General features: G+C 38.9%; 9 protein-coding genes across 13 annotated transcripts in view; 2 read left to right on the top strand and 7 right to left on the bottom strand.

Annotated features, from left to right (window-relative positions):
* The window catches only part of ippk (inositol 1,3,4,5,6-pentakisphosphate 2-kinase), a 20,761-nt gene extending 20,725 nt beyond the window's left edge, over positions 1 to 36 (bottom strand). Inside the window, exon 1 of the mRNA XM_017450164.2 lies at positions 1 to 36. This exon is cut by the window's left edge and continues 192 nt beyond it. The gene's annotated coding sequence lies outside the window, so the exon portion shown is untranslated.
* Positions 37 to 2,131: 2,095 nt separating this feature from the next.
* On the bottom strand, positions 2,132 to 5,838 carry si:dkey-42i9.4 (BTG domain-containing protein). Its single transcript, XM_017450171.3, has 3 exons — positions 5,666 to 5,838; positions 5,365 to 5,501; positions 2,132 to 2,594 (listed from the first exon to the last, which is right to left on the bottom strand). The coding sequence occupies exons 2-3, from the start codon at positions 5,480 to 5,482 to the stop codon at positions 2,266 to 2,268; spliced, it is 447 nt and encodes a 148-aa protein (XP_017305660.1). The 5' UTR covers positions 5,483 to 5,501; positions 5,666 to 5,838; the 3' UTR covers positions 2,132 to 2,265.
* Positions 5,839 to 12,185: 6,347 nt separating this feature from the next.
* On the top strand, positions 12,186 to 31,598 carry atrip (ATR interacting protein). Of its 3 annotated transcripts, XM_017450700.3 has the most exons (16): positions 12,186 to 12,563; positions 13,262 to 13,393; positions 14,660 to 14,993; positions 16,749 to 16,822; positions 18,169 to 18,339; positions 19,166 to 19,281; positions 19,367 to 19,464; positions 22,907 to 22,981; positions 23,060 to 23,186; positions 24,118 to 24,383; positions 24,814 to 25,186; positions 26,490 to 26,632; positions 26,735 to 26,826; positions 27,199 to 27,288; positions 29,417 to 29,675; positions 30,734 to 31,598. In XM_017450700.3, the coding sequence occupies exons 3-16, from the start codon at positions 14,687 to 14,689 to the stop codon at positions 30,805 to 30,807; spliced, it is 2,265 nt and encodes a 754-aa protein (XP_017306189.1). In that variant the 5' UTR covers positions 12,186 to 12,563; positions 13,262 to 13,393; positions 14,660 to 14,686; the 3' UTR covers positions 30,808 to 31,598. The 3 variants fall into 3 exon arrangements, with proteins under 3 accessions (XP_017306189.1, XP_017306188.1, XP_053529962.1); XM_017450699.3 differs by lacking the exon at positions 13,262 to 13,393; XM_053673987.1 differs by lacking the exons at positions 13,262 to 13,393; positions 22,907 to 22,981.
* On the bottom strand, positions 31,129 to 57,399 carry shisa10.1 (shisa family member 10, tandem duplicate 1). The gene is made up of 5 exons (XM_017450702.3): positions 57,241 to 57,399; positions 56,161 to 56,308; positions 46,433 to 46,560; positions 43,238 to 43,435; positions 31,129 to 32,865 (listed from the first exon to the last, which is right to left on the bottom strand). Exons 1-5 carry the CDS (start codon positions 57,299 to 57,301, stop codon positions 32,687 to 32,689), a joined length of 714 nt encoding a protein of 237 aa, XP_017306191.1. The 5' UTR covers positions 57,302 to 57,399; the 3' UTR covers positions 31,129 to 32,686.
* Positions 57,400 to 60,650: 3,251 nt separating this feature from the next.
* Positions 60,651 to 72,527, bottom strand: nuf2 (UF2 component of NDC80 kinetochore complex). 2 transcript variants are annotated; one of them, XM_017450897.3, is made up of 14 exons: positions 72,433 to 72,527; positions 71,672 to 71,799; positions 71,516 to 71,590; positions 67,920 to 67,996; positions 67,741 to 67,802; positions 66,893 to 66,990; positions 66,379 to 66,452; positions 66,140 to 66,233; positions 64,844 to 64,906; positions 62,848 to 62,985; positions 62,471 to 62,611; positions 61,595 to 61,770; positions 61,364 to 61,499; positions 60,651 to 60,885 (listed from the first exon to the last, which is right to left on the bottom strand). In XM_017450897.3, the coding sequence occupies exons 2-14, from the start codon at positions 71,792 to 71,794 to the stop codon at positions 60,778 to 60,780; spliced, it is 1,365 nt and encodes a 454-aa protein (XP_017306386.1). In that variant the 5' UTR covers positions 71,795 to 71,799; positions 72,433 to 72,527; the 3' UTR covers positions 60,651 to 60,777. The 2 variants fall into 2 exon arrangements, with proteins under 2 accessions (XP_017306386.1, XP_017306385.1); XM_017450896.2 differs by having other exon boundaries at positions 72,319 to 72,436.
* A 2,573-nt stretch (positions 72,528 to 75,100) lies between these two features.
* On the top strand, positions 75,101 to 82,681 carry rab43 (RAB43, member RAS oncogene family). Its single transcript, XM_017450898.3, has 3 exons — positions 75,101 to 75,459; positions 78,478 to 78,661; positions 79,439 to 82,681. Exons 1-3 carry the CDS (start codon positions 75,271 to 75,273, stop codon positions 79,693 to 79,695), a joined length of 630 nt encoding a protein of 209 aa, XP_017306387.1. The 5' UTR covers positions 75,101 to 75,270; the 3' UTR covers positions 79,696 to 82,681.
* A 2,026-nt stretch (positions 82,682 to 84,707) lies between these two features.
* zgc:77375 (uncharacterized protein LOC402927 homolog) lies at positions 84,708 to 103,105 on the bottom strand. Its single transcript, XM_017450505.3, has 8 exons — positions 102,649 to 103,105; positions 97,452 to 97,655; positions 95,680 to 95,792; positions 92,858 to 92,951; positions 91,052 to 91,085; positions 89,828 to 90,002; positions 88,677 to 88,865; positions 84,708 to 86,062 (listed from the first exon to the last, which is right to left on the bottom strand). Exons 1-8 carry the CDS (start codon positions 102,742 to 102,744, stop codon positions 85,669 to 85,671), a joined length of 1,299 nt encoding a protein of 432 aa, XP_017305994.1. The 5' UTR covers positions 102,745 to 103,105; the 3' UTR covers positions 84,708 to 85,668.
* Positions 103,106 to 107,051: 3,946 nt separating this feature from the next.
* On the bottom strand, positions 107,052 to 116,912 carry isy1 (ISY1 splicing factor homolog). Its single transcript, XM_017450506.2, has 11 exons — positions 116,834 to 116,912; positions 116,513 to 116,535; positions 116,316 to 116,367; positions 115,924 to 115,989; positions 115,443 to 115,485; positions 113,894 to 114,006; positions 113,622 to 113,739; positions 113,397 to 113,519; positions 108,856 to 108,974; positions 108,436 to 108,522; positions 107,052 to 108,075 (listed from the first exon to the last, which is right to left on the bottom strand). The coding sequence occupies exons 1-11, from the start codon at positions 116,834 to 116,836 to the stop codon at positions 107,968 to 107,970; spliced, it is 855 nt and encodes a 284-aa protein (XP_017305995.1). The 5' UTR covers positions 116,837 to 116,912; the 3' UTR covers positions 107,052 to 107,967.
* Positions 116,913 to 127,750: 10,838 nt separating this feature from the next.
* On the bottom strand, positions 127,751 to 131,858 carry cnbpb (CCHC-type zinc finger, nucleic acid binding protein b). 2 transcript variants are annotated; one of them, XM_017450508.3, is made up of 5 exons: positions 131,739 to 131,858; positions 130,488 to 130,610; positions 130,341 to 130,406; positions 129,002 to 129,200; positions 127,751 to 128,844 (listed from the first exon to the last, which is right to left on the bottom strand). In XM_017450508.3, the coding sequence occupies exons 2-5, from the start codon at positions 130,588 to 130,590 to the stop codon at positions 128,727 to 128,729; spliced, it is 486 nt and encodes a 161-aa protein (XP_017305997.1). In that variant the 5' UTR covers positions 130,591 to 130,610; positions 131,739 to 131,858; the 3' UTR covers positions 127,751 to 128,726. The 2 variants fall into 2 exon arrangements, with proteins under 2 accessions (XP_017305997.1, XP_017305998.1); XM_017450509.3 differs by having other exon boundaries at positions 130,488 to 130,680; positions 131,739 to 131,844.
* Positions 131,859 to 132,884: the final 1,026 nt, after the last annotated feature.

The raw sequence follows: 132,884 nt of genomic DNA, 5'->3' as shown, positions 1-132,884 counted from the left end.
CTCCTCTCATACACACTGATGAAAGAGTGCGTCTCCCACCGCGTCATCAAGGACACGCGCTCCACTCGCTCCTATTGGCTAGGGAATTCAGAAGCGCGATCTGATTGGTTGTTCATGTCTGGTGAAAAGGACCAATGAGCGTGAGCAGGAGAATTCTTAAACAAGCTACCTTATCCTGGTCACGCTCATTTCATTAAAAGGGAAGAACCAATCAGAATGCTCTGATTGATTGAATGACTTAGAGTGTGTGTGTGTGTGTGTGTGTGTGTGTGTGTGTGTGTGTGTGTGTGTGTGTGTGTGTGTGTTATAAAATAATGTATTAAATGTTAATCACGAAACTTTGAAACGAAGATTATTTTTCATAATTTCTCAACCAGTAAGGAATAAACTATTTTTACTGTACTGCATATTTATTAACTGTAGAGAAAATTCATTATTATCCGCTTTATGTACACATCTTTGAGTCAAAATAACACTGCTGTTTAGTAACATGAATTTTCATATAATTAATGCAAACTCGGTTACACTCTGAATAAATGAATGACTGACTGTAATGTTTAATTCATTTAAGGAAGCAAAGAATTGTGATCACGATGAAAATAGGAGTCGGTGTTTAAATGTCATTCATTCGTCTGCAGTAACTGCCTTGTCCTAGTCAGGGTCACAGTGGATACAGAGACATTCTTAGGAACATTGGGCGGAAGGCAGAAATACACTGTGGACGGGACACCGGTCTACCGCAGGACACCATGCACACATACATTCACCAGAGGAAACCAGAGAACCCAGGGGAAACACACATGGACACGGGGAAGAACATGCTTAACACCACACAGACAGTATCCTGAATTCAGGATCTGTGAGGTGACAGCGAATGTAATATGATGCAACATATCAGTGTAAAGATGAAAGTATACGGTGTTTAAAGTGTGTAAGTTGTATATAGTTTAATGTGGTTTATGAATGTATTCTACTTTTATCGCACTGAGAAAACCTCTATGTCGTGCACAGCACATTTGTTTTGTGATTGCAGTCACTTTATTTAATTTCTGCTCTCAAAGTCTTCTTGTGATAACTTCACCCCTGCTCTGTGGAGGTTGTTGGTGATGTCACTGACTGTTGTTTTTGGGTTTGTCTTCACAGCTCTCACTGTGTTTCTAGCATCATCTGCTGTTGTTTTTCTTGGTCAGCATGTTTGGTGTCTGGTTGTTAGCACACCAGTGGTTTCTTTCTTTTTCAGGACATTCCAAATTGTTGCACTGGCTATGCCCAATGCTCGTGCAACGGCTCTGATGGATTTTCTCTGATAGATTTTCTTTTCTCAGCTTCAAGACAGCTCACTGATCTTCATGTTGGTTTATCCTTTTTAAACAACAAATATAGTCTTCACAGGTGAAACCAAGGTCTCAAGCTAAGAGTAGACATTCAGAGTTATTAATTGTTTAAAGAATCAATCTAACAGGGCACACCTGGGCAACAAGACACACCTGTCAATCACCTATTAGGATATTTTTGATCACTTGAAAAATGGGTGGGTTCAAACCAAAGATACCATGTTCTCTCATGTTCTAGATGTAAATATGAGGAACCGAAAGCTGAAATTCTGATCTATTGTCTCATATTCATCTTTTGGTCTCAAACCCAAATGTCGTCAGTGTGTATAGCTAAAACCAAAGAATTGGAGTTGCCGTTCCAATACTTTCAGAGGAGACTGTACCTTATCTTGTGATAAATAAACTTCACATACATCTACATTTTTGTTTCTCATAACCATTAGTAATATATAAAGGTGTAACGTGTAGTGTCGTGACTGTACAGCAGACGTTTCACCTTATTCAATACATATCTTAATGACCAAGTGAACATTAATTCAGACCACCATATGGTACATCTTAGCAGACATTATTTGGATGGCTGATCATTTTCACAGAAGCAACACTGACGTGGTAGTGAGTCTGACACTGCTATGGGTGGCTCAGTGTGGTCCTATGATGGACCTTTCCCACTGATGAATGTGGTAAAGAGGGGTTAGAAATTGTGTATAGCAACAAATGGGCTACAGTTACAGCTAAAGTGTGCACTTACTGTACATGTAGTATATTTTATATGCATAATATGTAACACCATGAAAAAAACTGAAGCATCATCTTTAATTGAAATGTATTAAAATTTACAAAATTGTACAGGCATTAAAATCAAGTATTGAATCCAAATATATCCAATTTCCAAAAATCATTTAGAAAAAAGTGTAAAACAAATGAGACATTAGCTGGAGACAGTCATCACGGTCATCGAGTGACCCAGTCTCAGTTTCTCTTTGCAGCTGTCCACAGAGTTCAGATGAGTCTCCGGCGGCGGTGCGGACTCATACAGTACACAAATGGACCCGTCCTCCCCTATACGATAGGACACTTCATAGGGGTCGACCCACATCGTAAGCTCGCAGGGTAAGAGGGATAAAAGCTGCTTCCTGCTGAGGCCGATGGTGTAAGCGGCCTTCCCTACTAGCGGGTCCATCCTGTGATTGATCCGGATACAGCGATATCCCGAACCTCTAAACGGTGCGTCAGGAAACCAGTGGTCCTCATAATGCTCTAAAATCAAAGAAAAAAAAAAAACTTTTAAAAACTCTGTGCAACTTGCATACTGTTTTAAGAACAGATTTGTTGTTAAAATATCATTAGTATCATTCACTTGGGAGGAGGCTCTCAAGAAAGGCAACATTTTTTTGGTCATACTAGTGCTCCTGAGTTGAAGCCCCCATGAAATCAAAATTGAAGTTTTGTGACTTTTAGTATGAATATGTTGGGCTTAAGGTTATCTATAAGCTAGTGTGCTCCAAAAAAATGACAACATTCACATTTAGAAGATATATGCATTCAAAATGTACAGTCTCTCTACCACCAATACGAATCAACAGTTTTGATGACATCGCCCTGCACTTCGGCTTCTCATTAGATTTTCTGTCCAAATAAATGCTCTCGAGAATCTGAAGTGCCCCGCCCCCAAGACTATAAACACCGTGCCGAAGTTGCCGTTGTTGAGCTGTGTCTTTGGCTGTTCAAACACACGCCTTCTATTCATTTTCCAGGTGTACATTGGTTAAGAAGGAAACCGCTTGAATCCTGCACAAGTGAATCCAACACGTCGTTATTGCTCAGGCTCACGTCCATAGTACTAACTAGGGATGTCACGAGAACCCGTACTTCGGGACCAACATTCTTAAAACGTGACGGTACTTGTTTTTCTGCAGTAGCGTTCTGTAACGAAAATACTGAGGTTCTGATTCTTCCGGACCTGATGGGGACAGCAAATACGCGCAAGTATTTTAGTGGCGAAGTGGCGAAGAAGAAGAACGCCTACAGGCTCACGGGAAAAACTACAGAAGATTAACTCCGCCGTGACTTGTTGAGAGGAAAAAAGAGGAAAGCTAGTATCAGTTTCCGGTGTGCAACCGATGCTATCGTTCATTTCAAACAAAGTGAGGAAACACCTGGAATTTGGCGAAGAAAGTGAAAGACGGTCCTATATTTGTTTGAGGCAGCTGGCATTGTAGTCGTGAAACCAGCTAACATTATGCTCCATGTAATGTTTGCGATAGCTAGTTATTTGTTAACGACGCTAACGCATTGCGATGTTATAAACTACCTCCTAATGGGCCACCATGCATCGCCATTCAGCCCGTGTCCTGTCAGCTAAATGTAGCCTAACGTCTCTAATAATTATTCACATGTTCATGCTTTTAATAAATCTTTCATTCAGAGTATCAGGTGTGTACGCACGCGCGTCCGTGTGCGTGCGCGTCTGTGTGTGTGCGTGTCTGTGTGTGTGCACGCGTTTAGGAGTGCACCTCCACTCATTGTCAGACAGTGTTTGATAACTAAAATACCCCCCTCCCTCCCTCCCTCTCTCTCTCTCTGCCAGTATCAGTCAGAGGAGGACATCCTCCAGGAGAGTTTTTTTTATTTTTATTTTATTATACCACACCGTGGTATCAACTTTGGTATCGAATATCGTGTACTTTTGGTGGTATCGGTACCAACTACTAGATTTTTGGTATCGTGACATCCCTAATACTATCTGCCAAGTACGTATTAAGCCGGGTTCACACTGTACGATTTTGGCCACGATTTGGTCGTCCGAGACCAATTTTGAGAATCCTAAAAGATTCCTATAATCCTAGGCCAAAATCTGTAGTCATTGATCGCTAGTTTGACGCGTTCCCCGACAGACGATTAACGGCCATTGTGATAAAATTTTTCTTCAGATTAAATTCTGTCACTGTCGGAAGATTTGAAGCACAGTCCTGTAGTGTGGCTTCTCCTACTCCGTACGAGTCTTCGCACGTGAGCTCGTCCTTTTTTCGCGCCTCGACTGTCGTACAGACCGACATTAATGACAACTGAAATCCTACAGTGTGACATGGCTTACAGCGGGGATCGTGTTCGTATAGTCGCAAAGGACTATTAAAAATCGCACAGTGTGCACCCAGCTTTAGCCCGGGCTGTGAGATAATCTAAACGCTATTGGCTATTTTAAAAGGGGGAGGAGCCACTCGATATTTCCCACCCTAACCTCCTGTTTCACTGGCTATTACGTCAACACATCAAATAACGCTGCGTCTTTCAAGGCACTTCACAGGGACTTAAAATTCTAAAGCCTGTTTTGCACTGTTCGATTTCAGCAGTATTTTAAGATTTGTCTACTGTATGTATGCATGCAGGTACGATCCCAAAATCTTTGCCGAATTCTAGAACTATTCTAGAACAAATTGTGCAACAATATACTGTATGCCCTTCATGTCTGATTATAAGCCACACATTAGACACATATGCCTAATGCTGGATGATGTAAATTAAATGTTTGTGGTGGCTTGATGGTTAAGGCTCTGAGTTACTGCCCAGGGGTTCAGTTCAGGGGTTCAAGCCCCAGCACTGCCAGGCTCTGGGTTACTGATCGTAAGGTCGGGGGTTCAAGCCCCAGCACTGCCAGGCTCTGGGTTACTGATCAGGGTTTCAGTTCGGGGGTTCAAACCCCAGCATTGCCAAGCTGCCACTGTTGGGCCCTTGAGCAAGGCCCTTAACCCTCTCTGATCGCAACCTCCCAACATCGCAGGGGATATGTGAACAAAAAATGATTTCACTGTGCTGTAATGTACATGTGACTAATAAAGACTCATTATACTTGAATTAAGTGTCATACTGATAAGCTTTTCCCTTTGATTTCATAGCAAGAGAAATCATTGTACAGTGTACAGTGCATTGTTCATCTGAGATTCATCCTTGAACCAGGATGTAACTAGTCCATGTCAGAGAAACTGAAAAATAAACCAGTTAAGTGGATTGAACAAAGACTAAATGTCACCTCCTAAAGCCTCTTCCAGAGAATGGCTGAAGTGTTGGAGTTGTTCTTCAGACAGAAGTCCTGTTCTTCTCAGTAACGTAGTAATAAAGTTCACAGCTGTGGACACCTCGGCTTTCATGGTGAAATATTTTCATAAGCTGTAAAATATCATACAATACAATGAGCTTTCCGTTTAGGTTAAATGTTAATGTTAAATTAGCTCATCTAGGAGTTGGCTTTCAGTCGCCTGGCCTGAGTAGTAGGTTGGCACTTTTCCTTTGTTCACAATACAAAGATAAAATGACTCTTAAACACAACTCACCTACTCCACACTCGTCAAAACTAATTCACATGGACTTCCTGACTCTTTTCCGATCGCAATCTGAACATTACATCAAACCCAAATCTAAAATTAATCGACTTTCTTTCGACCAAACTTCACTTCACTTCACTTCCACAGCACTGACCAAAATAGGATCAACAACGTCTGTGTCTCAAATAGCTCCAGAACTGATCTACAAGTGCGCTACTTAGGGCGCGGGATAAGGAGTTACTGCACCCTACGCAGTGCACTTGGTATCTGTTTGGTATTCGGCCCTCGCAGTTGTAGACGTTGCGGAATGTCAGGTAGTAAACATTCTCGAGCGTCATACAAGTCACTCGTCCAATCGTATTTTACGCTGGCGACTACGTCATACGTACAATTCTATTGACAGTCCTGTCTTCGAAAGCGACAAAATAAGAATATCAGTGAAGTTTGCCCAGTGATAAAGCCGACTTTGTTGTGTTTAATGCGGATTTAATATCTCGACTGAATACCCAGAAACATACAATAAAGCCAGACGTTTTAAAACATGTTTGCAGTAATGTAATAATGTTTCTTTTACAGTACTGGTGTGTGTCAATCCTGTCATGTATTAAAAGTACAGCATTCTGATAAACTATAGGCACTGAGTGCTGTCTGGTTGCATTGCCTATGTTGTTTATAATGAAGCATATCCCATAATGCTGTTTACCACACACGAACTCTGTGAACATAGAAAACCTTCGGTCGAATATTACATTCTATAGTAAGACATTTTCTAAGTAAGCAATAAGACTGATTGTAGCATCATTGTATGAATGTATTCAACTTTTACTACACTGAGGAAACCGCTATGTCATGCACAGCGTTTGTTTTGGGATTAAAGTCAATTTAGTTCGATTTCTACTCTCGAAATCCTCTTCGAATGGTGGATTGTGATAGCTTCACCCCTGCCCTGTGGAGTTTGCTGGTGATGTGACTGCCTGTTTTTTTTGTTTTTTTTTTCTTCACAGCTCTCAGTGTTCAGTGTTCCTGTCATCACCTGCTGTTGTTTTCCTTGGCCGACCTGTTCCGTGTCTGGTTAGTATACACCAGTGGTTTCTTTCTTTTTCAAGACATTCGAGATTGTTGTATTGGCAATGTCCCATGCTTGTGCAATAGCACTGATAAATTTTCCAGCTTTTCTCAGCTTCAAAATGGCTTGCTTTTCTCCCATTGACAGCTCTCTGGTCTTCATGTTGGTTTATCTTACACACAAAATATTGAATAGCAACAATAACAGGGGATTCATCTCCCAAAGTCCTACAGAAAACTACCGTGATAAACATTCACTTTGAAGGTGTAATAATAATTTATTTCTTCTGACATTTCTTTCTTTTTTTCTGACAGTAGGCTATTTCTTCAGTTTTATGGGGCCCCTGACTCCTTGGGCCCCTGGGCCTGTGCCCGGTACAACCATTTAGTAATCCATCCTAGCTGGGCGTGCTATTACAGGAAAATAATCAACCAGGTGAGGAATGCAGCCCAGTGAGAAGTGGAGTTACTATTGCCACACTAACAATTATTTTCCAAGAACAGATGTTATGTATTTTTCATCTTATAGCACAACAGTTTGCAACAATGATTATTAAATACATATATATATATATATATATATATATATATATATATATATATATATATATATATATATATATATATATATATATATATTACTGAATAACATGCACTTTTTAACCATTTATAGTTCCATTTAATGTTGTGGAACGTTCATAAAACAAGTTAGTTCCTGTTATCAATTATGTTATAGCAGCTATAAACAGTCGTTCCCTCACCAACCAGTCTTTTTTAATATACAAATGTGAGCAATCAGAATACAGGCAGCTGATGGAAGACTGTGTCTTGTGGAAAAACAACTGCAGCTTAACACCAACAAGATAAAGGAACTGGTGGTGGATTTCTGGCAGGTTGTTAAACCAGTCACCATCCAGGATATGGAGATGGTGCAATCCATAAAATGTAGCCTCCCTGTCAAATGGACTTTGGACTGTCTTTGTTTGTGTATTTTATTCCCTATTACTTACAGCTGAAATGCCCACCAATGCAACAAACCACACACACACACACACACACACACACACACACACACACAAGAACAACAATAACAACAGAAATAAAGCATAAAAGCCTGTTTTGCACCCATCATCTCTCAACTATCAATACACAGCTTATCCCCTAGCTAAAAATAAAAATAACTCTACCCACGATATTCCCAGGACGTCTCAGCCTACCCAACTCTGATGTGCAACAGACAGGACTGAAACAGTGCGGGAGGGAAGACACTAACACACGCACGCACACACCAGCCACTTTAATAGGAATGTTTGTGCACCTGAAGTTATCCAATTATCCAATCCTGAAGAAGCAGCACAATGCACACAATCAAGCAGATACAGGTACAGAACTTCAATTAGTGTTCACATCAAACTGCTGTTCTCCTGCAGTCTCTAGAGTTTACACAGTATGGTGTGGAAAACAACATCGAGTATAGTTTAAATGCCACTCTCTAAGTATTGATGCTGACCACATGTATCCCACGATGGCCCCATTTTACCAATCGTATAATGGCTACTTGCCACCAAGCACAAATCCATCAGATAGATACAGTTATGTACATACACATTTGGACATGGAAAAAGTTACGGTTATTTTAGTTGTCTAAGACAGTATATTGGACTTGAAATTAAATAAGGAAATTACTTTAAAATGGGGGAACCACAGATACAAAGTGCTGTAATTCTTACTCTGTTCACCTGATTTGGATATAAATACCCTAAAGGCCTAACTGGACTACTTTAATTAGGCATTTGTAGCACACATCGTAGCTCAGCTGATAATAATGCTGTCAGCTTACAGTAACTTACAGTTTTGCAGTAACTAAGTCAGCAAACATGTACACTTGTATTCACTAAATTGTAAAAGTCAAAAGTCCTTCATGAGTGCCAAAAGTCCTTCAAGAGCTTTCTAAGCAGAGTACTTCTGAGGCTGTAGGAGGTGACACCTATGGACATTTGAAATGTTTGATGATGTAATAGCTGTTGTGAAAACATGACGCTCAAGCCACAATATTCCGAGTGTGTAGATGAGCTTGTTTACATACTTTTTTGCTCCTCTAGCAACAACTCACAGTGCAAATAGAGATGTCATTTAAGTTATGTCCATCACTGTTGAAGTATCTCACCACTAGAAAGGAAACGTCCTTTATTCTGATGGTACGAATATGAAAAGGTAGCCTCCATTAGATAGAATAAACAATATTGTTTTTTTGTTTATTGTTCTTTATTGTATCTCTGTTTACACTTATAGTTTTTGTTATGGGAGCAACAAAATGACAAAACGTGGTGCTCCATGGAAAGAGCATTATATTTTGACAACAGATATTACATCATCAAGCATTTCAGACATCCATTGACTGCACCTTTGACAGTCTCAGAAGCATTTGTTTTGTCCAAAACTTCCTGTTTCTTTATACATACCTACATACATACATACATATATATATATATATATATATATATATATATATATATATATATATATATATATATACACACACACACACACACACACACACACACACACACACACACATTATATATAAATATATATAATATTTAAATTATATGCACACATTATATACTGTATAATGATATAATTTTTGCTGTGAAAACATAACATTCAGTACAAGGAGTTGCAAAATTCAGTTTACAGTGTAGAAGCGTTTCCTCACTTCATTTCTCCCACATCAACAGCTGCCATTAATGTTGTGTTTCTGTTTTCACCAGAAAGGAGAAGTCAGGGAACTCTCACGTCTCTGTCTATAAATACCTGTCTGATCAGGAAGACACCTGGACACACTGAGAGTAATAACCAACTTCCTTCCTTTGAAAAACCCAAAAAACAGAATGTGGCAAGCTGTTTTGTGAATCGAAAGTCAAACTTCCTGTTCTATTTTTTTTTTTTTTTTTTTTTTACAACAATTTACATTGTCTGGTATAAAAAAAACAAACAAACACACTTTTAAAACCAGATTTGTATTAAAGTATTGTTATTTTATACTGTGCTTCATTGTTTTGTAGCACAGGTCGGATCATTTTCAAGGTATATTATGATGAGACTGTATATGTGAATGTGGCTTAGAAGAATGAGCAAGAATTTACATAATGATCATTTGACTAGGATATACTTATCAATGTCATAAAATATCAAACAATATTATTTTAAAAGGGTGCTTCCTCTGCTGTTTCCAGGATAACAACATTTGCATTTACAGCAAACTCATAAACATTTCATTCATAAATAATAACTCATAAATAGTCTTAAAACAAATACATGGATATGTTTTAACAAAATGTCCATAATAACATATGAAACATGTCTACAGAAAGTAAATTTTCTGTGATGTTGCGAGGCATTGCTAACAACAAATAATGTGGTGACACAACAACTTTGTTTTATATCTTTTAAAAAACCTATTTTAATGCTAATATTATTTTTTGGTTATTTTTACTCTGAGAGAAACTGAACAATAGGAAATGCATTTGGGATGTGTTCGTATTTGTATTCATATAAACATTATCTGGACCACATCAGCAGGATATTACATTGTGCAGTGGTTAAAAAAAACACAGACTGTTTACACTGAGATGAGCAGAAAAGAGATAAGCTGACATCCCTGCTATTACACCCATTTCTTATTGCTTTATTATCTACTGGTTTTTTTAATTTTTTTATTTTTTATTTATCTTTATTACAGTGCCTTGCATAAGTAAGTTTAACATTATGTACTGGAACTGTACAACCTGGAACTGAAATGGACTTAAAGGGACTTTTACCATTTGATTTACTCAATATGTCTAACATTTGAAGGTGAAAATATTTTAATAGAGATACAAAAGGTTAATTAAACAAAAAAGCAAAAATGTTTGGTTGCATAATTCACACATTTTAAAAAATAAAAATCCCTCATTCATACTTTCCCAGAGCTCTGGGTTCTTCCAAAAACAGGTATTTTATGTTATGACACTTTAATTGTACTTGTAATTGTACTTATGGAGTTCTAAAAAGCATTATAATACTTATGAAGGGTGCATGGAAGCTTAGTGGTTAGCATGTTTGCCGCACACCTCCAGGGTTGGGGGTTCGATTCCCGCCGCTGCCCTGTGAGTGCACGGAGTTTGCATGTTCTCCCCTTGCGGTGGGGGTTTCCTCCCCAAGTCCAAAGACATACATGGTAGGCTGCTTGGGATGTCCAAGGTGTCTGTAGTGTATGAATGGGTGTGTGTTTGTGATTGTGCCCTGTGATGGATTGGCACCCCACCTCCCTGCTTCCAGGTTCCCTATGAAAATGGTATAGTGAACAGATGGATGGATGGAATACTTATGCACTACTTTCTACACTTTTTAAATTTGTAAATATTTTTATTCACTAAACATTTAGTTAATAAAATCTAATAATAAATTAATGAACAAATCAATAAAATACATTATATGGCCAAAGATGTATAGATACCCATATGTACTTGTTGAACATGCCATTCCAGATTTAGTCGCCCTTTGCTGTTATAATAACCTATAATAAGAGTGGCTATCAGGTGGTAGAGTGGGTTGTCCACTAATCGTAGGGTTGCCGGTTCGATTCCCGGTCCGCATGACTCCACATGCCGAAGTGTCCTTGGGCAAGACACTGAACCCCAAGTTGCTCCCGATGGCAAGTTAGCGCCTTGCATGGCAGCTCTGCTACCGTGAGTGTGTGTGTGAATGGGTGAATGAGACCCATTAAAGCGCTATATAAGTGTGCCATTTAACCTCCACTCTTCTGGGAAGGCTTTCCACTAGACTTTGGAGTGTGACTTTGAGGATTTGTGTTCATTCAACCACAAGAGCATTAGTGAGGTCAGGCACTGATGTTAGATGTAGTGGTCTGGGGTGTAGTTCATCCCAAAGGTATTCAGTGCGGTTGAGGTCAGGTCTTTGTGCAGACTACTCGAGTTCTTCCACTCCGGCCACGGCAAACCATGTCTTCATGGTGCTCGCTTTGTCCACACGGACCAGAACAGGGTTCGTGCTGGAACAATTTTGGGCCTCTCAGTTCCAGTCAAGGGAAACTGTAATGTATGTGTGTGTACAATTTTTGAGTTTGAGGAAGACCCTCAGATGGGTGTGCTGGTCAGGTGTCTACATATTTTTGGCCATATACTAAAGGTTTGTTCCGTTTGTGTAAAATATAATAATAGTAATTTGACATGTTAATAGTAAGAATATTCACATTCTTGGTGCATCGTAAGAATAAATAAATCTAAACCTATTGAGTTAGCTATCACAAACAGTTCTGAGGAGACTAGTTAATGTATTTATTTATTTTTTTCCCGCATCGAGATTTAAAGTCTTTAATTGTCCACTTTGGGTTACCGTAGCACGCACTCGTTTACTCTTTAGTCCAATAAGAAAGCGCTGTTATTTGACATCATCCTCTGCCTGCAGGGTTCTGACCAATCACCAACTTCTATACTCAGCGCCTTCATTCACGCTTCAACAAGCGGCTTTCTGTTCAAGTATTCTTCATTGTTCAGTGTTATTCCCGAGTAAACGATTCTCAAAAGATGTGATAGTTCTCGCAACATGCCGAGGAGATTATTGCTTATGTTTCTGACAGGTTTCCACAGCAGCAGGCTAGCAAAAACGTAAACAATGTGGGTTAGATAGCGTTAGCTTCTATTTCTGCTAGTCAGTTAGCCTGTGTTTCAGGTCAGTAGGTGACTAGTGATGTACCGTGAGAGTTCGCTATAATTAATATATTTTTAATTCTTTTTTTTTTAATTTACTGACATATATGTACCTCTGCTCTTTAAGTCTGGTGAGTTATAAATAGTTCCCTGTTTATCACATAATGCTCTATACCATGTCGTGCCCTACATTGTGCACTTTATGTATACAGTTTGGGATTCGGACTTTTATTGCTTGCATAATCACCTCAATTAAAGGAAAACTCCACCCTGAAGCACGATAATATATTTATATTCAAATATTTGTGTCATGTTTAATGATTCGGGTCTTAATTTTGTAGTTTGTTGCTGTATCTTTGTTCTTCCTGTGAGAAGTGAAGAGTCCGCAGTGACGTCACGTGGAGATATTGTTATTGCTAGTACGGTTACAATGATTTCAAACATTAAAAAACAAAAGAGTTATGTCATTATATAATGTCATTTTCAGTCTCCAATTTCATGAGATTAATGTGAAATCCAGCTTCGCGGTGTTGCTTACATTGGACTCTTAATTCTGCCTTCCTAAAAGTATGTACTCCTTAAGTGAAGGAAAAGTACATACCTCTGAGTGTGTAGGAAAAGAGTATGCATGTACTGGGGCATACTGACAGGTCATGTAATGGAAGAGAATATTGTTGCTTAGTTAGGCCCACTGTCACTGTAAACAAACTCCTCGCTGCGTTTCAGCTGTTGTTCCTTCGTTATTCTTTGTATCATTTATATATTTTTTTTGTACACTTAAATACTGAAGACGCTTCATCTACTTTATGCTCGTCCGCCGTATTTGCAGGTTGAATTCGGCGAAGCAAACTGGGAGGGAAAATAGTGTCCACGGATCCACACTTGGGAACTCTGCCGGAAGCAGTAGACCATCCTGTAGGGCTGCTCGATTATGAGAAAAATCATAATCACGATTATTTTGGTCAGTATTGATATCACGATTATTAAACACAATTACTCATTGACTTTGGAAACATCATGCGTTTATTGAACTTTAAAAAAAGCCAACAAAAAAAAAAAAAAAAAATATATATATATATATATATAAATAAAAATATGGATATAATTTAACTGATATATACACACTTAAAAAATGTAAAAAATAAATAAATAAAGTAGATCACTTTTTCTTGTTCTTGCAAACAGTCTATTTTTAAAAATATATATATATATATTTTTTATTATTATTATTATTTTTACAGGTACTTTCCTTACTTATTTGACCTAGGGATAGCTACTTGCATTCATTTTTTTATGCTTTTGCACGAAATCTGTGTTTTTCCGCATCTCTTTTTACTGTATTGATGTCTCTCTTGTACGCCAGCGGAGCATGTCACGTGATTTGTGTCAGCGAATTGCATCGCCAGAAATGAACCTTAGCCAATGAAATTCTGTCTCCTGGTTTAGATCCCTGTAGTTTCTAGAAACAGCTCTTGAAAGGAAATTATCGTATTTAGATCAACTGTCATGACGCTAGAGGAAATGGCTGTTTGAGCAGATTGTACAGATGAGGTGGTGAGGGAGCTGGACAGACTGAAGGACTGAAGTGCTGCAGTCTTTAGGTAGAGATGAAACAAGAGACATGAGAAAAGAAACATGGACACCTCTGTGTTCGGCTTGAGTGATGTATATTTTCCTCTGCAAGCAGCAGACTGTATAGCCAAGTTATAGATTTAACAAAGAATATGTCTGTATGTTGATTGATCTAAAGCAAATAATTGAATATACAGCACAATTCATTTAAAGGTAAGAAGTGTGACTTTGTTTACTGCTGGAAGGAAGTCATAGTTGAGAAGACTTCCCCCAAGTTGACAAGAAGGACTTACAGGCTGAGGGGGTGTTTTCTTTGGCTTTTCCTAGTTGGAGGTTGGGAATTACAAACTGTGAACTGTAGTCAAGCTCAGCGTAAATCCCACTGGTGCCACACGTATTCGAACGGCATTGTGGGTAATGTAGGAAACTGTCCACCAAAAGTGAAACATCGTTATAAAAGAAACTGAAGATCACACGTTAATTATGAAGATTAATATCCGAGTTGTTCTGGGTGGAGTTCACCTTTAATGCAAAGCCAATCTTTCAGTCAGGCTTATCTTCTTAAAAGTTAAAAATAATTAACAACGCATGCCGTACACTATTATTTCTACATGGTTCACTTGTGGTCAGTTACACTTTATTCAATTTCATACAGTTCTGATTCCCAAAAGCCCATGCCAACATGGAGTATCCTCCAAACAAGCGACACAGAGGATTACACAATGAAGATCCAGCTAGGACAGATGCCTTCGGGGATGACGAAGATTTCACACAGGACGACTTGGAGGAAATTGACATCATCGCCTCGCAGGCCATCACAAGAGATGCTCAAGCCACAAGCAGCAAGAGAAGTTTTGAATCCATTTCTGTTTTTCCAGAGCAGAACAAAGCACCTATAAGAGAGGGCAGGAAAACCTTCGCCATTGGAAACAGCCAACCTAACAGCAGCATGTATAACAACATGGAAACGAAAAGAAATTATACTACTGGTTAGTATATATAGTATATAGTGTGTGTGTGTGTATATGTGTGTGTGTGTGTGTGTGTGTGTGTGTGTGTGTGTGTGTATATATATATATGTATATGTATGTACATTTTTTTATGTATATATAAAGTTAAAGTGTGAAAACATTGTGATAGTTTGATGGAGTTGGATTTGCTGGGCGTAATGCTTGTCTGCAACAGGGCTGAAGAACGTAGAGAAAAGTATACTTACGTGAAAGTATGGTCATTGTGTCAAATCTTACTTACAGTTGAGGTCCTAAGTTTACATACCCCTTGCAGAATCTGCAAAATGTTAATATTTTAAAAACAATAATAGGGATCATGATAATTTCATTTTGATTTTTATTTTGTTCTGCCCTGAATAAGCTATTTCACATAACAGATGTTTACACCTAGTCGACAAGACACAATAATAAATAAAAAAAAAAATATTTTTTTAAATTTATTCCTGCCCTGAATAAGCTATTTCACACAACAGATCTTTATATATATAATCCACAAGACACAATGATAACCGAATTTACACAAATGAACCAGTTCAAACTGGTTTACACCCCCTGGCTCTTAATGTATCATGTTACCTTCTTAAGCATCAGTGAATATTTGCACCTTTTTGTAATAGTCATGTACGAGTCTCTCAGTCGTCCTCCGTGTGAAAAGCTGGATCTTTTGAACTGGTTCATTTGTGTAAATTCACTTATCATTGTGTCTTGTGGATTATATATATAAAGATCTGTTGTGTGAAATAGCTTATTCAGGGCAGGACTAAATTTAAAAAAATAAATAAATAAAATAAAAATGCAATTTTTATGATTCCTCTATTTATTTATTTATTTTTTTAAAATAAAATTGTAACATTTTGCACGTTCTACCAGGCGTATATAAACTTATGACCTCCTCTATAAGTGGAAGTAGCTCATCAAACTTTGTTGTTGGGGGAAGTGCTAGCTTTAATACCTTTTTCCTGTGACTTTTGTTTAACATCAAACAGAATAGAGCCACACTACCCGTGATCTCAATCTATATACATTGTTTCCATGGAGTCAGGCTTTAATACAAGAAGATAAAGTGAATAACGGAAGAGTTGCACAAAGATGATTGCTTATGGTATCGAAACATAATTGTTTTTGGCATAGACAAAAGAAAAACTCGGAAGTCATCTTTGAGATTTATGAGTACTTAATAAAGTAATTCATTAAGAGTTTTAATAAAAGAGTTTATTAAGAGTAATTCATTTTTAATTACGTGCATGTACAGGGAAGTACAAATCCTGTGAAATGATACTCAATTATAGTAGCAAAGTGCAATGAAGTACAATAATAATAATTTACTGTCTCCATGAAGCTGGAGAACACTGTGGTAAATAAAGATAACGTTTCCTCATATTGAGAATCATTCATTATAATGAACTGGAATTTATTATTATTATTATTTTATATAAGGCTGCCTGCTGGTCAATACAAATCTGACACATTCATTATTTGTTTTTTTTCTGCTTTGATAATAGTGTTTAGTTTTTTTTCCGGTAAAGTCATACCATTTGACCTTATTTCCATTTGCTAAACACAAAAAAAGAGGAAAATCAGCCAGGTAAGATCACAACATGTTAAAATAAATAAATAAATAAATGTCAAATCTGATTTGTGACTGGTGCAGGATTCCAGCCCATGTTCGACCTATTACTGATACCCAATATCGGATTGATGCATTTCTACATGTAATGATTGCGTTTTTCACAGAAGGAAATGGCCAAGACCGAGACGAACTGGACTGCAGCCGCCTGGAAACCCAGCAAGCAGAGTTGAAGAGAAAGGTGTGTGGATGACATGAATGTATATAGAGTCCATTTTTAATTCTGTAATCAATCAGCAAAGACGTATTTATAGTGAGAAGTTGACTGATTTATTTTTGTACTGCACTTACAAATCTAACAAGTCAGGGAATAATCTAGCTCCAGGTTTAGCACTGTGTAACCTGCAGGTCAGTTACAGTCCACTCAAATGACATGCAGCTTTATGAAATAGGTCCATATTTAAAAAAATTATATATACAAATCTAATTGGAGCTCTATTATTATTTTCCATATCTCTTCTAATACACAATTCCACTTTCAAACTCTCTCCTACTTGAGTCTGATATGCACAAGTTGATACTAGGGGTGTAATGATTCATGGATATGGCTCAGTGTATCGATCAAATAAACAACGATCCAATGTATCGATGCAGTGAATACACATCGACGCATGTATAATTTTAAGATGGACTACTTGCCTGCTTTCTCTCTGCATCTCACACGCAGAAAAAGCATGTTACATTATTGTGTTACTTATATCTAAAGTAATTACACTACATTTGTATTTAAAGCAGAACGTGAGTTACTTCTGCGTTAGAAAGTGCCGTTTTCTCACATCACTTGGCTCAGAGCATGCATGCTCTCGCTCGCTCTCTCACTCTCTCTCTCTCTCACTTGTGCTCTCTCTCTCTCTCGCAATCACTCACTCACACAAGCGTGCCCATACCCGAGTTGTTACCATGGCGATATAAACGGTCATATAAACATGCCAAGGCATGTGTTAGCTACCAAAAATAGTCTATACATTTTTTCATAATGTCATAGATGGGTGTTTTGTAGCAGAGAACAATACTCTAGTTGTTATTTATCTTTATATTCCTGTTGAAACATGTCAGTAATAAATATAAGGATAGTAAGAACTGAACTGTCACTTCATTCATCCAAGTTCTTCCACCACAAAAAAAAAAGGGCTGGTCTAGGGTATTAAATGTGACGTGTGATGTGACATCCGGCAAAGTTGAAGTTCATCACGGGTCCTTATTTGCACTGAAATATGTAGTATTGCATAGTGGAAAAAAGCTCAATACATTTTCTAAAACAATCGATATTAGATTGTATCATCATGAAGCGCCATGATTTACATCCCTAGTTGATACCAAGGAGGTATGATCTTTTGTCCATTTTTTTTAGACCTAAAATGCTAAACAACTGAATACATTTGCATCAAACTTTATCAGGATTCGATCATACTCCATGCTAAACTGGTGGCTTACATTTTTTTAGCCTCAAACTAAACGTAAAGCAAACGTGGGACACTGAACACATTGGTGAAATGTTTAGTCAGTCAACGTATGTGTTGCATGCAGCTGAAGGAGGTAGAGGAGCAGATACTGATGAAGAACGGGGAAATCCGCGTTCTGCGAGACTCTCTCAGACAGGCCAATCAGGAGAAGGAGCAGCAGAGACAGGCTCATCTCGAGCTGGAGAGAGACCGAGCTCGGGTCCGGAGTGAAAAAGAGAAGGAGCTTTCTAAGAAGGTCGGTTCTCTGTACTTATAGAGATGAAAACTAACATCATGCCATCTTACGAATTGAGCCAGACATGCTTTAGAAGTGAAATGGTTACTTATTAGCCAATGTTGTGGCAAGGCTGGGGATTTATTCTGATGCAAATGTGCTAATTCTCCACTAAATTTGTACAATTTCAAATCCGCATCCGAAATATTCACTTTGGCTTCCTATTAGCAGAGGTTAAAATCAGTGGTCTCGCTTGTATGTTTTTTAAAGGTGGGGATTAAACATGCATGTAAATACATATTTCCTGACAGATTTGTAAGGGTCTATCTGGATTAAGAATGAATGGGAGATGCTAAGGTCATGATTTGTTTAAATAAAAGTATTCTGTGGTAGCCTAATAGGGTTTCAGGATAATTTTCATCTTGTATGAATAATCTGAAATAATAATTGAAATGATCATTTAAAAATTGCCAAACATTTCTAGTATCATTCATGTTCAAAATTAGAATATCAAACTGCTTTCAGAGGAAGAAAGTGACTTCAGATTTAAGACTGGCGTGGCTTTAGTTTTTAGCTCTGTAGCATTCTTGTCATTTTTAATCGATAACGGCGTATCATTCAGTGTCAGACACCAGATACGCATTGAGATACTGAGATACTATTCAGGGTGGCTTGAGGCAAGTTGGGGGTAGTTTAATGGAATTCTGTAAAATTACTCAAAAGCATCATTTGGTTAAAAGGTAGGAGTTTTTTTTTTTTTTTACAGTTGAACATTGTATAGGTCTACTGCCTCATTATGAAGCCATGTTTTCTTGATTTTATGTACTTTTGATATTTACTTTTCTAGGTGGAGTCCTTAAAGTCCGAGTTGCATTTTAAGGAAGCTGAGATGAATGAAATGCGGAGTAAACTGCAGAGCTCTGAGCGTGGTGCGAAGGTAGTTGGCACTCCTGTAAGAAACAGGTAACTGCAACAGTCTGTGAATACTACAGATTTGTTCTTCAAAAGAATACACACTGAGTGCAGCAGACATTCTCCCTGCGTGTAGTGCGAACTCTCCTGGAGGTCGTGCGTTCGTGACTAAGGAATCCTTCTCAGCGGAGCTGCCCGTAAAACCATCAGCAGCCAAAAGCCAGCATACAGAGGGTATGATCTGTTTCTGACACAATTCATAGATACAGTGCTGTGAGAAGGTATCCTGCCATCCTGATCTCTTCTGTGTTTGTATGTATTTCATACTAAATTGTTTCAGAAATTAAAACTAAATCTAAGATAAAACAAAGGCAACCTGAGTAAACACAAAATACAGTTTTTAAATGATAATGTTATTTATTGAAGCAAAAACCTTATCCAATACCAAATGGGCCTGTGTGAAAATGTATTTGCCCCTAAATTCCCCAAATCTATGAAACCGCATTCATAACGGGGTTCAGCTGGACTAGACACAACCAGGCCTGATTACTGTAAAAGGTTAAGGTTAAAAGGTGTTACCCAGTAGCACACTGCCAAAGTTGAAAGAAATTCCAGAAAGGATGAGGAAGAAGGTGACTTAAATACATTGGTCTGGGAAGGGTTACAAAGCTATTTCAAAGGCTCTGGGACTCCAAAGTACCACGGCGAGGGCCATTATATTCAAATGGAAAAACGGCACAGTAGTGAACCTTCCCAGAAATGGTCGACCTTCCAAAATTCCTCCAAGCGCACAGCAACTACTCATCCAGGAAGTCACAAAAGGTCCAAGGACAACATCAGAGGAACTACAGGCCTCTCTTGCATCAATAAAGGTCACTGTTCATGACTCCACTATCAGAAAGACACTGGGCAAAAATGGCATCCATGGAAGAGTGGCGAGGTGAAAACCACTGCTAACCCAGAAGAACAATAAGGCTCATCTGAATTTTGCCAAAATAATCCTTGATGATCCTCAGAATTTTTGGGAGAATGTTCTGTGGATTGATGAGTTGAAAGTGGAAGACAGTAACGGGTCCCGTTACATCTGGCATAAACCAAACACAGAATTCCACAAACTGAACATCATGCATGCATCATGGTCAAGCATGGTGGAGACAGTGTGATGGTGTGGGGATGCTTTGCTGCTTCAGGGCCTGGGCAGCTTGCAATAATTGAGGGAAACATGAATTCCTCTCTCTACCAGAAAATCCTAAAGGAGAATGTCCAGTCCTAAGTCCTTAAGTTGAAACTCAAGCGCAGCTGAATTTGCAGCAAGACAGTGATCCATGCATCGGACTAAATCCTAGTCCTAGAAGTAAGTGAAAGACATCGGAAGTTGCAGTTATTGTTGCTAAAGATGGCACAAACAGATTTGAAGTTTAAGGGGGCATTTAGTTTTTCACATTGGTGACAGGTGTTGGATAACGTGTTTTTTTTACTTCAATAATAAAAAAAACTGTGTTGTGTGTTTACTCAGGTTGCCTTTGTTTTTACATTGTATTTCATTTGAAGATCTAAAACTGTTTAATATGAGAGATACACCAAAACAAGAAATCAGACTGGGAGCAAATACTTTTTCATAGCACTGTACATGTCTAGTTTAATCTGTGTTTGCTACGTATTAAGATGTCACTTCTACACAATGCAAATATAATTAGAATAAAAAATGAGACCATGATGTAATAATCTTTCCAGATCAAAAAACAGCAGTGCTGTGTTGTACAATGTGGATAGTTTGTGCACCTGGATGAATAAAGCTTTAAGTCAGAGCATAAGTTCTTGGCCAGACTCTGAGGCAGTGATAGCGTTGTGTAATATGATTTGGGAGAAGGACGTCAAAGAGTTGCAAAAGGACAGCCGTCAAAGGAAGTCATCAAATTTGCCAGTGTGTAGCAAATGTGCTGTTTAGTAGGTTTGGAAACAATGGGAAAATGAATTTGTTTGGTCCTGTTCTCTCTTTTTAAATGTGGCCGATATCTGACACTAGTGTAAACAAGGTATGTTTTGCATCCAGTATGAATCTCTACTGGAGTAAAATATGATGAATGTGTTATTTTGATTTATTTATTTAGTTATATTGATGCAAGAATTACAGTCCCCTCTGAAACTATTGGAACAGCAAGGCCAGTTTATTTGTTTGTGCTGTGCACCGTTATACCTGATGTACCGTGTAGCATGATTGAAGTGACATGCAGGTCTTATATTTTTTGGGAAATGTCTTGAATATGGTATTCAAAAATATTAAATTTGAAGTGATACCTGCACATACCCTGTGAAGTAAATTAAAGTAAATAACACTTAATATTTGGTTGCATATCCCTTGCTTGCAATAACTGTTTCAAGCCTGCAACCCATTGACATCACAAAAGTGTTGGTTTCTTCTTTTATGATGCTTTTCCAGGCTTTTACCACACCCTCTTCCAGTTATTGTTTGTTTCAAGGGGTTTCTAAATTCAGTCTCCTCTTCAGGAGGTTAAATCCTGCTCAATTGGTTTAAGGTCTGCTGATTGACTTGGCCAGTCTAAAATCTTCTACTTTCCCCCCCGATGAAGTCCTTTGTTGAGTTGGCAGTGTGTTTTGGGTCATTGTCGTGCTGTATGATGAAGTTCCTCCCGATTAATTTGGATGCATTTGTTTGTAAATTGGCAGTGAAAATGTTCGAGTAAACTTCTGAATTGATTCTGCTGCTACCGTCATGAGTTATATCATCCATAAAGATTAGTGAGACTGTTCCAGAAGCAGCCATGAAAGCCCAAGCCATGACGATACCTCAGCTATGTTTCACAGATGAGCTTGTATGTTTTGGATCATGAGCAGATCCTTTCTTTCTCCACACTTTGGCCTTTCCATCACTTTGGTAGAGGTTCATCTTGGTTCCAGGACTTTTGTGGATCATCTCTGTATTTCTTTGCGAATTCCAATCTCTTTCCGATTCTTACTGCTGATGAGTGGTTTGCTTGTGGTATGGCCTCTACATTTCTTTCACAATGAAGTCTTCTTCGAATGGTGGATTGGGATATCTTCACCCCTGCCCTGTGGAGATTGTTGGTGATGTTTTTGGGTTTTTCTTCACAGCTCTCACAGTGTTTCTGGCATCAGCTGTTGTTTTCCTTGGCTGACCCCTTCAATTTCTGTTGTTCAGGACAACAATGGTTTCTTTCTTTTTCAGGACATTCCAAAATGCCTAATGTTTCTGCAAAGCCTTTTGATTTTCCTTCTTTTCTAAGCTTCAAAATGGCTTGCTTTTCTCCCATAGACATCTCTCTGATCTTCATGTTAGCTTAACCTTTTTAGCAACAGATGCAGTCTTTACAGGTGAAACTGAAGGCTGAAACCAAGAGTATATATTCAGAGCTATTTATTGTTTAAACAGTCAATCTAACAGGACAAACCTGGGTAACAAGTAACACCTGTGTCACATGTTCCAAGATCACTTGAAAAAATGTGTGGTAAATCTAGTAAATATCAGGAAAGCTGTAATTCTCATCATCTTTTGATATCAAACCCAAATGTCTTCAGTGTATAGTGAAAAATATAGAATTGGCCTTGCTGTTCCAATACTTTCAGAGGGGACTGTATTGCAGTTTGTTTTTTTTTTGTTTTTTTTTTGCGACAAAACTTTAACTATTTAAAATAGGTGGGAAACAAAACCAGGGAAAAAGTGATATGAGCTCAGCCACACCCCGGGATACAGATGGGATTCATCAGAAAGGTGATTATGAATGATTTTAGTTGTTCTTGTTTTTTAAATTTATGCCGTTGTGAAGCTGATGTTGATTTGTCATTTCAGGACCTGTATTATTGAATCTGCTGCTTCAGCACCCTTTGGAGCCGAGCTTTTTAGGCCTTTGTCACTTGCTGTGCATCAGTCCAGATGCTCTACCTGCCATATTCACCCAGTCAGACTACACTAGTCCGTAAGTCCTGCATGACTGCATTGGGTTTGAGTAAAAGCAAAGCACTTAAGCCTTTGAAGTTTCAGTGCTGTGCTAAGAATAGTCCGTTATTCAAATAATATGTAAGCGGTTGGCCTTTGGTGATTGAAACATGCCATGTGTATAGCAGCAGATGGGCTAGAGTTAGTAATTGTATGCCTACTTACTTAAGGTATACGGTAGATCAACTTGGTCTAAATTTAACAGTAATAAGGAAGAAAAAATCAATTGGTAAAGGGGCATAATGGGATAACATCTAATCGTTTGTTGCTAGCAAGGGTTTTTTTTTTTTTTTTCTTTTTCCTCCTCCCAAATTTGGTTGCCTGACAATTCCCACCCACCTCTTAGGTCTCCCCTAACATATGACAGCTAAGGCTAACATGGTTCCTCCAAGACATGTGAAGCCAACTGTTTGTGAGGCCTGGATCGATCTGAGTGGTCTAAAACGCCTTGGTTATTCTTGATTTCTAAAAACTGAATAACTCAGCCATGTTCAAAGCAATTGCAAAGTCCTGCAAACTTGTGAATGCATTGAATTCTGTACTAATGTGGCAGGTTTTAAAATGTTTATTCTAAAGCCATTGTTCTATCCATCAAAGGTTACTGTTAACAGACTACACTGTGTTGTGGAAGAATTGTGTTAATAGTGAATATTATTAATAACAAATCAAATTATTTATCGAAGACGGCCTTTTATCGTGTAACTCGTGTTTATCATTGGACTTTATTACTCTTTATTATGATTTGTGGACACCTTTACCGGTGATAAAATCACTATAGCACACACCCTCTGGTAGCTTATTGCTTTATTATGAAATATACAGTAGGTCAGTCGGTCCATTCTTATCAGTAACCTACATGGTATTTACTTATCTAGGGAACGTACTAAACATGAACCCTTCTCTTTCTCCAGCACATCTTCACTCGGTTCTAGCACGTCCTCCACAGACACCCGGCTGCTCTATCAGCCTCGAGTGCACTTCTATCAGCATCAGAGTCTGGCTATGTCAGGACTGGCCTTGCTAGCGCACTGTGTTTCCCCTCAGCTCCTCAGAAGGTCCTGCCCACCTGCTGTCCACCTCCTTCCTTTACTTCACTACCACATCAGCCTGTATTGTCAGACCCTTGAAACCATTGACAGGTCAGGAAAGAGTCCCCTTCAAGCAAGTGCACTGTCAGGTAGGGATGGGAATCTGTAAGGACCCCAGAGCTCTTTGATTTCAGTGGTTCAGGGTGATTAAATGCATCTTACTTTTTTTTCTTTTTTTTTTAAATGTCAAAAACCCGGAAGTGCACGCTGTCGTGCTTCGGGCTGCTGAATACGCTGCTCACTCCAGCACTCTGGGAAATCTCGGACACATGTTATTTACATCTTATAATGTCTTCCATTAAGGCTGTCAGTATTTCTGCAGCATCAATGTTTTTAATGGAAAAAAAAATGACATTGTAGTGCACTACTTTAATGTAAAATTTGAATGAGCATTATATACTCGTTTGGATTTCAAGATTTTTCATCCCTGTTCAAGATATTTCTTTTATTTATTTGATTTTTGTGCATCCATGAAGTGAGAATTAAAATGGAGTATCCCCCCCCCATCCTTTCAACCAGGAGTCTCAGACAGCAGCTCTGCTTCTACGGTCGAGGAGTCTTTATGTGTTCAAGAGGAATTCGCCTTAGCAGCTATGAAAGCTCTTTATCACATTGTGTGCGAAAGCAGTGAAGCCGTAAACTCTGTTCTGGGCGGTCAAGACGGAAAGGATTCAGAAAAGCTCAGTGAAAACCGACTCCGTCAGCCTCAGAGCAGCACTGCAGAGAACACCTGTGATGAGCTGCAATCCCACAGTCCTCTGCTCAAGAAGCTCTTCCAGTTGGTGGATTTGAAGTTTGTTAGTAACGCGAGTCAGAGAGAAGCTGTGGTGAATTCCAGTCTCAGGACTCTGTGTGCGCTGGCTGAGCGAGCCGAGGAGAGCCAGCTGTGGAGGTACATGTCATTCCGGGACAGTTTCTTTACATCTTTATTAAAATGGCACCATACATCGGTCAAAATGTATAAAAATTTTCCTCTTAATGTTTGTTTTTGTTAATTATACAGTGTAAGTATCAGGTTTAGCTATATCTGGTTTTTATTGTGTCGTCACAAATGCATGACAAATCCTTAACTTAAATATAGGTTCTGTTTTCTGAAGATTAATAGTATGCATTGTTCTTTTACTGTTTCTTAATTCTATTGAATAGAAATTCTTGGTGTTTCTATTAGGGATGGGCGATATGGACTTAAAACTATATCACGATATATTCTGGTAGTCATTGCGTTAACGATATGAGTGAGGATGTCAGTATAGTACCATGCGCCACTGTTTTTTTTTTTTATCTACAAGCGATCACTGTGATCTCGAGATCCTCAGAAACACGAGCATTGATCTAAAAGTAAAACCGATTTTCTGTAACCAAACCAGTTCCAGATTGTAGAGGTCGCTCCTCATTTAGCGATGAACTCCTCCTCGGCTTCACGTCCACACGGAAAGACCCCAACGCATTCACTGTCCAAAAACGAATGCCACATATTGATTTAATACATGTTAAATGTAAGAAATCAATATGTGTCCTGTGTGGCACGAAAGAAAAGCATTGGCCGCATCGTCCGGAGATCCCCAGTTTGAATCGCGTCGGCGCCACAGCTATCCGTGACAGCAAAATTAGCTGTGCTCTCTGGTAGGAAGGGATAGCATACACTCTCTCCCCTGTCAATCACAGCCATGTGAGAGCTCGTGTCATTGCATCAATCACAATGTGGGTGTCTGTGAGATCATATATGTAGAAGAGGGCAACGGTGCTTTCCTGCAAGTGTGATACGCCATGTCGTATGATGGGGAGAGCTGGAGGGAGGGTGGGAGCTGGCCAAGACTAAATTAGTAGAAAATGTGTGTGGGTGTGTTGCGGGGGTGGGGATTTAAAAATAAATAAATGACGGAAAACGTTCTATCTTTTAAACCTGCTGTTAGTCATAGCCTCCCGCCATTTTCATCTCCCTTGTTAAACTCTCTCCATCTCTACCTCAAGTGTATTTGCAGAACGCCTAGGCATGTTTAGAAAGTTGGAGCATTTGTACATTGTTTTGAAGAATGATCTTTGTTTTATGCGTCGTCGTCGTTTTTGTTGCCAGAATTCAACAACATCTGATTGGTTTACCCAGACCATCACACACCCTTATGTTATTGATTGAGTTGTTCAGTAATGATTTGAGATTGTAGGATCTGTTTATGATTGACCTGTTTCAAATCCAGATTTCAGGTGGTGTTGGCCAGTCAGGCTGTGACCCAAAACTTGTCTTTGGAATCACCATACAGCACCGTCTGGCTCTTTGTGAGATTTCTGGCACTTCTGTTGGACTGTGACGAAATGGCGATCAAGCTTTGCTCTCATAACTGTAAGTGTGACCGCGTATATAGAAAGGACTTTAGCAGTCACTGCCGAGTTGTTTGTGTGTAATACGCACTGCTGTTGCTATAATTAAAACCTCTCTTCCTAGATGTTTGCCCATTTGTACGACTTTTCCAGTACGTGACCTCCAGATCAAATCAAGTTGTTACTGAAGACATGTGGTCACATTTGGAACTTGAGGTAATGTACAGTATATATGCATACATCCTGTTTCTCAGAATTTCCACCACCTCTACATTACTGAAGTACACTGTAATATACACTTAGTAGCCACTTGATTAAGCCACTTACCGTGTACCTACTCCATTAGTCTGGGTATGAATGGTCTTCTAACGATTCATTACTCTCTCACCAGAGGACCTTTTTGTTTTCTCAACCCAGGAGAAATGCTTAAAAATAGAACTTAGTTATTTTTGCCAAGCTCTTTTATTTAACACTGATACAGCGTCGGTCAGAAAGAGCCCTGACCGAACAGCAAGGTTGAAAAACCATGGATGCTGAGGTTTTTAATCAGAAGCCGAGTATTTACACCTCCAGTTGATCTGTTTACAGGTTGTCCGATTGTTGGCCAAGCTGTTTACGCAGAAGACGTCGACATGGGCTGCTCTCAATGCTGAATCCAACTGCCCATGCAGCAGTGAGGTAGGAAGCACAAGAAGGAAACTGCATTTCGTGAGCTCTTTCTGATTATGAGCTGATGCTAGATGACAGGCTTTTTTTTTTTCTTAGCAAAAAAGTACCAAAAAAGCAATTGTGACTTGTTTGATAACTAAAATGAGATAAAAAGGCTGATTTGGTTCAGCTTATAAAAGCCTGAAATCAGTCTGTGAAATGAGCCTTTGCTTACTGTAGCCTCAGAGTCCTCTACATGAATGACAGGAGTGGGGCCTGATATGGTCATCTGCTGTTGTAGTCCTTCCACCTCAAGCTTCAATGTGTCGTGAGTTCTGAGATGATTTTCTGCTCACCACAGTTGTAAAGAGTTATTGCAGTGTGCACGACCGGTCTGGCCATTCTCCTCTGACCTCACTTCATGCTCACGTAGCTGCCGCTAACCGGACGCTTTTTGTTTTTCAAACCATTCGGTGTAAACAACAAGAAAATCCCATGTGATCTGAAATACTCAGACCAGCCTGTCTACAACCAACCATGCTACAGTCAGTGAGATCACATTTGTTCTGTTTGATGTGAGCATTAACTCAGCCTGTTGACTATACACCAATCAGCCATAACAATAAAAGCACCTGCCTGATATTGTGTAGGTCCCCCTTGTGCTGAAAAAAAACAGCTCTGACCCATTGAAGCATGGTCTCCACAAGACCTGTGTGGATGTGCTGTGGTATCTGGCACCAAGATGTTAGAAGATCCCTTAAGTCCTGTCATTTTCAAAGTGGAGCCTCCATGTATCGGACTTGTTTGTCCAGCACATCCCACAGATACTTGATCGGATTGAGATCTGGGGAATTTGGAGGCCAAATCAATGCCTTGAACTCTTTGTCATGTTCCTCAAACCGTTCCTGAACAATTTTTACGGTGTAACAGGGTGCATTATCCTGCTGAAATACACCGCATTAGGGAATACCGTTGCCATGAAGGCGTGTACTTGGTCTGCAACAGTGTTTAGGTAGGTGGTACGTGTCAAAGTAACATCCACATGAATGCCAGGACCCAAAGTTTCCCAGCAGAACATTACCCAGAGAATCACACTGGTTCTGTCGCCCTCCCATAGTGCATCCTGGTGCCTTCTCTTCCCCAGGTAAGCGTCGCACACGCGCCCGGCCGTCTACATGACGTAAAAGATAACGTGATTCATCAGACCAGGACACCTTCTTCCGTTGCTACATGGTCCAGTTCTGATGCTCACGTTTGCATTGTAGGAGTTTTCAGCAGTGAACACGAGTCAGCTCGGGCACTCTGACCCGTCTGCAGCTACGCAGCAAGCTGTGATGCACTCTGTGTTCTGACTCCTTTCCATCATAGCCAGCATCAACTCTTTCAGCAGTTTGTGCTACAGTAGCTCTTCTGTGGGATCGGACCAGACGGGCTAGCCTTTGCTCCCCACGCGTGTCTTTGAACCATGAGCGTCCATGATCGTGTCGCAGGTTCACCGGGTTGTCTTTCCTGGGCCCACTTTTTTGGTAGGTACTAACCACTGCATACCGGAGACACCCCATAAGACCTGATGTTTTGGAGATGCTCTGACCCAGCCGTCTAGCCATCACAATTTGGCCCTTGTCAAAGTCCGTGTTGTGCATTAAAATCATGTAACGCACGCCTAGCCATGGATTATCCCTTGCATGTTCTTGTTTAAGACCTAGTTTAAACGATTTTGTGCACTCACTGTTTATTATAGCCTATTACACTTTCTGGAACATTCCTTTTGACTCAAAAACTGTTTATATCTTTGAATCATGTTTCTGAAGTGATGTTAATCATCCAGTAAAATGCTGTTAACGCTGGCCAATTATCTCCCTTTTTATTTCTGATAACATTTCTTTTAGAATAAAATCATTTGCACAGTAGACAGTAATTAATGAATCGCTAGTTTGTTTTTCTTGGACCAGCACTTAATCTGCTCTACCTAATATTTTGTATTGCAGGGAGAAAGAAGCATGTCTCATACATGTGTGATGTCACGTGTGTAGTTAAATAAAGTGGATATGATGCAGCAGGTTTGGTGCTCTGTACTGTAGACACCTTCATTCATGGTTGAACTAAGACTGGCTCCAACCTCTTTTCTTTGTGTGTGTTATGGCATTTTTCTGTTCAGGTTGTCCGAACGGTGGTGGTGGTCTTACACAGACAATGGCTCAGTATCAAAGGTCAAGAGAAGCACGTAGGCCATGTTCAGATGTGGACAGGTCCAAGAGTTCACTCATTGAGGGAGACTCTTATGTTACTGCACTGGCTCCTCCTGAACGACTCTTCTTTCTCCATGCACTGTCTGGAAGTGTTGCACATGTACCATCAGATCATCCCAGCCGTTAGAGATACATTCCGTAGGATCCCTGACCTCTCAGAGTGTGAAGGTGAGCGAGTACATTCAGCTTTTGTTTTGGTTTTATTGCCTTGTCTGTTTTTTTTTTTTTTTTTTCTTTCCCCACCACACTGAGCTTGTTCAGCTGCCATCTATTGGATATTGTTAGTAACTACAAAGGAAGTTTAACTTCCTGAACATTATGGATGATAGTACACCTTCCCTCATCTCACTTGTATAAGTTATTATCCCTTTCTGTGTATAATATGTCTATACTGGATATAAGCTTTAAGGGTTGGAAAATGTTCAGGGCAATAACATCAGTTCATGTTCAAGTTTGTAGTGATACAAGTTGTCTTAAGGGCCCCTGAGCCACCAGGGGGCACCATACCAATGCAGGAATCAAAAATATCCATCCATCCACCCACCCTTTCTTCCTTCCTCAACTCATCAAAAATCCATATTTGATTTTGGAACATGCCATTCCAGATTTAGTCTTCCTTTGCTGTTATAATAATCTCCACTCTTCTAGGAAGGGTTTAACATTTAGATTTTGGAGCGTGGCTGTGAGGATTTGAGTTTATTCAGCCACAAGAGCATGAGTGAGGTCAGGCACTGGTTCTGGGGTGTAGTCAGTGTTCCAGTTCACCCCAAAGGTGTGTTCAGTGAGGGTGAGGTCAGGGCTCTGTGCAGGACACTCGAGTTCTTCCACACCAACCTCGGCAAACCATGTAATCACGGAGCTCGCTTTGTACACAGGGGCACGGTCATGCTGGAACAGGTTTGGGCTTCTTGGTTCCAGTGAAGGGAAATCGTAATGCTGCAGCATACAAAGACATTCTAGACAACTATGGGCTTCAAACTTGTAGCAGAAGCTTGGGGATAAACCACATAATGGGTGTGATGGTCACATGTCCACATACTACAGTGCGCAAACGAATAGCATGATTTACTGTTTGGGTTTTTTGGTTGTTTGTTTTAGCATATTTAAAGACAAGACACATAAAGGACATGTTTACAATAAATAAATAAATAAATAAATAAGTCTTTTGTGCTGTGAGAATGATGTTAAGACCATATAACAAATAATTGTTCATTAATTCTTTATAGAACTGGCCATAGAGGAGATCTGTCGACCAGAAGCTGAGGAAGTGGAAGATATGGATATTGACACAGGTTCTTGACCAGAAGTGAGGATGAAGAAATCTTGACAAATATGTTTGTTAGTTGGTATGTATGTGTGTATGTGTGTGAGTGAGAGATATAATCTTTGACTTGTCAAAATACCTTTTATGGCTGCTCACCATGATCCTTAATTAAAGCAAAACTGAAAATGCATCATTTGTATTTGTAGTGTTTTAAGATGTGTGACGGATTTGAACAGTGAAGCATTCTATTCATTTTATAAACACAAACTTATTGGTCTGTGATTCTCAGCCCTTTTATATAAAGTATTAATCCGTATTGACCATTTACTGTTAAAATGATAAAAAGGCAGATAACCATTCAAGCACATACATTTTTAATTTGCTTTTGCAAATATGGAGATACTCTTAACAAAAATATTTTACATGTAAATAAAACCAAACATCAGTTATACAAAATATGTGGGTGGGGGGGGAGAAGAAAAAAAAAAAACAATGGAGAGGAAAATCCATGGCTGAAAGAATAAGGTGAGGGATGCAAAAACAGGCAATACAAAGGTTACAGTCTGTCTGAGGCCTTAAACACAGCTTCAAAAAATAAGAGTTGCACAAGTTGTGGATTTTTTTCTTTAAAGACTACACAACTCCAAGCTCTTTGTGCAACTGAAAGCTTTTTTTTTTTCCTGATGAGCTGTGACTCGAGCTGCATGCCTCCATGAACAATCAGGCTGATTGAAATGAAAACGCATCACCACCACCACAAAAGTTTCCAACCTGCACGTCATTCCTGTCACAATGAAAAACATTTAAAATATATATATATATATATATATATATATAATGTATATAAACAAACAAACAATTAACATCCTCTTTTAAACTGATAATGGCTATAACCTTTAAGTCACATCTGCTGGTTAACGTATTGACCTCACCCATGAGTGCATAACATGAGAAATAAGGCATATTCTGGATCCTTGGTTATACAAATGAATAGACGGAAATAGAACACCACATTTATCTTTGTACACTATGTTCACAAAAAAAAAAAAAAAAAAAAATATCCTGGTGTTATAACCCTCAACAGGGATTTAAACCTTTTGGTGTTACGATGCAAAACTGTCAAGTCAGTGTAACTACATCTTACATCATTTTCCACACATTACATTTAAATGACGTCTCCATCTTTTTTTTTTTTTTTCTTCCCTTTTTGCAGCGAGTGAGTCAGACTGAACAAAAGAATGCACCTTCTACGACACTTATCCCACCCTACCCACATCTTACCATAAATAGGGCATTTTTTAAAAAGACTACATACTATGTTAAAAGGTAATAGCTGATGTCAGAGCAAGCCTCAGGTTATTTCCCCTCTAAATTCACGTCTTTCCTTCTACAATTGAATCTTTAATCATCAGCTAACTGTGAGGACAACGGTGCACACAGAGCACACGATCACTGGCATTCTTTCAGCTGGGAATCCGGCTCAGACCCTGCACTGTAAAACCGGTACACTTAAAATAAAGGAGCAAAGAAACACGTGATTCCTGTCTTGTACGTGTGTGAACTGGCTCATTCACACACACACACACACACACAAACGCGCACAAACCACATTCCCACATTCTTCTCACCAACAGCCAAAAAAGCAGAGTATGGCTTGGAGTCATTAAACAGGCTCTATATGCTCTACATTTTCCATGGAAAGCGGTTTCTTATCTTAGCAGATCTTGTGGTTAAGGAATCTTTACGCCGTAATAATTTTTTCAAGAATAACGATTTGATCGCAGGAGAAAACGAGTCGTGCGCTTGAGGCTTTCCATGGTAAATATAGCACATAATAGGACTGGTATGCCCCAAAGTGGAAGTATGTAGGCGTCTGTAATCCAGACGAGGCTATGTGGTGTCAGACAGTTGTGGTTTAGTAACCGGTTTTGGGCGGCTCCATGTAGGCTGGGTTGTATGGCAGCTGAGCTGCATTGTAGTCGGTTGGTGGAGGAGGCTGAGCGTAGCCGGGCTGCACAGGCACAGGGGGATTGAGAGGGTACGGAGGCTGAGTACCATCATAGGCAGCCTGGCTGTATGGTGCAGGATATCCTCCTGGAGATACGGAGAGAGAAAACACAAACATGAGGTCATAGCTGACGACAATTACAGCTAAACACTGCTTCACTCGCCAGTATTATTGCTGAGGCTGTGACTGGCATTTCAGTTATCATATCAGTTATTAATTGTAGTGTTTGGTAATAGCCATATCGTGTGCTGTGAGCGTTGAATAATCTGAACATCTCAGACGTTCCAGATCAGTTTTCAGCTGAGTGGGTGTTTTACATGAAAATACAAAAAAACAATTACTTTCATTAATGCAGGCCATTTTTTTTTTCAACCCCCCTTTTCTCATATTTCAGTCATTACCAATTACCACCCACCATCTAGTTCTCTCTATTGCACAGCAGCAACCAGTTGGGGTGTGTGAACCCTAAAAAGGGGTTTTCCTTGAGTCACTGCATCTTTTCAACTTGCTGCTCTGAACATGCCTGCAGATGACACTAACATGTAAATACATGCAAAGCCCCATCTAGCATGCTGAAGAAAGACTATGCTTCATCATAAAAGATTGGAACGAAAGAAAATGCCTACAAAAAGAAACTAACACCTAGGCTAATGTTAGTCCACAGTGGAGCGAATGGGGTCTTCAGTTGACACTCTATACCAGTGTTTCCCAACCGGGGGTGCCATCTGATGAGAGCACGGGTGCCATGTAAAAATCCTTCAAACATTTCTAAAATGCTATAAATGCCTATAAAGCATTTGAATATACATGATAAATATCTGATGTCTGAAATAATAACACAGACAGAGAAATAATAAGACAATAATAATAAAAAACTGTAATATTCTTTGAAACGATAGGGGGCGACTCTGAGTAATCATTCTATAAACCAACAGGAAGTAGCTGAGAGAAGTAGTAGTTTACTGGAACAACAATAGCAATGCTTAGAAACATGGTGTCTCCCATGGAATTGCTGAATGCTGAGGAGGAATTGTTGTTGACGATGTTTGTTTTCAGTAAACTTCACTAAAACCCACAGTATGAAAAGAGCAAAGAATCATAAAACCCAGTAAACTTTGAGATTATCACTTGTCACATAACAGCAAAATATAGCTATAAATATGCAAACATGTATAAAACTAAACTGAGCAACCTCGATTTTTTAAAAATATTCATATCATTAAGATTTTTATTAAACATGGACCTTTACTTTCATTAAATAGATTTATTATTTATTGTAGGCTCATTTTGTAAATATTAGCAATTACCGTAGACGTAAGCAAAAAGTGTGAGCTTCCTTCAAATGTCATTTCTCACGTTTACAAAATCAGGTGATTGTTCGACCATCAGTGTAAATGTCTCTTTACGTACACAGACAAAATAAAGATATTACAGAATGATCACTCTGTATGTTCACCCATCACTGTAAATGTCTCTATTTATAAAGACAAAAGAATGAGGTTTAATCACTGTGTCTGACGGTGTAGTGTAGTAACTGTGTTGATTTGTAGATACTGATGAATGAAAACATGGTAATGACTTTTTTAAAATTATATATATATATATATATATATATATATATATATATATATATATATATATATAACAATTTATCACATCAGTCTGTTTTTCTTACCAACTATAACCAATACACTACAAATCTAAATGCTCCTAACAGTTTAGCCATGTTACTAGCATGTAAGAGCGGTAGCATGTTTACTAATTGAATAAGGTACGGTACAATGTGTCTTGTTATATGTTTATTATCCAGTGCCTTTCTCTCCCTTACACACTGCCCTTTTTTTGTCTTCTCAAACCCTTGATGGTTTTGGGCTCAGATAGATGATCTGGTGTGAAATGTCCACTACTGACTTTGATAGGGGTGAAATGGACACGGCGCAGCTTTAACCAGGGTCTACGGAGATCACTATGAGCTGGGAAGTTTCAACAGTTGCGCAATTCTGAAGACGCTGTACCATACCCAGAAGGACACGTCAGTGCTCGGACTACTTCCTCATATGTGGATCATTCTGTTTTCTGGAATTAAGATAGCTAAGTTGCTGTCTCACTGTACTGTCCAACGGAAACTATGCTACCGTAAATGTGAGAGCCAGATGATTTTAAAACAAATGAGTCACAGCCCTGAACCCAAGAGGCCCATTGGTTAGTGAGGCTCTGATCAACAGGAGTAAGGCCCTCCTTTCTACTCAGAGAGCAGGTCAGTACTGTAATAGATTACGCCACAATACACTTTTCTGAGATATAATCACAGGCCTTTCAATATTAAATAGTTTCATTTAGTAGAAATTCCAATGCAACACTGCCGGCAGTTAACACTGTTAGCAAACCTACATATATAGCATGATACACACCATTCATTATAGGAATGTTCTCAAGTATTGAAATATTCTTGTCATATCACCCAGCCCTAGCGCTGCACTGTAATAACTTCTCACATCATGCAGCCCGATATGTACAGTTATCTGAGCGTGGCCCAGACCGTCAGACTTCAGCTCTACTGTATTTAAAACGTAAGGCAGGAGCACTCATTGTGGAAATGCAGACTAATTACAAATTGGACCTTTTGGTATTCCAGAAAACAGTGCGTCAATGACTACTTTAAAAGTTCTTGTTTGTTCCCTACCACACAGAGGTATTTTGTTTGACTTGAAACCAGTAAATCCACCATCATTGAGGTTTAATGACCTCTGATACTGTTCTTAGAAAAGGGAAGCGTAAAAATGCTGTCTCTGTCTCTTTGAAGGAGACGGTGTGTGTGCTAAAACTATTCTATATCTGAAATCTGTGTATAAACATTATGCTCCAGAATATTGAAAACAGGAACAATGCATGTAAAAGTACTAGTATGCTTAATAATTGAATAATAATTCATTAAAATGTTCGTTTTTGGTGTAACATATAAAAGTGAATGTTAATCAGTGACATGATTATTTATAAAACTTTAAACATAAATAAATGAGAATAATATAATCATTTAATGTGCAGTGGTTGAATCCATAATCCATAATTATGATAGAAAACGTCTGGGTTACCCCTGTTCCCTGAATGGGGAACGAGGTGCTGCATCAGTGGCTGATGCTATGGGAACACTCCCTGGGAGGTATCAATTGTCTGAAGCCCGTATATATACACATGCCAATTCCTTGGCTGACGGTGCTGACGCTTCCTCTCACGGCGCTGCATCACCCGTGCTATATATACCGCGGCACCACCTCCTCCTCAGATTTACAACTGAAGAAGCCAGCAGAACAAGGAGCATGGCAGCCATGCAGTGTCTCGTTCCCCATTCATGGAACAGGGGTTACGTATGTAACCCAGGCGGTCCCTTTCATAGGTTTACTATCAGTAGCTGACGCTATGGGAATGTAAGCCACAAACGCCATGCTCCAAAGGCTCCCATTTTAAGCTGGACGGTGCCTTATCTCAAGTCTATGCTTTTCTGACAAGAAAATGAAAACGGTCCAAACAGACAGAACCTGGGATCCAGGAGTCAAGTTCATGTCCAGATTATAAAACCTGACAAAGGTGTGCGGAGAGACCCAACCTGCCACCACACAAATATCATTCAAACAGACCCCCTTTAAGAAAGTCTTAGAAGATGCCTCACTCTACTCTACTCCTGGTAGAGTGGCTCGAACACCTACAGGCAAAGTGGCACCACGTGCCTCATAGAATAAAAAAATACCCTCTCTTACCCAGTGTGACATTCTCTGTAAACAAAGAGTTTATCTGATTTACACCACTGGCTGGCGTAATCCTCAAAGCCCTTACTGGGCAAAGCCTGTGCAGTCTCTCGTCTTCCTGCGATGTGAAAGTTGGAGGAGAAAACGACTGCAGAACCACTACTTGAGAATGAAAAGGAGTAGAAGCAACTTTAGGTAGGTAACCTAGTCTAGGTCATGAGAAGATCTTAGCTAGGCCAGGAGTGAAATCCATACAGGAAGCACTCACTGATATAGCCTGCAAGTCACCAATGTGCTTGAGAGGTCATCAAAAGCACCACCTTTAAAAGTCAGAACCTTTTCAGAGGCCAACTCCATAGTGTCATACAGAGGCCCTATAAGACCTTCTAGGACTATAGATAAGACCCAAGAAGGCACATTAGGCGGACAGAAAGGCCTCAGCCATCTCGCTCCATGCACAAAAATGTGAAATCAGTATATGACTTCCCAAGGAAACATCACCCACTTGCACATGCTCAGCAGCAATAGATGCTACGTAGACCCTCAAAGTGGTTACGGCTGAGGGTGCAATATCCATTCCTCAGACCTCAATCCATGCCTTGACAGGAAATCCACTGCTAGATTGACGACACCGGGTACATGCACCGCTCTCAGAGACAGAAACTTGTTCTGTGTCCAGAGAAGAATATGGCATGCTAACAGAGACATGAGGCACAACTGTAATCCCCCTTGGTGGTTTGAAGAGGCAACTGTACTCCGAACATTGCAAATGACCGAGAACTCTGTCCCGGTGCTGGCAAGCCAACTCCTCTGACTGGGCTAAAATCAGCCAGTCGTCAAGGTAGGTCAGTACACGGATGACTTGAGATCTCAGAGGAGCCAAAGCAGCATCCATACACTCTGAGAATGTGCGAGGTGCCACTGCTAGACCGAAAGGAAGCACCTGAAATTGAAAGTCTTTGCCCCCAAAAGCAAACCTGAGGAACTTCCTGTGTCTCTGAATGATCTGAATGTGAAAATAAGCATCTTTCAGATCTATCGTCACAAACCAGTATCTGGTTGTATCTGGGCTAGAATATCTTTCTGTGTCAGCATCTTGAATCTGCAATTCGCATGCATGTAGTTCAGGTGACGCAGGTCCAGAATAGGACACAGATCTCCATCCTTCTCATCCTATAAGAAAATAACCTCTTGTTCTAAAACAGGAACCTGATCTACAGTCACATCCGAAGGGAGCACTCTGTTGAAGCAAGGTGGACTGAACCAAAACTGGGTGGTGTACCCCTGACACTGCCCCGCTGCCCTGTTTAACCATAGATGTCTCTCAGCCTGACCGCCAGCCATATAGGACTTTACAATTAGCGCAGAAGTTGTCTTACGGGGCTTTGTAGGCAGTACAGGCCGTGCCTTCCATGAGGAGGCCAGAGACAGTAAGAGACGGACAGCTAGTGTCTCTTCAACCGCTGACAGGCAAGCGCACACCTGCTCCACTGAACCCACAATGTTGGTGAAGCCAGACACAGCTACATTTGTAGTGCACGCTGAGAACAGCTGTTTCCAGGATTTCGCAATCTCCTCGTGGAGATCAGGAAAGAATGGCAGCTGTCTATGCGCTGTGAGTGGGGGCCAGGCAGGACGCGCTCGTTCCATTTAGAAGGTTCCCCTCGCTGAACCTGCTCAGGGCAGTAGAGGTTGAGCTTCTCAATAGCACGAGAGAGAACGTCGGTGAGCTCAGCACATGCTCGGGAATTCATCTTCCCCTCAATGACTGCAAGCTGGCCAGGCCCTGATGCAGCAAAGCAGGCCCAAATCATGATGTTGGGATGGTTTTCATGATGATATGCAGTGCCCTTTCTACGCCAGATGTAGTACTGTGTGGTTTTTCCAAATAGTTCAATCTTAGTTTCATCAGTCCACAAAACATTTTGCCAATATCGCTGTGGAGCATCAATGTGCTCTTTTGCAAACTTCAGGCGTGCAGAAATGTTCTTTTTAGTAAGCAGTGGCTTTCTTCATGGTGTCCTGCCGTAGATACCCTGCTTGTTCAATGTTTCACGTATTGTAGACTCATGAACAGAGATGTTATTCAGTTCCAATGATGCCTTCAAATCTTTAGCTGTCATTCGGGGTTATTTCTTTACCTCATTGATGAGTCTTCGTTGTGCTCTTGGTGTCATTTTTGACTGGGCGCCCACTTCTTGGTAGAGTAGCAACAGTCCCAAAGTGTCTCCATGTTTGTCTAACTGTAGACTGATGAATTTGTAGTCTTTGAAATCACTTTGTAACCCTTGCCAACTTTATGTAAATCAACAATTCTTGATCGTAGATCCTCTGAAAGCTCTTTTTGGCGAGGCATGGCTCACATAAGCGTGTGCTTCTTCTGCAGAGCAAACTCCAAAAGTTTGAGGGGTTTTTATCAGTCAAAGTAGCTGTAGTCCACACCTCCAAACTCATTTTCTTAACGAGACTCCAGGTGTGCTAAAACCTGACTCCAATTAGCTTTTTTGAGGTCATTAACTCAAGGGTTCACATACTTTTTCCAGAAGCACTATGAGGTTTTTTTGGTTCTTCTCAATAAAGACATGAAAGATCAGAATTTTTTTTGTGTTATTATTTTAGGCACATTATATTTGTCAATACCCTTGACTTAGACGTAAATCAGATCACATTTTACGACAAATTTATGCAGAAAACCATGAAATTCCAAAAGTTTCACATACGTTTTCTTGCCACTGTACAAATTGGTTTAAGGAAGTGACGTCTTTGTTCCGGTTAGTTGTCAAGCACATTCAAAACAACAACGGGAGGCGATTTATGCACAGTGAGATTGCAATAACGTATTTAATCATGCGATTAAAAATGTCCGCATTAAAATTAGGATCATGTTGTTTGGTGGTTGGATGTTCCTTCAGGCCTGGAACTAACCTACATTCGGAAAGTAAAAAGTGTTGAGAATTTGGGTTACTGATCGGAAGGGCGGGGGTTCAAACCCCAGCACTGCCAAGCTGTTGTTGTTGGGCCCTTGAACAAGGAGGCTAACCCTTTCTGCTCCAGGGGTGCTGTATCATCTCTGACCCCAGCTTCCTGACAGGCTGGGTTATGCAAAGAAAACAATTTCACTGTGCTCTACTGTATATGTGACCAATAAAGACTCATTATTTATTTAAATAAACATGTTGCCATTTATTTCAGCAGGACAATGACAGGCCTCATTCTGCACGTGCCACAATAGCGGTGCTTCGTAGACACAGAGCACGTGTGCTTTACTGGCCTGCCAGCAGTCCAGATCGGTCTTCTATTGTAAACGTATGGCGCATCATGAAGAAGACTCTTGTATCAAGCAAGAATGGGCAAAAATTCCACTTGCAAAACTGCAACAGTTCGTATACTCTGTTCCCAAATGATTAAAAAGTGTAATTAAAAGGGTGATGTAACACAGTGGTAACCATGCCTCTGTCCCAACTTTTTTTTTTTTGAGTAATATTGATTTATTATTCTTATTATTATTATTATATAATGAATATTATTTATAAAAATTATTTATAATAACAAAATTAAATTAAGTTGATCCTTGAAAACATGGTAAATCTTTTCTTTGTATGTTTGTCAGTTAAATACAGGTTCAAGAGAATGAATAAATCACAGATTTTTGTTTTTATTGCATTTTAGAAAATATCCCAACTTTTATGGAAATGTGGTTTGTATAAAAAGGCAAAGCACCTACACTTTCCCCCCACATTTTTTTCCACCAAATTATTCAGTCTGAAACTGAATAATAGATGATTCAGTTCTTGAAACACTAAATGCTAAATGTGAGGTACATTTTTACACCAAATAAGTTCTTAGATTACAAAAGTTTTTTGTTTTTTTGCGACCCTATGATCATCACACTGTAACCATTTACTAGCACAACCTTTAAGAATTCTTAAGTCAATACAGATACCTATAACAGTAGACAATGGCTACTTTATTTCCATTATCGGCACAGATGGTAAACACTGCTGATTTATATTATTTTATGTGAATAAGATTTTACACAATGGTTGAAAATTTTCACTTAAACAACTGGAGAATCTACTTACTCTGAAAAAAAAAAAAATCATATTTGTAATAACTAGTATTCTTTCGGAAAACTACGTAAAACAAATAATAATTTTGTAATAATAACAAAGCTCTCAGTGTCTAGGAACCTTTTCCTGTCACTTACCTAACCCTGACCATGTCCTGCTTCCATGGGGTGTGACCGCTGAAAAATCGAATCAGTCACTGATGTGGAATTCCATGTCAAGTTGAAAGCCAGATTGATCTGTCTATATTTATTGATAATCTATACATATCTGTCCTATTCCTTTATACCAAGTGGAACGCAATGCCAGCAGTCTTGCCTGCCCTGTGAACAAATCTAGTCCGTTTTTAAACGGAAAGGAAGCTATTGAAAAGAAAAAAATAAACTATTTCAGACATCTGACCTTGCTGTGATTAATTTCAATCTAATCAGTTCATCTGCTGGTTACAGTGATAATTGCATATAAACCCAACAAACAGTAACCGATGCACAGACAGACGACTTGTGGCCATAAAACATAATGCCAGTACTTGGTGGCAGAGGCATAAATATGGGCATATAATAAGTATTATTATATTACATTATTTAATGTAATTGACAATTAATAAATATAACTTTAAGTGTTAACTAAAAGTGCCGTTTTTTGATGTACAGTGGTGCTTGAAAGTTTGTGAACCCTTTAGTTCACAAACTTTGAACTAGTCCTAAAAGTAGACAAAGGGAACCCAATTAAACAAATGAGACAAAAATATTATACTTGATCTTGTATTTATTGAGAAAAATTATCCAATATTACATATTTGTGAGTGGCAAAATTATGTGCACCTCTAGGATTACCAGTTAATTTGAAGGTGAAATTAGTCTGATCTTCACAACACATGTTTGTGGAAGTGTATCATGGCATGAACAAAGGAGATTTCTGAGGAACACAGAAAAAGAGTTGTTGATGATCATCAGGCTGGAAAAAGTAACAAAACCATCCTTAAGGGTTTGGACTCCACCAATCCACAGTCGACAAATTGACGAAATTCAAGATCATTGTTACTCTCCCCAATAGTGGTCGAACCAACAAAGATCACTCCAAGAGTAAGACATGTAATAGTACAAGAGGTCACAAAGGAACCCAGGGTAACTTCTAAGCAATGAAAGGCCTCACTCACATTGGCTAATGTTCATGAGTCCACCATCAGGAGAACACTGAACAACAATGGTGTGCATGGCAGGGTTGCAAGGACAAAGTCACTGCTTTGGCTGGTTACTGCCTGTCTGCAGTTTGCTAAAAAATCACATGGACAAGCCAGAAGGCTATTTAAAAACAATTGTGGATGGACGAGACCAAAAAAGAACTTTTTGGTTTAAATTTAAAAGGTTATGTTTGGAGAAAGGAAAACACTGGGTTCCAGCATAAGAACCTTATACCATCTGTGAAACATGGTGGTGGTAGTATCGTGGTTTGGGCCTGTTTTGCTGCATCTAGGCCATGACGACTTGCAATCATCGAAGGAACAATAAATTCTGAATTATACCAGATAATTCTAAAGGAAAATGTCAGGACATCTGTGCATGAACTGAATCTCAAAAGAAAGTGGGTCATGCAGCAAGACAACGACCCTAAGCACACAAGTCATTCTACCAAAGAATGGTTAAAGAAGAATAAGAGTTAATGTTTTGGAATGGCCAAGTCAAAGTCCTAACCTTAATCCAATAGAAATTGTGTAAGAACCTGAAGCAAACAGTTTATTTGAGGAAACCCACCAACATCCCAGAGTTGAAGCGGTTCTGTACTGGGGAACAGGATAAAATTCCTCCAAGCCGATATGCAGGACTGATAAACAGTTACCGGAAACATTTAGTTGCAGTTATTGCTGCACAAAGGGGGTCACACCAGATACTGAAAGCAAAGGTTCACATACTTTTGCCACTCACAGATATGTAATATTGGATCATTTTCCTCAGTGAATAAATGACAAAAAAGTGAAAAAAGTATCATATTTTTGTATCATTTGTTTAATTGGGTTCTACTGAAAATCGATTTATCGACATTTTAGATGATATTTATGCAGAAATATAGAAAATTCACAAACTTTCAAGCACCACTATATCGGTTACTAACATGAGCAAAAAGCAGGAAACTGGTGTTTCCTCAAGTATTTAAAAAAGTTAGAAATGAAGAAATAATCAATCTTTAAGTATCACATGAGAAATAAGAAAATCTCCAAGTGCCAAATGACTTATTAAAACTAAAAGCTAATTCACAATTCACTGCACCTCATGCAAGAGGATGTCACACTGCAGACCCTTAACAGACTCTTTAAGTGTCAACAGAAGATCAGTTACACAATACTCCACAATGTTGTTATTTTTGCAACAACAAAAAAATTAGCATTTGAACACCGCTTAAGATAAAGTCTGTCTCATTTGCAAGGCTGCATAAGGACAGCTGGGGCATCGCATGCATCTTTCCCAGGGTGTTTTTACATTGCCTTCACAAAATATCATCAATGTTTGAAAAACCTGGTGGACACAAAGGTTGGTCTAAACAAGAAATTAATATTTTAACTTCGTTTTAAATTCACCTGAAAACACACTGCAGGTAGTTTATGAATCAAGTTTAGATTTGGGAGGAAAAGGTATTAATGCTGTTCTTACCACTCTCCTGGTATGGAGGAGGCGGTCCTGGTGCATAAGGCTGGCCTTGATATGGACCGTACCCGGGCTGGACACCATAGCCAGGCTGTACAGGAGCTGGAACTGGCTGGAAGGCTGGATACTGAGTAGGAGGGTTTGAAGGTTGCTGCTGAGGATACTGGGTAGTTAGTACTGTGGTTGTGGTCGTTGTCATCACCGCTGTTGAGGGAGATAAAAATGTCAAGTTAATCTTCTCAACATCAACTTCTCAGTTATCTTCTCTGACTGTACGAAAACTTATTTTTCAAGCCCTCAACTGTCACAGCTTTAATTACGTATCGGAGGGAGAGGGGCGATCAGACTTCGATGTTGAATGAAAAAATAACCTTATAAAATTCAGACACTACACGGCTGAATACTTACTGTATAAGTGCATAGTGTATAGTGTGTCATTTGGGACACAAGTTCACTGGTGCAGACGTGCTTGTACACCACTTCAAAGGCATTCACGTCAAAATGATGACTCTATTCTCAAAATACTAAGACTTTATTCTCGTATTAGCACAAAAATATTCTCATAATTTTGACTTTGTTCTCAAAATAGTACGACTTTATTCTAGTAATCATCATTTTTAACTTTTTTTTTTTTTTTTACAAGGAGATAAAAATAAAACGCTGTCATATTTTGCACATTAGTGTGTACTAAAGTTATAATGAATCAATATAACGTAACAAAAATAAAAAGAACTAAATTAGTATAATACTGTACAAAAGACTAAAACTATGACTAAACTGGGCATATTACACCGAATTAGAACTGTTTTGTCAATGGCCAAAATTACCCTCCATGTTGTCCTAAAGTAAGAAAAGTTAAGAGATAACACATTCTTTAAGCTTTGTAGAAACAGACAATACTGATTAACATGTAGGGAAACTTGGCAATACTCCGAGTGAGATTCTCCACATACAAGTGAGACATTCACGAGAAGGAAACGGCCTTTAGAGCATGCAGCCTGACAACCTGCAAATAATTCACAGGGAAAGGATTGCCAAACATAAAAAAGCTACTTCAGCATACATGATCAGTACATGTTCCAGAATTAATATAAAGAAAATCTCTGAAAGGGTTTGAAAGATTTATTGTGTTTTAAACTGGGATCTTACAAAGCCAACGCTAAAATGACAAAGAATAAAAAGGACCAATTTCCACCCAAACTTATTTGAGAGAAATGTCATCAAAGGTCCACCCACTGTTTTGTGAACATCTTGTGTTATGTCTTTGGAAAATGCCCTCTTGTGAAAAAAAAAATATGTGGCTACTTCCTGCATGGCGGGTACGCAATCGCTCCGGTGAAGTCGTCTTGGAAAGCGTGAGTCAGAGGGAGTGGGGAATCCCACAGCTCCTTTACTATTTCTAACCTAGGCTCACTCCCAACATGTCCACCGGACCAAAACTAAACAAGAGAACACACGAGGAGAGGGCCAACAGATACTGCTAGCATTCCATTTAGCAACATCATGCCTGCGATGAAAAAAATCAAAATCAGTACGTAATGTACCGTTTTGCCATTTCATTGCCATTTAAGCCATTCAAATACAGAATAGCCTTTATTTTTAACACATAGAAGTTATATCTTGACATATATGTGAAGATGTATATCTTCACATATCCCAGCTTGTTAGAAAGCAGGGTCCGCCATGATACAGTACCCCTGTGGCAGAGAGGGTCAAAGGCCTTGCTGGGGCTTGGATCAGTAACTCACAGTCTAACACTGAGCCACCACTGTTTGATTATCAACTTAAGATAGTCAGTGACTACGTTTACATGGACAGCAGTAATCTAATTATTGACCGTATTCTGAATAAGACAATATCGTGATTAAGGTGTTTACATGAGTTTCTTTTAGAATACTCCTCTCATGTTACTGTTTTACATGTTCTAGAACACAGAGAGATTAACATGCGTCTTCACGCCGTCCGACGTTCCCTCCAGAATTTCACGTATCGACATACAGTCCATCTTTGTTATGGTAACGTATACAGTTTGGGGTGTTTTTATTTTTAATTTTTACGAACGAATCAAAAACAGTTAATTATTTGTCATGCTGTACGTGTTAACAGACAACTGCTTGAAGCCGTGGGCTGCGTCCCAAACCGTGTACTTACCTACTATATAGTAGCCGAGATACATGTTTTTCACCTACTATATAGCAGGTAATTATGCAGTTTCGGACGCAGTCGTGCTCTCTTGTTTGCCGTAAAACGGTAGAGCGCTGCCATGTGTGTACGTGTCCTGCCACAAAATGCGGTGAAAACTCCCACACGACATTATTAGTGCGATTAAGGTGTGTACATGTCTGTAATACACGTCGATAATGTGACTAAAACAGGACTACTCAACACGACTTAATTCGATTTGTGTTTACTTCGAGTATGATTTTAGCCGGATTAAGGTAATTAAAAAATTTGCTGTTTACATGCTAGTTTCTTAATCAGAGTATCGTCTTAATCGGGTTAATTTTGGATTATTGTTGTCCATGTAAACGCACTGAGTGTCAGTACCTTAAAAGCCACAAATATCTTGCTTTTTATTTAAGTGTCTGTGGAAGTAAGGAATCATGTGAACTATATTCCCATGGCTTTAAATGTAAAAATACTGTTGCATTCCTGTATACCACATCTGAGATGTGCCTAATCTAGTCCTGGGACTACCAGCAAATACATATTATCTAACCTTACAACACTTCAGAAAAGAAATTTGAAGGCTGTGGTGTCTCCCTAGAGAGTCTGCTATGTTTCTTCAGTAAACATGGTCAAAACACCCACTTTCACAGGAAGCAGTTATTTGACCAACAGTGAACTAAATAGTGGGAGTAAACTTGAATGGAAGTTTGTATATATTTCTCTGAAAGAAATTTGAATTTGATGCCATGGACCCCCCGATCAACTATATCTTCAACCAAAAAAGCTTGCGTCAAAGGGTTCAAAAGTTTTGCTATGAGAGCCAGGCAGATTGCATCTTTCAAGGTTCTGATGTTTGTGGTCAGAAGAGTGTACAACAGGAAACAGACAATTTGTGAGCCATGAGCTGAGCATATGAGACTGACACTAGCTGGGAAATATGTGGAGTGGGTGTGTTTTTTGATTCACAGGCTTCTGCCTTTAATTACCATTGGACTGAAATTTAGAAGAAATGACAAAGAGGTTTTGACTTACGCCTGGGTTTTCTGCACATTTTGTACAAGCAGCAGCAGGGGCAAACGCAGCAGGCTATGATGAGTATGATGAAGATGATCATACCCACTACACCACCAGTAGCAATGTGAACGGAGTTGTTCTTTATGCTATTGAAAAAGTACAGAAAAGAAAAATGAAATAAGTATTAGACAAGCATTCAACCTTAATTAAATTCAATCCTGGTTCAACGACACACTGCGTTTAAATAAACAGAAATTATAAAGATGTCTTATACTCCAGTGATCATTACACAAGATAACCTGCTAACATTATAGAAGATTTGCCATCCGGTCATGTGAAAAAGTTAGTACTGCAATTGACTAGGCATTCTTTTGGATGCACACATCCAAACACATGAGCATGTGTCATTAGGTCATACCGGGCCTGCTTACCTAGTGATAAATTCTAGAGCTACATTTACAGGTGCATCTCAAAAAAATGGTATATTGTGGAAAAGCTCTTCCCCCGCCCCCCATAATTTAATGAAAGAAGTGGAACTTTTTCATTATACATAAAGTTAAATATTTCAAGCCTTTTTGTTTTAATCCTGATGATTACAGCTTGTGAAGTTGCCAAAAACATTAATTGTTACTTTGCTGTTTAATGAGTACAACGAAAAACACAATTGCAAATAACTTTAACAGCTTCAACCCAGTACCGCTGAAAAATAGAGTCGTGACACTCCTATAGACTTCTGTAGTAACCAAAGATCGGAGAAGTGACGCGTGTTGTGGGACAACCGATAGTTCCAACACTGGAACATCTTCGGTGATTAGATTTGTGTTAAAGTTAGCAACACTTAGTACAAGACTGTATCATATTAGTACACCTAATTTCAATGACTGGAAGTTAGCTCAACTAGATAACATGGCTAGCTTGTATCCAGCAAGGTTGTTCCTTCTTTAATTCAGTCATTACACACATCGTTTGTTAGAGCGTGCATCAGTGATGGGTGATAAGGTCAGCAGCATAAACGTGGACGCATTATAGCCTTCAGGAAGGTAGGATTTATTGCTAGACTGTATTAGTTTTAGCTCGGTGTACCTAATAAACTGGCAGCTGTATATATGCTTAGAGCGTTCATAGAAATACCAAAATTGCATATTGCCTGAGTAGTGGAGTGCAAATACCATAAACCATCAACACTAACCCAGACAAGCCCTCTTCCACATTTTGGAAAATATGTAAATTGTGTACCAACAATTAATTTGAGCTACAGAGGCATTTACCCAGCTTTGCGTTCAGCTACTGGTCTTCACTTTGTGTGTCTGTGTGTGTATATATGGTCATATGAAAAAATAAGCACACTGCATGGAAACTGCTGGGTTTTTTTTAGACATATTTGGACAACAAACATTTGATCCTCTTTGAAACAGTGCCTATCAATAAAGGTGTTACACTATCAAATGACACATAAAATTGACATTTTATAGTAATTTTCACAATTTAAATTAACAAAAAATAAACAGATCAGTCACATGGAAAAAAAAAAGTAAGTACACCCCTACATGTATCACACCTTCAAAGCCATAGAATTAGAATCAGGTGTTCAGGATTGAGTCCCAGTGATTAGAACCGGCTTGGGGAGTGCAGGTGGAACCTGTCTTACTTAAACCCCTCTCATATCTAGTGTCTGGTGTTCCCTTTGCTATTGAGGTGTGTGGTGTCATCATGCTAAAATCTAAAGAGTTCTGTAAGGCCTTTAGAAAAAAGGTTGTGGATGCCTATGAGTCTGGCAAGGGATTTAAAAAGATTCAAAATTATTTGAAATAAAATCAGTCCACTGTAAGGAAAATCATCTACAAATGGCGCGGATTACAAACAACTGCTAATTTGTCCAGGACTGCCCGTCCCACAAAATCAGCCAAGAACCCCAAAATTTCATCACAGGATCTGCTAGTAAGTCTTGCAACTGTTGGTGTCAAAGTGCATGCTTTTGCACTCACAGAGAGGCGTGCTAGGAAAAAGCCATTGCAAGACTACAGTTTGCCAGTGATCATATAAGCAAAGACCATTCATTTTGGAATAATGAGCTCTGGACAGATGAATCAAAGATAGAGTTGTTTGGCCACAGGGACAGCAGACATGTTTGGCACAGACCAAAAACAGTTTTTCAGGAGAAGCAACTCATACCAACTGTGAGGCACGGCGGTGGAAATGTTATGGTTTGGGGTTGCTTCGCTGCCTCAGGGACTGGACAGCTTACATTCATTGACTATGAATTCTTCACCATCATATCAAGGAGTGCTTGAAGATAATGTGAGGCCATCTGTCCAAAAGTTGAAGTTGAACCTAAAGTGGACCTTTCAACAGGATACTGATCCTAAGCACACGAGCAAATCCACCAAGGAACGGCTCAAAAAGAAGAAATGAAGGGTTATGGAATGGCCTAGTCAAAAGCCGGATTTGAATCCCATTGAAATGTTGTGGGGGGATTTGAAACAGGCAGTACATGCAAGAAAACATCTTGCAACTGAAAGAATATTGCATGGAAGAGTGGTCAAAAATTCCAGCAAACCTAGTGGACAATCATGTAAAATGCCTACAAGAAGTTTATTTCTGCTAAAGGGGGAGATACTAGCTTCTGAGGCCAAGGCTATACTTAGTTTTTCCACAGAAGAATCTCACATATATTGATACGTCTGTTGAATAAATGATTGAAATGAGGGAATTTTTCCTTGTGGCTTTGTTCAAGTATATCAACAAGTAAATGTTTGCTTGTACAAATATGTCAAAAACACCAACAATTTCCAAGGGGTGTACTTATTTTTTCACATGCCTGTATACACTGCCGGGCCCCCAAAAAAGTCACACACATTAAAATTTCGTTGCATCACCTTTAGCTTTGATTACAGCGGTGGCCCATTCATGTGTGAAAATGATTCCTCGTGCTCCATCAAACTCTCTTTCACAATTTGAGGCAGATGAACCTAGGTATTGTCATCCTGGAATATGCCTGCGTCATCAGGGATGAAAAAAAATCCATTGATATGATAACCTGGTCATTCAGTAATTCAGCTGACTTAATTTTATTTCCACATAATGTTGCTGAGCCTAGATCAACCCCAGATCACCGAACACCGCCAGAACCCTGCCTCCAGAGGTTTGTACAGTAGGCACCATTGGGTGCATCGCGTCATGTGCTTCCCTTCTTACCCTGATGCACCCATCGCTTTGGAATACGGTAAATCGAGACTCATCAGACCACATGACCTTTCTCTATTGCACCACAGTCCAATCTTTATGCTCCTTAGTAAATTGAAGTCATTTCTATCTGATTAGCCTCACACTGATTAGCCAACACAGCTGTTTAGTCCCAATCCTCCAAGTTCTCGTCGCATTCTGCATGTGAAAATGCTATATATATATATATATAAATCCAGGGACAGTCCTAATGCAGTGGAAGAAATAGAAAAATGGCTACAGAGACTGCACAGCCTTGTGATGGGACCCAAAAAAAACCACAAAAAAAACACCACCACCAGAGCCATGTGAAATACTTTCAGTTAACTTTCTGTCAGCGTTTGAGTGTGGTGTCACCAGGTGTCTGTGTGACGGTGAGAGGAAAGTGTGTCACAACTCTCTTTTTTGATGGTGCTGCTTCAACCTTATGTCCACTTCCTACATGTGGATGGTTTCTAAGGTCATGAGGCTGTGTTGTGTATTGGAAAGAAAGCAGAAATGCTAACCACTGTCCTTTTTCAGCAGGCTGTGCAAAAGATTGAATACAATGTTAGGAAGGAAAAAACACCGGCACAGCTGCACAATCACATCTGGCACTAACCTCTGGTTAAAAGTGTTGTCTCAAAACATATCATAACTGAGCTCAGGTTTAGCAAAAAGCTAAATGAGAACCAAGGCTTATAAAATCATTGGACCAATAAAAACTTCTATCAGACATGAACCCCTGACAAAATAACAGGCTCAGTTACAGCACCCTCCACTAATATTGGCACCCTTGGTAAATATGAGCAAAGAAGGCTGTGAAAAATTGTCCCTATTGTTTAACCATTTAATCTTTTGTTTAAAAAAAATTCAGAAAAATACTCTGCTCTCATGGATATCAAACAATTGCAAACACAACACAGGTTGTCCAAAAATATATTTAACTTTGTTAAATATAGGTGTGCAACAATTATTGGCACCCCTATGAATTCATATGAAAAAAATATATTTGAAGTATATTCCCATTGATATTTAAAAAAAATAATAATAATTTAGTACACATGGGTGACTAGGAACAGGAAATTGTTCAACTATGATTACCTGTTTAGATATGAGGAAACACATTGGTCAAATTCACTTATAACAATGAGACCAAGGAATAATGAGTCTGAGTCTTTACTCATCACATATGTATATGCACAGTGAAATTCTTTTCTTTGCATGTCAGGAAGCTGGGGTCAGAGTGCAGGGTCAGCCATGATACAACGCACCTGGAGCAGAGACGGTTAAGGGCCTTGCTCAAGGGCTCAACAGTGGCAGCTTGGCAGTGCTAGGGCTTGAACCCAGACCTTCTGCTCAAGAACCCAGAGCCTTAACTGCCAAGCCACCACTGCCCCCCCAAGAAAATAGCACAAGCATTGAAAATGTCCATTTCCATCACCAGGACAATAATTAAGAAGTTCCAGTCAACTGGAAATGTTATGAATCATCCTGGAATTGGACGCGTGTCTATATCGTCTCAACGCACTGTGAAGAGGACGGTTCGAGTGGCCAAAAAATCTCCAAGGATCACAGCTGGAGAACTGCAGAAGTTAGTTGCGTCTTGGGGTCAGAAAGTCTCCAAAACTACAATCTGAAGTCACCTACATCACCACAAGCTGTTTGGAAGGGTTTCAAGAAAAAGGCCTCTACTCTCATCCGAAAACAAACTCGAGCATCTTCAGTTTGCCAGACACTACTGGAACTTCAAATGGGATCGGGTTCTATGGTCAGATGAAACCAAAATAGAGCTTTTTGGTAATAAACACCAGAGGTGGTTTTGGTGCACACAGAGAGGTAGCCATATGGAAAAGTACCTCATGCCCACGGTTAAATATGGTGGAGGATCTTTAATGTTTTGGGCTGTTTTTCTGCCAGAGGACCTGGACATTTTGTTAGGATACATGGCATCATGGACTCTATCAAATATCAACAGATATTAAATGAAAACCTGACTGCCTCTGCCAGAAAGCTTAAAATGGGCCGTGGTTGGATCTTCCAGCAGGACAATGATCCAAATCATACATCAAAATCAACACAAAAATGGTTTACTGACCACAAAATCCATGGCCATCCCAGTCCCCTGACCTGATACCCATAGAAAATATGTGAGGTGAACTGAAAAGGAGAGTCCACCAGCGTGGACCTCGAAATGTGAAGGATCTAGAGAGATTCTGTATGGAGGAACGGTCTCAGATCTCTTGCCATGTATCCTCCAACCTCATCAGGCATTATAGGAGAAGACTCAGAGCTTGGAAAAGAGAGGTAGCACAAAGTATTGACCAATGGGGTGCCAATAATTGTTGTAGTATATATATATATATATATATATATATATATATATATATATATATACTACATTTTTAGATAAACCTGTGTTGTGTTTGCAATTGCTTGATATCCATGAGAGCAGAGTATTTTTGTGAGTTTTTTAAACAAAAGGTTAAACAATAAAGACACTTTGTCACAGCCTTCTTTGCTCATATTTACCAAGGGTGCCAATATTAGTGGAGGGCAATGTTTCTATGTAGCTCGGTTAATATTCATGGCTACACTCACACAGGGCAAGTGTCATCTGTTCATAAACACATGGCATTTCTCAACACACCACATTTTTCTGATGCCAAAGATCAGTCCAACACTGATGCTGATTTTGCCTATCGTTGCCATATTGTTGCTTAATTAAATAACAGGTCACTAATTGCAACACATTATTACTGGCATTTATTTACTGACATTACTCTGACATTAATATTATTTATACCAACCACATGAGACATGCAATCAAACACAAGGTGACATTATTCCATATATTTTTAAAGGGTCTGCACACTTTCTCGCAACTATATCTTATCTGCAATTCAGGCCCTGAATTGTCAAATTCCAACCAGACAAATAGGAACAAATAAATGCAAAATAAATATCCACTGTCTTTCTTGCTAAATGAAATGTTCCATTCAGTCTGCTAGCTGTATGAATGTGAGGTACGCGTGTGTGGAATCAACTGCAAAGTTGCAAAGCTTCGGGGTTGACTTTTGGTTTTCAAAGCCTGGCGACTTCATGGCTTGATGTATTTAAAATACAAATAAATAATTATACAGTGCTGTGAAAATGTATTTACCCTGTTCTGATTTCTTCTGTTTTTGTGTACATCTCATACTAATTATAGTTTTAGATCTTCAAATGAAATACAACATAAAATGAAAGCTGCAAGCAGCGATGAACGGACCCTCACACCCTGGTGCACGTTGGGGCTGCTCTGCCAGGGGAATGTCATTCCAATTGTTTAGCACTTATATGTTGTTACATTACATTTACTCATTTAGCAGACGCTTTTATCCAAAGCGACTTACGAATGAGAAAATACAAGCAAAAGGAGTGTGTCACGATGTAAAACATGTCATTTCCTGTTGGTACTAGGTGGCGCTATGATTATAATTGAATATTGGCATGTAGATGTGTTCAGGCCAGGATACGTATGAAACGTGAAGTTTGAACTCAAAAGCTTCGCAAAAAACTCAAAAACCTTGCACTTTAGCATCAACAAGGCCTCTGGATTAGACTCACCGAATATGATGCTGATCGGATTTTAAGATTAGACCGACCGAATATGATGTTGATCGGATCTTTAGATTAGACTGCTTGAATATGATGATGATCCAGGAGGCCTGGAAATGGCAAAATCTAAGCAGAACCGCAGAGAAATCTCAAAATGGCTGACTTCCTGTTGGGTTTAGGATATGGCTAGACTTTAGGATAGACTTTTTTTATTATTATTATTATTATTATTATTATTATTATTATTATTATTATCATTTTGTAAGTGGCGCTATCAAGCTATTTTCCCCACACCTAATTCTAAAACCTGTATCGGATGTAAATTTTTACGACTTCTTACTCGTGTGCACAATTTAGTGAGTTTTCGAGTATGTTCAGGCCTCAAAAATATGATTCGTTTCAGAAAAGAACGCGGAAGAGGAAGAAGAAACGGCGCAGATACAATAGTGTCCTCGCACCCTTGGTGCTTGGGCACTAAAAAGGCAACCTGAGTAAACACACAATAGAGTTTTCATTTTTTGTTGAAGCAAAAAAAGAAGTCCCAAGATTTTTACATTTGCGTACAAATATAAATGCAAACTCCGGACATGCCTAGTTCAACAAAAAAGGGCATAAAGGCTCTTGCTTTAAATGTTAGCCCTTTAGCCTCTATTTAGTTCCTCATTATGACAATTGGGCAATCAGAAGCTTCAAGTCATTACATCAATTTCTGGAAACTTTCAAACTGTTTAACTTGCAATATGGAAAACTTTGACCCAGTACAGTTCTGACATAATGAATTAAAGGTGAAATAAACCTGTCTCCAACAGATTGTTTTAAAATGAACTCTTGTGTGAACAAAGTAGATGCCATAAATGACCTGGCAATAGAAATGTATCATAACATGAAATGTGTGGAGTTGTGAAAAACTGAGACTGAATATCTGTAGCCTAGGTTTATGTAAATTTTTGAATGAAAAAACAAACAAACAAACAAACAGGAATAGTACCGAAACAGCTAAATTCATTAGGACTGCCACATTACACATGCACTACATGGCCAAAACTATGTGGACACCTAACAATCACAATCATATGTGCTTGTTGAACTTCCCATTCCAGAGATTTTACTCATTCTCTGCTTTGAGCGACACCTCAAAACAAACTGCTACACTAATAATCTTAGTACACCGATAGTGTCTATACTATTTAGGCAGTATTTTTTTTTTAATGATTCTACGTCTCAAACTACAAGCAAATATGTAACTTAAACCTCACTAACCCTGATCAGTACAAAGTGATTATTAAAAATGAATGAACACGAATGAAAGTGCAATATATACGAGACATGGTAAACACACTGCGCAGCATTCAATACACGCTCATGTTAATCAATGCAGACTTCCTTTTCACAGCAAGCTTCACATCTGACTCTGCCCTCCCACCCACAATAAAACGCTTCTCTGACCTTTTTTTTGTCTTCAGCACCTATAGAAAGAGAAGCAGGACGAAGAAGTTGCATGAACAATCATGGGAAACAGAAAGTACACCCTTTCTCAATTCTACGGTTTTATTTACCAGAGCCTAAATAACAATTTTGGTCCTCACCAACTTCTGCAAACAAATAACCTGAGGTGACAACAAAAATAAAATCACGACAGAGTTCAATATGTAGTCTATTTTTTTTTTTCCCCTTCCAAAAAAGTAAACTCGAAATTTCTTTACAGAAGTTGGTGAGGACCACACAATTGTTACTTAGGTCCTGATAAATAAAATCAAAGACTGAAGGAGGGTGTACTTTCTTTTTCCCATGAGTGTATGTGCAATAACATATGAATGGTTTATGTTGTTGCAGTGTGAATGTTTACTAAGTAAGTACATTTTATTTGCAAAGCACATTTAACACAGCAAAGCTGACCAAAGTGCTGAACAGAGTAAAGAAAAGTAAAATAGAAATATTTCATCTGACTATAACAGTAACTAGGTTTTGTATACACATAATGAAACTTGGTAAGACGTCTTCATAGTAGATCATTTATATCCACTGACCTATGCAATTACACAATTCCATCCATCTTCTATACCACTTATAATTCAGGGTCATGGGGAACCTGTAGCCTATCCCAGGAGGCATGGGGCACAAGGCAGCGTACACCGTGGAAAGGGTGCCAATCCATCTGACAAAACCAGAAATGTTCTCTTTCTCCCCATGGAGAGCAGCAGTTTCTAACATACTCAAACCAGCCCATCTGGCACCAACAACTATTCCACAGTCAAAGCCACCGAGATCTTTTTTTTTTCTTCCTGCATTCGGTTTAATGAGAACATTAACTGAAATGGCTGACATGTATCTGCATGACTGTATACATTGTGCTGCTGCCACATGACAGGCTGACTGGACAACTGCACGAATGTACAGGTCTACAGGTGTTCCTAATAAAGTGGTCAGTGAGCGTATATAAACGTAAGAGGAAAAAAACCCCAGTTGATTTTAAAGTAAAAAAGGGAAAGTCCAGTTTACATGCAGCACATATGTATAGTGTAGCAGAGTATATTTAGTATATTTATTTAGTGTAGAGTATATGTACGACTGTTATTGAGGTGAACTATAATGTGTCAGTGTCCACATAAGTAAAGAAAACAACGCAAAAATGAAAGAACCACAAAAAACAAAATGGTTCAGCAAGCCCACTCATATAACAGGCCTTCAGGAAGTCGAGTATGGAAACTTGCATAGTCTAGGGGCTGTAGATCAGCAAAGGGGGAAAATAAAGCACACTGACTCATTTCTGTACAAATTTGTAAAGCTAAAACAAGCCCTAACAAGTTACAATAATGGTTTCATTAATGCTTGTCTGCGAAAGCTTTTATTCACGTTCTTCTCTACCGAAAAGTAACAGTAGACCAGAAGTAACAGTAGACCATGCAATGAAAATGTGTAACATTTTTGACTTAAATAATTCTTACAAATTGCAGCTGCCCTCATTGAGCCGACTGAAGATGTCTGAGCAGCAGTAGCGATTGTCACAGCTTCCACAGCAGAACTGATTAAACGAGCAATCCTTGGATGGGTTGAACAGACCAGACGAAGAGATGTACCCGTCGCAGTCATCGGCTAGAGAATAAAAGGAAACAAGTATTTAAGGAAGGTTTAAGCATTATTTTTCATATAAATTATAAAAATAAACAGGTTAAAATTCTGGAGCTGTGTAATGATCGAGGTGAAGAAGGATATAATACTCTAGTAAACAGCACTAGGAACATTTCTCTTAAAAAAAAAAATCCCAGCTATTAAAACTTAGTGGATTAAAAAATAAACTAAGAAAGATATTTGAACTTAATCAGATGTTAATATAAAAAATAAAATTAAAAAACAGCTCACTGGTTGGCATTCTGATATAATACTTCCACATCATGTCTCCAAGGACTTACAGGACGTTCATATTAATGTCTGTTTTTATTTACAATTACACACATGCCTGAGAGGGTCAGAGTTTAACATTAGTGGTCTAATGTACTTCAGGAATACTTGATTAGTGTTTATAGGACAAAGTTGAAGTTAAAATGTGTACAAAATACTTCTGTAGCATACAATTATTTAAAAAGTTTGGTTATATCCTCTATATTTGTGTATGCTGAGGGAATAATAATAATAATAATAAATAATAAATAATAATAAACCACATGAAGACAAGGTGTGAAGGTAACCAACAACAGGAAAAGAACGTCTGAGCTGTTTCTTTTAAAACACAAACAAACAAACAAACACGCGCGCGCGCGCGCGCGCACACACAGACACACACACACACACACACACACACACACCGTTAATAAATAATTATTATAAACAATGAGGCGACTTCGTCATGTGAGATAAAAATGTTAGAAACACGCAACACCACAGAGACAAGTCTTCTGTCGCATAAATAAAACTCGACATTTAGGGGGGGAACTAATGCTTAAATAAAGAAAGAAAGAAAGAAAGAAAGAAATAACGTCGCCAAAAAAAAAAATGAACACACAGACCGAAATTTGGCTTCAACTTACCGACTGCGGTTACAAGCAAAGTGGCAAAGAAGGCCAGGACGGCGGGGATGGACGAGGCCATGATGAATCTCTCTCTTTTCGCTTTTCAGCTCTGAAATGCTCCTCGGTCTTCTACTGTAATATGAAATACGACCTGGACAACACGCCTCTGATGCCCTCACGGCCAGGGTTGCCAGATTAACACGTTTCACCCTGTTGACTTATTTGGAATGTAAATTATAACATACATTTAGGGAGGTTGTATCCAGACACCATTGTTTTGTTTTGGGTTTTTTTGGTTATTTAATTCACTTCCCGTACATATATCCACTTATACACTCCTTAAAATTTACACATATAATGCCTTAGTAATTAAATGGATTAAAGTTGGTTTAATGTTGGAGGTTCGATATTCGTGGATATGCGGAAATTAAGGGACCGTCTCTAAAGTTACATACGAAATTGTTATACACGTTTCTAACTTCAATAGCATTTGAACTGGGAAGTGGTCAACTTGGTGTCAGGTATGATGCACATCTGTTAGATTTTTTGATATTCATTAAAATAAGCTATTAAATCACATTTCAATTTGACATGTATTTCACTACAGAATGGGCCCATACACAAAATATGCCATTATTTAATGCTCAATAGCATTTGAAGGGAATGATGTACAGTCACGCAACCAACTGGAAAGTGTTCATCTAGTTGTCAGGTATGATTTAGATTTTAGATCACCTTTTAGATTTTTGATGGACTTTAGAGACGGTCCCTTAATTTCCGCATATCCGCTTATGTTGAACGTCCAACGTCAAACCAACTTTACTCCAGTTATGAATTAGCACTTATGAATATGAACAAAATAAAGTATGTGTTTATAAGTATAAACAAAGACATATTTAGATCTAAATTGACTGATAAGGAACAAAAATATTAATTACCAAGAATATCAGCATTAGTACTTGGTTGGAAAGCCATTGTTGGCAGTCTATGTTATTAGTATACCGCAGCACTGTGGTTCATTTTTGGCCCATTCCTCTTGTAAAATCATCTTAAATTCCTCAAGGAAATGAGGGTCCCTCTGAATGACTTGCAATTTTTTAAATATTCCATGAATGAAATAAGTCAGGAGATTGGAACCCAGTCTTGAGTTATTCTTGCTGTATGTTTGCATGGGGTCGTGGTCTAATTGAAAATTTATCTTCTCCGCAGATTCATTTTCTTGGCAGATGAGATTGAATTCTCCTCTGATATGCCCTGGTAAATCACCCCAGTCACGTTTCCTTCCATGATGTCTAATGTCCCAGTACCGTTTGCAGAGAAACAACTTGGTGCTCCTACCTCTCGTCTTCATTGTGGGTATGGTGCAACAGATATGATTGTGGTACAGTTCATTGCTTATTGTTCTCTGTGTAACTATTGTTTCTGCTGCTGCTGCACCCTTATCCAGAGCGACTTACATTTGATTTCATTTTTTACAACTGAGCAGTTGAGGATTAAGGGCCTTGTTCAAGGGCCCAACAGTGGCAGGTTGGTAGTGCTGGGATTTGAACTCACGACCTTCCGATCAGTCTTAACCACCAATTTGCCTGAGAATTTCCCTATAATTTTCATTATGTCTTCAATATAATAAACGAATTGACATGCTAACAATTAATTCATTAATCAATTGACTGTAACTATACATTACATATTAAAATACACATAGTGACAATGATTTTGGGTTTAAATTTGGGCTGGTAGAAATTTTGATTTATGAACGCATCCTCTGGAGAGCGTTTAGAATTTTGTGTTGACTCTGCATGCAAATGAAACCAAAATATTCTAGTTCTCATCACTGTCTGGTTAACTAGCAATTAACATGATTAACAGCTTATCAGATTTCAGAATGGCTGACAGTGTTGGTTTAACACTGTACAGAAAATGAAGAACCGAACAAATTCCATTTCCTTGAAAAAATGGTTTACTTCCTAGAAAACCTAGATATGCATCATGCATTTATGGGCATTTAATGCAGTGGTGGTTTAGCGGTTAAGGTTCTGGGTGACTGAAAAGGTCAGGGGTTCAAACACTGCCTGGCTCTGGGTTCTGAAGGTCAGCTGATACCCAAAATCACCCCCAACATCCTGGCATGCAAAGAAAAGAATTTCACTGCTCTGTAATGTATTATTGACCAATAAAGACTCATTACATTATAAGTGTTTAAAATATAAAAGTTGTGTTTGAGTTTTTCACCTGTCCCTTAGTGCTATGGACACCAATATGATATGACTGATCGAGCACTTTATTAGGAATACTATACTAATGCCGGTTATTAGCTGAAATTGTTTATTTAAAGAGGATTCACCCTTTCCAATCTGGCAACCCAAGTCCAGGCGTCGCTCACTTTCAGTTCCAGGGAAAAATGTTCATGAAGACATGAAGGTGTTGAAATAATCGAAATAAAACTGGGTAGATGTTTTATCAGTTTACAAACTTCCACTCTCAATTTCCCTTGTGTAAATTAGCCATAAAAAAGGTGAATTATTAAACATCTTGAAGAAATCTATTTCTTTAAGAATACTGACTTTCGAAACAGTCCTGAAGGCCACACCCAACAGGATAGATATGATTAATCACAGGATGAAGATCACACCAGTTAAATGTACATGAATGTTTTCATGTGTATGTTTCTCTTTACAAATACATTGGAGTAAAAGGTTAAAAGAAATTTATGTGCATAAAATCTTACACACACACACACACACTCTACAGCGCATAGTATAATGAATAGTTAAATCCTTACAGCTCTGTAGTCTGTACAAATCTCTCTAGAACAGACACACACACACACACAGACACACACACACACACACACAGAGACACACAGAGACAGACACACACACAGACAGACACACACACAGACAGACACACACACAGACAGACACACACACAGACAGACACACACACAGACAGACACACACACAGACAGACACACACACAGACAGACACACACACACACACACACACAGACACACACACACAGACACACACACACAGACAGACACACACACACACACAGACACACACACACAGACACACACACACACACAGACACACACACACAGACACACACACACACACAGACACACACACACACACACACACAGACACACACACACACACAGACACACACACACACACAGACAGACACACACAGACAGACACACACAGACAGACACACACACCTAGGGGAATTTAACATAGCCAATCCACCCAACTGCATTTTGTGGACAATGCAAGGACACCGGAGATCCTAGAGGAAACTCATGTGAACACAGGGAAAACATGCAAAACTATACAGAGAATAACTCAAGCTCAGGATCAAACCCAGAACTCTGGAGCTGTGAGGCAGCAATGCTACCCACTGCACAGTCATCAGCTTAATCATGTTGTGTACCAAAAAGTAACATTTTATTTAATTTTAAAAGAGGAAATTTTTCACGACAAACATATATGCGAAAGCTACAGAGGAGAAAATGACTACAATGGAGCAAATAATGTAAAGGGACAAAAAGTTTAGAAATTGGATTTCATCTTCATGATATCAGCACTCCCCTCCATCACGAGATTTTCAAGACGTTTGTGGTACTGCTCCAGTGTGGTGAGCAGCCGGTCATAAATGGCCTTGAAAGAAAACAGAAAAGAAAAGAAATAAATAAAACAAAAACGATTCGATCAAAACTCATTACAGTGTGTATGTGACTCAAAGATGAACACTGTAGTTGCAGTGGGGGGGGGGTACACTGTATCCACATTTCCAGGTGGAAGAAACAGTAATGATACGATAGATAAGTGTATCAGAGTGTATGAGCTGCTAAATGTTATTGAATTATTGATAAAAAGGCCGGTCAAACAAATTTGGAAACAATGAGGGGGGCGGTCCAGACTGTGATGAAATTAAATCAGATCAGTTCTCTCACTATTGAAGAAATAACATCTGATTAAATAAGCAGACTGTGTGCTAATTTAGGACGTTTGTGCCAGTATGATTTTCATGAAAAACTTTATGCTATGAAATGTATGACAGTGTAAAATGGGTTAAGAGCTCTCCAAGATGTACAGAGATACACTGTTCACCGCAGCGGCTAAGAGAAATGCTAACCTGAGCTTTTTCAGTGTTTTGGTTGCAGGTATCTCGAAGCTTCTGCATTTTTGCCTTCAACTGCGTGGTCTCTCGGTTGATGTTTTTTATCTGATCCACGATTTCCTCACGTTTCTCATGAACTTTGTCATATTGCCTTGGCACAAAGAAAAACAAAACATGCCTCACTTTTGACATCTGAGGGAACAAAAAAAAAAAAAAAAAAAAAAAAAATCCTGCTGCAATCCTTACCCGAGTATATTCTGGACGCGATGCTCTTTGAGCTCCTTCTTCTTCTGATGGCGAATCTGCTGCTTGGACTGTTTGTCATATTTCATGGCCAGAGCTCTCTTTAGCTGGCCCTCTTCATTGCTCAAGCCCTTTAGTTCCTTCTGCAGGGACTCGTAGAGAGCTACCAGATTCTGGACCTGTACACACACAATTATTAGAGGGGGGAGGGGGAAAAAAAAAAAAGTCGCTGTCCAAACTTCCATAAATATGCATGCAAAATGCTACCATGGATATAAAAAATAAAAATAAGTCCCATGTTAATTGTTTAATCTAATTTAACCAAAAGTCTATAATTAGCCATGCTAATTTACTGCAATTTCTTTTTTTTCCCCCCTTTTGTCTGCTTTATTTTAACATTTTATTTCAAACCCGAGCTGGTGGCATATGATATACCGATATGGCTGATAAACGGCTTGTAATGGATCACAATCGAATCAGATTTGACATTTTCCATTTTCATCTACTGAAGCATTTTATTTTACGATTGCAGAACAGGCTCAGCTGCTGTGAGAATGTCAGTATCGACTCACCATGGGAGAGTGTACTGAAATTGGATCCGTGTACCCCTATTTATATTACGATTTACAGAGATGCTATTCAGAAAAATATGGACCCCACAAACCTCTGAATACTCGAATTACTTACTGAAACCACTGCATAAATAGAATAAGACCAAACACCTCCTCCCAAAGCCACAGACCTACTCTCCCTTTCTGCAAGTAAATGTTACCCAATTTACATGCCATCATGTCTTCTTCTCTAATTCGAGAATTATTTACATCTAGATCCAGAGAAAATAGATCAACCTGACCTAAAACAGGAAGTGGGCAGGTTTACCTCTTCCTTCTGTTGGTTAGTCTTGCACATGCTGGCCTGCAGGTCATGTAGCTGTTTCAGTATAACTTGAATCTCTGCTTCACCTTGGCTAGTGCACTGCACTTCAATCTGCAGCCCCACCAGCCTCTCATCTGCCAGCTCCTGCAGTTACATGCAAACAGGGAATAGGGTTTTGTTTCACTTCTGCACTCAGACATTTTAAACGTACAAAACCCATACAGGGTAATACATGTACTTTAAATAGAAATACAAGGACTTTCAAACACTTAGGACCACAGAAGAACAGTCATTATCCTATAAGGTGATATTTGGGTGTATTTGGTTTATAAGCCTACACATTTACACATGCAACCTTCATACCTAGCATAACCACCTACTTTTGAGATCTTGATGTTCTTTATGCTCTCCTTCATCTTCTCCATCTCATTCTTGAGCTCCTCAGGAGACTCGACAATCTGAGACTTAAGTTTGGCTATTTCGTCTTTGTGAGTGGCTACTTCTAGCTTCTTCTGTTTCTGTAGAAAGGAAACAAACAAAAAAAAACCCCACCACAAAACCCATTTAAGGTAGAGTCATGAAAGGAGTAGAGTTCATAAAGAGAACTTTATATTCAATATATACACACAACGCATCAGACCTACTTTCTACTACAGAAAGCTGACATTTGCATTGTCTTGTGAAACTAAATGTAGGCCAAAACAATGTTATTGTCTAGATGTAAATATCGGGAAATGAAAGCCGGAATTCTGATTTATCGTTTCGTTCATCTTTTGATCTCAAATCCAAATGTACACTGAATACACCAAAAACAAAATAAATAGCCTTGCCGTTATACTTTTGGAGGGGACTAGATATCATTTACAGTGGTCTAAACAATCCTAGACTGTACAACTGTGCAGCTATGCCACAGGACGCCAGAATGCATCATTCTCCCTCACTCAACACACCTGCTTCATCTCATGATCTGTGTATTAAGGCCTGAATTTGGTATTAGGAGGAAAAGAGACCAATTTCTGTGAACAATGCTTGGGGTTGTTCGGTATAATTGGTGAAGTATGAGCACTGTTTGATGCCAGGGGAATGAACTGTTATGGTTACTGATTTACAAAAGCAGATGTTCATATGACTGGAGAACTGTAATTAGTTCATATTTGTGACATGAGTGCTTGCACGGAGAGCATCACGAAAAATGCACATCTTGTGCCGACCTGCACGGCTAAAAATCTTTTACAAGAGATCAGCTCCACGTTTGCAGGTATTCCTGCACGATGACACACTGTTCTTCGCTGCTTGAGTGTTGCACCACAGGAAAACAATGAAACAGCAAACAGATGAATCTAGTGCATGAACCTGCATGCACATAAGTGATGTATGGACTTATGCAGCTGAACCACAGTCAGAAAGCATTTTTTCCACATGCAATTATGAGCGTCTACGTGAAACGAGCCCACAATAGGTCCTGAGTGCAGACTCGTGTATTCGCACCAAGCGTGAAAACGCCATTACACTCCAGCAGAGCTTATGTCAAAAAAATACAGAACATAATGTAATTAGGTCAATTAAAAAAATAAATCTAAAAAAATAAAAATAAATAATAAATAAAAAAAATTAATTGTTGAAAGGGTAAATGCTTAAAGGGCATTGCATATAGTGTCAAACATTTGTATTATACCAAACTTAAGTGTTGTATTAAATACCCAGCAATACTCTAAGGAAAAAACAATATACAGTAGGCCTGCTTAACTGGCATCCCTCGGTCTGAGAACTGGGATTGTTTAACCCAGTCAGAATAAAATAAAATAAAAAATTTAAAAAATTTAAAAAACACAAAACAAAAAAAAACAAACACTTGTTTAATGGTCAATGCATAGTTAAAAACAAACAAACACACAACAACAACAACAAAAACAACTGTAGGATGGACAAGCACCATCCACCTTGTGATGGCAGAGGGTAAAGCTCAAGTAGGCTTCACCCAAGATTAACCACCAATTATTCATACTTCACTGCTTAAGTATGTTAATACTGGTCTTCTGGGCACTGTACAGTGCAATCATGGATTTGGGATCCTTGGGGATATGAATTATTTTAGAACTTATTATTTTGCCAGAGCCATATCACCCTATAGCTCTTGCCTGGTGTCCCACTGAAGCTAAGCAGGGTTGAACCGGGGCAGTACCTAGATGGGAGACCTCCTGGGGAAAATAAGGCTGCTGCTGGAAGTAGTATTAGTGAGGCCAGCAGGGGGCACTCACCCTGTGGTCTGTGTGGGGCCTAATGCCCTGGTATAGTGATGGGGGACACTAGACTGTAAAAACAAGCAGACAAGTGCTATCAAATTTAAGGAATTATTAGAACTTATATAGTACATACCAGTTTCTGTGACTGTTCTGCGATTTCCCTTTTGCACTCTGTGACCTGTTCATTAAGGGCATTCTGAAAAAATAAATAAATAAATAAATAAATAAATAAATAAATAAATAAGATAGACAGTGTTACATAGTTTTCAGAAGGGCAATAAGGACAAAGTTTCACAGAGCATTCTTCCCAATTCCATTTGGACCTTTGTGTTCCCTTCAACAACAGAATATCATTGTTTGCTATATGAAACAAGTCAACCTTTTTTATTATTTTTTTTTTTATTAGGAACCATTAGGTCATCAAATGTTTAGGTTTAACACACGGCATATAGAGAATAATAAACGGCATATAAACAATAATCTTTGAGAACATCTTAAATAAAATCCACAAGCATCTATACACAGCAAAGACATTACAGTTGAAGTCATAAGTTTACATACACCTTGCAGAATCTGCGAAATGTTAATTTATAAAAATTAAAATAATAGTGACCGATCATAATTTTTTTATTTTTTATTATTTAGTGCTACCCTGAATAAGCCATTTCAAATAACAGATGTTTACATCTAGTCCACAAGACACAATAATAACCAAATTTACACATATGAACCAGTTCAAAAGTTTACATACCCTTGATTCTTAACGCTGTGTGTTGTTACCTGAATGATCAACGACTTATGAAAACTCTCACAAAACATGAGTCCCTTGTTTGTCCAGAGCAATTAAACTGCCCACTGTTCTTCAGAAAAATCCTCCAGGTCCTACACGTTCTTCTGCATATTTGACCCCTTTCCAACAGTGACTACATGATGTTGAGATCCATCTTTTCACACTAAGGGACTCGTACACGACTACTACAAAAAGGTGCAAATATTCACTGAGGCGCAACACAATACATCAGGGGGTGTAAACTTTTGAACAGACGTAATCAGATGTAATGTAATCATGGACAGCAGTGTACGTGGTTTTTATTCTGACTGTACACCTATTCAAGCTATGCTGTTAGTCTTAATTTGTAGCAGTTGCTGCTTTCTGAACTGTTAAGCGGTTGATAATTTGCAAAACTCCACACAACACATTGATTTGTGATGAATCACACCAAACTCAAACCACAATTTTATTGGTTTTTTTTGAAGCAGAAAAGGGCAGAATGATTCAAGATAGAAATGATTCAAGGTGGTGGAAAAGGGCCTTGTGCTCCCCTTCAAAAAATTAAGCCCAATAGCAAAAAAAAAAAAAAAAAAAAAAAAAAACATTTTCTACACCAGCACACTGCATTCACAGTTCAAGATGGAAGAAAGATCTCACCACTGCTTGGGTTTCTTGCACGGTAGCGTTTTTCAGTTCTGTGAGGGCTGCGGCCAGTTCTTTAGCCTCTGCTTGCTGCTCTGGTGGGATCGTCCTGGGCAAGAACGATTGTAAATATTACAAAACTGTGACACTGGAACGGGCCATAACTACATATGTAATAAAGTAATGTAGATTGCATGATTTTTGCCAAGATGTGCGGTTGAGGTTCCACGGTTAAGAATGAAAGGAGTACCTACATCAGTTTCTCGATCTTCTTTTCGGCTTCCTTAATGCCTTTTGTGAACGACTGAAGTTTATCCATATCTGCCCGCTGTAGCAAGAGAGAGCTGTACAAGGTAAGCCTCAAAGACTTTTTCTACATCACAATTATTGCCTCAACGTTGTAAACAACAGTGAATGACCATGAAATTGCACAAAATATCAACCTCTTATGACAGCTAGATTAACGTATTGTTCAGATATTTTACAAAGCAATTAAGACTGAAATACAAAAAAAAAAAAGGACTCAATTTAGATTAAGACACAAAGTGAGAACAAATATCAAAACATTAAGAAAAAAAACCCAAAAAGTTAGAAATAAGCAGAGCAGAAAAATATGATAAAGATAGAATCGAATAACAAAACCAAAAAGTAAACACATTCCGTTTAAAGACTGCAAAACGTAATAGATCGTTTTTATTGAATTGTGCTAGCTTTGAATTGATCCAATTCCCAGACGTAGTCATGTTTATAATTTATAGAAGGACTTACAAAAGCTTGCTGATGGCCTGCCATAATTTCCAGCCTATGTTTCCTAAAGTGCAGGAAATTTTGGATGCCACTCAAAATAGTGATCGTTCTTTTGGGCTCTGGAGTAAGAGAAGCAGAGATTAAAGTGAGAAAAACAAATTATGACTGACTAAATAACTTATTTAGCTATTAGAACAAGTTCTAAAAATAGACTGTTTGCATACATTTTTCTTTCCTTGTGTGTGAGGGCTAATTGCTTAAAAAAAGAAAAAAAAAAGAAAAGAAAATTGGACAAAAAAGTTGGATTCATCATAAAACTTGCCTCAGGTGTTACTGTTTGCAGGACTACCAGACTGCTAAAATATACAACTTTCTGGCTATCTAACACGAGTTTTGTTTGTTGTCACTAAGCCATCACTGTATGGGTTTTTCTGCTACAGTGCCATGCGGAGTTCATTAACTGTCTTCATGCTCTGCTCATATCATATTCACCTAATTCACACACGGTCACGAACTAGACATGTTCGTGTTACAGTTTCAACCCATTTCCTGGATGGAAAAACAAAAACAAACCAAAAAAAAAACCCCAGCATATAGCCACTTTTCCTCACACTGACCGACTGTGTGAGCTAGTGTTTAGCAGAATTGAGAGCTGCTAGCCAATAAGACACGAGCATTTCGTGTAATCCCTCTTCAGGGCTACAGCCCCAAATGCCAACCCCGGGTTACGCCCCTGTCCGCCCTCTTCCGCATAGATGAGCTTACAGACACCCACAACTGGCCAGTCTTGCCGTGATTGTTGCAGATTTTTGATTAATAGTCATTATGATAATACTTTAAACATCACTGCAAACAAAACATTGACTTACTGGGATTCAGCAGGTCATTCAGTGAAAAGTCATACACATGGCACACTGGTAAAAACTGACACCTAAAAGAAAGAGGGAGAGCGCAAGAGCGAGAGAGAGAGTGTGACCATTTCAAATTACTATTAAATTCTCACACTATTTGTACTGCAGCTGATGAATGGGGTGAAAATTCCACTCACATGCATGCATAGAGATTCAAGATTGGTGTGGACCACTCGTGTAACATTGGGTGCTGGAGATTTTCTGAGAGAGGTACCTGTTAACAGGCAATTGAACAAACAAGGCAGGGTATTTAAGAATAATTAAAAAAAAAAAAAAAAAAAAAAAAAAAAAAAACACAACACGAGCCAAGATTCATGCAGTGATTTCCGAATAACACCCGGGACTGAAATACTGCGCTGTACAATCCGCTTTGGCTAAACACAAAACTAATCAATCAGCTATCCCAACTATCCTCGAAACTTCTAGAAATTCCATTTCTTCTATCGGTTACCATTTTCACCAGAATCGTCCAACACAATCAGCTGGATCATAAGGGAGGAAAATAAGTCATTTAATCAACATAAATTTATGTGCCCTGCACTCTTGCACTGTTATTCCACTCAGCTAGATAAAACTCCTGAATGCCACATGGGGTGTAAAATTTCAGCAGCTCCAACTGAGGCACTGTTTGCAATATTTACGATAAGGTTAGGATCTTAATTGGATCTTGGCGTCTCCAACAGTAAAACTTTTAAACCACAAACAGCTTTTAATTGCTAGTTTACGAGGAGCCTTGAGAAGCTGTATGCCATAGCTCCCTCACCGAGTCTGAAGGCCAGACACACACACGGTGCCCATAACATTCATTTAAAGCCTTCCTCAATATGGCTCCCCCCCCATGTAGATTTATTATAAATTTTTATTTTATTTTTTTAAAATAAATGATAACATTGAAGGTCAGTCACTTAAGCATTGCCCAAAAGTATCTACAAGAAACATTCCTATTTAAGTGCATTTTATTCACTGTAAAGTCCTGCTTTGCCACTTCCAGATGATTTGAAAGCTACACTTAATAGCGAAATGCTATAATTGTTCGCAGGCTGCGTTTTAGTATTAAAATGAGCTTTCCACACTTAACTGTCGAATAGCACAGTTTTGTTTGTTACACCATTATGCACAGACGTTTAGCTCATCAACCACGAAATACGTGCGACACCTCTCACCACAACTGCACTGCACATGGTGAACACTGAACAGAGCTTTTTTGTCACGAGGCTGAGCAGGAAAGAGGTCACTTCAGTGCTAATACTGATTCATACGTAGTGTTGCCTATACCTAATGTAGTCCCACCAAACTAGGAGACAAATATATATTTTTTTTTTAAAAATCTGCATACTTGAAAATATTTTTTACAATACACAATGTGTAATGATGCACAGGTTTGCTAACAACCTGCCAGCAATGCAGTGCTGCATTTAACTGATATTAAACGGTATTTTCTTATAGTATATAGCTACAAAAATTGATTATTTAACACTGGATAGGGGAAAATAATAAATCTCTAATCTGCTGCTCATCAATCCCTCCAGCATTTCCTGAAGCAAACTCTAATACTCAGAGGAGCTTGCGGTTTTTCCCTAAATTACCGCAAATTTTGGCCAAGACACGTCATGTTACATCACCAGAACGCACTTTCAGCCAAAGTCCTCTTCAATTCACGCATGCTGAACATGAGTACAGCTACAAGGGTCTCATTTACCAACAAACATGACTGTGAAAGTGTGTCACGTGCAAAACTATTTCGTGCAATTGCGATTTCGCCAATTCGAGTAGTTTTGCGCAAATAAAAGCACAAAAACTCTGCAAGTAGCATCGCAAATTTTAAATTGGGAAAAAAAAAAAAAAAAAAGGCAGCAAAAATCAAGTATTTTTGGCCACAGCAATCACACACAAAAAAAACACCTCTGAAATCCTGTACTCATAATTGACTTCTTATAATAATAATAATAATAATAATAATAATAATAATAATAAAACAGTTAACTTAGAACTGGCTTAAAATCAGTCATTGTTATAAAAATACGGACACTTTTTTCCTTAAAGCTTACGATATCTAAAAAGTGTATTGTGAAAATTGATCATAACACCGATATTATATCAAAGGCTAAAATCTTGATTCTTTCTTTTGCTGTTGATATTAATTTCACCACAGACGCTTGAGAAGGTAATATCAAAACTAAGTTTACTGGCACTTTAAAAATTTCATGATCAGGATTGTATTGAATGAATGGCTGCTTTCAAATCACACCTTTCATACATGTCCACTGTGATGTAGATCACACTGTGGTGTACATCATACCGTCACACTTAATATCTGAGAGAGTAAGGCTACGTTCACACAGCAGGCAAAAGTGGCGCCGAATCCGATTTACTGACCAACTTCACACTGCGTTTTTCCCGTGGCCTACAGTATATCGGACATTAATCTGAACGGATCACGCTCCACAATTCACCTGCATGCTCAAAGGAGGTTTTAACTTTCGCCCATTTCTCTTGAGATCTCTTCAAACACGGAGCGGTTCGCGATGCGTGCCTTCAAATTTAGCTTGTACAGTAACATCACGCCAAATGTTTGAGGTCCGTTACCTTACTAACCCACCAATGAAACCCTCCTTCACTTTATTATCCTCAGGCTTTATTCCCCCGGTAACGCAAAAGTATGATGAAGGTAGAGTTAGATCCAAGTAAAAGTCACATGAATTCTGATCTGCCTGTTCAGACAGAGGTCACATTGCTACGTATCTGTGTGAACAAAGCCAAAGTGTTGGTTAAAGATGAAGCACTTTCTCATAACTGTTCCAATTAATACACATGTTACACAAGACTAATTCATAGAAACCTAATTGTCCCTATAATCAAGCAAATCAGTCAAACTATAGAGGATTAACACTAATGGGCTGCTAAACCATCAGCAGAAAGCTGATAAGACAATCACAAAGCACACAAATTTAAAGTCCCCATTAAGAGCTTCCTAGCTGTGATTTGATGTCGCATGTTGACATATTACCTTCTGAAAGAGGAGGTCAGAGTGACGTCATGTTGAAGCACTTGACTGATTTACATAACAGCCAATAGTGTTTGAGATATACCTCTTTTTTTTTGGTCCTTTAAGGAGTGCCTTTTGCTTACTCTTACTGATGGAGAAGCCTAGACAGTGTATAAAGACTAAATTAAGCGAAGTAGTGAAGTGGCACGTCACCTAGTGCATCATGTGCTCTAGTCCCAAGTGGGTAAATCACCTCTGAAACACGCGTCACATAACCGCCACCTCGCACAAATTCAAACCTATTCAAAACGAATGAACGCCAACCAGTTTTCCCTCAAGTGACGGTTGCTAAAGTGAATAATGCAGCAGCTAAAAACCTCAGACAAACCACGTTTACTGCTAATGGGCTACTACTGTTGAGCAAGACCTGCCTCCAGGAGTGGGGGAAATGGATTATATGGCCAAACGTTTGTGGACAGCTGATAAATCATACCCATGTGGGATTGTTGAACATCCCATTCCAGATTTAGTTCTCCTTTACTGTTATAATAACCGCCACTGTTCTGGGAAGGCTTTCCATTAGATTTTGGAGCATGGCTCTGGGGATTTATGTTCATTCAGCCACAAGAGCATTAGTGAGGGCAGGCACGGAGGATGGGTGAGTAGGCCCGGAGGGCAATTGGCAAATTTTATTATATGCCTCACTACAACAACTAGTGATTTCATTTATGATTCAGCTGGACTCACCAGGTAATGGCAATCAGGCCTGAAGCGATAAACAAGCTCCAGTATTCTCATGTAGAGTCTCTGGAGGACATCCATCTGCAAAAATGAAAATAAGCGAATCTTAGTCACAGACATGCAAATAATTTCATCCGTGCAAGACTCAAAATGACCGCTCACCTTTGGATTTGGAGTGATATCACCTTTCGCAAAATGTTTCGCCTCTTGTCCGGTCAGGACTTCAGTCCGAAAGAACTGCACGATAGCGTCCACCTTGTATATTGGAAACGTATTCTCCATCATGGCTCCTATAAATAAAAAAAACAAAACAAAAAACAAACAAACAAACAAAAAAACATAACTAAATGGGGAGGAATAAAGCTTATTAACTACATCAGCTTTTTGAAGTATAATAGATATTATTAAACATTAAGGAAATGTTAAGAGTCATCTTTAAAATGTTTGTAGTTAAAGAGGACAAACAAAAACAAATAAAAAAATATATGTTGAGGTCATTTCAGGAGAAATGATTATCATAAACTATCAAAGGAATTATTTGCAGATTAATGAAGAGTATTAAAGTAAACAAAATCGACCACCCTTCCTGTAACAAGTGACAGCCAGCAATTTGATATCTTTAATATAACTTTAAAAAAAAACACAACAAAAAAGATTGCACAAACCAAATATGAAAATATTTTACATTTTTATATAAATACACAGCATTTACCAACTGAGAAACGGTAGCTAGCGGATCATTTGTTTACAGCTCATCTTTATAAACACCGCAGCAGAGCTAAACCATGAGGAAAAACTAAACATTGTACCATCTGTTTCCAAATTCTTTTTCGCCATTTTCAGAGAATGATTAAAAAAAAAATAGCAGTCAAAACAAATATAGCTAGATATTTTTTAAAAATACATTAAATATTTAAATTTACCTCCAAGCCCGCTTTTCCGTTGTCAAATTTAAATTTTCAGCAGTTCTGTCGTCACTTCCGCTCAAACTTCTTCTACGGCGCATATTGTTGCTAGGCAAATGTATCCACTGCCATCTACTGTTCATTTATTTATTTGATGATGATGATTATTTCAATCATTTTATTTTATTTTTTAAACTAAACTATCAAATTAACACCTGAACAGAAATAATGGCTTTTCTTTTCTGCAATAAACAACAAATCATTATAAGTTTTTTCTTCTATTTCTACTCTCTAACACACATAAAGCGTTATGTATACTCTGTTGCAATTTTTTTTATTACAATATTTGCATTTATTACTGAACTGCAATCACTCCCAGACTTTTCCTTCAGATGCATATTTTTCTAATGCAAACTTAACATCATGAATACAATCACGCATCTACATGTCAGTGTCACAGTCAGGAGGACTGTACGATTTCCTAACTGATCGCATTTTTCTGACTTTGTTACTGTCCTCAAATTAGTCAAACACAATTGGTTGCTGAATGAATGAGTGAGTGAGTGAGTAGACTAACTAGAGGTCATACATCGTCAGCCATGTGGAATATCATCTGATTTCACCCCCAGGATTACAATAGTGCATCAACCTGTCTGAAAAGTCTTGTTTCTCTTGAAACTTTGTGTACAATGCTGTGATTTTTACTACCTCAACCTTTGTTGAAGTACTCTGCAGTTACTCTTTACTGAAAAATCTACTGTCATGGGAAAAATAAAGTTCACACCTAAATAACAACTGTGTGGTCCTCACCAATTTATAAAACTTAGAAACAAACAAATATCCTCAGCTGACAAACAACAACAAAAATAGATTTTGAATAAGTAATCATTTTTCCCCCAAAAGGTAAACCAACATTCAGAAACCTGGTGGGGAAAAATAAGAACACCCATCCTACTTCCACAATCATTAAGAGAGTAATTAGCAGGCAGGTGTTTCTAATGAAATGCACTAGATTAGTTCATCATTAAGAAGTGTGACTACCTCTATTAAAGCAGAACGTTTGGTGGTTTGGCATTCTGGAGTACACAGATGTGTCTATATCATGCCATGATGGTAGAGAAACAATTGTTGCTACTCGTCAATCTGGGAAGGGTCATAAGGCCATCTCCCATCAATTTGAAATTCACCAAATGGAGAGTCTTCAAGACAGTTGGCAATCTTCCCTGGAGTGGTCATCCCAGAAAATTCAGTCCAAGGTCAGACAGTTTAATACTTGGAGATATAAAGGGAAAAATCCAAGTGCTATGTCATGTGACCTACAGGCCTCTGTAAGCACATTAAATGTTTGTTCATGATAGTTCAATCAGAAAAAGACTGAACAAGTATGGCTTTCATGGAAGGTTGGCTATGAAAAGACCTTGTCATCAAAAATGAATATGGCAGCATGACTTGCCATATTTGCAAAAACTGCATCTGAATAAACCACTGAAGATCTGGAATAAAATCCTTTGAACTGATGACACCAAGCTTGGTCATAGTGCACGAATCCATGTTTGAACACAAAGTATCACCACAAACACCTCATACAAACTGTCAAGCATGCTGGTCGGGATGTGGTGATTTGGTGGTTAAGCTGGGTTGAAATTGGGTCATGTAACAAGACAATGATCCCAAGCACACTTGCAAATTCACAACTGAATGGCTAACGAAGAACAAAAATCAAGGTGTTGAAATGACCAACTGAAAGTCCAGACTTTTACAGAGACGCTGTGGCAGGATATTAAGAGAGCTGTGCATAAAAGAAATGTTGTAAAGGCAAGTGGGCCATATTTTCTCCAAAATGTTGTGAGACTGTTAAACTCCTATAGAAAACGTTTACTGAGGGTGGCTTTATGTGCTGGCTACATAAAATCTGTTTTGTTTGTTTGTTTGTTTGTTTATCATTGTCACCTAAGGTTATTTGTTTGTTTATAGAAGTTGGTGAGGATCACACAATTGTTATTTAGGCCCTGATAAATAAAAACATAGAACTGGAAGAGATGTATTGTACTGTATGTGCAATAACATCCATGGTTTATGTTGTTCCAGTGTCAATATTTCATCAGATTATAACAGTAACCAAGATGTAAGTAAGATGCCTTTATAGTAGATCATTTGTATCCACTGACCTATGCAATTACATTTTTATGCTCTTGACAAAACAATACATTTTGTCAATCCATTGTTTGGCTTAAACGTTTTAATTTCATTTAAAACCCAGATAGCATTCCATGTTTGTTTGTTTGTCAGTCTTTATTTTATTTTTTATGTCCTGTCAGAAATTATATTTGACATTTTCAACATTATTGCACTTTGCTGCAAAGATGGCAGCGCTGGTGACGTGTCTGGTTTGTTACATCACGTCATATGGTAACCGTCAGACTGGGAAAAACCGTCATCTGGCTACAGGAACCTGTCGTAGGTCCGAGGAGTTAAAGGAATTTCGGTTAATATTACAAGCAAGTTGCAATATATGCAACTATAGCATACGTTTCTATCTTGTAAACTAAATGGCGATGAATACTGGGACATTTTTCACGGATTTTCCCACATGACGTGTGACTCAGTGACCTCTTTATATCAGTGAAATCCTGTGTGAGCTTCCAGCCAATCACAACACAAGGGGCGGGACTTATTTAAATAATAAACACGTTCACGTCCGCTCTGATTTCCGGGTTGGCGAATTTCTGCAGGTGCCAATTTATCCACGTCACTTTTGTTTTTACTTGTGTAACGTTTACAGCTCGCGCACGCATACACAATAACGTATTTCTACCGGATTTATTCCGCGTTAACTCTTACAAACCGCAGGCTGCCATGGCGTTACTGGAAACGGACGACAGTTATGATTTCGTCTTCAAAATAGTTTTGGTCGGGGATGTCGGTGTGGGGAAAACCTGCGTGGTTCAGCGTTTTAAGACGGGCACTTTTATCGAAAGGCAAGGTAACACAATCGGAGTGGATTTTACAATGAAGACGATGGAAATTCAGGGGAAAAGAGTTAAGGTTGGTGTCGAACAAACGAATCGGTCCTTCTTATGAACGAGTCGTTCGGTCCAATCGATTCATGGGTAGCTTTTTTTTAAAAATGTCAGTTCCTTTTTTTATTTTTATTTATTTATTTATTTTTTTTATATTATCTATTTCTTTATTTCTGATGTATGTTTGCATTTTGGCGAGCTTGTACACTGACTGTCACAAAGCAGCTTCGTTGGGTGTTTTAGCAGATTATTATTTGTAAATGTACAGTAGTCATGCTAGGCTAACTCCGATCATGGTAACGATACGAGTTTCTGATAAGCCATGACTGTAGACAGAATAGAAATGACACTGAAACAATTTCAGGGTGAAATTACATAATTAACGTTAACACTCGTTATTTGTGTTGTGTTAGCGCGTCTCTCTGTGGGTGAATCAAATGAGTCAAAACTTGACTTCGATCCATTCGACTCAGTTTGTTCAATGAACCGATATGAATCATTAAGAGTCACGATTCATTGAATCCTCAAGTGACGTTGACAGGAAACTTCACTTAGAAAAATGTAAATCAATAAAATGTTATTATGCATTTTTAATGCATATAACGTTCCCTTTTTTTTAAACACTATATTCATGAACAATATAGAAGAAAAAACATTTTAACAAAAGAAAATGGTTATTAAAAGAGCCTTGGGTTGCATCAGCGTCAGGTTCCATGCCACTGTGTAATTTCATATGATTACAGTGTGTCAGAATTAAGAGTTTATTAACTTTAACAGTTCTGCAGAGTTGACTTTTTCACCAGAAGTGTCTCATGATACTGTGGCCTGAGATTTTCCTCAGTTTCCAATGAGGACACCTTTCTCAGGTTAATTACTAAGCGCAATTCAATTGCTAAATCCCAGAGAAGACCTGGTGCTCATACTGCCTTATCTGACTTTACACTGGCATCATACGTTTGCATCCTGTGTGTGTGTGAGAGAGAGAGAGAGAGAGAGTGTGAGTGAGTGAGTGTCTGTAATGCATGACTCAGCAGAACATCAGCACATTTTTGTTTGACACCTGGCTCTAGAAAATGTTAAAACCACTTCACACAAGTGGGAAACTCACTGGGATTGGACTCAGTCTCTGATCCATTAAACTTTCATATCCAGATAGTTGCCAAACTGTTCATCCAGGATATTATCATAATTCTGTAGGCTGTTCAGAACACTAGAGGTCGGCCGACTGTGGATTTTACAGATACTGATTGCTAAGTTGGGCCGTATCAGCCGAAAACCGATTAATCAACTGTTAGTTTTTAAAATGGATACTGAATGAAACCATAATCAGAGTAAAATATTGCTGAACTTTATTACACAAATCAACACTACTGACTGTACCATGAAAATGTACTGTATGTTTTAAAATGAAAATGTAATATTAATATATATATTAACTATTAATAAATAGTCCCGCCAGGGCCTTGTGCGTGCGGAGTTTGCATGTTCTCCCCATGCTGCGGGGTTTCCTCCCCCAGTCCAAAGACATGCATGGTAGGTTGATTTGCATGTCTAAAGTGTCCGTAGTGTATGAGTGGGTGTGTGAGTGTGTATGTGAGTGTGCCCTTTGATGGACTGGCACCCTGTCCAGGGTGTACCCCGCCTTGTGCCCGATACTCCCTGGGATAGACTCCAGGTTCCCCGTGACCCTGAAAAGGAGTAAGCGGTAGAAGATGGATGGATGGAAGGAACTATTAATAAATACTAAATTTTATATATATATATCTCATCTCCATAATGAACCATGAATCACTCTAAATAAATAAAAATGGAGACATCCAAAATTAGTATAAAAAATAAAAACACTTCAAATAACACAAGAAAATTGGTCAGTGATAGTGATGTTTTGTTCCACCTCTAGAGGTCACTCTCATACTGTATAATGACAGCGGACACTTCTCAGCCGCTCGGACGCAAGCAGGAAAAACTGTCGGTGTGGATTCTTGACGCTAACGAAAATTCCAGCAGTTGGTTATTGGTGGAGATCAATCTGCAAAACCGATCAATTGGCCGACCTCTAAAGAACACTATTTTTGTGGATTAAAAAAATGAAAGCTAATCTGAACTGTTAAACTGGTTGATAAAATTGTCCTATGGTCTCCTAAAGCTAAAAGTCACTACACTCCTTAAAGGAAAAAAATCAAACCTGAACAACTTGCATATTAATCTTTATAATTAGCGAGATTAATGTGATCTTCAGTGGCATCCAAGATTTATTTTGTAATGAAATTTTGAGCTGACTTCTTTTGTTGCCATGTTGCTCTGCTTGTACTTACAGCAGTTTTCTGTTACCCACAATGCTGTTAGTCTCCCTGCTACCTGATAGTGGTGCAGTGGGATTTGGCCCTTGTTTTTTTTTTTTTTTTTTTAATCTCTATTTAAAGAGAACAGTGCAGCAGAACTTTAGTACTTTAGTCTGTCTTTTTAGGAGCCAATAATGAAAACCTGAAACCCTTACATTACAAGTCAAAAGATTGGAGACTTAAATGTTTCTCATGATCTTAAAAGCCTTTTGATCTGAAGGTGTATGATTTAAATTTTTGAAATCGGTGTTGTAGACAAAAATATTGTGCCGACGTATTCATTTCTTTCATTAGAAAACTAACATTTTATTTACAAAAAAACATTTTTTTAAACGGATGACGGAGTGAAATATTCTGAAAAGCAGCCAATAAACATAAAGAATGAGCGTATATAAACTTTTGATCGGTAGTGTGTTGTGTACTTTTCTTTTTTTTTTTCTCCTATTAAACACCATTTTAACAGCGATAGGTTTGATCCGGTTACCATCTGTGTTTTCCCTGTGTTCACGTGGGTTTCTTCTGGGTTTCATGGTTTTCTTCTACTGTCCAAATTGGTTATGCTAAATTGCCTGTAGGTGTGAATGAGTATGTAAATGTTGCCCTGCATATCATCCATGGTGAATTCTCTCCTGTGTCCAGCGTTGCTGGGGTTACTGAAGATGAATGAATGAATGAATGAATGATTCATTCTTGTTGAACAGTTGCAGATTTGGGACACGGCGGGGCAGGAGAGGTTTCGGACTATCACGCAGAGCTACTACCGCAGCACAAATGGCGCCATAATCACGTACGACATCACCAAGAAAGCATCCTTCATGGCTGTGCCCAAATGGATGGAGGACGTCAAGAAATATGGCGGCTCAAACATTGCCACTCTTTTAATAGGTTAGTGAAGACTTTTTCCATGTTGTTATAAATCTTCTTGTTAATAGTATAGCTTTGGGAGCCAAGAGAGCAAAATTGGTTGGATGGGATGGGATACTGTCTCTCCTCTGTCAATCAAAGCAACACAATTATGGGCATGTATGAGCTCATGCGTGTGTGTGTGGAAGAGGGCAGATAGCACTTTCCCGAGAGTGTGTTACACTGCCCTGTGACACAGCATGAGTAGCAGGCCCGAAAGATGCGTTTGGCTGGCTTTGTGTGTCTGGAAGGAAGTACGAATAACCCTTCCTGGTTGGTCGCTGATTAAAGAGAGCTGGCTAGTGGGTGGGAATTGACAGGTGGCCAAATTGGGGAGAAGATCATCTGCATCAGTTCTTGTTTTCTGGAATAATTCTGTCTTCACAGTTTGGAATATGGGATCTAGGAGATGATGATGATGATGATAGAAAATGATGCTAAAAGAAAACGCCTTTTCCATAATGTTCCATCATTCAGGTTAAAGTTGATAGATTACAGTAAATTACACTAAACCACATCAGCTTGTGACTTTACTGAAGCACTGGATGTGATTTGAAAGTTATTTACAAATTTTGCTGGTATGATATTATACAGTATATGAAATAAATAGAGTTTAGCAATATAAGTCTCCTAATGTTTGTTTTAAGACAACTAAAACTTGGATGATCGCCTTTGGGGTAGGGGAAATCATTTTTTTCCCCCCAAACTATTGCATTAAGGATGTTGATTTTAAACGGTAGCGTGTTTCTGTTCGAACAGGTAATAAATCAGACTTAACTGAAGAGCGTGATGTTTCTTTTGAGGAAGCTCAGTCGATGGCTCACCAGCTGGACTTCATCAGCGCTATTGAAACGTCTGCCAAAGACTCCAGCAACGTGGACGAAGCGTTTAATAAAATGGCAGCCGAGCTGATGCTGAGACACGGCGGGCCCGTGTTCAGAGACAGCGTAACCGACAGCTTCAAACTCAACAGCAAGGACGTGAGCGGCGAGGCCTGGAGCTGTGGCAGCTGTTGATGCTGGTTTTGTTTTGTTTTTTACTTTGTCATACCTGTTCTTAGCCACGTTGGCCTGTAATTCATCACAGGGCTCCTTTGTGTAAATCACGGGCTTAATCGTCAGTGTCGACCGAATTATAAATCATTAATTGATTAACAGATGTACTCCTCCGATTTTCAGGGAGCGGTAGTTGGCCATGGCAGGCCCAAAAGCAACTGTGTTTTAAGAAAGTAAAGGGAGTAGTGGAAAATGCACGAAAACGATTAAAGTAGCTGCTGCTTTGATCTTATAGGAACGTTGACGATCCTACTATGATTATAATAAGAGAATGATGAGGTTTCGGCCACGTTTGAACCGCTCTGGTTTGACCTGCCTGAAATTCTCAAACTAGCTTCGTATTAGCTGTAGCTAAATGTGTTTAAAAGTTTAAATCAGTACATTGTCGTAGTTGATTCAATCTGGAGAAAGTGGAATGAGGTGAGGATAGTCTCGTATGCCTCTGTTTTCTCCAGCTGACTTATTTTACACCTGATCATTAGTACTGAACCTGCTGCTGAGGCACTTTTATTTAAATATGTATCATTATATCCCAGTGAGCACCGGCCAACCAGAGATGGCGATGAATTTCCTTGAATGGATCAACCAAAAATTTTGCTAAGAAGTGTACACAATGTGCTCCTTATATCCAGTATACATATGAAAGTATTCCAGTGTTTGCTTCTTTAGTTCAGCATTACAGGAATACCATCCAGATAGTCTGATTTGGAATAGCAGAGAAAGTCTGTTAGATATTAAAATGACTCAAACGGGAAAAATCTGATTCGCCTCTAATATACAAGCCTGGGGTCATATTTCCTGCCTGAGTCTGATACTCGCGTGGAGTGACACCAAATTATGTGTTGAGAAAGAAAACTGATTTCGCCATCAAGATGCCAGCTTCTACTGTTCATTTTGATAGATAACAGTATCTATATAGATTTTGAGCTGCTTTTTTTTTTTTTTAAATCAATGTTTATTAAGGATTTTATCATTTATATCAAGGTTATATGTGAAAGAAAAGAAAGTAGATACTAGAAGACAATCCACCAACTCACCCACCCCAGTGATTTTGAGATTACTGAGCAGATGAGTTGTGAGTCCCAGACTGTAGCGCCAACAAAACTAAAGACGCGAACATCAGACACCAAACATATCTAGGCTGATGAAATACATTTAGAGTAAGTGGGATGTTGTACAAGCTGTATTTCTGGCTATCATTAAGCCCAGTGGTCACCAACCCTGTTCCTGGAGACCGACCTTCCTGAAGACTGTAGCTCCAACCATAACCGTGCTCACCTTACCATCTAATCATTGCCTTAAGAAGTTCTCGATCAATTAAAGCAGGCGTGTTAGCTTTTGGCTGGAGATGAAAGCTGCAGGAATCTCCAGGAACAGTTTTGGTGACCACTGAGTTAGTCCATAAAATGTGGTTATTTGAGAGTTATGGACTTCCTTGGACACTAAAGATGCCCTGATCCAATGTTGAGATTTGGGGTTTGAGATTTTGGATCACGTTTGACGAGTTCTCCAATCCATTCTACTGTGGTACTGTGGTCCAGTTTTTAAATACATTTTATTTGTGTTGCACTTTTGACACTGTCACAAAGCAGCTTTACAGAAATCTGGGCTTAGATCTAGACCCCTAATGAGCAAACTAGCGCTATATAAATAAAACTGACTTGAATTGGCATGGCAAGGAAAATCTCCATGTCGACTGATTCAGCACTTGTCTCACAGCAATGCCTCAGAAGTGTCTCATAACTTGGCATCTGAAGCTTGCAGAGAGTCGAGTCAGTTTCTGAGAGGATTCATATCAGATGCACTTTACTCAGAAATCTGCACTCGGTGTTGTATCAAACAGTGGTATCGCTGTATCCTTATTAAATAGACACACGTAAAGTTTGACGTCCTGTTTACGACCCCAGTCAGCTTTTCTATATCCCTTGAAACGCGTTCACTCTGGCCCAAAACCTAGATGTCTGTGTCTCTGAACCATCTTCGTGCTCACTGGGGAATAATTACACAAAGACGATCTAGTATCAGGTGTGTTTATAGTATTAAACTGGAAACATGTTGAGCGTATAGGGTTAAAAACCCTGGCTGTATTGTTAGTGTTAATATTTTAACATGTGTAAGAGTATATAATAAAGAAATAGCAAACAAATACGGGAAAGTTGAAAGAAAATGAGGAATAAATTTCCGCTTTTCACACGAATGAAACTCTTTAGTAAGTAATGTTTAGGCAGATTCGAATAAGAATATGAAGGTAAAGTATTTGTGATCGTATTAGAAAGTAAATTAGCAAAGCCTTTTCTGTTTTTTTTCTTTCTTTCTTTCTTTAAATTCTTTTAAAACATTTCCTATATAATTTAAAATTCCATACTTTGTATTTTACAGACTGGTTAGGATGAAAGGGGCCATATTATTATTATTATTATTATTATTATTATTATTACATTATAATTTTTATATATTATTGTTGAAGACTTTTATTGATCTCATGCCGTATCTGAAAAGAAGGTTTAAGGACTAATTGCATCTCAAGCCACATTTATACTATTTATATCCAACTGTTTCATGAACGAAGGTTTAACAATCCCTTCAGTACTTCTAGTAGTGTTTTAATATTTCTAGTACACTTTTTGTAAAATACATAATTTATACACAGTATATAAAGGACAGTACAATTTCTTTTGTGGAGTACTTACAGTTTTTAGAAGATTTATTACAATTTTTTTTTTTTTTTAGCATTTTTGTGCTAAACAGTTTGTACGTGTTTTGGATGTAGAGCCAGTGACTTGAAAGTGAACGGTGAAACAACGTTCCTGATTCAGTGTGTTAAGTGCCTTTAGTACAGTTTGGATATTGCTGGTATGATGTAGTCTTTTTCTAGGTATATAAAATGTAACTATGCATTTTTTTCATGATGTTTGATCAAACAATTAAATATTTTTGCTCTCTCAAACGGTGTTATTTTTTGTACGCACAATAATTTAATTTTCTAAATGATTGCTGTTCATATTGAATGCATTGTTTTATGAATAAAACTGTTAGAGCATAAATGCGGAGTATGATTGTAGTTGGAAGCTTCTAATCAACCAATCAGGAAACCTTTGTGGGTGTTTTGAGTTAATTCGCTGATTAGAGCTCTTCTCAGGTCGACATTTCTGTATTATAAATTCTTTATTCGAATATTTTTGTGATACTGGGTTTTTGATTTCCATGAGCTGTAATCCGTAATCAACATTTAAAACGAACAAACAAAAAAAAAATGGCTTGAAATATTTCACTTTATGTAACAAATCTAGATTATATAAAAGTTCCACTTTTTGAATTAAATTATGGAAAACTTTTCCACGATATTTCTTTTTTTTTTTTTTTTTTTTTGAGCTGCATCTGTACTTTAACTCTTATATTTAATATTAGATTTAATATTTATTAACTCAACAATAAAAACAAAAGTGTCTGAATACTTATTTCCCCTCACTGTATATACAGAAAATTCTATCCCTCGTTTAAAGTAAATCGAGAAATGTTAGCTTTTACATTCCTTCTCCAGGCCAAGTATCTGAATCATCCTTTTCCATGCACACAGTTATTCATACCACAGCACTTTTGAATTCTCTGATCTGTTTGGTCAGAAAGTGTTGATTAATTTTCTATAAAAGCAGCTCTGCTAATAGTACTTACCGCAAGGTTTCTATTAAATTGCTTGTTCTATGTTATGGTTTCTATAGTAACAACTTACAGAGACTTGCCCGGAGGACATCGACATAAATTAATTATAAAATGTTTTGTCTGGTGAGTGTAATAGTGAAGTTTTCTGTTTATGTAGCATTTACGGAAGGAGTCTCCAGTGTCAGAGATTTTTTTTTTTTGTAACGGTCAGTACATTTTCCAACATGGAGTCTTTAGGACCGAGGATTTAGCACTTTACAGGTTCTCAGTAACATGGCAAGCTGTGTTTTTCTTTTCTTTTCTTCTTTAAATTAACTTCGAGAGAATTGAAAAAAAAAAAAAGTCTGGTAAGTGAACAACTGTTTATAGCTGCTATGATTGTTTCACAGACATTCCACTAAATTATTAAACAGATAAGGAGTACATGTTGTTCTTTAATAAAATTTGGGGATGTGCTGTTATTGGAAAAGAATCAACTTTGGGCCAGGTACGACATTGATTATAAGTCTAGGTTTCCCAATTTCCTCACTACTGACTGTGGCTAGGTGCAGTTTGGAAGCTTCTCTCTGCCATGCTCATTGGACCACTGCTTAACAGATATGATTTAGGTGATGGATCAACCTCGGTACAGTAATGACCGTGTGGCACTCACGCAGCAATGTGTGTTTTTGTGCCACGTGATTAAATCAGATATAGTTTCAGTCCCATTTTATACAGCTATACAAGTTTAGCAGAATACAGTCCCCTCCGAAACTATTGGAGCGGCAAGGCCAAGTCATTTCTTTGTGCTGTGCACCAAAGACATTTGGGTTTGAGGTCAAAAGATGGGATGAGAGTTTAGGATTTCAGTGTTTATTTCCCGCTATTTACATCTAGACGTGTTAAACGACATAAAACATAGAACCTTTTGTATCAGACCACCCGGTTTTTGGATGAGCAAAAGTATAGGAACAGATCAATTGTGAAGTAAATGAATGCATATCCGACCAATTGGAATCACAATAACTGCATCAAGCCGGTGGCCCTCTGACATCACCAAACTGTTGCGTTCTTCTTTTGTGATGCTTTCCCAGGCTTTTACCGCAACCTCTTTCAGTTGTTTTTTATTTTTATTTGGCGGGTTTCTCCTTTCAGTCTCCTCTTCAGGAGGTGAAATGCTGTTCAAATGGGTTAAGGTCTGGTGATTGACTTGGCCAGTCTAAAACCTTCCACCCCCCCCCCCCCCCCCCCCAAAGTGTATAGGCTCTAGGGAGATATCTAGAGCCTATACACAAGGTTTCAGCTTTACAAAGAACTGCATGCCTGAGACTCTATGCTTTGAGTGAGATACCATTTTATTACAGTTTAATCACCATTTCATTTTTCTTAACATCTTGAACAGTTTTGAACAGAAAAGAAATTCGTCGCACATGCACTTCTGTTCCACTGGTGGCGCTTTCTTTCTGTGTGCCTTTAATATTTAGCTATGAGGTCAACTGCCTTGAGGTTTTGATTCGAATCTATATCTTTAGGATCAGCGTCGTGTATAAGAAATAAAATGCGATTAATTCATTAGTTTTCATGCCGCTACGACGTGCAGGAGAACAGAACTATTTATACCCACAAGTCTCTCAGCCGGGTAAGGCACTGTAAAAGAAAGTGAGACTATAATAAGCCAGTGATGTGCTTGCACAGTCCACAAAACACAGAACAGATCCGCAACTGACCAAACATTAGTGTAGAAATGTAACAATGAGTTCATAAATGAAATACAAATAAAGCAAAACCTAAGGAGCTTAACAGTACAACAATAAAAATCCCAGCTTAAAATACGATTAAAAACAAAGACGTATTTAATAATAATAATAATAATAATAATAATAATAATAATAATAATAACACTTTTCTCAGGATGAAACTATTTGGCGAATTTTTTAAAAATAAATAAATAAAATGGACTCTTAAGCATTATAACAGCTGGCCTAGAGTTTGGAGTAACTGTAAAATGAGAAAATGACCAATTCATGTGGCAAACTGTTGAAAAACACACAAAGGAAAAGAATCTAATTGGATGGTCCTGTCACTACAAGACATTACAGTCTTTTAAGCCTATTATCATCATGTCTATTTATCTGGTACATGTGTGTAAAATACCACAGTGTCTTCAGTATTGTGCTTTATGGACTTATTCATCATCGGTCCCTATAACTATGACATATTTACTGAAATAAAAGTTCCCCAAAATGGCAAACGAGTAAAAGCTTAAAGTTTCTCGTATTCAGTGTTCTCGTGTGACTAAATCTGAGTCGGAAATTTTTCCATTTCGAAAATGAGCTCGACAGCAGCGTGAACATCCTGGACAACGTTCCCCGGTTCGATCAGCGCGGGTTCGAAGCGGAAGTCGCGGTGTCCGTGGAACACAGTCTCTTTGATGCAGTGGTTGGTGTCTCTGAGCAGCTCCATGTGTGGGTTATACACGCCTGTACACACCAGGATGGACTTACAGGATGTGGCAGAAGGAGATGCTAACTCGCTCTCCCAGTCATTGTCCGTGTCCTCGTCCTGAGAGACTGACGCTCCTGTGCCGGTCAGAGCTTGTTGCACGGCTTGGCCACTCTTCCTGGCCAGCCGTTCCTTGAGGTAGCGGTTGTAGAGATTGGCACCATAGATGTCAGTCATGAGGTTGTCCCTAATGTATGAGGAGGACAGAAAAAGCAAGATAATTATAATCTGATTGGGTCATGTGAACAATAATAAACATTTAATATTCTAAACAATTAGAATAAGCTGTAAGTAAGGTTCGTATTCATTTGCTCATTATAATTTGTTATTGTTTGCCCAGTAACAACGTCAGGAGATGTATGTGGGACAATCCACACTTAACCGGATAAAAAACATAATCGTTCAAATGATGAAGTTTTCCTTGAAGAGACATTTATTTCTCATTTGTGGGAGGAGTCTCGAGAGGAGCGCTTTGTAACAGTCAGGGGTAAAGCAGTTCTTTTCGTTTTATTGACGGAACACAAGGAATTTAATTTCTTGGTAACATGAGACATTGCATTCTTCGTAAGCGAGTGGGGAGAGACTGGTAAGGTAACTTCTGTATGTAGCTGTGACAATGTAAGTGATAGCAGGAATTAACCTGTTTCACAGACATTATAAAACATTGAAGGTAAATATAAATGACTCAAACAAGCACCGTGACATTCTTTAACTGCCAACCTGACATTTTGTCAATGAAAGAATGTCACGGTGCACGTTTGAGTCATTTATTGTGTGCTGTTCCTGAAAAATAAACAACTTCAGGATTGGGCTGCATCATATCACCAGATCATTTGAATTATTATCTGCATGATCGGTCATGATGTTTTATTCCTTACAGACAGTCCCTCCTGAACAGCAAGGCCAATTCTTTTGTTTTTGCTCAAAAGATGAATCTGAGATCAGAGCGATCAGAATCTCAGTGTCCATTTCCTGATATTTACAGTTGCAATCAAAATTATTCAACCCCCAGTGCAAATCAGGTTTACTGTCAAAATTTATAGAATTTCAGCTGTTTGCGATGAACAAATCAAACAAAAGCGATTTAAATAGTTCAACACGACGGATACTTCGAGTGGTTTCCCAAAATTCAACTGAAAATGGAACTTATAATGATTTCTCCAGTTTCAAAATTATTCACCCCCCTGAATAGAATCCCTCACAACAGCACAAATATGCAAAGCAGGTGTTGTCTCGAGCACACCTCATGCAACTAATCAAGGGCTTCATTAGTTGCACCAGGTGTGCTTGAGCTGGAACACATGAAATACCTGAACTGGCTAGGGGTAGAAAATATATGAAATACCTGGATGGGGTAGAAAAAGGAAGCTATTAAAGGTTGCAAGCAGATTTCTGAGAAGGCAGGTTGTGAAAAACCCTCGAGTGACTGCAAAAGAACACTTGGTGACTTGGTGGTTTCAGTGACACTGAGGTTTTAGTGAGCACGGTATGATGCGTACTAAACACAGAAGGTTTCCATGCCAGAACTCCAAGACGTTTACCACTACTGACCCAAAAGCACAAGAAAAGTCGCTCAAACTTATATAAATAAGCCACAGAAGTTTTGGGATTCTGTGGAGCGATGAAACAAAACTGGACATTTTCAGCACGATGGATCAGCGGTATGTCTGGAGGAAGAAGAATGAAGAAAGAACCCTGTCCACAGTCAAGCATGGTGGTGGTTCGGTGATGCTCTGGGGCTGCTTTGCATTCTCTGGCACTGGAAACCTGCAGCGTGTAGAAAGCAAGATTCAAGTGTGGATTCATTGAAGTATCAGGAAATCCTAGGAGAAAACGTCATGCCGTCTGTGAGGAAGCTGGAATTTGGGTGTCACTGGACCTTCCAACAGGAGGATGATCACGAGCATACCTCAAATACCACCAAGGCTTGGTTGCAGAAGAAGTCCTGGAAGATTCTACAGGGCCATCACAGTCACCTGACTTGAACCCCATAGATAGTCTCTGGTGGGATTTGAAGAAGGTGGCTGCAAACCACGCAAACCCAAGGATATTACTGAACTGGAGGCCATTGCTCATGAGGAATGGAGTAAGATTCCTCAGGAACGCTGCCAGAAGCTATGCATCTCGTTTGCAGCAGGTCATAACAGCAATAGGGTGCTCTACTAAGTACTAAAGATGCTTGCCATGAAGGAGTTGAATAATTTTGAGACTGGAGAAGTCATTATAAGTTGCATATAGGGGGGGGGGGGGGGGGGTGGGGGGGGGGGGGGGGGGGGGAGGGGGGGATTAGCCCTACCATTACAATACTTTTGGAGGGGTATGCATATTATGAAGATTCAGGGAGTTACAAAGTAAAATAAACACACTAAAATCCCTGCTGTTTGTAAATTTGAAGCACAAAGGTGAAGTTAGTGGCTGTATCATTATTTATACTCTCTTATTTACACTTTAACATTACATTTAAAGAATTCGGCACGCACCCTTATCCAGAGCGACTTACATTTACCTCATTTTTATGCAACTGGGCAGTTGAGGGTTAACAGCCTTACTCAAGGGCCCAGCAGACCTTCTGATCAGTAGTCTAATGTCTTAATCAATGAGCTACGACTGTCCCACTGTAACTGTGCAAACACACCTGTCCGGAGCAGGGGACTCCATTTGCACTAATATAATTTGTACTAATAATTACTCAGATGAAGGTTAAATATATTAAGTGTTTTTCACATTAATCTCACACCCAATCACTTCACAAATCAATTTGACAGCTGACATGAGATGGTAAGGTTGTGAGATCCTCTTACCCAACAGCGTAGAGTGATGTGATTGGTGATCTCCAGCCTCTCTCTGCCGCCTGTGTTCTGATCAGATACTCAGCGTAATGATAGGTCAGCTCACTGGGTTTCCCCATCAGCGCCTCATACTTCAGTTCCTGGCCTGTGATCTTCTTGTAGATGTTCTCCAAGCACACCATGAATGTGCCATGACCAAATCTGTCAACAGGGGGGAAAAAAAAACTTTAATACTTAATAAACAGCAGGGATTCAGTCATGCCAAATATCTCATGGGTGTGTGGCACACACTATGCACTCTTGAACAGATCCACCAAGGAAATTCAAGGCAGAATTTTAGACAGGGGTTGTGTTTCATGTAACACATTTCTGTTTGTAGAGATACGAGTTTACTGCGAAACACTAACGGTATACGGTGCCTTGCGTAAATATTCACGTTGACATTTTGTAGTGTTACAACCTGGAACCGAAATGGACTTGACTGGTAATAAATGTCATATATCTACACAAAATAGCCCATAATGTCAAATGGGGGGGAGGGGTGGGGTGGGGGGGGAGGGGTGGGCTGGGGGTGGGGGAATCAACATAATTTTCAAAATTTTATTACAAATAAAAAAGTTGTGATTGCATTAAAATTCACCCTTGTTGTTATGAAACACCTAAATTACAGCCAGTAGCCATCAGTACTCACATATATAATGGAACGGAGTCTACATGTGTGCTATGAAATTGTCAAATGATCTCAGTACACTTAATGACACCTGTTCCTGGAAGGCTTTAAAAAAATTTTTTAAAGAACATACCTAAGGTATGATGAAGAACAAGGAGCTATCAAAACGTACCCGATACAAAGAATCAATAATGTTTCAATTATGTAAGCCACTGTCTAATGGTTTCTACTAGTATCATGCCTGGAAGCCTTCAGGGCCTTCATCAACCGTGGAAAAACATGCTATTAAACCTACATCAGGAAACAGCAAAGGTACTGATTTGGCAATTCTCATTTCCATCTATTATCGTGAATATTTATTCTTACCAAACCAGAAGTGCTATTCCGAAGATTATTTTACACTCTTATTATCCAAAGCTCTCTATTTATATATATATAGATTGTATGGTTTGTGTTGCTATTGCACACCTAAACTGATCAATGTAACGGTTACCTTGGAGCCTGGGCTTCTGCCATCCACATAAGGTCCACGTTACATGCTAACAGAGGCAGGTGGGAGGAGTGGGATGTTTCATACACATTACTCAGATTCCCACCAGTCAGTAAAACATCAGTAATTAGCTGCAGGTTGGTCTCCCATCTAACTGGCTCTCCAAAGAGGATCACAGCTGCAAACGAGCAGAAGAGAAACATTATTATTATTATACAGAAATCTCAGTCATAAATACTATGTTGTGGTTCTAATTCATCAAATTCTTTCTGCTTGTTTGTAGGTTATATTTTTTTCCCACTGATGATCATGACTACAGCAGTTACATAACTGTGGCGCGTTAAAGCTTCAATACTAAGGACAGCACCATAATCTGGAAATTTTCTTTTTTATGTAGTTCTGTTACCCTGTAACCTGTACATGGGTTTTTATACCACATTGCCGTTTAATCAATCAATCAATCAATCAATTAATTAATTAACTAACTTTCTAGAACAAGATTGAAAGGAAAATCCCAGATTTATATGAATGCCCTTATTCTAATACACCATTACTTCTATGGTAACAACTCATTTACAGGCACTTAGGTTAGTTACAACACAGTGTTGTTAACAAAGGAATACCTATCCCTGTTAATATAGTGAAGCTTTCTGTAAGGAGATGATTATCGAGTCTCAGCTGTCAGTACTTTTTTTTTAAACTTCAAGAGTGAAAACAACAGCGCCTGGCCAGAGAAGGACTGTTTACAGCTCTTATAACATAAGTGACTTGTTTTGTGCCTGTTCCAAAACATTAAAAGTAACTATAAACTGATAAACAAGTACAAGGCATTGTCTTTAATTAATAAAAAGAGTAATTGTTAGCAAATTGCTGTGGTATATGAGAAATAAAACACTGTTACACACTGCTGTTATAGCATAGTAATTATCTTTGGGGTGGTATTCACATCACCCCATCACTGATTATCCTAACAACACATCCTGTCATGTTTTATTCCTTACATATCATCATGCTACTGTATACTGAATTGTTTTATATGCATCTTCATTGTTACTGGTGGGACTATGGTGCGAAGAATGTTGAGTGCAAAAACATGAAATAAATATTCATGATTGCAAATCTATAACACAGGCTGGATCCGCGATGTTATAACGTAAAAACTATGTCGTCAAAGTTACGACACTTAATCCCGCAAAACAAACCCATTTAACAACAAAAGGATCTTACCTTCAACTTTAGGGAGGTTCACAACAGGAGAGGACTGCAATAATAATCAAAATTAAAATGGACTTGATATATCTCCTGGTCTAACGCTGATCACAGAGTTCCTGAATTTCACAATGAAAAATGAAATATACCGGTCTATCATAATGCATATGGTTACTCATAATAACCCCTGGCTACTCTTCTTGTCCAAACATTTCAGGTGTAAACCACCAACTAATGTACGATATATTGGTCAGTAAGTGAAAAATGACTCATATAGGCCAAACAAAGAATGAATGTAAAGGAAGCAGAATTAAAAATGATTGAGAGTTCAAACCTGAGCTGATATAATGAGTATGAATTATATTGGAAAGATACAGTGGGCGGAAATAAGTATTCTGATACTTCTAGTACGCCACAAATGATCAACGTTATATAATTTTGGTGCAAAGCTGTTGTTGGTAATTACAGCTTTGAGACTTCTATGGCAAGAAGTGATTTTTTGCAGTACGGTGGGTCAATATTGGCCCATTCCCCTTACCAAATCATCTTCAATCCCCCAAAGACTCCGAAGGTCCCTCTGATGAACTCGCAATTTCAAATAATCCATCCATTTTCAATGGGATACAAATCAGGAGATTGGCTAGGCCGTGCAAGGCCTTCTTGAATTATTCTGATGGGGTCGTTGTCTTTTTGAAACATCCATCTTCCCCAGATTCAGTTTCTTGGCTGATGAGATTAAACTCTCCTGGTCCATCATCCTGTTCATGTTTCCTTCGATGGTGTGTAATGCCCCAGTTTGCAGAGAAGCAGCACCATATCATGATGCCCCCACCTTCACACTTCACTGTGGGTCTGATATTCTTGAGATCGTACGTGCCAACCCTTCTTTCTTCAAAAATGACGAGCTGAAGAACTCTCAGAGTTCTATTATTTTTCATCTGACCAGAGTGCATTGTTCTTTTAGATGCACATGTCTGTGCTTCTTTTAGGACAGAGGAGTTTTGTTTGTGTGTGTGCGGTGTAGGAATGGAGATGATTGTGTGCAGTTTATTGCTTATTATTCTCTGTGTAAATATCGTTCCTGCTGCTTTCAGGTCATCCTGCAACTCTTTTGGACTGACTGCTGGCTTCTCTCTTAACTTCCTTATCATTAGTCTGAGAATGCATTGTGAAATCTTGCATGGCGCACATGTCCAGGCATAATTAGTTGTGGTTCCATGAACTTACCACCTGCATATTATCAAACCGCTTGTACCGACAGGAATGTTTAAGGTCTTTGCCATGGCTCTGTAGTTTTTTCCACTCGAGTGTTATTGTTTAATATCGTTGTCCCTGAGAACTTTAGAAAGCTCCTTCACCTTCATCATGATTGCTACTTGTTGCGTGAAATCTTCCCAACCAATGGCGACGTCTTTTATAATGACACCAGGAACATTATTTTTTAAAGGATTTATATCTAGAACTTTTTATGTAACCTTTACACATATATTTTATATGTACTTTTTATACATGTGTCCTTCTTTACCTAATCAGTTTAGTTTTATGATGAATACATGATTGTTTTTGCTCATATTTAAGTACAAATTCAAACGACGTGTGTAAATTTGAAGTGGAGATATTTACTGGAAGTATATTGAATAACAAAAACAAAAAAGTGTCTGAATACTTCCCCTCACTGTATTTAAGCTGCGTGATGAATACAAATGTGTACTGGCTTTTCCAAGCTAACTCTGATGGAACACTGCAATTCAACCATACTTGGGTTTAATTTTCTTATAAGCGATCATTTTGGATGACGACACAGAATAAAGACAAATCACTCACCGGCACTTTTGGTCGTCGGTTATGGTCCACCATGTCCAGCAGGGGGAACGATTCTCTTAACATATCAATACTGACCACTTTGGTAAAGCCCAAGCTGAGAGCACAGGTTAAGAAAAATATGTGAATGTGAAACAAATGATTTCTTACAATATTTAGGAGGTGTAAATGTTTGTGGTGCTGGTTTGTAGTACTGTGACAATGACACAAATAAGGAGGTCAGTTGGATGCATTTGGCTGTGTCTCAAGGGCACTCACAACAGTGTGATACTTTCACATTTAGGGCATTTAGGGGGACACAGAGGCTTATTGGTTAGCACGTTTGGTATATAATTCCACAGCTTTTATATGGGATTGACGTCTTGTGAATTTACAAGTCAAAGTTGCCCGGTGTTCCTTCAGGCGTGTCGATCAAGTCGTACATTTGACCCTATGTACTTTACAGCTATCGTCCCGGAACGTGGGCGATTCAGGGTTGTGTTCTGTTCAAGATGACCTCGGTTTCTGACTAAAGGCTATCCTAGTTTCACAGATTTATTATTCAAGCGTGGTACTTACTGACATTGCACAATACAGCACTGGTGTATGTGACTCATTTTCAGTCTAGGGAGCTTAAATCATATATAAGAACATTCCCTGCACAGCTTGCACAAAACTAATCTAATCCGTGCATGAAGTCTATGACCTAATGTGTAGCAATCATGGACTCTGCCTAGGCTGTTGGATAAAGAAGAGATCCAGATATTAAAAAGGTGAGTGTTGCTACACCGGTTATGATTGGCTGGACAGTAAAACAGAATCCCTCACTACTTCAGAGCGGTAACGCCTTGGTATTTCCACACAAAATGTATATGCTTTGCATCTAATTTTAACCTATTCAACTGAGGTAGGTACTTGTTATGCAAGCGGCAGACAAACACACAAATATCCTATGAAGATATTTTCTTCTGAATTTATGATTAGTCTCGTAATCATTGACAAAATTATATCAGGATCCATCGATAGACGGCATCATAAATGCTTCATTACACAATAGCAAATTTCTTTTACTCTCTTTTAAAAGAGAGGCACAAAGCAACAGAGAGATTATGACTGTAATTCTGCAGCAGACTACAGGTTTAGCTGCAAACCTAAATGTGCATTCAGGATATGAAAACAGTTAACAGGAAAGAGCTAACTGTAAGCTACCAGCCAGGCACGACCACCATAACATCATAATACTTCCGCCAACTGCTGGCCAGCTTGCAGGAAGTAATATGGATTGATTGTGCAAGGAAACAGTAACAGGAGGGTCACATATTCACAACAGGTAGAACCGTAGAACCATGTGGTGGGGGGCATAAAATGATCCTAAGTGAGATAACCAAACTGGCAAACTTTTCTCTGAAATTTGAGTTTAAAAAACAAAAAACAACAACAAAACAACAAGTAGAATTCGACCCCGATGGTGTCGACGAAGATGGCTAGATGGAAAACAAATCTAGTCCTTCTTCTTACTGATTTTTATCCTTGAGATTACTTCAAACAGAAAGGAAGCGATTACAGAAAAACTATTTCTGACATTTGACCTTGCTGTGACCCTGACCCTGTTTGGATCAATTCCAAAATTTAAATTCAGTTCATCTTCTGGTTACAGTGATCATTCCATAGAAATCCTACAAACGTTCAATCACTGGTTCTGGAGAAATCACGCTAACAAGTCTCTCAGACGGACACACGGATGGACAGACACCCGGACAACATAATGGTGGAGGCCACCTAGTTGTGAATGTGTGTGATGGCCTTCAACGGACTGACTCTGGGCTCTACTGCGACCCTGACCAGGATAAAAACGGTTACTTAAGATGAATGAATGAATGAATGAATACGTGTTTCTGTAGAGTATCTTTTTACGTTTGACAAGTAGCTTTGCTAAACCCTCCTGAGACCGTCTGATTCTGTACTGTTCTCAAAAGATCAGGTGATGCTAAAAACAACATCCTCTTAACAAGTAAGTATTTTCAGCACACAACAACAAGACATGTGCTTTATCCTGCAAAACTGCTGTGCTCTCATTTCAGAAGCTCCTTTTGGGCTATTTGTAGAAATGCATCAGGAGTACGGAGATTAGAATCATATTTTTAGGATTCTATAAATCACTGCACATCCATTTAAACAACAACTTAGAAGTTGACAGATACACTACTTTTTGGAAAGTGCCAACTGTTGACATCGTGGCAGAGGAACCGCTGATATTGCAGTCAACTTAGCCACAACTTTCAAAGAAGTAGACTGGGAAGTGTGTTTCAGTTTCACCATCAACACAGTCATTGCCCTGCGCTACATCATGGAGCACTGACAAGATGGATTTACTGCTCTTTTTTTGATCATGAGGTCGATTTGATTGAAAATATACAAAAACCAGGTGCACCACGTTGCGATGGGCTTTCGGATGAGACGTTAAACCGAGGTCCTGACTCTCTGTGGTCATTAAAAATCCCAGGACACTTCTCGTGAAAGAGTAGGGGTAGAACCCCGGGGTCCTGGTGGAATTCCCCCATTTGCCCTTTTCTATCACAGCCCCCTAATAATCCCCATCTCTGAATTGGCTACATCACTCTCTCCTCTCCACTAATAGCTGGTGTGTGGTGGGCTTTCTGGCGCACTATGGCTGCCATCGCATCCTCCAGGTGGACGCTACACACTAGTAGTGGTTGAGGAGATCAACCCCGCCCATACTATCTAAAGTGCTTTGCGTGTCTAGAAAAGCGCTATATAAATAGAACTATAACTGTAAACAGGGTAATAACTCTGCACAATATACACGGAACAAAATGAAAGGATACTTTTTGGCAATGTCCAGCACTGGGCCTTGGCCTGATACCAGCACACACTTGTCATGATATTTCCTGAACATTTTCAGAGGACTATGAGACATCATGACTTGATCTTGGGATATCTGGGGGAGAGTTATAAAGTTCACAACAGCGCTAAGCGACGTTCCTAATATAAAACATCTACCCACCTCTGTTTTTACAACTGATTTACAAAGAAAACAGGACGCAAAATGAACAGAAGAACTGATGATTTTAAGTAAATGATTTGTTCATGATTTGTTGGCCATGTTAAATGATGCGGTTATGGTTAACCTTAAACGTAAAGCATATTTATGTTACATTACATTCAAGAAGAGAAACGAAAAGTGTTCACCACCAGTATCTTACATACATGTTTTTTTGTTACTCGTAATAATTATGGATTTTTGCAGACTAATACGTTAAATGTCTTGTTGACGGAAAATGTCATTCTGTCTCGTCTTCATTTTGGATGCAAACTTCTGCGTTTGACGGCAATTACTGACTGGTCAGTTCTGTTTCAGTTCTTCTAAAGGATGTCAGTACTGCGAAGGACTGTAAGGCTCCTTAGCGGACAGAAAAGCGTCTCTCCTGTTGTTGGGAGGTCACAGATTAAAATCTCGACGATGCCACACCTAAAGCCTAGTTCACACTACACGGTTTTAAGCCCGATTTGCAAGTCGCCGAGCTTGCAGACAAAAACCCTTTCATAGGAGGCAAATCTTCGAGCAATCGGTGCTCGCAAATCGGTAGTCGATCGTTATGTGTGACACATCGCCGAGGCATCACCGACACCTGACAAATATTTGCTATGCTAAATATCTGGAGCTGTCGGGCGACTCCACATCCTGTGGTGTGAAAAGTGTCGTCAATGGCAATGGTTTCGGCGACGAACTACAGCCAATGAGAGAGCAAGGCATGGGGTGAGGTCACCGTGAGGAAGGGAAACGTCGGCTTGTCATTACAAACCATTTTTTCTTACTCAACCCCACCTCTTTCTGTATCACACACAATCCCTGCTACCTGCATGTGTTAATCCATTCTTTCACCCACTTTCTTTGTCTTTTTGTTTTTGGAGTTTCTTCAGCACAAATCATCGCGCAAACTGCTCGTTTCGGTCCTACGTCCATCTTCAGATAAACAACTCATGTTTCACGCGTGGTTTTCGCATCATTTATCCGTGTCACTTCTCAGGTCTGTTTTCGTGATGAAACGTCGTCTTGGACTCCAGACAGAGTCGTCGGGTGTCAGATCGTGTAGTGTGTGAGCCCCCGTCACTGAGGAATCACGTAGCGTGAACACCACAACGACTTCAAGACTCCCGATTACAAGACAGCAAGTCGTGTAGTGTGAACAGCAGCGATCTGCCAATGTTGATAGGCGTGCAGTGTGAACTAGGCTTTTAACTGTAGCCAGGAGCCAAGGATGCAAAATTGGCTATGCTCTCTGGGTAGGGAGGGATGGCATTACTCTTTCCCCACTGTCAATCATAGAAGCAATAGCCAATCATGGGCATTTGTGTATAAGGAAGCTCTGATTGTATCATGTTTCCTTTCACCCTCCCTGGTTGGTAGCGTTCATATGATTAGGAAGAGGTAGCTGGAGCGTGGGAATTAGTAGGTGACCAAATTGAAAAGAAAATGGGGTGTCGGGAATGATCCGGTGAGTATGTCAGTAATTCCAACCCAATTCTTTTCGACCCAGTGCTAAAATGACACAGTGTAATCTGTGTCTGTGATGTGTAGTGTTTGTGGTTTACTCACAGAAACCCCCAGTATGTGAGACAGCTGATCGGCTTTCTTTTGCCGAAGACAGTTCCCAGCATTTGTGACGAAAACCACAGGAACGATGAACTGGCCGTTAGAGTCCACCAGCTTGTGAAAAGCTTTCTTGGCCCGTGGGATGGGCGTCTTTCCCCGCACCAAAACCCCATCGATGTCGAACAGCAAGCCGAAACCTGGCTCGTTCTGTTTAAACAGATGAAGAATGTTAGAACTTTATTCGGTTATTTACAAATGATAATCGCTCTGGCCATACGGTCATGTTAGAAAGATAACGCTCTGAACACCGGAATCCGGTTTCGACTTATTTTACTGCATTTGATTCGCATTCAAACCTGCAGAAAAATGAAATCTAACATTTCGTTTCATTGATTTATACGAGATATTAATAATATATTGTAAATAGGATGTTTAGAAACTCAGCCCAATGAAACGTCATGTGGTATAACAAAAAAAAAATAATTGTAAAACAAACAACAAACAAACCAAAACATATAAAGCACACTTCTAGCTATACTCAAGGCATAAGAATACACACTTGCAAAAAAAATCCCAACAAAATATTAAAATCTCAAAATCACCGTTATAGCTACAGCTAAACAACATATCATTTATCTCTTTAAAAGTCTTTTCATGAATAACATGAAAAGTAGCCCATGTAAAATACTATTCAAGTTTATTTTCCATGCATCATGTGCCATTCTATTTATGTAATTCATTCATCACAGCTGCAATGTCTATTTACATATTTAAGTCGATAAAAGAATGGTTTTAGTTCTAATAATTAATGCTGCTGTTAGACTGATCGACAGTGCCAACCCTGTTCAATAAGATCCTTATTTATGCAAAGCTTCTATATAGAGTGGCTTAAAGTTGGGTATCACTATTTAAGACCTGTGCTGTACTTTTTCTAAATCACTTGTGTAAGCATGGACTTGATTGTTACAGCTTTTCCCACCAATCTGATACTATATGCACATTTTATGGAGCGGATGTTGATTACTGTAGCATCTGGGGTTTTCCCTAAGGACCAACAAACTTTTTTCCTGGATAAAAGGGCAAATATGTCAGTGGATGAGTGCTGTGTGAACAGTTACAGTGTGTTTACAGAGTGTATTGAGCAAATATATGGGTGTGTGAGTGTGTTTAACTGCGTGAACGACCTGATTTTTATTTATTCAGTATCGATGCATGGAAGGGACGAAAAAACATACCACAAGAGGGCACTAAAGTTTAAAAGTATATTCTTAATACAAGTTACTGTCTACTTTAATAGTATGTAATAGATCTGTAGGAAGCTTCCTTTAATTTTGTGGTTAGTGTGTAATACAGTAGGCTCCTTGTGCTAACTGTACAACATTTCTTAACAATGTGTCTTACATTCAAGAGCTTACAGCGCCCTCCACTAATATTGGCACCCTTGGTAAATGTGAGCAAAGAAGGCTGTGACAAATTGTCTTAATTGGTGATCTTTTGTTAAAAAAAAAAAAAAAAAAAAAAAAAAAAAAAAAACACAAAAATACTCTGCTCTCATGGATATAAAACAATTGCAAACAACACAGGTTTACCAAAAAAACCAAAACAAAAAAACAAAAAGAAAACAACCTTTATTAACTATAAGTGTGCAACAATGAATGGCACCCTTTTAGTTAATACTTTGTGTTAGCTCCCTTTGCCAAGATAACAGCCACCACCATATTTAACCGTGGGCATGAGGTACTTTTCCATATGGCTACCTCTCTGTGTACCAAAACCACCTTTGGTGTTTATCGCCAAAAAGCTCTATTTTGGTTTCATCTGACCATAGAACCCGATCCCATTTGAAGTTCCAGTAGTGTCCGGCAAACTGAAGACGCTCAAGTTTGTTTTTGGATGAGAGTAGAGGCTTTTTTCTTGAAACCCTTCCAAACAACTTGTGGTGATGTAGGTGACTTCAGATTGTAGTTTTGGAGACTTTCTGACCCCAAGACACAACTAACTTCTGCAGTTCTCCAGCTGTGATCCTTGGAGATTTTTCGGCCACTCGAACCGTCCTGTTCACAGTGCGTTGAGACGATATAGACACACGTCCAATTCCAGGATGATTCATAACATTTCCAGTTGACTGGAAATGGGCATTTTCAATGCTTGTGCTATTTTCTTATAGCCACTTCCCATTTTGTGAAGCTCAACAACCTTTTGCCGCACATCACAGCTATATTCCATGGTCTTACCCATTGTTATGAATGACTAAGGGAATCTGGCCTATGTGTTACTTCATATTTATATCCCTGGACAGGAAGTCATGGTTGAACAATTTCCTGTTCCTAGTCACCCAGGTGTACTAAAATAAATGTAAAATATCAATGTGAATATACTTCTAATATATTTTTCTCATATGAATTCATAGGGGTGCCAATGTATATAACAAACAGGAGCCAAAATGTCGATCATGGAGGCCTAATTCTAGCACCATGTTTGCTTAAATTTATGACTTACATACCCTATATGGCCAAAAGTATGTATAAAAATTGAAAAGGAAAAAAAAAAGTGTACACTAGACAATCACACCCATGTGTGGTTGCTGACCATCCCATTTCCAATTTAGTCCCCCTTTGCTTTTATAATAACCTCCGCTCTTCTGGGAAGGCTTTCCACTAGATTTTGTAGTGTGGCTGTGGGGATTTATGTTCAATCAGCCACAAGAGAATTAGTGAGGTCAGGCACTGATGTCTTCATGGAGCTTGTATTCATAGGCCTTGCTGTGTGTACAGAGACCTGGTCATGCTCGAACAGGTTTTGTTAGTTCCAGTGAAGAGACATTGTAGTGCTTCAGCATGCAAAGACATTCTATACAACTGTGTATGTGTGTGTGTGTGTGTGTCCAACTTTGTGGCAACAGTTTGGGGAAGGCCTGCATATGGGTGTGATGATCAGATGTCATTTATTTAAAAAAAATCTGAAATATGGTCACATGAGATTTATTGATTTATCCTGTGTTTTCATTCAAAATGACTTACAGGTGAGATGGGATACAACTGTGCAGTTGAGGGTTTAGGGCAGTAGTAGCTTGGTAGTGCAGGAACCTCCAAATATATACAGTCCCCTCAGAAACTATTCAAACGGCCAGGCCAATTCTTTAGTTTTTTTTGCTATAAACTGAAGACATTTGGGTGTGAGATCAAACGATGAATATGAGACGACAGATCAGAATTTCAGCTTTCATTACCTCATTTTGTACATCTAGATGTGTTAAACAACTTAGAACATGGCACCTTTTGTTTGAACCCATACGTTTTTCGAGTGATCAAAAATATTGGAACATGTGCCTGACAGATGTTTCTTGTTGCACAGGTGTGCCCTGTTCGATTGACTGTTTAAACAATCAATAGATCTGAATGTCTCCTCATGGTCTGAGCCCTGGGTTTTGCCTGTGAAGACTGCATTTGTTGTTAAAAAAGGATAAACCAAAAAGGATAAACCAACATGAAGACCAGAGAGCTGTCTATGGACAAAAAACAGGCCATTTGAAGCTTAGAAAAGAGGGAAAATCTATCAGCACCATTGCACAAGCATTGGGCATAGCCAATACAACAATTTGAAATGTCCTGAAAAAGAAAAACCACTGGTGTACTAACAACCAGACATGGAACAGGTCAGCCAAGGAAAACAACAGCAGTTGATGACAGGATCATTGTGAGAGCTGTGAAGAAAACCCTCCAAAAACAACAATCATTGACATCACCAACAACCTCCACAGGGTAGGGGTGAAGGTATCACAATCCACTGCTCGAAGAAGACTTTAAGAGCAGAAATATAGGGGCCAAACCACAAGCCGCAAAAGCTCTGGAACCAAGATTATCCTCTACCAAAGTGATGGAAAGTGTGGAGCAAGAAAGGATCTGCTCGTGATCCAAAACATACGAGCTCATCTCTCAAGCACAGTGGAGGTAGTGTCATGGTTTGGGCTTGCATGGCTGCTTCTGGAACATTCTCACTAATCTTTATTTATAATGTAACTCATGACGGTAGCAGCAGAATCAATTCAGAAGTCAGAAACGCACAGAATACAGAAACAATCTGTCTGAAAATTTACAGAGAAATGCATCCAAATGAATCAGGAGGAACTTCATCATGCAGCAAGACAATGACCCAAAACACGCTGGCAACACAGCAAAGGATTTTATCAGGGGGAAAAAGTAGAAGGTTTTATCACCAGACCTTAACCCAACTGAGGAGACTGAAAGGAGAACCAAATATTAAGTGTGATTTACTTTCATTTACTTTAAAACTGTCTGTTCCTATATTGGCATCACCTAAACATTGGGTGGTCTGCCACCAAAGATGCCAGGTTCTAAGTTGTTTAATCACATTTAGGTGTAAAGATCAGGAAATCTGAAAGAAAGCTGAAACTCTGATCTATTCATCTTTTGATATCAACCGCAAATGTATAGCAAAAACAAAAGCCTTGCTGTTCCAATAGATTCGGAGAGGATTGTGTATATTTTATGCCGTGTGATGTTGACTGGCATTACATAGATCATTCAGGTCAATATATGACACAAACTGTTTTCAAGGATGCCACAACCACGCCTGGGATGTTTTGCATAACTCGACAGCAGAAGCGTGGAGTGCCGGCTCAGTGACAGTCAGGGTGTTGGTATGGGATCAGCTGATACTCAGAGCTCACAAGCAACCAAGTAATTACTCAGACTGAAAATGAAAATGTACATGACGTAAATAAATGCAACTATTCTGCCTTGTGACCAAAAACAAAACTGGAGACTTGAACAAGCTTTTGTTATTCACACATAATATTAATGTCCCAAAATAACCCCAATCCTCAGACAAAAACAATTGGGGTATATTATATAATAATGGAATGTTATATATAACATACAAGAAAAAAAGAAGCTTCATTATTCCTACATGTTCTCTCTACCTAATGCTCAGGCATTTTGGTTTGCCATTATGAGGCATCCTTTTCCCTCATCCTCATCATCATCAGTCCCCTATGGGATTGAACGTTTACACTACAGAGGCTCTACTACATTAACTGTGATATTATAAGTCCATCCACAACAAAGCAGCTGCGGATCTGCTGTGAAACACATCCCATTAGGTCAACATATTTGTAAGTGCTAATGCCTGTAGCATTGCCATGTTAGCCTGTAGCACACAGCATATAGGAATGCGTTACCTTTCTATTGGGCGATGCGGAACCGCACGTCCTCCGGGATTGTTGCCGGGCAACCAGGCTGCTCGCGGTCCTCAAAACCAAACCGAAAGCCCTCATTTCGCCTCCGTTTGGCCCCTTTGCCGAGACACACGACAACTGCCTCTGTTTGTGCCCGGTCGGTTCAGTGTCTCCATGAAGCTTTTGTAGAGGAGAGAACGTGACGCCAGAGGAGGAGGAGATACCCCGAAATTCATTCACCACGCTAATTTGTTACCAACTGTCACCCATAGAGGCCGCTGTGGCTGCGTCAGCTTTGCGTAGCGCGCGTGGAGTTTAAAAAACAACAACAACCAACGTTGTATAGAATGCAGTAGTGATGGGAAGTTCGGAAGTCCGGTTCATTCAGTCTCGTTCAGCAAAATGAACGAATCTTTTTTCAAGCAGAATATAATTAAAATCAATCAATCAAAATCTCTCTCTCTCTCTCTCTCTCTCTCTCTCTCTCACACACACACACACACACACACACACAACTCGTTGCTCCTGAGTCATTCAAAATCACATCACCAGAACACAGCACAGGAAATTGTTACGAGGGTCGACATATTTTAACCGTATACAAACGAGACGAGATTTTACCTTTTAACATTTTTTATTTTATTTTTATTTTTTAGATGACCTGTTTTCAATCTATCGTTTTTGATACCTGATTTTTTTTTTACCTAAAATTTCAAGACCTGAATTTCAGGTAGTTCAATTCAATTTTATTTGTATAGCGCTTTTTACAATAGACATTGTCTCAAAGCAGCTTTACAGAAATATATAAACACAGGATAGATTTTAAATGTGCAAATTTATCCCTATTGAGCGAGCCGGTGACGACGGTGGCGAGGAAAAACTCCCTAAGATGTTAAGAGGAAGAAACCTTGAGAGGAACCAGACTCGGAAGCGAACCCGTCCTCATCTGGGTAACAAAAGATAGTGTGAAAAAGTTAATTATGGATTTATATGAAGTCTGTTTGGCCATAGAAGCAGCCGTAGTTCCAGCATTCTGGAATTGGAGTAGATGAGAGCTCCATCCAGAGGTAGGACATCAGAAATGGATCAGGTATGGCCGGAGAGCAGAAAGTATCAGGATCTCTAGTATCTCCATAAAATTGTGTGTGGCTCAACAGAAGAAGAGAGGGAGAGAAGAGATTGTTAGGACTGTGCTTAGCGTAACAGAAAGTCTAGTCATGGTAGGCTTGAGTAAACAAATATGTTTTCAGCCTGGACTTAAACACTGAGACTGTGTCTGAGTCCCGAAAACTAATTGGAAGACTGTTCCATAACTGTGGGGCTCTATAAGAGAAAGCTCTTCCCCCTGCTGTAGTCTTCGCTATTCAAGGTACCGTCAAATAGCCTGCATCTTTTGATCCAAGTAGGCATGGTGGATCATAGAAAACCAAAAGGTCGCTTAGGTACTGTGGCACGAGACTGCTTAGTGCTTTATAAGTTAATAATAGTATTTTATAATCAATGCGAGATTTCACTGGGAGCCAATGCAGTGTTGATAAGATCGGGGTGATGTGGTCGTATCTTCTGGTTCTAGTTAGGACTCTAGCAGCTGCATTCTGGACTAACTGGAGTTTGTTTATGCTCCTACTGGAACATCCAGACAGCAAGGCATTACAATAATCTAGTCTAGAGGTGATGAAAGCACGAACTAATATTTCTGCATCACGTAGTGACAATATATTTCTTATCTTAGAAATATTTCTGAGATGAAAGAAGGCGATCCTAGTAATATTATCTACATGAGCATCAAATGATAGACTGGAGTCAATAATCACTTCAAGGTCTTTTACTGCTGCACATGATGAAACAGTCCATCCAGAGTTATTATGAGATCAGAAACCTTACTTGTAGCTACACGTGGTCCTTGTACAAGTACTTCTGTCTTATCAGAATTAAGCAAAAGGAAGTTAGTTAGCATCCAACGTCTAATGTCCTTTACACATTCCTCAACTTTATTAAGCTGCTGTCTGTACTCTGGCTTCGCTGAAACATACAACTGTGTATCATCAGCATAAGAGTGGAAGCTAATTCCATGTTCACGAATAATTTGACCTAGAGGTAGCATATATAAAGTAAAAAGCAGTGGGCCTAAAACAGAACCTTGTGGAACACCAAATTTAACCTTGGTATGCGTGGAGAAGTCTCCATTTACATCTACGAAATGATAACGATCGGTCAAATAAGACCTGAGCCAGGAGAGGACTGTTCCCTTAATGCCAACAACGTTTTCTAATCTATCAAGGAGAATAGTATGATCAATAGTATCAAAAGCTGCACTAACAACCTTGATCAGAGGCCAGTAGTAGGTCATTTACTACTTTAACCAGCGCTGTTTCTATGCTATGATGAGGTCTAAATCCTGACTGATACATTTCATGAATGTTATTCCTATGCAAGTATGAGCATAGCTGCTGTGTACAACTCTTTCTAAGATCTTGGAGGTGAAGGGGAGATTTGATATTGGTCTATAGCTGGACAGTTGAGAGGGGTCAAGGTCAGGTTTTTTAATCAGGGGTTTAATAACTGCTGATTTAAGTAATTTTGGTACATAGCCAGTGCTAAGGGAAGAATTGATTATATTTAAAAGTGGTTCAATTACTCCAGGACAAATCTGTTTAAAGAAACAGGATCTAGTAGATAGGTACAGGATCTAGTATGCAAATTGATGAATTCGCTGAAAAGATTAATGTAGCTCGTTCGGTCTCTCTAAGGGGAGTAAAACATTCTAAAAGTTGATTTGATATTGCTATATTATCATCTATAGGGTTAGTTATAATACTGTAAGTATTATATAACATAATACTGACCTACATATGCGTATACATATAATACTGACAGGTAGTTGAGAACAGTTTAACGTCACCACATTACACGGGTTTCTTTCAAGTATTACAAACTGTGTTTCAGGTTCTGCTGACTCTGATTTTCACTCCATACCACTAAACCAATTTTAACCACAAACAAAAGTCAGATTTCTCACGTAAAAACTCATTTTCTGCCACCTTGTAAGGTTTGTCTGGAATGAAGACGGCGAACTTAAAACCATGGAAAACATTCTCAAGGAAAATCTGAATAGTACCAAAAAGAGTGTAAAAAATGTAAAATGACCTATTACACTGTAAAAAAGGTAATTTTTTGTATATATATATATATATATATATATATATACAGTATTTTGAGGACCTATAGCCTATATAACCCTAACCCTATCACCTGTGTGTGTGTGTGTGTGTGTGTGTGTGTGTGTGTGTGTGTGTGTGTGTGTGTGTATATATATATATATATATATATATATATATATATATATATATATATATATATATATATATATATATATATATATATATATACACACACACACACACACACACACACACATACACATACATATACATATACATACATGTACATACATTCACACACAGGTGATAGGGTTAGGGTTATATAGGCTATAGGTCCTCAAAATACTGTACATCACAACCATTTTGGCACAGTTAGGTCTCTTGAGAAGGTATAAAAAAATTTTTTTTTAAAACCAACAAAACTTAGATCTAGATCTACTCTAGATGAACAAATGGGCAACAGGGTGGCATTGCTGCTGATATTTTTGGGGTGTAATTTGTAGGAGTAGCAAAAAGACCCATTTTCTATATCATTGTAACTTTTGACCTCTATGTTATAGTCCTGAAGACACCAAGTTTCATGACAATGCGTAAAATTGTTATTGAGATACAGCGTCACTTCCTGATTGGCGACTTCATTGCCAGATTTGTTGGCTCATACAAGTCGAATCAAAATTCCACTCGTTAATTTTTGTGCGGCTTGGTCTGAAGATGTTATGTAATTTGGTGAAATTTGGACAAGATTTGTAGGAGGAATGGCAAAAAATAGTTTTTAAACAAAATCCAAGATGGCCGAAAATCTAATTAGGAAACTGAGGTCATAGGGTCAAGTGTACTCTAGAAATCTAGGGACACCTGGCATTGAAATTTTGGCCACACGGTTCTAAAGTTATAGGCATAAACATACTTTGAAATTTGGCCAAGATTTTACCTGTTCTTGGCACTACAGCTTTGGGAGCTTGGGACCTTGGGCTGCCATAGACCCCCTAGGCAGAATAACAATAATAAGCAGAATCTGTAGATAAACAGTAGGTGCCTTGCATCATTGGTGCTCGGCCCCTGAAAAGCCAAAGAACAATAGGGTGCTTACACACCTTCGATGCTTGGCCCCCTAAAAAAAACAACACCACAAAAAGAAGCACACAGCTCCAGGTCACAAACTGTTCCTCCAGTCCTCTAAATTAACTGGGAAAAGACCTCATTGTAAAACAGACTATGAAGCCAAGTAAATACAAAATCAACCAATTGTGTAGAAAAATTTTACTGGTCCAAAAAATTTAAGCATTGTATACAAAACATATTTACAAGTAACTGTTTGCTCATGTTTATACTCAACAGCATATTCCCCGAAAACACACTATATGGCCAAAAGTATGCGGACACCGGAACACCACAACCCATATTTGGGCTTCTCCAAACTGTCGCCACAAAGTTGGAAGCACACAATCATATAGAATGTCTTTGTATGCTGTAGCATAACAATTTGCTTTCACTGGAACTAAGAGGCTCAAACCTGTTCCAGCATGAAAATTACCCTGTGCACAAAGTGAGCTCAATAAAGACATGGCTGGTTCCATAAAGACAAGGCTGGTGAAGAAGAACTCGAGTGGCCTGCACAGAGCTCCAACCTCAACCCCACTGAACACCTTTGGGATGAACTGGAACACCAACTGCATCACAGGCCTCCTCACCCAACATCAGTGCCTGCCCTCATTAATGCTGTTGTGGATGAACGGACAAACCCCCACAACCACATTCCAAAATCTAGTGGAAAGCCTTCGTAGAATAGTGGAGGTTATTATAACAGCAAAGGGAGACTAAATCTGAAATGGGATGTTCAATACGGGTGTGATGGTCAGGTGTCCCCAACTTTTTGGCTATATAGAGTGTTTGACATTTGGAAATGGTGGTATAATCACATCGTAAAAACACTCCTCTCATAAACAGAAATGTCAGATGTATTGGCATATATGAGCCACTGCAATGCATCTTACCAGTTTTGTGGAGTTAGTCAAGTGCACATCAAAATGGATTCAAGGGTTCCAGTTTTTGAATGACATACACATTTACAATTCATCACCTGAACCCCCTCAAAAGAATTAAACGCATGAACTTGCTTGATGGTAAAAATCCTGATGCCCATACACGAAGACGGGTATCGTTACAAGCCGAGCAGCGCTTTAGCTTCTTCACTTTGTGCCATTAAGCTCTCGCTGGCGTACTTCTGGAGCAGCTCCATCTTCTTTCTTCTGACCAAGGCTTCTTCAATCTGTGGTGAATCGATTCAATCATTAAAGTGCAGGCTTAATTTTTTAGCTCAAATTAGAAGAATTGATAGTTAACAAAACAATTGTCCATTTTCTAATACTATGATTAAAATTGATTGACAGATTATCGTATATAGACAAATAGAACTTTGTTACTATGATCTGAGCCGTTTCACTAAATGCTTGATTGTGATGCAGTATGCGTAAAACAAAACAAAATGAACTATTTGTGGCTTTTCACAATTAATTATGTAGGCCAAAATATTGAATATTTTGTATTTAACTGTGCAGCCCTGACCAAGGCAGCCCTAATTCTACAGCGATAGGTTCTGTTTGATGTGTTCTGACATGCAGTTTCTCACCTCTTTCTGTGATGGCACAGGTACATGAGCAATAAACGTTTGTGCTCCATCCTCCCCCTCCATCGGATCCCTCATCTCATCATCAGACTACAGATTTTAAAAAAAAAAAAGAAAAAAAAGAATACAAGTTAGAACAAAGAACACTCAGTGACCAACATATTGTCTAATAATAACCAATTTAATAAATCAATCATTTTGAAGAACTTGATTGGATGGTCAATGATAATGATAATAATTTGGGGGAAAAAAATGTATAGCAGACCAAGAATTTTGGCTGCTGCTCTTTCTTTCAGAAATTTGAACAGTGCATGCCCACAATCCAGTATAGTAGCCGTCATGAGACACCCACAAGGGACAAACTGAATTTCCGGCATCACACTTAAAGGCATCAGATGTATGGTGTTCTGCATGTGCCATTACCTCATCATCTTTGACAGCATATATGTATTCCTCCTCTTCTTCCACCTCCTTCGCCCCTCCACCCCCAGCCAAACGAGCCTCTTTTTCTGCTTTCCACTTCTCAACAGCCTCTGCTATTGCTGTGAGAAAATAATTAAATACAACAGATCAATACTTCAACAACATATACAGTCATTTGAAAAAATAAGTAAACCCCATGGAAATTGTTGGCTTTTTTTTTTTTTTTAAATACATATTTGGACCAGCAAAGATTTGATCCTCTTTGAAACAGTGCATATTAATAAAGGTGATACACTATCAAATGACACATAATAGTGACATTTTGTAGTAATTTTCACAATTTAAATGAAGAAAAAACTAATCAGTCTCATGGAAAAAGTAAGTACACCCCATACATTTATCACATCTTCAAATCCATAAAATCAGAATCAGGTGTTCAAGAGTGGGTGCCAGTGATTAGAACCTGCTTGGGAAGTGCAGGTGGAACCTGTCTTATTTAAACCCCTCTCATCTAGTGTCTGGTGTTCCCTTTTCTAGGTGAGGTGTGTGGTGTAATCATGCCAAGATCTAATGAGTTCTGTAAGGCCTTCAGAAAAAAGGTTGTGGATGCCTAGGAGTTTTGCAAGGGATTTCAAAAGATCTCCAAATTTTTGAAATACATCTGTCCACTGTAAGGAAAATAATCTACAAATGGCGCACATTTCAAACGACTGCAAATTAGTCCAGGACTGCCCGTCCCAGCAACTCCAGCCCAAGAGCGGACCGTCTGATGCAAAAAGAACCCTAAAAGTTCATCACAGGATCTGCAAGCAAGTCTTGCAACTGTTGGTGTGAAAGTGCATGCAAATTTGACCTGCATGTGAGGCGTGCCAGGAAAAAGCCTTTGCTAGACTACAGTTGCCAGTGAGCATATAGGCAAAGACCAGGCCTTTTGGAATAATGTGCTCTGAACAGACGAATCAATGATAGAGTTGTTTGGCCACAGTAACAGCAGCCATTTTTGGCACAGACTAAAGACAACTTCTCAGAAGAAGCACCTCATACCAACTGTGAAGCACAGTGGTGGAAATGTTATGGTTTGGGGTTGCTTCTCTGCCTCAGGGACTGGACAGCTTGCATTCATTGATTCAACTATGAATTCTGCATCTTATCAAATAGTGCTTGAAGATAATGTGAGGTCATCTGTGCAAAAGTAGAAGCTGAACCGAAACTGGACCCTTCAACTAGAGATGCACCGATGTTTCAGCTGATAAAGGCCATTTTTCCTGCTATCGGCCGATGGTTTATAAACATCCGATGATCAGGGCCGATTATATCCCGTCAATCAAAAGAGGGCGGGGAAACACATCGATTTTATAAAGATGATGTCTCTTGTGTGGAATGATGACAGAAAACTGCAGTTTGTAATCTCTGTAAGCTCTGCACTGCTAAAAATTTTGCACCGGACGCTGCAGCAGTGAAACGAGTCCATCCGCAGCCGCTACTACCACTGCTCGTTCTGAATTAAAGGGCCAGTACACCGTTGAAAGATTTAAATGAAGACGAGTTGTAAAAAGGAATATATTGCTATTTATTGCAAAGAAAATCATTTGTAGAGTAGTATATTTCATATGTAGTTAACGTTAATGAGTTAATATCATCAAAAAAAGGTTTATATTAGGCCTATATATTACCAGTTTGATGTTCAGTGATGAAGTAGAAATGCTTGTGTTTGTAGTGAGTGAATGTGAGATGAACAGGAGGTTTTTTAGAATTCAGTCAATGTTAATATGAATTAATAACATTTCATCAAGTTAAGAAATCTTACTTTAATCTTAAGAATTTAGTTCATGTGTTAATGTTAATATGAGCAATATGTTTTATGTTTATAGGACCAGTTACTGTGAAACAGTGTGCTGAAATGGAGAGAATGAAGTTTTTTATTTGCATTTCTTTCAGAATTGTGGAATTAATTATTATTTATTTAAAAGAAGGTGTAAAAGGCATAACGATCGTTATCGGTTATCGCTATCAGCCGATATCACTCTGAATAATCGGTTATTGGTGCATCTCTACTTTCAACAGGAAAATGATCCTAAGCACACTAGCAAATCTACTAAGGAACGACTCAAAAGGAAGAAATGGAGGGTTACGGAATGGCGAAACGGTCAGGACATGCAGGAAAGCCCTCAAACATCTTGTAACTGAAAGAATATTGCATGGAAGAGTGGTCAAAAATTCCAGCAAGCCTGGTGGACAATTATACAAAACACCTACAAGAAGTTATTTCTGCTAAAGTGGGCAATACTAGCTTCTGAGGCCAAGGGTGTACTTACTTTTTCCCACAGAAGAATCTCACATCTATTGGTATTTCTGTTGAATAAATGATTGCAACAGCTCATTTTCCTTGCGGTTTTGCTCAAGTATATCACCGTTATTGATAGGCACTGTTTCAAACATGATCAATGATCCTGATCATGCTTGTCTAAATATGTCAACAATTTCCATGGGGTCTACTAATTTTTTCACATGACTGTATTTACTTTAAGTGCAACATACAATACCTTGCATAAGCATTCACCACTCTTGAATATTTTTGACACTCTGTAGTGTCAAACGATATGGACTTTGGATTTGGGATGTCATGACTACACAAAATAGCCAATAATATTAATGTGTTTAGGGGGAGGGGGGTAGGTGGAGATGATCACATTAGAGTAGCAATCAAGAAGCAAAGTTTAACTCTGAAGAAGCTGGAAAGATCCACAGCTCAGATGGGGGGGGGGGACTGTTCACAGGACAACCACAGCCCAGATGTGGTGTGATGCTCCTCATCAGCAGGTACTGGGAAACTGCTCAGAATTAAGGACAAGATGGGCCAAATACAGGACAATCCTAGATGAAATCCTATTCTAGTCTGCAAGAGACCTGAGAAATTATATTGAAATAATATTCTGCTTCAAGATATTAACTCTGATATTTTAAATTAAATATTCGAATATTTCCTGAACTGAATCCTTGCACCGCTACTTAGATGTTATGAGTCAGTCAGTGTTGTGTTCTTGGAACATGCAAAGTTGTTATGAGGTACCTTGACTGAAAATCCTCAGGTCTTTCTACCTGAGCCAAGGCATTGTGACTGAAGGTCACATAGTACTGCAGCATAGCTGACTGACTCTGGCTCACATTTAGACACCAAACCTCAAGCTGCACGTCTGCCATTCAGATAATTAACCCAAATAGCAAACACATGGCTGGGGATATGACCAGCATGTAAGGCCTCGAGTCTCTCATTGTACACACACAAGGACACCCTTTCTATCCACATCATTATGTGGACAGTCTGGTGTCTTTCATTGAAATTGTGAAAATGTGTGTGGACTGTAATGAAGTGAAATCACGTTTTAGCAGTAGTACGAGTGCCACGTGGTGAGATGCCTTTCCCAGAGGCACGAAATAACCAAACTGGGTTTGTCACTCATTTAACTGGTCATGATTGTAATTAAACTGCATGTGAGAGACAGCCTTTTTCATAATGGGATCATAACATTAATCCAAGATCCCCACCATCCTTGATACATAGGACAACTGTGAACAACAATTTTTGAACAAATGCTTTTTGAATGTTCATACTACATACAATATTTATATTGCGTAGAGACAGAAATCCACATTTTATGCACATCAATGTTTTGCTTTTACTTGCCTAATTAGTTGAAATATGATGGTTTCCTACATATTTCTGTTAAATGATGAAAGAAAATTGCTCTGAATGATAAATGCGCACTCATGGCATATGTTAACTGTTTAGATATGTCCATCCGTCCATCCGGTTTCCATACCGCTTATCTTACACAGTGTCACCGGGAGCCTGGAGCCTATCCCAGGGAACTCGGGGCACAAGGTGAGGGACACCCCGGACTTCACACACACATTCACAGACTATGGACATTTTAGAAATGCCAATCAGCCTATAATACATGTTCTTTGGACTGGGGAGGAAACCGGAGTGCCTGGAGGAAACCCCAAAGCATGGGGAGAACATGCAAACTCAGGGCGGAGACGGGAGACGGAGGGCGCACGCAGGGCGGAGACGGGATTCAAACCCGCATCCCCGGGGGTACGAAGCAACAGGCTAGCCACTAAGCCACTGTAAACCCCCCACCCCTCCCCCCAATTTAGATCTGTATCAGCGTAATAAAAGAATTTGTAACGTATAAAGTAAACGTTTTAAACAGTGATGGGACATGTCCAACATTTTTTAACAGGAAGTTTTCTGTAGCTGAATATAAAATGGCAGTTTCTTAGGAATATATGCACAACTTGGATACAAAACACCATTGTGCTGCACCCCATATAGCAAGAATATAGAGCACATGTATATTTTTACATCTATGTCTGGCTGGCCAAGAGAAGGAGAAAATACACATCAGCAACAAGTAAACATTACATTTTTGGCAGAACTATTCCAGCCGAAATTTTTAACAGATATAACAAATTCCTTGCAGAGCACTCCATCTAAAAGAGTTGTTGTTTTTGTTTTTAAATGTAACATGCCCTACCTTGTTTCTCATATTCTTGTTCCAAGGGCACTAACACACCGTCGTCCTCATCTCGGTAGCCATAATACTCAGCATCGATGTCCTTCATTAGCTCACCCCTTGTTTTTCTGGGTGGTGGTACAGCTATAAAGGGCATCATAAGGTAAATGACGCACGGCCCAGAGACTTGTAAAAGCAAATGGATACGTTTAGGATTTTACGTTCATCATGAAAAATTTTACTCACGTTCTTTTTCAAATAGCTCTCTGACTCCAGGTAGTTCTTTTGCGGCACCAAAATATTTGTAGCCTCTGTTTCCTGGCACTTCTTTGCCCTCGTGATCCAGCATCTTCGGCCCGATTCTCTAATGCACGTGCAAACGAAATTCAGTACAACATACAGGAAGTGTTCCAAAGTAATTACTAATCATTATGCAAGTAGCTATAGCTTTAGAGTTATATAGAATTGTACTAGGAATTCTTCTATTTGTTCATGTAGGGTGGATTTAGAATATTTACTGCATAGTCAGGGCCTCCCAGTTCTTTGATTCGAACCTCCCAGTGGCCCTTCTCACGGAGAAGCTTGTTAATTTCATCATTCATGTCTCGGATCTTGAATTCCCCTAATCCAGCTGATTCATAAAAAAAACATGAGGATTATATAGTTTCATCTGTAATGGTGAAATGTTACGGCTCTTACTGAACAACACAGCAATAAATATACAGTCCCCTCCAAAAGGATTGGAATGGCAAGGCCAATTCCATTGTTTTTGCTATACGTTGAAAACATTTGGGTTTGAGATTAAAAGATGAATGAGATGACGGACCGAAATTTCAGTTTTCATTTCCTCGTATTTACATCTAGAGGTGTTAAACAACTTAGAACATGACACCTTTTGTCTGAACACACCCATTTTTTTAAGTGATCAAAAATAATGGAACATGTGACTGACGGATGTTTCTTGGTGCCCAGGTGTGCCCTGTTAAATTGATTGTTTAAAGAATTAGTAGCTCTGAATGTCTACTTGTGGTTTGAGCCCTGGGTTTCACCTGTGAAGACTGCATTTGTTGTTAAAAAGGATAAACCAACATGAAGACCAGAGAGCTGTCTATAGGAGGAAAGCAAGCAACTCTGAAGCCGAGAGAAGAGGGGAAAAATCGATCAGCACCACTGCACAAGCATTGGGCATAGCCAACACAACAATTTTAAATGTCCTGAAAAAGAAAGAAACCACTGGTGTACTAACAACCAGACATGAAACAGGCCAGACAAGGAAAACAACAGCAAATGATGACAGAAACATGAGAGAGCTGAGAAGAAAACCTCCAAGACAAGTCAGTGACATGAACAAACTTCACATGGTAGGGGTGAAGGTATCACAATCCATGGCTTGAAGAAGACTTCAAGAGCAGAAATATAGAGACCAAACCACAAGATGAAAACCAGTCATCAGCAGTAAGAATCAGAAAGCCAGATTGGAATTTGCAAAGAAATACAGAGATCAACCACAAAAGTTCTGGAACCAAGATGAACCTCTACCAATGTGATGGAAAGGCCAAAGTGTGGAGAAGGAAAGACATAAACATACAAGACAAAACATACAAGCTCATCTGTGAAACATGGTGGAGGTAGTGTCATGGCTTGGGTTTGCATGGCTGCTTCTGGAACAGGTTCACCAATCTTTATTGATGGTGAACAAGCCTGGCTTGTTCTCTCTCCACTCTGGCTGTCTAAACCTAATTACACAATTTGCATCATTTTCAAATTTTATTATAATTGATGTATTCAAAAGTAAAATTGCTGTAATGCTGTATGTTTAATTCCAGGTTTTAGTCGCTGAGAATACATCCAACACCTAAAGCTTCTTAAATGTATTTTTTTTTTAGCTGACCCATGTGTGGCGGTACGATGAAGGAAAGGAGCACTGAATGCATGTGTCATATATGGCAAGACTTTATTTTCACAATTAGTTAAAGTATGTGTTAATTGTATAATTAAATCGAAATAATTGATTAACATTCGCAGCACATACGTAGCTTCTGAGCCGCTGTATAATAAAGTACATACCGTTCTGAATTTGTGCCACCTTCTTTGAAATCTCACTGATGATCTACAAGAAAAGTCAAGAGTCAAAGTTTTAGTGAACAGAAATGTTGTATGTACAGTAAGTGTGCACATTGATACAGACACCTGACTGCTGGGGTGCACTGATTACTGATTACAAGACAAAAGTTCTTGTTGCAAATTTTAAAAGACTTAAAAATTATTGCATGCCCATCTAACCTCACTACAAACATTTTGAAGCAGAACGACGCAGGATAGAAATTTGCTATAAAACGATACAGGATAGAAGATTACATGATTTAAAATAAACAGAGATTTTCACCAAACTGCTGAGTTTACAATACGAATATGAACAGGATATTCTGAATCATAATTAAATAATAATACATTTGACTTGGCAAAATTCTTTGTGCCTAAACACGGCCAATGCTCAGAGACACGTCATAGAGTCCTAATTAAATACGTGCAATAAAAGTTCTCTTACCTGCCGTCTCCACTTCTCTGCTTTAGGCAATTCGTTGCATTCTGAGGCAAGATATGGCCGTCTCTCCTGTAATTGTCCCGCAAAGCAGTAAAATATTAGTTAATATGATTGGCACAATAACTTGATGCAATTACAGTGCTTTTAACAATTAACATTATAACAAAGCAGGTTTCTAGAAAAAAAAAAATACACCGATTTTTATCCCTAATGAGCAAGTCAGAGGTGACGGTGTCGAGGAAAACTCCCTGAGATGACATGAGAAAGAAATCTCAAGCGGAGTCAGACTCAAAATCAAGGACATTTTCTTCTGCACAACCCTGGATACTGGGATTATAAATCATTACAGTATAATGATTAAATCAAATTAAAAACACACATGATTAAACAGTTACCTTCACTTTCCCTTCTTCTAGTTGAGCTTGACGAAACCTGGCCAAGGCCGTCCTGCAGAGGAGAAAACAGAGAAGGTGTAAACAAGTGCTCAACTAGTAATGAGTAAATTCTTCAACAACATAACTACATTGAAATGAACCAGACACTCAGATATATAGATATTGGATATATAAATACAACACAAGTCAATACTTACATGGCCTTTTCTGCGTTTCGAGCCTGTTTTTATATAAAAAAAAGAAAAACACATTATTATGATGATTACATTGCTACATTATTATTATTATTATTATTATTATTATAACATGGCATTACGTTAAGCTAACTAGCTAGTTCACCAAGCAAGAGATATGTGTTTCTTTAGAGAGAAATTCAGGTGAATTACGAGTACCTAAGGTCTCAAAACGTTTAAAAAAATAAATAAAAATCATTAGCCAGTAGATTGTGGCCATTATTGAGATGTATATGTATGTATTTTTTTTACCCATTTATCAGTTGTATATAATCGTATGCTTACCATGGTTGGGTTTCAGAGCAGAGACCTACACGTACGAGCGCGACGACGCCAAAATATGACGCAACCAACCACTTCCGTGGCGCAGAAATATGACGCAGCCAGAAGCCATTCCGTTCAAAACAGGACAAGGCAGTTTAACGTATTTTCTCGTACATCAGTTTGTCGCCAATTTTAGTACATTTGAGAATTTTATACAGATTTGTTTGTTTGTTTGTTTATTCGATATTGTTTCGCCATCTTGTGGCACAAGACTGCCATTATAAATCTATAGTTTCCATTCCGGGAATGGCTGCTTACTACATTGAAGACCTATTTAAAGAACATTTCATTCATAATTTAAAACTGTGTTCATATTATTTAAGAGATTGGTGTTGAGAGTTTTCTTTTCTTTTCTTTTTAAATCTGGTGATATGCTGCTGCTGCAAGAAATAAATGATAAAATGTTATATACCTTTTAATTGTGGGTTTCTACTATGATTATTACTTAATCTGTTCATTCCGAATTTTAGAAAACATTGCTTGTGAATTTGGAAAATATTGAAGATTTTCTAAACCCTGTTATTGTTACTGCATGCAATGGTAAAATGTTACTTAGGCCAACATTTTAATATGTAGGCAATTTTGCTTAGTTTACTTAGAATATGTCAGTGATTAATATGGATATGATTATTATTATTATTATTATTATTATTATTATTATTATTATTATTATTATTATTTTTAAATGCAGTTATATTGGAATGTGATTTATTGATGCCATTAATAAGTATGCTACAAATAAATAACGTGAATAAAAGTAAAAGCCATAACCAATGAAAACATTTTTAAAAAATGATTTTTAGTCAGTCTTGACTAAAGGATAAGGCACACTTATTCAAAATATGATAGAAATATTCTTCTTTCATATATAGATAGTTAACACTGAGGATTTCAGAAATATATTATGTCTTGGGGTATTAGTTTTATTAATGGCAAGAAATCTTAGAAGTTGCAAATGATACAAATATATCTGAAACTATATGTGAGTATTGCAAGTGTATGACTATTTATGCAATGCACCATATAAACCATGATAGAATTGATCTTAATAGAACTTATTATTCGAATAAAATACAATTGAATAAACTACACACTGAATATATTGGGGGTATGTAACTGAACCAAGAATAAGTGGTCTCTTGGAAACCATAACTCCTAATGGAAACCAGTAGGCCAATTTGCTTTAATTGAAATAATAATTTTTAAAGAATGTTTGTTACATCAAAAAAAAACAAAAAAAAAAACAACACCTATAACTCAAACCACATATTTTACTTACTGATCAGTATACAAATGCATTTGTCATCATTATTCCTACCATGCTGGGATTGATCTTCATTCTATATACAAGCCTCCTCTTGCAGCGTAATTGAGCCAGAATGAATAATTCATGTATGTGGTGCATGAGCTCAACAAAGGGCTTTCTAAAGAAGAGAAAGTGTTGACAAGCTAAAGGTCCACTTGCAGGTGTGGAGAATGGGTCTTCAGGCTTGGGGAGGGCGGACAAGACCTTGACCCCTAAAGGCTACTAATGTTCCGGCTTTTAATTTTAATGAAGGACAGCAACACAGCCAGTTTCTCTATACAGACAAAAGCTGAAGGGGGTTTCTGGCAGAGCTTTGGTTTCACTCTGACGGCTCATCAGTGCACTGTGTAAATGTATCATTGTCATGTGACAGTGTTGGTGTGTGAGCATCATGTAAAGAGCAAAGAAAAGCATTTCAATAGGTATTATCTGAATTTAAAAAGCAATGACGCAACAAATCCAGGCCTTTGTATATTAATTCATAAATAAACACACAAGTATGTAAGTAAACAAGCAAATAAATAAACATTTTACTGTTACTATACATGAAGGAAAATTATATATCACCTAATCTGATTACCGAACCGTGTTATTTTTGATTGTTTTTCTTTTAGTGCTCGGCACATTGGATGTGAAATGAAACACTGACTGTGAGATTGATGTGATTTTTCCATAAGGATATGCACGTATAAAAATATTGGTACTGTCCTTGCATTCTAAAAGGTAGGAGAATGTTTTCGGTAGGTAGACAACATTTCTAGCATTTTCAATCACTAAGATACGTCTACTTTGTACGCTGGCATAGAGACGACAGTTTCTGAAAAGTCCCCTATTTTGTACTAATTTAAAGAAAGATCATCTGTACCGGACTGGCACCCTGTCCAGGGTGTACCCCGCCTTGTGCCCGATGCCTCCTGGGATAGGCTCCAGGTTCCCCCGCGACCCTGAAAAGGAGTAAGCAGTTGAAGATGGATGGATGGATAGATGGATCATCTGAACCCTTTTCATATAAGGAACCATAATTCTGTTCACTGGCCAGGATAATCAGAGTTAACTAATTACATGTTAAGTAATACATGGTGGAGATAAGTGTCTCTTCAAAACTCCTCCTCCCTTGCACAAGGAGTTGTGGACAATATTAGCTGAAAAGTGTTAACGGATCCCCACTTCGAAAATCTAGCTAAAGTATTATATCATCCGGGTACCTCTGGGATACTCATTTCAACATAATACAATATGGGACACACTAAGTCTCATTTTGGATACTATTTAGGGTGGATAGTAGGCGAATTAGGACGCAGCATCTGTATAAATTCTAGAGAAAATCTCAGCAGTTTGTGAAATACATAAACCAGCCCAACCGGAGGCAAACAACCATGTCTGGGTCAAAGTCGCTGAGATCACAGAGATTTTTTCCGCCATTTTGGTTTGATGTGAATATTAACTGAAGCTCTTGACCTGTATTTGCATGATTTTATGCCTTGCACTTCTGCCACCTGATTGGCTGATTGGATAACAGGTATACAGGTGTTCCTAATAAAGTGGATGGTAATTGTACTGTATATCAAGAATGAATATTTTTTTTGTTTGTTCTCAAAACAGTGTGCACACTTTGGAGCTGCCGTTGCGTTGGCGTGCACTTGGAGCGAGCTGCCCGTTGGCACTGACTGTCCTGCCAGCTGCAGCTGTTTTCTTCTGCGCTTCCAGTTCATGGTGAAGTCGCTGGAGCTCCTCAGTAACTACAGCCATTTCTGACGTTCTTGTTTGCAGAGCTTCACTCGTCTTCTCAAGGTTGACCGTCAGATCGTGGAGCTCCTTGTCTTTAAGGTGACATTTGTGTTCCAGGTTAAGCACTTTCTGATGCAGCCTGGCAGCCAGAACCCGGGCAGATTGCAACTAAGGGATGGAAAGGTTCAAATAAAAATTACAGCAAGATATTGCTACAAATTGCTTTTCTCAATTTCTTGTTAAGAGACTGAAATTTAACAGATTGTTAAAGATTCAAACCACCCAGTCTGTATTTCAAAATAGCTGCCAGCAAAATTGCAAACAGGAGTATGGTATTTTTAGTCATTACAACACCAGCATTCTATATAAATATAAAGTACAGAACAGGAGCACAAATTTAAATATACTATATAATATTACACGGTGTAATGTTTACAGTTAGCAACATTCATGATGTCATTTCACAACACTTTTAAAACACAAATACTTTTAAAACATGTTTTACAATTTTGACCACTATATTTATTTCTGTTGAGGTTTGCCGAAGAAATGCTGGCAAAAATCGTGTGTCACATTTTTAAAAACCTACAATTAAAAGATTTATTTAAATATAAAACATTAAACAACAAAAAAAAATGTAACAGATGGAATCAATATACATTTTGGCAGGACTTGATCAGTCCAGTCATAGTACTCATCCTACCCACAATACCCTTAGAGAAACGTCTTGTGGCATTAGTATTGCAACATGTAGAGAAATGTATCATATCTCTGATCTCTAATGTCATGCTGCTTCTCTTTTATCGTGGCTGAATCTTTGCAAACTGTACAACTATATATATATATATATATATATATATATATATATATATATATCTCAGAGTACAGAGAAAAATTTTTGGAGATTTTTCTATAAAAAAAAATTTAACACGGAGGGTAATAAAACCACTCTTATGCACTGGAGCACTGCAGAGATATCTTGAATATAGGCAAATGTATCTTTTTATTATGACCCTGTTTTTCTTTGTTTTGTTTTTACTCAAAATTTCTTATAGTACAGGCGGATAACTTTGCTTCCTTCTAGAAATAATTACTTAAAATGAGAAAAAAATATATATCTGCCAATAGAACAAGAATATTCAAACTTGACATTAGGACAAATGACTATAAATATAGGTTTATGAATCATATATTAGGTTTATTCTTATCTGATAATACATTCGATTACACTCAAGATATTTTCTGCAGGCGAACTGTGGCATAACCTAGCAACATTTCCTGATCAAATTCTCAAAATGATTATAAAAAGTGGAACTTCATTTGATGCTGTTTTAAAGGCAAAGGGCTATCACACCAATTATTATTATTATTATTATTATTATTATTATTATTACTGGTTCAGGCTTTTGCTGTTTATTACTCTTTATAAGCATTTATTTGTATATATTTAGGATCTTTTCATTTCATTATTTTCTGAAAACAAATACTTAATAGAGATACTTTAGAGAACTTGTTTACATGTGGACATGCTCAGTGCTGTACACCTAGATGCACTTTGTTGGTATATAATTACTGCAGAATTTCATCAAACTCTATCCTGTCAATAACCGAGCAGTTATTATTTGGGTTATCAGTTGCAGTAGTGATGCCACCGTAGTGCCATTATGCGGCAAAATATACCTGCATACATAAAAATGCCTTACAATTTATGTACATTGATGTTTTATTACAGGATTAATATACACGAGACGAGAGGAGTTTAAAAAAATTTGTGAACAATCAAACTCTATTTCAGCTTAAGCGTTCGACCAATAGGTATTATGTTTATTTATAGTAGTAAATTAAAGATGTATTAAAGTACATTCAAGACGTATCCTGCAGAGATTCAACTCGCAAAATCAATCGAATCGCCTTTACCATATATGTTTTTCTTTGCATATCTTATTATAGCCGTAATCTTCCAAATCCATATGGATTTTAGTAAGGGTTTTTTAGTTTTTAAAAAAGTTGGCTGACATTTGAACTTGGTATCTGGTGTGAATGTAAGGTTTAATTCAAGGTAATGTAGAAATTAGGCTTGTGTAGAACTGCGAGTGGGTGTTTGTTTCAATTAGGACGAGAATTAGGATTTGTTCCCCTCTTAGAAATGAAATGATCTGCTGCTGGGCCTGAGTGATTCCTTTCCATATAGGGTAGAGGAACGCAAACAACGTAGGTACCTAATAAACCTATTTGTCATTTTATACCTTGAAAAAGGCAAGTAATCACGAAAATATCACTTCGCATGTATGTTTCTCTTTTATTAGACTCAATTTGATATTTTTGACATATCACGTTATACCTGGGTGGACATCTCAATCGAAGATGATTTGAGCTCCTCAAGCTGCTCCACTCTGGCTTCACATGCTGTGAGAACCTCGATTAGGGTCTGGTTAGCCGCACTGCCTTCCTTTTCACAGACATGACCATCAACCCCCTCCGGGTTGGGATTATTAATCTCTGCCTCTGACTTGTCACTGATTGTATTAACCTTTACACCAGTTTGGGGACAAATGGACTCCTCTTGAAGGTCTTGCAATGGTGTGATGGTGGACTGATTGTCCAGTTGGACCTCTAAAACGTCAGAAATGGTGTGGGACGGTGTCAACTGGTGTCCTGCCACCTCCTTCTGGTTATCAGACACAGTAGAAGAACCCCACTCCAGGTGTTCAGGAATCAGTGCAATGTATGAGGTATCTTCTGGAGGACATGATCCAACTGGGACGTCATCCATGGAGCTGCAAGCATCCACCGAATCAAGCTGTGTGTTAGAATCTTGCCCCAAAGCAGTCCTTCCTAATTCATCACTACATCCTTCAGAGGGCAATGCAACATATCTTATAGTTGTGGAAGGGCACGTCTCTTTGCACGCGTCCTTAATTCGAACTGCTCCGTCACCTGGACTTCGACCTTCACTGGTCTCTTCCATTTCTATTAGTTCTCTTATTGACTCCAGAGGTGATGTATGGTGTAGATGTGCCAGGATTCCTGGTTTGTCCAAAGGCTGGCCTGAGAGCACGTCAGGCTGTTTATTGTCCTTGGTTTTACTGTTAGTTTGAGCATCCTTGATTTGACATGGACTACCGGAACTAATACTGTATATATCCTCCAAGTCCTGTTGGGATTGTAAGGTATCCTTTTCACATGGTTTCAGAGCTGGTAGACTTTCTTTGTTATCTAGAAAGTTGCAATTTTCTTCTAGGTTTCTAGTTGACATCGTCATAGCATCTTATAGTCATACAACACAGTCAACAGGCCTGCGGTGAGGAAAACAAGAACCTGACGACAATGCTAGCCACAATCTTATACATAATAATATATGAAAATTTAATCATTCATGCCAAAAGCCTCTAGGTAATATCTACCCAACTAGATGATATTGTTTTTGATGTATTTAATTTTGCATGTATTATTTCACAATCCAATGTAAAAGACAACACTTACCTTCACCAGGAGCAATGAGTATCATGAACCAAATGGCTCTTCAGCAGCGTTCATCTCATTCAACGTTTGGCCAAGAGAGTGGCCTTGGTGTTGAAAAGCTGAGCACTGGGCCAGCAGACTCAGGTTACACCGAGCTATACATCTATCCTCGACTACAGTTATCATCACATTCATGGCAACCTTATGCCATTTTGTCTGCTTTATCATTTCAAATCCCAAAAAGTAAAACAAATATACGATAAAATGTTCATTTGTAGTATTTTGATACGTTGTTCACAAAGATTATTTACACACTTTTTGTAGTTTTTTTTCTTTCTTTAAACTTGTAGGTTTGAGTTTTTTATTTATTTGAAACTTGCATATACATCAATCCATTCTGTACATTATCTAGGACATGCGTTAAGCTACATATTGAATTATCCATCCATCCATACATCTTTACCGCTTATCCTTTTCAGGGTCATGGGGAGCCTGGAGCCTATCCCAGGCGGGGTACACCCTGGACAGGGTGCCAATCCATCGCAGGGCACAATCACATACACACTCACACACCCATTCATACACTACGGACACTTTGGACATGCCAATCGGCCTACCATGCATATCTTTGGACTGGGGGAGGAAACCGGAGTACCCGGAGGAAACCCCTGCAGTACGGGGAGAACATGCAAACTCTGCACACATAGGGCCACGGTGGGAATCGAACCCCCGACCCTGGAGGTGTGAGGCGAACGTACTCATATTGAATTATTCACTAATGAAATCAGTACCTTGAAAATAACGCTTTCTCGAATATTCCGAGCGCTAGCTGTTACGTGGGAGGATTTCCTTACGCTCACACCAAAAATGCATAATCATGTTGTATCTTTTAAATGACTAAATCACTGCTGTAGTGAAGGTCACATCATCGCTTATCTTATACAACCCCAGGCAAAAATTATATAATCAACAAACTTTTCATATAAGGAACCATAGGATGAAAAGGATGTTCATTCAGCTTTTTATTTATTTATTACTTCCAAGCAAATAATCACAGATATGAGACAAACCAATTTTTGTTTAATAGCTAAACATTCCCGCTTCGTGCAACATACCTCAATTAAATTAAATAATTTTCATTATTGCCGTTTGGTTTTTCCCAGATCAAGTAGAGGAAAAATGATGGAATCATCAACAAAAAAAATCACAATTAGTACTATGTTGTTCCTCCTTGGGCTTTTATGATGGCCTGAATTCTTTGAGGCATGGACTTCACTAACGAAAAACAATATTCTCCATCAATCTGGTTCCAACTTTATGGCAATCAGTAGAGGTTGACAGCTCAGCTTTGCAGGATGGAGCCTTGTCATAGACCAATTTTTTGAATTTCCATCATAAATTTCCAATGGGTGCACGGTGCCGTAGTGGTTAACATGCTTGCCTTGCACCTCTGTGGTTGTGGGTTCGAATCCCACCTCTACCCTGTGTACGCAGAGTTTGCATGTTCTCCCCATGCTTCAGGAGTTTCCACCCCCAGCCCAAAGACATGTGTTGTAGGTTGACTGGTGTTTCCAAATTGTGTGTAGTGTATGAATGGGTGCGTGGTTGTGCATTGGGGGTTGTGGGGTGTCTCCCAGCTTGTGCCCCGAGTTCCCTGCTATAGCCTCCACTGCAACCCTGTGTAGGATACACGGTATGGAAAATGGATGGATTTATTTTCAATTGAATTGAGATTCTGACTGTTTGCTGGCCATAACACTGAGTTGATATGCCTGCTGTAGAAAAGCTTGAACACTTTTTGCGCTGTGGCAAGATGCATTACCATCCTGAAACATGACTTCATCACCACGGAATCTATTCCCTCTTGACGGAATGAGAAAAGTGTACAACATTTCAATGTAAATCTGTTGAGGTAATGATTGCCATCTCCCCTGGTCCTTCACCTGACATACAGCCCCATATCATAAATGAATAGGGATATTTGATTGTTTTCTTCAGGCATCTTTAAATGTTTCATTAGAATGGCACCAGACAAAAGTTCCAGGATCACCTCCTCGGCCAATGCAGATTCGTGATTCATCACTGAATATCACTTCCATCCAATCATCCACACTGCATGACTGCTTCTCTTTAGCCCACTGTAACCTTGTTTTCTTCTGTTTAGGTGTTAGTGCTGGTTATCATTTGGTTTTTCTATACATAAATCCCATTTCATTCACCCGACTTCTTACAGTTCTGTCACAAACACCGACTCCTTTTTCCACCCGTTTGTTTTGTTGTGCATTTTGTATTTTCAAGGCATATTGCTTTGAGTTTTCTATCTTGACTCTTTGACATCTTGCATCAGACGAAGCTTTTTCCCCTCTGCTCAGTGACAAAACATTTATGATAAGGTCATACGGGGCAGTTGGGGCGACACAATACAAGTCTTTTCATTTGCATGATGACCGTATCAGTGTATAGTGGAATAGCTGCTGGCTTGAACATCCTAAGGCAATTTTCCTCAGTAAAACAACTTACCATATCCATTTTGAAAATAAAAAGCTGTTTCAAGTACTAATTTAGGCATGAAAATGTCTTTCCAAGTCACATGTGACATTTATTAACTTCAAGATTTGGGTCTTTTTACTTTAGTACTCGTCCTTAACATAAAAGTGACCAATAATATCAGTGTATCAAACGTACCCAAATTTTCCATTAATCTTACATAGACAAGTCAATTCCAGTGTTATGGGAGTGAGTTGTGATCTCATTATGAGTATCTCACTGCCTGCACAGGATTTACTTTCAGTAAGACAGTTTCAATGTCTGGTCATGTGACCTTTCCGGAAGAACGCACAGTATTTCAAAGATGTCCGTATTACACCCGTTTCTCAGCAAGATGCACATTTTTAGCTGCTTTGATGAATTAAAAATATTCATTCTCAAGAATATAAGTTTTGCATTTTGGATGCGACCAACACCAAACTTATCCTTAAAATACAGCTTTGTGTGTGAGCACCCGTCGTTTCTAAATGGATACAGTACATCCTCTGCCAAAAGCCTATGCAGTTACATATACATTTGGATAAAATTACTATTTTCAAATACATTTTCATACCATGTGTACTCTTACCACTGCACAAAGCCCACGAGAGGCCAGGGGCTTTTTATAGGCTGCCTATTTATACAAGTGAGTCATGGTGAAGGCCTGCCACTGAAATTGATCCCAACTTTCAAAGGACCCTTGGATTCAAATTTAGCACACAATCATTTTTGCTCATGAAGGAAGAAGGGCCGAGCACTCAAGTGCCGGCCTTTACCGGTACTTCGTTCTTGACACGCCCAGGGGAGTTGTGCGCACATAAAAACATCTGAGCTGGCAGTCAATAAGATGTTCACAGTAATTATCCAGGATATGATGAATAATCTATTAAATATACGAGACTAATGGGGTGTTCAATGCCCTTATCAGGATTATTTACAATATTTCTAAGCCCATGGGAAGTATTCACAGTGTGTGTACTGTCTTACAGTACCAGTGTGTTGAAACATTTTCCTCGTCTGTCATTTTAACAATCGTAAACATCAATCATGTTTTAGAAGAACCTCCTGTGAAGCAAATGGTGTAACTTATCAATTATCATTTCTTACTAAATATATTTTTAAAAAATTATGCAGATATACAGCATATAGCTTTGTAGAGCTTTGGAAAGGCTACTAATGTCAGGTTTCTTATTTCGAGACGTCTTCTAGATTGCATTTTAAACATTTCAGGCCATATCCCAGTTTGATGCTAAACGTAAAGATCATTAGCTGCATCATCAAAAGGAGCAACATGAAATTTGATATGTAGAAGGGGGCCTGCGTTGGTGCAGCAACTAAGAAAGGTCCCAAGGCAATTGTCTTAGAATCCTAGTGATGAGTCTACTACCCTACCCCAACTAAGTATCTGTACTTTCCCCAAAATATTTTCTAAAATTCTATACGTATCCCCATCCTGAACCCAATATATGCCAAGTTTATCTATTTGTTACTTTAAGAATCATATAAATATTGATCACGGGCACATGTTCACATATCTGTCTCGGTTTACATAGACAAACCTTGATGTTACAGTTTCACTGCTTATTTTTTTTCATATTGAATAATAAAATCGCTTGAGGTAACTGTTCCACAAAAAAAAGTCAACAGAAAAAGCCACAGAAGTGTCTACGCTTTAATCCTTATGAAGACAAATCAGATTCTATTACTTCTATACAAACTGAATGCCCACATTCCCCACCCAATCCACCACCTTCTTGGCAACCCACCGTTACGTTTGTTATGCTGCTTATGCACTTTGACCGTTGTGTGGTAAGTATTTCGATTCGAGTCTGAATTGAAAAGAGTCCACTCAGAAATGAAGCTTCACTCTCACTCCCCTTCCTCCTCCAGCTTTATTGATAGTTAAAATTACATTTCTATTTTCTAGGACTTCAGTTGCTTTTACCTTCCGACTTTTAAACTGAGTACAAGCGAATGATAGTTTTTACTTTTACAGTAGTCTAAGTGATATTGTACAAAAATAACATTTGATTTCTGTGAAAACATTCACCTTTCTCCTAACTCCAAATCATAGTTTTTCCCACCCACCACAATTCCACTGAAGTGTTTTTCCCCCTCTCCGTGGGTACAACGACCTGCAATCGTGGGGTTCCACACTTGACTTTTTGATTTCTTTGCTGCTCCACTTGATCGGACTTGCGCCTTACAAAGTTATTGTTCTCCTAAATTATTTCATGTTCTCTCAGGTTTTGAATGTGCTGTAAACTTGCTTATCAATGATGCATTTAATAACTGTTTTCTCCACTTAGCTGCGTGCTGCTGGTTGAGCCTGGGCAGATCTGACTGCATGAGTCCTGTACTGCTTTCCCAGGTTAATCACTCTTAGCACAACTCACTACCGTAGATTTATAAAAAATAAAATAAAAATAAAAAAAGGCAAATCATACCCGGAAGTTCACATTTCCTTGATTTTTTTTCCCCTACTGCTCTCTCCCGAGGCCTCGTTCGATGAGGCCCGGAGAGGCCGACTCGACAACATTTCTTAGCTGCGTACTCCCACTCAACTCACTCATCCCTGTTCACCAGTGGCATGGAAAGGGGGTTCTTTAACAAAGCATTATACATAACACCTCTACCAAACTAAACATAAACTTTTTTTGTATTAAATGCAGAAAGTGGAAATTTTTTCCACCCCTTTCCTTCTTTTAACGCGTCAAGAGCTCACTGGCCTGGGACTAGCCTCTATCTGCCAACCTTTGGCCAGTGAAGAGGATTCAGAGAAAATTATACAACCATCAATCAGAAAAAGAAGGGGCGACCAGGCAATCAGGACTAAGCGGTGGCCTCGATGGTGCATTCCTTTGCCAGGTGCCCGGATTTGCCACAGTTGTAGCAGTTGACTTCGCTCGCCTTGCTGCACTGGACAGCGACGTGGCCAATTTCACCACACCTACACGGGGTGAAAACAAGGCAAGAAGCCAGAAACGGGGGTTAAAAAAAAAAAAAGACTTAATATTAAGCATAAGCACAATGAAAATGGGCAGTGAAATACTTCTAGACTAGACTTTTGGTCTAGTCTGACTGTGCAAATTAATTGTAACGTCTACCTGTAGCACTTGACCTTCTCGCAGCCTTTCTGTATGTGCCCGAACCCGCCGCAGGAGTAGCACTTCTGCTCGTTGGCGTGGTCGCAGTCTCGGGCCACGTGGCCGGCTTTGCCACAGTTGTAGCAGACCTGCTCCCTCTCCTTCTTGGGCTCCTTGCAGTCTCTGGAGATGTGGCCACTCCTGCCGCAGTTGTAGCAGGCTGCAGAAGATTTGGTGCAAGGTAGAGAAAAAAAGATCAATAAAATCTGGAAACTGCTCGAACGCTTAGGCTGAGAGAAGGGAATGCAAATATACAAACACGCTCAAAACACTCATTTGTTTCTATTATGTGGCACCATCCTTACATTTTATGCGTCATTACATTCAAACAACCTTTTAGCAGTGATAGATATGTGAACTACTTATATACTAACTGACTCATAATTAACAAAAGAATTTAAAAAATAAGCTAAGATTGTGCAATTAATCATTACCACAAGTTTTAAATGACTGGTATCAGTTACACTGGCTAAGGCTTGTTTATTAGAAATCAAATTATCCGTTTTATTAACATCGATCCATTAAATTGAAAGCTCTCCATTCCTTTATTTTAAGTGCATACTTGGTTGCATACTGCAGTCATTTAAAAAAAAAAAAAAAAGTTTATTTAAAGTCTGTTTTAATTAATAAGTGATGAAAAGTGCTTATATATAATTATAATGTATAACTCTGTTCATTTAACAGCACAATAAAACTAGTCTTTAAACTGGCCGAATAATTGTCAAGCTTTAATCATTTTAACTGCTACCACGTCACTACCTCCATGACGATGTTTTTATTTTGAAGCTTATCACACTCTCAGTGTTATCACTCACTCATCGATTTCAGATTTAGGGAACAGAACCTCGAAGAGCCACAGCTACCCGTGTTATTTAAACGCACGGTGCGTCTTTATCTTCGAGCCCTTCTCCGAAAACATAAAGGGAAGACTAAGATGTATTCGGTGTTGTTTTACAATCTACATCAGTCATGCCGCGATCGGAGAAATAAACGCAAAAGCAACGAAACGCCGCAGTACTCACGAGGTTGCGATTTTTCTAAATTACCGCAGATTTTCTGCAGAGTCGGGCCGAGATGCATCGTGTGACGTCATCACAACGCGCATTCAGCCAAAGCCCTCTTCGATTCACGTGCGCTGAACATGAGTACAGCTAAAAAAGGTCTCGTTTACCAACAAAACATCACTGCGAAAGACTGAGCAAAACAATTTCATGCAATTTGCATTGCACAAGCAAGCATTTCTGGCCCCAGCAATCAGAAAAAACTGTGAAATCCTGTATGGGCTGATATATATACTTACCATCTTCAGTTCTTTCACAGTCTCTTGCAACGTGGCCCGGTTCCCCACAGCGATAGCAGAACAGATCTGCATGAGAAACATGAATGAGAACATGTTTTAACAGTTTGGAAATCTCAACACAGGACTACACACACGAAAAGCTCTCACCTTTCCCCCGCCCACGTCCTTTACCACGGCCGCGGCCAGCGTTCGGGCAGTTCTTGATCCAGTGGCCGGTACGACCGCAGCCAAAGCACTCGCTGCTGCTCATCTTAAGTCTTCAACTTAAAGCTGTTGACGAAAAAGACAAAACGTCCTTCTAAAAACGAGGACGAGCTGGAAAAACAGCCTGAAACGTTGCCTGGAAGAGAAATGGACAGACACACAGGCCTGACGAAGCACAATACAGGACTGACGAATCAATCTATCATTTTAGTTATTTACTGCTGTAAAGAGGAAAATGTGTGTGTGTGTCTGGGGAGGAACAAATAAAGTGAAGGCACCAGTGAATCAACAGGACCAATGTAGTCAAATGATAACTAATGTAGAATACAGGACGTTTTTGTTTCAATTCATAAACTAATGTTAGTTCAATAAAAGAGTAAACTATTGTCACTTCTGAACCTGCCAAAGCTAATATGCAAATGTACATGACTTGCTCTACGGGTAAAGTTTTCTGTTTCAAACCTGCCACAAACAAACAAACAAACAAACAACCCAACTTCCAGACAGCAGCACACTTCTCTTAGTCTATGGATTGACAAGCCTCCATGTAGACATGTCTGCTGTGTTGCTACAGGCCAGCATGGCTTCTTCAGCTCAGGGGATAACTACTATAGCTATGCTGCTTGCTAGCTAGCGAGCTAACAACCCTCCAGTCTGTTGAGGTCATAATTCACATTTATATTCATAAGGGAAAAAATTTAAAGCAAAAAAACAAAACAAAATAGATGTCCATTACACAGACAAAGACAACTATGATGGTTGAGTTTTAAGAGAAGCTGCGCCCTTCGTCGAGTCCATGCAGCTGCGCCACGCCGCCTTCCCCAAACACACACAAACACAAACAAACGACGTTTTAAAGCTAGCCTTCCCCTCTTTCACCCCGCCATTTCCCTCAAGTGTCACACCTGAAACACTCGCATGTTCCACCCCACAGAAATAAACCAAACCAACTGCTTATAAAACGCGCGCCGAGTTTTCCCGCGCCGCGCGTGGCGCAGTAGGCCAATCTAGAGGGGGGGAAACAACATGGCAACTCGTTTCCCTTCAACACCACAACTGAGGAGTTTTATCGAATTTGGGTTGTTTTTAGAAATGAAACCAAAACCTTTCCAACACCGGGACGGTGTCGCGTACAGTTTTCATGGCATTATATTGTGATTTTCTGCCACAGTTTACTGGAAAACACGCACTCACCTCGGATACACGCTTCGTTGCTTGGTTTCTATTTTTCTCAGGTCGCCTCCCTCTCTGCGCTTCTGCGCCACGCGCTGTTTGCGCACGGCACGCGAGAACCTCGGGGTTGCCAGATCGGTGGAACTGGGATCAGAAAGGTTGCCAGATTGGTTTTACAGTTAAGTTGTTTTTGTTTTTTTTTTTAAATGTAAAACAAACATAAACAACCCCATAAAGTCCTGCCCAGGTTAAAGCCGTGTTGACGCTACGTTCACACTAGCAAGCAACAAGTATCACTCGTGTAGGTGTAGCAACTCTTATTATTTCTGTTAAAAATTAGTGCAAAAAATGGGCTACAATTTTAACCCTAATTTAATTGGACTTAAGTTACTAAAATTGTATTTTCTTGAGGCTGCGGATGAAATAAAGTAAGCAAAAGCGAGTGTAGTTTTAAAGCGATCGTAATGTCACCTGTCTTTAAGCCGAGTGCACAATGTGCGATTCTTAATAGTCATTTGTGACTGTTGCTTTTCAGACTGTACGAACACTTTCCCCGCTAGGATTTCGGTTGCCATTAATGTCGGGCTGTACGACAGTCAAGACGCGAAAAACGGACGCTCTCACGTGAGAAGACTCGTACGGAGTAGGAGAAGCCACATTACAGGACTGTGCCTCAAATCTTCTGACACTGACATAATTTGATCGGAGGAAAAATCTGATCGCAACGGCTGCTAATCGTCTGTCGGGAAACACGTCAAACTAGCGATCGATGACTACAGATTTTGGCCTAGGATTATAGGCATCCTTTAGGAATCTCAAAAATTGTCTCAGATGACCAAATCATAATCAAATTCTTAGAGTGTGGACGCGGCTTTATGTGGGTGATCATCTGAGATATTGATCACAGGGCACCTTCGCACACACTCGCACACACGTTCACACACTACAGACAATTTAGAGATGCCAATCAGTCCACAATGCATGTTTTTGGACTGAGGGAGGAAACTGGAGTACCTGGAGGAAACCCTCGAAGCACAGGAGAAAATACAAACTCCATGCGCAGAGGGAAGACGCGTGAATCAAACCCCCAACCCCGGAAGTGCGAGACCAACGTGCTAATCACAAAAAAAAGAGTGAAATCTTGGTGGGATTGGCCTATAGCCTACT

Source organism: Ictalurus punctatus, chromosome 21 (genome assembly GCF_001660625.3).
Source record: "Ictalurus punctatus breed USDA103 chromosome 21, Coco_2.0, whole genome shotgun sequence".
Lineage (NCBI taxonomy): Eukaryota > Metazoa > Chordata > Actinopteri > Siluriformes > Ictaluridae > Ictalurus > Ictalurus punctatus.
The sequence above is the reverse complement of the archived record's forward strand: the minus strand, read 5'-3'. Positions and strand labels throughout refer to the sequence as shown.

Coding starts and splice junctions, on each gene's coding strand:
- si:dkey-42i9.4 (XM_017450171.3), bottom strand. CDS start 5,482: ATGAAAGCCGAGGTGTCCACAGCTGTGAACTTTATTACTACGTTACTG. Junction 2,595..5,364: donor TCTGGAAGAGGCTTTAGGAG/GTGACATTTAGT, acceptor CTTTGATTTTAG/AGCATTATGAGGACCACTGG.
- atrip (XM_017450699.3), top strand. CDS start 14,687: ATGGAGTATCCTCCAAACAAGCGACACAGAGGATTACACAATGAAGAT. Junction 19,282..19,366: donor GGCACTCCTGTAAGAAACAG/GTAACTGCAACA, acceptor CCCTGCGTGTAG/TGCGAACTCTCCTGGAGGTC. Junction 27,289..29,416: donor ACTGCCCATGCAGCAGTGAG/GTAGGAAGCACA, acceptor TTTTCTGTTCAG/GTTGTCCGAACGGTGGTGGT.
- shisa10.1 (XM_017450702.3), bottom strand. CDS start 57,301: ATGGCCTCGTCCATCCCCGCCGTCCTGGCCTTCTTTGCCACTTTGCTT. Junction 46,561..56,160: donor AATGAGGGCAGCTGCAATTT/GTAAGAATTATT, acceptor CTTTTTCAATAG/CATAAAGAACAACTCCGTTC. Junction 32,866..43,237: donor TCCTCCATACCAGGAGAGTG/GTAAGAACAGCA, acceptor CCGTATCTCCAG/GAGGATATCCTGCACCATAC.
- nuf2 (XM_017450896.2), bottom strand. CDS start 72,346: ATGGCGAAAAAGAATTTGGAAACAGATG. Junction 67,997..71,515: donor GGCCTGATTGCCATTACCTG/GTGAGTCCAGCT, acceptor GCCTGTTAACAG/GTACCTCTCTCAGAAAATCT. Junction 67,803..67,919: donor TTGAATCTCTATGCATGCAT/GTGAGTGGAATT, acceptor TCTTTCTTTTAG/GTGTCAGTTTTTACCAGTGT.
- rab43 (XM_017450898.3), top strand. CDS start 75,271: ATGGCGTTACTGGAAACGGACGACAGTTATGATTTCGTCTTCAAAATA. Junction 75,460..78,477: donor TTCAGGGGAAAAGAGTTAAG/GTTGGTGTCGAA, acceptor CTTGTTGAACAG/TTGCAGATTTGGGACACGGC. Junction 78,662..79,438: donor CATTGCCACTCTTTTAATAG/GTTAGTGAAGAC, acceptor CTGTTCGAACAG/GTAATAAATCAGACTTAACT.
- zgc:77375 (XM_017450505.3), bottom strand. CDS start 102,744: ATGAGGGCTTTCGGTTTGGTTTTGAGGACCGCGAGCAGCCTGGTTGCC. Junction 95,793..97,451: donor CTCACATACTGGGGGTTTCT/GTGAGTAAACCA, acceptor ACTCTCCCCCAG/ATATCCCAAGATCAAGTCAT. Junction 90,003..91,051: donor GAACCTCCCTAAAGTTGAAG/GTAAGATCCTTT, acceptor GCTCGTTTGCAG/CTGTGATCCTCTTTGGAGAG.
- isy1 (XM_017450506.2), bottom strand. Junction 116,368..116,512: donor CGAAACGCAGAAAAGGCCAT/GTAAGTATTGAC, acceptor TCTCCTCTGCAG/GACGGCCTTGGCCAGGTTTC. Junction 115,486..115,923: donor CAGAGAAGTGGAGACGGCAG/GTAAGAGAACTT, acceptor CTTTTCTTGTAG/ATCATCAGTGAGATTTCAAA.
- cnbpb (XM_017450508.3), bottom strand. CDS start 130,590: ATGAGCAGCAGCGAGTGCTTTGGCTGCGGTCGTACCGGCCACTGGATC. Junction 130,407..130,487: donor AGGACGTGGGCGGGGGAAAG/GTGAGAGCTTTT, acceptor TTTCTCATGCAG/ATCTGTTCTGCTATCGCTGT. Junction 128,845..129,001: donor GAGAAGGTCAAGTGCTACAG/GTAGACGTTACA, acceptor CACCCCGTGTAG/GTGTGGTGAAATTGGCCACG.